This window comes from Syngnathoides biaculeatus, chromosome 23 (assembly GCF_019802595.1).
Source record: "Syngnathoides biaculeatus isolate LvHL_M chromosome 23, ASM1980259v1, whole genome shotgun sequence".
NCBI classification, from domain to species: domain Eukaryota; kingdom Metazoa; phylum Chordata; class Actinopteri; order Syngnathiformes; family Syngnathidae; genus Syngnathoides; species Syngnathoides biaculeatus.
Genome location: NC_084662.1, coordinates 4418173 through 4562351, shown reverse-complemented (window position 1 = coordinate 4562351; position 144179 = coordinate 4418173). Strand labels below are relative to the sequence as shown.

At 42.1% G+C, this 144179-nt stretch overlaps 3 protein-coding genes and 1 long non-coding RNA gene across 7 annotated transcripts; 3 read left to right on the top strand and 1 right to left on the bottom strand.

Annotated features, from left to right (window-relative positions):
• Positions 1-17200: 17200 nt before the first annotated feature.
• Positions 17201-21675, top strand: LOC133496766 (uncharacterized). The gene is made up of 3 exons (XR_009793853.1): positions 17201-17305; positions 19765-19938; positions 20073-21675. It is a non-coding gene; the product is annotated as an uncharacterized LOC133496766 (long non-coding RNA).
• Positions 21676-50985: 29310 nt separating this feature from the next.
• katna1 (katanin p60 (ATPase containing) subunit A 1) lies at positions 50986-99086 on the top strand. 3 transcript variants are annotated; one of them, XM_061812525.1, is made up of 12 exons: positions 50986-51188; positions 69074-69246; positions 78410-78575; positions 78645-78784; positions 80763-80958; positions 81285-81400; positions 84828-84933; positions 85003-85161; positions 86364-86490; positions 86619-86753; positions 93394-93520; positions 98593-99086. In XM_061812525.1, exons 1-12 carry the CDS (start codon positions 51186-51188, stop codon positions 98789-98791), a joined length of 1647 nt encoding a protein of 548 aa, XP_061668509.1. In that variant the 5' UTR covers positions 50986-51185; the 3' UTR covers positions 98792-99086. The 3 variants fall into 3 exon arrangements, with proteins under 3 accessions (XP_061668509.1, XP_061668510.1, XP_061668511.1); XM_061812526.1 differs by lacking the exon at positions 69074-69246 and having other exon boundaries at positions 51050-51188; XM_061812527.1 differs by lacking the exons at positions 50986-51188; positions 69074-69246 and adding an exon at positions 74085-74267 and having other exon boundaries at positions 98593-99084.
• A 3740-nt stretch (positions 99087-102826) lies between these two features.
• On the bottom strand, positions 102827-111686 carry ginm1 (glycoprotein integral membrane 1). The gene is made up of 8 exons (XM_061811922.1): positions 111531-111686; positions 110282-110347; positions 110110-110209; positions 109883-110037; positions 106549-106708; positions 106259-106479; positions 105464-105627; positions 102827-103389 (listed from the first exon to the last, which is right to left on the bottom strand). Exons 1-8 carry the CDS (start codon positions 111603-111605, stop codon positions 103287-103289), a joined length of 1044 nt encoding a protein of 347 aa, XP_061667906.1. The 5' UTR covers positions 111606-111686; the 3' UTR covers positions 102827-103286.
• ppil4 (peptidylprolyl isomerase (cyclophilin)-like 4) lies at positions 111637-137389 on the top strand. 2 transcript variants are annotated; one of them, XM_061811920.1, is made up of 14 exons: positions 111637-111775; positions 112048-112115; positions 121178-121242; positions 121320-121437; positions 125518-125660; positions 125762-125858; positions 127425-127541; positions 127626-127750; positions 127827-127893; positions 133113-133224; positions 133300-133396; positions 133500-133638; positions 135488-135553; positions 137096-137389. In XM_061811920.1, the coding sequence occupies exons 1-14, from the start codon at positions 111706-111708 to the stop codon at positions 137273-137275; spliced, it is 1464 nt and encodes a 487-aa protein (XP_061667904.1). In that variant the 5' UTR covers positions 111637-111705; the 3' UTR covers positions 137276-137389. The 2 variants fall into 2 exon arrangements, with proteins under 2 accessions (XP_061667904.1, XP_061667905.1); XM_061811921.1 differs by lacking the exon at positions 135488-135553.
• Positions 137390-144179: the final 6790 nt, after the last annotated feature.

Genomic DNA, 144179 nt, shown 5'->3' with positions numbered 1-144179 from the left:
CACACCGCTTGGGCTCTGGAACCAGTCCTCTTGACAGGGTTTGGACTCTCTTCCATACTGGAGTGAGTGAAAGGATCCACACAGCTGTGGATGTACTTGTTGCTCCCTGGCTTGGCACCTGTATGTTGGGTTTCACCCCAGTGGTTGAGAGGTCAGCCTCCGTCTGCCTTTGGTTAGGGGTATGAGTCCTGACTGTTGTTTGTGCCTATGCACCAACCAGCAGTTGAGACTACCCATCCTTTTTGGAGTCGTTAGAGGGGGTACGAGAGAGCAATCCTACTGGGAACTCCATCATTCTGCTCGGGGACTTCAATGATCATGTGCGCATTCACAGTGAAACCTGGAAGGGGATGTTTAGAAGGAACACAATCAGAACCTGAGTGGTGTTAGGTTATTGGACTTCAGTGCTCATCATGGATTGTCCACAACAAAAACCACGTTCAAGCATAAAGGTATCCACACTTGAAAGGCATGTCCATTGGGAAGTCGAATGCCAGATTAAAGAGGAGCTGTGTGGTTTTCGTCCTGGTTGTGGAACAGTGGACCATCTCAACACCTTCGGCAGGGTTCTCAAGGGTGGATGGGAGTTTGCCACCCAGTCTACATGTGTTTTGTGGACTTGGAAAGGGCGTTCGCCCATGTCCCTCAGGGAGTGCTGTGAGAGGTGCTTTGGGAATATGGGGTACCGTACCTCTTGATACAGACTGTTCGGCCCCTGTACGACTATTGTCAGAGTTTGCTCCGCAATGCCGGCAGTGAGTCGGACTCGTTTCCAATGATAGGCTGTTACCGATTCTTTTCATAATTTTTATGGACATAATTTCTAAGCACAGGCGAGGCATTGGAAGAGGGGCCGGATTTGGTGGTCTCAGTATTGCATCATTGCTTTTTACAGATGATGTGGTTCTCTTGGCCTCATCAAGCCGTGGTTTTCGACTCTTACTGAACCGATTCGCAGCCGAGTGTGATGCACCTGGGATGAGACTCAGCACCGCCAAATCTGAGACCATGGCCCTCAGTTGGAAAAAGGTGGTGTGCCCTCCTCAGGTTGTAGATGAGATTAATCCCCAAGTGGAGAACCCAAATCTGAAATTGTGTGTGGGCATTCAGCAGGTTTATCCATCCACACAGCCATTTTCTTGGTCGTTTATTCCTCACAAGGGGCGCGGGAATGCTGGAGCCTATCACAGCTGTCAACGGGCAGGAGGCAGGGTACACCCTGAATTGGTTGCCAGCCAATCACAGGGCACATGGAGACAGACAACAGCCACACTCACAATCATATCTAGAGGCAATTTAGAGTGTCCAATTAATGTTGCATGTTTTTGGGATGTGGTTGGAGAAAACCCACACAGGCACGGAGAGAACATGAAAACTCTACATAGGGAGGGGTGGGATTGAACCCTTTCCAGCTATTCCACCGTGCCGCTCAGTAGGTTTATTGTTTGAATAATTAATGTAATGGGACATACCTGGAGACAAAAACAGTCTCAGTTACATCTCCAATATTTTTGCTTGTTTGTGCTGCAGGTTGCTGCCATTAAAATATCCCTTTCCCACTGACTCTCAGTTACTGTCAAAATTGGAAGATGGGTTCAGTTAAAAGATTTGGAAAGAGGTGACTTTCAAATGCTGAACTACAAATATACACTGTATATGCCTACATGTATACGGAATGTGTACTGTATGTATATGAAATGTCCATTGTCATCACTGATATCATTCAAAAACTGCCTGTTTTTTTTTTTTTTTTGTGAGGTAGCACTCTCATTTCCATATGAGATGATCCAATTATTGCTCCTGGCATCTAAAGATGGCTTCATTCTTTTCAATTTCCCCAGGAGATTTAGATCAGCCAAGATGAGGTCTGGGAAAGAAGTTCAAGTAGTTACTGGACCCACATACCAACCATGTATTTGAGAATAAAAGGAGCATCTATTCAAAGGTAATTGAGCATCTTAGTTTTTGGCTAATGAACAAGAAAAATCTTTTGAGAAGGAATGAAGAGGAAGGGGAAGAAAAAGTTTTCATCGTGGAGGTTTTCAATCAAATCAGAAGTTAGCATTCATCAAGATGCAAAGAAAAAGCTTGTCAGAGTTTGCATAAGCGTCTGTCAGGTACTGTAGGTTGTTTTTTTTTTTTTTAAATAACAAATCAGTGTACATTCAATGATGGTTCTAATGAAGATGATTCTGGTCATGCCCATACAAGCTCAGACTAGTGTCAAGTGTGTGCTTTTGGTTTTATATACAAGTCAAATGCACATTATGCTTTGCATCATCGCTGTCAAGATTTTCCTGAACTAAAAATATTATTGAGCTGTTAACACCATATCACGGCATCGTCCATTTTTTTTTCAGTCAATGAAGTACCCCATACATGCCTACTCTATGCATTTGATGACATTTCCATTGTAGAATGAATGATGAAGCTTATAGTTTGTTTTGTAGTAGCTTGTCACGGCCAGAACACAGGGTTGGACCCAAATCTACAACTCAGGAGACATAGAGGTGAATCGGGAAACGTTCTTATTCAGTCTAGTGTCGGGGATCAAGCAGGCAGTCCACGGAAGCAGCAGTAACAAGGTTGTCAGGCTTGAGAGGCAGGTCAGTGGGCAGGCAGGGGTCGGTACATCGGAGATCAGGAACGGAGTCAATAGAGTGCGGGAACGAGGCATGAGGCAACAATCTTGCAAAGGCCAGACCGTATGAGGAGTCCTATTTGTATCCGTTGTAATTATGGAGAACAAGGCGCAGGTGTGTGGCTCACTGATTGCTGCTGGTGTGTGCCGTGTCGGGGACCGTCGCAGCCAGCACAAGGACTGGCAGGACCATGACAGTACCTTCCTCCCCCTTAACGGCCGGCCCCAGACGTCCCAGGCGCCTCAAGGTGGGAGGCGTGAAAGTCCCTGATAAGGTTGGGATCGACCACGAAACGGGGCGGGATCCATGAACGTTCCTCAGGACCGTAACCCTCCCCCGGCAGCAGGATGACAGACGCAAAGAGTAGACTAGGCCTCCATCAACCATGCGGGGGGTCAAACGGGGATCAGCTGGAGGGACCAACGGGGATGGCCGAGCCGCCTTGAGCAGGCTCACATGGAACGTCGGTTGGACACGCATAGTTCTGGGGAGCTTCGGAGAAATTGCAACCGGGTTAATCACCTTAGTGATGGGGAACGGACCAACAGACCTGGGAGCCAGCTTGCAAGACTGCATCCGGAGGGGGTGGCCTTTCATCGTCAGCTAGATGCGCTGGGCCACTTTATAGGTTGGTGCCTTCCTCCTTTTGCGGTCCGCCGCGGCTTTGTAGGTGCATCCCATTCACAGCAGCCTCCTCCTGGCCAGATTCCAGTTCCACTTGCAACGTTTTACTACAGCCAATGCAGATGATACCGGGGACTCAGCACCTACAGACAGGAAGAGGGAAGGGGGGTAGCCATGGACAGCTTGGAAGATATATTTATATTTATGTTTGAATTGTACAGGATATATATATTGAAAATAAAGAATATTTTTGAAATCCAAGCAAAATCTGGATTTCACTGCCATACCTGTCGATGCAAAAGGAAGAGAGTTGTGAGCGTATTCCACCCAGCAGAGATGCCGGCTTCAGGAGCAGTGGTTGTGAGAGGCAAGGCATCGAAGTCTTATCAATAAGAGAGCAGAACTCCCTCCAGAATCGGGAGATAAATTGAGGGCCCCTATCCAATACCACGTCGGTGGGGAAGCCATGGTAACGGAAAACTTTATCCAAGAGGAGCTCGGCGGTCTGTTTGGCAGAGGGAATCTTCAGCAGCAGAATGAAGTGGACCATTTTTGAGAAACTGTCCACCACTGAGAGGAAGACGGTTAGACCTTGCGAGCACAGGAGACCAGTCACAAAATCAAGGGATATATGGGACCCTGGGCGCTGGGGACTGGACAACGGGTGTGCAGTGAAGAAAATAAGTATTTGAACACCCTGCCATATTGCAAGTTCTCCCACTTAGAAATCATGGAGGGGTCTGAAATTTTCATCGTTAGCGCATGTCCACTGTGAGAGAGACGATCTAAAAGGAAAAATCCATAAATCTCAATCTATGATTTTTTTAATGATTTATTTGTGGGATACAGCTGCAAATAAGTATTTGAACACCTGAGAAAACCAATGTTAATATTAGGTACAGTAGCCTTTATTTGTAATTACAGAGGTCAAAGGTTTCATGTAGTTGTTCACCAGGTTTTCACAAACAGGAGGAGGGATTTTGGCCCACTCTTCCACACAGATCTTCTCGAGATCAAACAGGTTTCTGTGCTGTCGCTGAGAAACATGGAGTTTCAGCTCCCTCCAAGGATTTTCTACTGGGTTTATGTCTGGAGACAGGTTTGGCCACACCACAACCTTGATATGCTTCTTATAGAGTCACTCCTTGGTTTTCCTGGCTGTGTGCTTCGGGTCATTGTCATGTTGAAAGACCCAGCCAGGACCCATCTTCAATTCTCTGACTGAGGGAAAGAGTTTGTTCCCCAAAATTGGCCGGGTTAATCCTCTCCTTAATACAGTGCAGTCACCCTGTCCCATGTGCAGAAAAACACCCCCAAAGCATGATGCTACCACCCCCATGCGTCACAGTAGGGATGGTGTTCTTGGGATGGAACTCATCATTCGTCTTCCTCCAAACATGATTAGTGGAATTATGATCAAAAAGTTAAATTTTGGTCTCATCTGACCACAAAACTTTCTCCCATGACTCCTCTGTGTCATCCAAATAGGCATTGGCAAATTAACACAGGCCTTGACACGAGCTGATTTAAGCAGGGGAACCTTCCATGCCATGCATGATTTCAAACCATGACATCTTAGCATATTACCAAGAGTCACCTTGGAAATGGTGGTCCCAGCTCGTTTCAGGTCATTGACCAAGTACTGTTGTGTAGTCCTGGGCTGATTGGATTGAGACCCCATGAGGTGATATCTTGCATCGGGCTCCACTATGATTGAGATTGACCGTCATGTTTAGCTTCTTCCCAGTTCTAAGGATTGCTACAACAGTGGACCTATTTTCACCAAGCTGCTTGACAATTTCTCCATAGCCCTTTCCAGCCGCGTGGAGCTGTGCAATTTTGTCTCTGGTGTCTTTGGACAGCTCTGTGGTCTTGGCCATGTGACAAGTTTGAGTCTTACTGATTGTATGGGGTGGACAAGTGTCTTTATGCAGCTAACAACCTCATGTAGGTGCATCTGATTCAGGATAGTACATGGAGTGGAGGTGGACTTCTAAAGGCGGACTAACAGGTCTTTGATGGTAAGAATTCTAGCTCATAGGTGTTCAAATACTTATTTGCGGCATTATCACACAAATAAATCATTAAAAAATCATACATTGTGTTTTCTGGATTTTTCTTTTTAGATTATATCTCTCACATTGGACATGCACTTACGATTAAAATTTCAGACCTCTCCATGATTTCTAAGTGGGGGAACTTGCAATATAGCAGGGTGTTCAAACACTTATTTTTCTCACTGTATGTCATCAGGACCAACTGCCTTTCCATTTTTCATCCTCTTTAGTGACTTTCTAACTCCTCCCGTAGTAATCATTGCCACATCCTGGTTTGTCATACTTGCTCATTCTTCTCTTCCTTGTCTCATTTTCTTTATTCATCAACTTCTCAAAGCATTCTTTATTTCTTTAGCACACTACTGGCACCAGTTAACACATTTCCATCTGTATCCTTAATCACCCTTACCTGCTGCACATCCTTCCGATCTCTATCTCGGTGTCTAGCCATCTTTTAGAGATCCTTTTCTCCATCTTTTGTGTCAAACCTGGTGTACATGTCTTCATATGCCTCTTTTTTAGCGTTCGCCACCTCTACCTTTGCCCTAGGTTGCATCTCAATGTATTTCTTTCGCCTCTCCTCAGTCCTCTCAGTATCCCACTTCTTCTTTACTGATCTCTTTCCTTGTATTACATTGTGTATTTTGGGGTTCCACCACCAAGTCTTCTTCTCCCCTTTCCTACCAGAAGACACACCAAGTATTCCCCTGCCTGTCTCTCTGATCACCTTGGCTGTAGTAGTCCAGTCTTCCGGGAGCTCCTCCTGCCCATCAAGAGCCTGTCTCACCTCTTTCCAAAAGGCCACGCAACATTCTTTCTTTCCCAGCTTCCACCACATGGTTCTCGGCTCTACCTATGTCTTCTTAATCTTCATATCCACCACCAGAGTCATTCTACACACCGACATCCTATAATGTCAAGCTACACTCTCCCCTACCAATACCTGACAGTCAGTAACCTCCTTCATATTACATCGTCTGCTCAAAATATAATCCATCTGTGTGCTTCTACCTCTGCTCTTGTGGGTCACGCTATGTTCCATCCCTTTCTGGAAAAAAGTGTTCTCTACTGCCATTTCCATCTTTTTTCCAAAGTCCACCACTTTCTGTCCCTCAAAGTTATTTTCATGGATGCCGTACTCACCCATCACTTCTTCATTGCCCCTGTTTCCTTCATAACTCTCTCTGTGTCTGGGATACTCAGACTTCTTCATCTAGTTCCTTCCAAATTTTCTCTTTCAACTCTAGGTCACAACATACTTGTGGGGCATAGCTGCTTGTCACATGATACATAACACCCTCAATTTCAAATTTCAGTCTCATCACTCGATCTGACACTCTTTTCACCTCTTAGACATTCTTAGCCAGCTCTTCCTTTAACATAACACCTACTCCATTTCTCTTCCCATCTACTCCATGGTAAAATAATATAAACCCTGCTCCTAAACGTCTAGCCTTACTACCTTTCCACATGCTCTCTTGGATACCAATGTATCAAGCTTTCTCCTCATCATCATGTTAACCAACTCATGAGCTTTTCCTGTCATAGTCCCAACATTCAAAGTACCTACACTCAGTTGTAGGCTCTGTGTGCATTCCTCTTCTTCTTCTGCAGATGAATCCACTTTCCTCGTCTTCTTTCTCTTTCAACCAAAGTAGGTGCATTTCCACCAACAACCTGCAGGTTAACATTGCCAGGGGCATTAGGGCATTGTTAAACCTGGCCACAACCGATCCGGTCTGGGATTCTTTAGATGAATCGTCATATTTCTTTGGCAAACTTTTAAGACGGATACCCTTTCTGACGCAACTCTCTGCATTTATCCAGGCTTGGGACAGGCACTGGCTTGTGCCCCCATAGGGCTGCAATATTTTTCTGGTCAGATTAATTATTAAATTGTTTCCACATTTTATATTCCAAATGGAATTAACTGTAATTGAGCAACTGAATTAAAACAACTAACTTTTATTTGAAAAACATGAAATTAATTCACTAAAGTTGTGAAAAAAAATATTTTCCAGAGGTATTCATAAATGCAGTAGCTTGCACAGTCACATCAAAATGCCGGTGACTTTAAAGAGGTAAAAGGAAGATCAGCATGACTTTATTACAATGAGCGGTGGTTGCAACATCCGGTAATAACAGTGTAGTACCATGGGGCACACTTCCAAGGATGTTGGGACATATGGCTTCGAGAGCATATCAAGCAATAATGTAGGACAAGCTCAGACTGAAACCGACAATAAAAACCATTGAACGGATTGTCGGCACCACGCTCTCCACTGTTGAGGATTTGCACACAACGCAAACTAGGTCCAAAGCAGGCAGGATCCTTTTGGATCCTCCATATCCTGGCCACCAGCTCTTCCAGCTCCTTCCGTCGGGAAAGCACTACACATCAATGAAACTCAAAAGTAGCAGGCATTTGAACAGTTTTTTTTTCCCTCTGGTAATTAAGTCATTAAATTCTTGATCAGCGAGCCAACTATATTTTTGGTTTGTGCCATGCTAGGATATTAACTCACACCCTGCTGGTCCAATCAGTATTAGTATTAGTAATATATATATTGTAGACCACACGATTCATCACTTTAAACTGCTCCCTTTGCACAATTGACATTGCACTGAACTGCGAACGGGTAGAAGCACTCTGTACAAGCTTCACACAATGTGGGATGTTAACAGACTTATCTATATAGATTTTGCATCTGTCACTTCTTATAAGAAATAGTTCCTATAAACACAAATGTCTCTTGTTCTTTGTTGTTATTGCGATATTGTTCCTTGTTCTTTGTTCTGAATGTCGTACCAGGGCAGCAGCATCTTGTGCATTTTTACACACTTGGCCATTAAAGGTGATTGTGATTCGGACTCTGATTTTTAAAAAAATACTGGAAATTCTGTTCATGTGCAGTTTTACATTACAAAATATTAAGAGGCTTCAATTGCAATTCACATTTTTGTATTGCGTCTCCTATCCATTCACTGTATCTTGTAACGTTACTTATACGCTAATATAGGGATGAGAGAGGAGAGTGTTCTGGCAATTACAGACTCATCTAGTCAGTGTCCTTGTGAGGAAGGTCCCACAAGGACACTGAAGCGCTAACACAGGAAGCGGTGAAAATGAGGAACATGGGCACAAGTGGAGTGGATGAGATTGTGTGGCTGGCCTGGGAACAGGAGACTGAATGAAGCGGACTTAAAAGAAATAACATGGGATTAATTAGAGCATACTGAGTAGCTGGTTATTTATGGGAAGTTTTAATGAGTTGTATAAGCAAAAGTCCAACCGACAACATCAATTTCAATGTGTGCTCTGATCCAGTGCTTTTGCCAAAGTAAAAATAATATTTTGCATTTTATTTTTATTTTTTTGTAGTTGTAACTGCGCTTTCTATGAGGACAAGGTGTCTGTGGTATGAGTGGTATTCATGAGTCGTGGCTCGGTTGCAAAATAAAACATGAGCACTCTGATCTGTCTTCAAGTTCACAACGTTTCTACGACATGAGCATACGTGGAATAACATGATTCCTCTGTAATCTGTTGGTGGATATCTTCACAAGGCACACCACAGAAGTCAGAGTTGGACATCAGGCGCAAGGACAGTCAGCACGGGGAAACCCGAAAGCAGTGTGCTCAGCCCTGTCCTGTTTTACGCTCTATTCCCCCATGTCTTCATTTCCTCTTGGAATGAAACCACCATTATCAAGTTTACTGATGATATGACAGATGTTGATTATCGATCCCAGGCGGAGGAAAGAGGACTTTCTACCTCAGGTGAAGACGCTGAAATTCTTTAATCTCCTTGGTACAGATTCACAATGAAACACAACACACAGCAGCACATCATCAGGAAGGCTTAATCGAGACTTTTACTTCTTGTGGAAGATGGGGAAATTTGGAATTCCCTCTCCATAAACTGCTCAGCAACTTCTACGGATGCACAGTGGAAAGCATCATGACTAACTTGGGCCAGGAAGGCTCTCGAGCGTATCATTAAAACTGCACAACACATGGACTCGCCTCACTCCACTCCACCACATTTCTAACAGCCGTGTCACAAAAAAAAGCTGACATTATCAGCGACAGCACACATCCACAACACACGTGCTTCAAACTTCTTCTATCTGGCTGACGCTGCAGGAGCGTCGCTGCCAGAACAACAACACACACCCACACACACAAAAAACAGCTCCTCTCCACACACAATCGGGCTTCCGAACAAATGAAATCACAATCTGTCAACCACACTGTGGAAAATTCTTCATGTTAATCATTTTTATTTGAAGGTTTACTCTCTGGTATACCGTTGGAACCTGCTATACTTGAAATCCCTGTATCTTTGCACATATGTTATTTGTTTGTTTGTTTATTTATTTATTTATTCATATCGTCCATTATTTACAATTGTTGTTTTTTATCGTTTCTTATGTATAGTAGAAGTGGAGGAAGACTAGAAAAATATTTCATCGCTGAGCATACTAATTACAATGTAGGTGACAAACATACATGAATCTTAAGGTACACGAATAGTCATGCTTGCACACTTGCGCAACTCAGACATGACATAGAATCACTGCAATATGATTGTGCCAATCCTTGGTAGTTATGATCCGTGATCTCCTTTTTGTAAAGCACAAATAAATAGAATGACAACTTTAGCCAGAAAATAAAATAGGGACATAGCCTGAAGTTCCACACAGTTTCACTACAAATTTTAGTACAATAAATCACATCTAGAGTTATTTGTGGGCTTCTGGTGCATAACATAGGTAATAATAAAGGTATGTCACTTCAGTAACTTAGAATAAACATAATCTAATTTATTGAGATGTAATTTTACATTCTTTCCAGTAATTTTGTTTATGGATAAGTAATGTATACTGCAGGTAAAAAATGGTTGCCTGAACCGCAGATCTAACTACGCTCACCATGACTGCTGTTGCCCAAATCCTAAATCCTCACAAATCATTGAGTGTGCATCTGAAAAACCACACATCCGTTTGCTTGAGTCAACAACAATCGCACAACCCTGACCCAAACCCTTCTGACAGATTTTTTTCTTTTTTTTCTTTTTTAAAAATCAAAGACCCAATCTCTCCTCTTCAATCATGTCATCCAGAATATATCCACATTATCATCATGTAATCTCTGTGATTCTTTATCTCCTGCTCTTATCAAAGTTCAGTGTGCATTTGACTTTGGAAGTTTACAAATACGGACAAAGACTTAAGTATATTACTGTGGTTGGAGCGCAGCCTCCTTCATTCTTTGGAAAAAATGAGCTGATAAGGAATCCTGACTTTATTTGTTAAAAAAAAAAAGAATTGATTCCCTTGTTCTGATTATGCATCGTATCTTGCAGTCACATGGGCTGAGCACAGGAGTGGAATGAATTGCCTTTGATTATCAAAGAGATCACAAACCTAGACAGTTTGTGTCACGAACCAACGGTGCACGAGCAGACCCAAATGCAGGACTCCAAGATGAGGACATGATGTTCAGTGGGTTATATTATAAACGAAAGTTGTGCATGACAACACAGTCCAGTCCATCACAGTGCCTCATGTGACACGGCTGTGACCGGCGACAGGTATCAGAAATGAAACTGCTCGGAGCGGTGGCCAGCCCACGCCCCTCTTGGCTCTGGTCCTTCCAGGCCACCCAAAACGAGGTGTCCGGCCAACCAGGTCAGGAGGTCGGCCAGGATACCAAGCACCAGAGTCCCTACGGGCCAATTCGGGAGGAAACCAAAGGCGAATTAGGAATCAGACAGGAGCAGGTGATGGCTCCAGACAAAGACCTCCTAGGACGTCGTCGTGAGGCGGCCAGGGACCGGTCGCCGCCGAGGGTTGGTTGTGAGGCGGCTGTGGGTCGGTCGCTGCTGGGTTTTGGTTGTGAGGCGACTGGGGACCGGTCACCAGTGAGACTTGGTCCTGAGACAGCCCTGGATCAGTCGCCGCCGAGGCTAGGTTGGGAGGCAGTCGTGGGCCAGTGACCGCCAAGAATTGGTCGTGAGCCGGCCGTGGAATGGTCGCCGCCGAGGATAGGTCAGGAGGCAACTGTGGATCAGTCGCCACTGATTCGTGTCCATAAGATACGCAATTTCAAAGATCGACAACTTGGAGGCCGCCGGCTAAGCGTCGGAGGAAGTTACCTGAGACTCAGCCATCGCTGGAGCGGAAGCGGGATGCTCCTGTGGCTCTGTTGTCGGTGAAGCGTTGGCAGAGTCGGCTGAGGCTCGGCCGTGGCTGGAGCGGGATGCCGCAGTGCCTTGGTTGGTGGCGAAGCCCCGGCAGAGGTCGGCTGAGGTTCGGCCGTTACTGGAGCGGAACCAGTATGCAGCTGTGGCTTGGTTGTCTTGGTCGCCGCGCCACAGGAGAAACCAGCCGGCATCTTGCTTGGGTGTCTCCTATGGCCGCCATGTGGAGGGCCCAGATAGATGGCCAAACGGGTTCTGAAAACAATATTAGAGGAAGAGGAATGGGACTCACCGGGCGAAGGCATACAGAAGCGGGGAGCGTAGGACCACGAAACAAACTCCTCAAGAGTCATCACCCGGAGGGAAAGTTCAAATTCATTGTCCGAGTCAGAAACAGGCAGTCAGTCATATAAATTTAAGTCTTCCTCGTAATCCAAAAAATCTGAATCCATAACAATATGTGGTGGTGAGCGGGTCATGGTTGGGATGTACTCACGGTACACGGGTGGTGCGGAAGGCAAGATAGGAGAGGATGACATAACGGAGCCCACCTGGATAAGAGATGGTTGATCCTCAAGCAAGCAGCGTACCCGTCGACGTGCCCTGCGACGCCGTGTTTCCCTGCTGGGTCCTGTTTTGGATAGTTCGTTCTGTCACCAACCAACGGTGCACAGGCGGACCCAAATGCAGGACTCCAAGATGAGGACGTGATGTTCAGTGGGTTTTATTATAAACAAACGTTGTGCACGACAACACAGTCCGAGAAGGCAGGATCCGAAACACAAGAAACAATGTCCAATAACTATGAGTCAACTAAAGAGCATAACCAAAAGCGTGACTGGACTATAATGGCGCAGTGGCGGAGTAATCCTGGATGTGGGAAAGCATACTCAACGAATTGGCAGATGCCAGTGACAAAACTCCAACTTAAATATATTGTATAATCACAGTGCCTCATATGACACAGCTGTGACTAGCAACAGGTATCAGAGATGAAGCGGTGGCCAGGCCACGCCCCTTTTGGCCATGGTCCAGCCTTGCTCATGGCAGTTTGAAACTAAAATTGAGGAAATGGTTGTTTGCTGAATTCCAACAATAGAGCGGAGGGAGCAAATATAAAGTATTTTTAAAGACTCATATAAAGTATGTGTTAGTATATGTACATTGTGTTTTTTATTATAATGTGTTTTAGTTTTTTTTTTATGGTAATACTTCAATTCAGTGACATGCAAAGGGGAAAGGGGACAGGCTTTTTTGTGTTCTCGAGCATCCACAAGGAAGTCAGGATCCGGACTGGCTAGACCTCTCCAGACCTTGCAATGCTTCTTACGGACCCACTCCTTGGCTTTCCTTGCTGTGTGCTTCGGGTTATTGTCATGTTGAAAGACCCAGCCACTTCCCTTCATCAATGCTCTGACTGAGGGAAAGAGGTTGCTCCCCAAAATCTCACAAAACATGGCCACAGTCGTCCTGATGGAACTCATCATTCGTCTTCCTCCAAACATGGTTCGTGGAATTATGACCAAAAAATTCCATTTTGGTCTCATCTGACCACAAAGCTTTCTCCCATGACTCCTCTGTATCATCCAAATGGTTGTTGGCAAACTTAAGAAGGGCCTTGACATGTGCTGGTTAAAGCAGGGGAACCGTCCGTGCCATGCATTATTTCAAACCATGATGTCTTAGTGTATTACTAACAGCCACCTTGGAAACGGTGGTCGCAGCTCTTTTCAGGTCATTGACATAGTCCTGGGCTAATGCCTCACCTTTCTAAGGGGCTCCACTACGATTGAGATTGACCGTCATGTTTAGCTTCTTCCATTTTGTAATGATTGCTCCAACATTTGACCTATTTTCACCAAGCTGCTTGGCAATTTCTCTGCAGCCCTTTCAAACCGTATGGAATTGTACAATTTTGTCTGTGGTGTCTTTGGACAGTTCTTTGGTCTTGGCCATGTTACAAGTTTGTGTCTTACTGATTGCATGGGGTGGACAGGTGTCTTTATGCAGCTAACAAACTCACGTAGGTGCATCTGATTCAGGATAATACATGGAGTGGAGGTGGACTTTTAAAGGCAGACAAAATGGTCTTTGAGGGTCAGAATTCTAGCTGATGGACAGGTGTTGAAATACTTATTTGCAGCTGTATCACACAAATAAATTGTAAAAAAAAAAAAAATCAGACATTGTGATTTCTGGATTTTTCTTTTTAGATTATCTCTCTCACAGTGGACATGCACCTATGAGGAAAATTTCAGACGCCTTCATGATTTCTTAGTGGGAGAACTTGAAATATAACAGGGTGTTCAAATACTTATTTTCTTTACTGTATATGTGTATATCTTTTAATCAACTTTTGTTTTAAGGTTAGGTTTGGATTAGGGTTAGGTTATAACATGTGTTAGCTCCCTCTATGTAGAAGAAGGGGAGCTATGACACCGGGGCATTTCCCAGTAAGCGTCTGCTACGTACCCAGAGTTCCCCTGTAATGCATGCGCATGCGCTGCATCACCGTGCTGCCCTCAAATATTAATTTGAATGCATGTAATTTGAGGAAATAATTTGAAAATCAAGATACAGTATACCAGCAGGATGAAATTTCCTTACATTATCTTGCTTCATTTTTTGAATACTCTCCTCATGAACACCTCTGTTGATAAGAAATTCCCACTACCAGGCGAGGGATTGAGGATGTAGCCATTACAATGCTGGAAATGAAAAAATGTAGGGAAAATGCAACTAAATGTATCATCATTTGAAAATGAACTTGTCATCAAACATTTAATGTGCTCACATAAATCACCACCCAAACTGTATTTGTATGTATTTGTACACAATAAAATTACTGACTCTAATAGTGCTGAAGACAAAACTCGGCATCTCAATGTGGACTTTTATCAGTTTTGTTGTTGTTAATAGTATTTAGTCTGCTGGCAACGTCCTGTTTTGTTTACAAGCTTACCTACCCCATGTTAAACAACTAACATGTTTTAGTGTTTGTGTGCTTGTAAACTAACGTTACTACGAATGTCTCGTTCTACTTACGGAAGCCTAGTGATATTGTATACACGTTATGATGAAAAGTACGTTGCCAAGTCGTGGACGGGCCATGAAAAGCATCAATGAAACATATTGTAGCTGTTACATACATACCGATGGGACATTGGAGTTCATCTACTACTTACTATGCAGTCTTCAATCAAACTACTGTATTTAGAGTACCATAAAGTGTTTTTAATGGTGTGGCCGCTAAGGTAAACGCGTCAGTTGAAAGCGGAAGTAATCCGCCAAGAGTCATTTGTCATTCACAGGTTCTCACGCGAGTTCAATATGTCCCGATAACTCAGGAAAAAAAAATAGTTCGAAAAACAGAGGGAATAAAAATTAGTCCGCAAAACAGAAAAAAATTGCCCGAAAAACAGGGAAAAAAGGTAGTCCGAAAACCAGAAAAAAATAGCTCAAAAAAAGAGAAAAAAGTAGCCCGAAAAACAGGACTATTTTTTTTGTGTGTGTGACAGCAATACGCTTCCCTAGACATAGACCAATGAAGCACAAAAATAAAAAACAAAAACAAAAAAAACCCCACCAGCATACCTTAGTACAGTACTGTAGGCGGAAGCCGCATTGATAGGTTATAATGCGGCATCCCCACCAAGACGACAAGGACCTATGAAGCAAAAAGCCAAAAAAGCCATTTACTTCTACTTCCCAGTTTTTCCACTTTTTACGGGTGGGTCCAGTACAAAAATTAGGGATTACGGTATTGACTCATACCCCAGTTGGAGTTCACTGTTAAACTAAGCGCACAACAAAAATAATCACCCTCATTTTATACATAAACCATTTTGGGGACTTGCCAACAGACATACATTAAGCTGCCCTGCCAGTACAGTCACACCCATATCCCGGTACACAGTGATTATGTGGAGTATTGTGTTTGTGGACCGAGACAGGATACACAATCCTGGGTTTACTTACAAACGTGTATGCTGATTTGTACAAATCACTGGAGGGATGGTCCTGCTCACAGCAGCAGATGCCCTCGACGGAGACCCTTTGATCAACATCAGAGGTGTTTGCCTCGAAGTCTCTGATATGTACCAGTGCTTGGCGAAGATGTTAGATGGAATAGACTTTAAGTACGTCAACCTGACAGTCATGATGGTGCCCAGTCATCGGGGTCATATAAATACACAGCATAATCAGGCTGCATGAGGCGCAGGTGTGCACCTCCCAATCAGCGCAACCACGCGGACACCCACACAGCCCGGGCTGGAGTGGCAGGATCATGACAGTTACTGTATGTAAAAATAGTACACAATTTATAAAACACAGGAGGAGGAGTATTAATGTTTTGTGGCAAACCTGCAGTTGTGTGGTGGATTGTTGCCAGAGTTTTGTAAGATCCTACTGTACAGTCACACACAGACAGACACAGTCTGCCATCTGCAACACAATGCGTTGGGGCACACAGTGGCATTTTGAACTATTTTGGAGAAAAGAACGATGCACAAAGAGACAAAGTAAAAATACATTCTTATTCAACAGCACTCAGAGCAAGCTGAATGATACTTCTACATGAGTCTACAAAGCTCCCTCACTGCATGGCTTCATCAAAAATCAACAGAAAGGTGAGCAATTTTTACAAATTCAAAGAACTTAACTTCAAATTGGAGTTTAACAATGTGAATCTTTTTGTGACTATGAAGCATGTTGCACCTTGGGTGCATCAAACACTGTCATAAATCAAGTAGTAACATTTGTAGATTAGCAGCGTCACGCATGTGCCATGTGGCCACACATTTATAGTTTTCAACACAGATTTTATTCTGTATGACTGGTTATAACGATTCTTGACTATTATGAACAGAGGTGAACATAACTAGCTGGTCTGTCCATAGTCCATCATCAGGTAATAACTGTTTTTTTCATCAGTGAAAAAGAAATTAGACAGACAATGAAGAATGGGCCTATTGACATTGACTTTGAAGGACACTCATGTAATGTTAAGGTGGCAGAGTGGGCTGGCTAATGCGGTGTAATGCAAATGAAAGTTGAAGAAGTCAAATTATGTGACTAACCCTAGCAGACAGCAGTGGAAGAACAGTGGGCAGAGAGCTAAATTTGAATCAGCAAAGTGGATAATGAGTCACATAAACATACCAGAAGCAACAGGCTAGGTCAAGAGCAAAGACGATTCAATGTGAAAAGATAACTGTACGAATCACAAACCAGATGGGTTGTTTCATTTAAGGGTTACCAAAAAAATACATAAATCTTGGGGTAGTGTGAATTGTAACTGAAACTTCAATAAACAGTTTCCATGTCATATAAAACGATACGTTTGTCGATGTACAAACAAAAAATAATGGAAGAATTTCCCCTAAAATATTTTGAAAAAATAAATAAGTGGCGGCACAGTTGAGCAGCTGAAAAGAGTTGGCCTCACAGTTCTGAGGTCTTTGGTTCAATCCCGGACCCGCCTGTGTGGGTTTTCTCTGGGCACTCCGGTTTCCTCCCACATCCCAAAAACATGCAACATTAATTGGAGACTCTAAATTGCCCCGAGGTGTGATTGTGAGTGCGGTTGTTTGTCTCTATGTGCCCTGTCATTGGCTGGTAACCAATTCAGGGTGTATCCCGGCTTCTGCCCGTTGAGAGCTGGGATAGGCTCCTGCATTCCCCGCGACCCTCGTGAGGACAAGTGGCTCAGACAATGTCTGGATGGGTAATAAGTAATTAGCCAATGATTTCTAGAAATTCAGGATTTGTAGATGTGAGTAAAAGCTATTATGTGTTGACTTTTATTCGATAGCTAGTATCCATAGTTATGATGTGCCATTAAATTCACACGTACTGCAGTAAAATGACAGAGCCTGGCGTGCGTAAAGTGCATTCATGTTCAATGGAAGGCAAGGGGAAATAATTCATTTTGACTTTCTGTTTTAATACATTATTTTGTTAAAGCTATAGATTACTTTTTCATGCAAAATTTTGAGTCCTCATGGAGATATTCTTGATATTGATGGTGGTGTCATACACTAAGTCAGTATGCAGTTTGGATTATAAGACACAGTATTACATTGACAAAAAAAGACAGTGAGAAGTGAAAACAGAAGAAACCACTAAGATGCACATAACCACATAATGTAGAAACAGCTGTTATTTGTGTTTACCGTGGGAGAACAAAGCTAGGAAGAGAAAACAAAGATGGGGGACAATAACATTGGAGCAAAGGACAGAAAGGGATAAAGACATGAGCATGAGAGGGAGGTAGTGGGGGATTGCTGAAAACAGCCAAAAGGCATAATAACAGAGGACACTACCACAGTATGCACAGCATAAGATGCAGACCATTACAATATACAGTGGGTTCACAGTACACACTGAGACATGAGCGTTCTGGCCTGTTACATTAGTGGATAGAGGAATGGGTTAGCTGCAGGATCATCACCCCGAGGAAATGTGCTCTCAGAATAAAAAGCTTTGGATGCATGTGAGAGTCAATATGAAGCCAGTAAAATTGTGAAGTTACATACACACACAAACAGTTGTGACAAAACAGAGGCAGTCCCAGCAATCTGTTTGATGTGTTTGATATGGTGGGCTCAAAGGAAGTACCATGGGCTGAGCCAGACATGCAGCAAGAAAAAAGGATGAAGGATGGAGACTGCAGAAATGCAGGGCAAAGGGAAGCCAGATTGTTTTTTGTTTTGTTTTGTTTTTTTAATGTGAGGGGAACACCCGTTGTGTTTGAATGCCACAAGAGAAAAAAGTAATTCTTCTACTGGAGAAGTCCAGCTCTGGCTTGACTTTCACCATACTGTTTCCAGGTTGAATTTGCATCAGCCATGTCCCTTTTGATTCTGGGCAGAATTTAAGCCTTGTCTGGGTAAGTGCATGGGAAATCTATGACAAAAAAATGATTGATATACCCTGGCCAGTCTGAATATAATTGGGTGAATTTATGGCCTGTCTGAAAATCAGTTGGATGGAGAGAGATTGAAAGATAGAAAACATTTTTGTAAGGATAGATGAGTTGGTGGATTGACTAACTCACTGACGGATTGATTGATGGAAGCGTGAATGTAAGGACTGCAGTTGGTTGGCAACCACTCCAAGGTGTGTTCCAGGAAAGGTCCCAGTTCAAACAGTACCCTAATAAGGACATGCTCTACAGAAAATGGATAGCTGGTTTGATGGTAGGACTAGTTGACTGAATGAGGGGAGGTTGGCTGGACAGTATTATGGATTTATTAAATTGATTGGGATGGATGGATGGATGGATGGATGGATGGATGGATGGATGGATGGATGGATGGATGGATGGATGGATGGATGGATGGATGGATGGATGGATGGATGGATGGGAAAACAGTGATGGTAGGATGATAAATTGGATTCAGGAATGATTGAATGAATAAAAAAAACTGGCAGGATTGAGGAATGGATGGGTAATTGGACAAATGGAGGGAGGACTGAACTAACTGCGAGACTGGGTGTCTGACCGACCAATGCATACATGGACATAATTTGTGAGGGCTGAATTACTAATTGTTTGCAGGATAACTGTATTCTATTTGAATCACTTCAATTTGATTTATGTAGCACTAAATCATAACGGAAGTTATTTCAGGGCACTTTACATAGAGAGGAGGTCTGAAATCAAACTCCTTACTATTAAAAGACCAAGTCAACCCCATATAAGCAAGCACAAAGAAATGGAGTCAAGGAAAAATTGCCTCTTGGGAAGCAACCTCGAGCAAACCTGAGACTCACTGTGTCTCAACCAGTGTGGGTTAGAGATTACAAATGGAAGGATATAGGGAAAATGAGAGAGAAAGAGAGAGTGAGAGCAACAGCGAGAATTATGAGGAGATCAGAACTACAGAAAGGAATATGCTGTACTACAACTATCAAGAACTTCAACTACAAACTGCAATAAGGTAGAGAATGACCAACAAATCACCGAGAGGAAATCCAGATCCATCCGAAACAGGTACAGGGTGGTTTTTATTCCAGGCAGCTGTGGTAAGCAGTCCAAAAAAGGCAAAGGCACAAAAACACATGGCAGAAGGCAAGGTCCAAAAACATGAAAACGAGGTCAGATAGCTACGAGGCAAAAACAAGACTTGACTTAGCAAGGGTGGCATAGCTAAAAAATATATGCTTGACAAGGGTGTGAGACAGCAAGAGGAGAAAGCTCTGCTTATTAACTCCATTATTTACAAGCAGGACCTTGGCCAAGCCTGGGCCTCCGCAGTGGATCAGCCAAGTCCAGACAACCTTTAGAAATGAGGCGGCCCTGAACACGGCGGGGCTGGGATGGATGAAGCGGCTGTGGCATCGGAGGAGATGGTGCCTTTGGAGACCATGAAAGAACTCATGGAGCTGTTGTGTGATGAATTGGTGAGCATGAGACAATGTTATTTCGCAGATTTTTTTTAATGTAATTGGTTATTGTAATTCAAGATTTCTCATTTATTTTGTCTTTTTATGAATCTATATGACACTTGTGGTCTTTTCTCCATGTACTCTTTCAGGGTTTCCTCACGGAGGACAAACTGCAGCCATTGGAAACCTTGGACAAGATTACTGTTGTGAAGCTAAAGGCTCTTCTTCATGCATGTTCACATTGACTTTTTTTACATTGACTGCACAGGTATCATACACTGTGCTGTGTTTCAATCTGTCAAACTTTGGCTGGAGTGTATTTTGTTGCTTCTCCCAAGTTTTTCGAATGGAAATTGGCCTGACCTTCTTGCTCAAGCACCAGCAGAGGCACCCAGTTGAGGTTCTGTATCTCAATAATCGAATGCAATTGCCTTTTAAGATAATGTTTTTATTTTTTTAGGGCCGTTCTAGTGCTTCAATTAAATCCGGTGACAAGTCACAGGGAAGTGCCACCAGTTAAGCATGTACTGTAATCCGAACCACATCTTGCCTGCTCTTAAGGAATTATAGCCACTTCAGGAATGTCTTAAAATCATAATCTAATTAGTCGTGTATAATAGAGCAACAATTATTAGGACTCACTGATGAACAAATTAACAGCTTGATGATAGAATGGATTTAATGATGATGGGAGGTTGAATGATAGGCTTAATGGTTGGACAGATAAATAATTGGAGGTCAATGAGTGTTACCTGAAAGTTGTTGTGTTCATTTCCCTGCCCGGTGGGTCCTTGCTGATCTCCCATTCGTGCTTTGTGGTGGACCTTATTATGGTAATTAGTTCAGCGTTGCACCAGAAAAGCCGACAATAAGATAAGCAAAGTGCTGACACAAGCTGATATGACTAATAGTTAGCTTTGAGACTCATATCCTCCTTTCATCATAATCATTAGTTTCCAGCTTTGCCTCAGCATCCCAAAGTTTTTTTTCAGTTTCCTCATTTAAAATGTGTTCACAAAAGATGAGGAAAATCCAAAGAAATTATGTACGACATGGGGCCAGCTGGTGCAGAAGTAACCGTTCAACTGCTGAGAAATGTTATGAGGGAAAATATTCAGCTTCAAGTGCGTCCTCAACAAGCTATCATTACAGCAGATACTCAGCATTTTCCCTCAGGACACAAACCATTGGTTTCTCATTAAAGTGATCCACTGTATGTGGCGTGGGATATCTTGCTATATGTAATCACTCAAAGTTAATTCACATGCCAAATCACGTTCAGGATGTGTTGACGCATTAGTGGCACTGTTGTAAATTAATAAGCGTTGAATAGCAGAAAAAGCACATGAATCATGCTCATTACTGAAGTGTGAACAGTCCAGTGTGCACTTCCATGAGTGTTCCAGCCCATTGAAAAGAACATCAGCAATCAACCACTCACTTCTGCTTTATGTCAACCTTTCAGCATCACTTAATTTAATGTAATTGTGTGATTGTAGTTGACTCCAAGGGTTTGCAGTATAGGATACCTGCATCAGTTTCCTATGTCCAAATCTTCAAATCAAAACAAAACTAACAACTGAAACTAAAATTATCGAAAATAGCATAACTTGCAAAAAAAAACAAACAAGAGAAAGACTCAAGCAAATAATAAAACAAATCAAAGACTGACTCAAGAAATAAGTAACACAAAACATGCTCTTAAAACGCTGTTTAAATCCTCCCAGCATGTAAATAGCGTCCTCCACTGCCTTCATCATGCATGGTTTTACAAATTAACCCTCATTAAATGGTTTTGAAGACACTGCAAATTTATAAAAAAAAAGAGGTAGCTAGCCTTTACAGCGGTGTCACTTGTCTCTGCTGTGAATAAACACAAACTGTTGTTTCTTTAGACCCACCAAGAGTTCATTCACATTCTTTCGTCTCCACTGTCCTTGAAAGTTGTCATACTGTATTTGTCAGCATGAAGTCTCAAAGAGTGGTGAAGAAGAGTATATTCTTTCAGCACTGCAACATGCAGTGAGCACACCAAATATACACTTTTCCCATTCTTCTTCTTCTTTTCCTTTCGGCTTGTCTCGTTAGGGGTCACCACACCATGTCATCTCAGATGAAAGGGTATTTGTTTGGCACAGTTTTACACCGGATGCCCTTCCTGACGCAGCCCCTCTGCATTTAGCCGGGGAGAGAAGCTTACAGCACCTCATATACCCAGACGTTCTCCCATCCAAGTAATAACCAGGGCACAAACCTGCTTAGCTTTAGAGATCTGATGAGATTGGGTGTTCTCAGGGTAGCATGGCCGTAAGCACACTTTTCCCATTCACTTCCATGAATAAATAGGAGGATAACCATTTTTCTTGGAACACTGCACTCTGTGTCCACTTTTCTCTTTTTAGAGAGAGACATATTCCGGCATTGAGGGTGTCAAAGTACATGTTAAAAGTAGAAGCCTTAATAAACAGAACACAAATCATCTCTTCCATAATGTGCGCTTGGAAAATGGATAGATGGAAATTTATTGGCATTAACTGAGTTAGCTAGTAAGTAGCATCTGGCTTTAATACAAACACATGCACATGGCAAATGCTTGTTTCTGTCATTCCTATTGAAAAGCATAGGTACTGTCTAACCACGTGTAATGTTTCCTAGCTAGAAAAAACACATGAGCCAACTCCTACCTCACAAGATAAACAGTGACCTACAGTTAAATGCAGCAAAAATGAGGCCTCATAACGATAATCATTAGCTTGATAGTGTATGGAATGGCAGAAGTTGAGAAATGTATCTGATATCCTGATTAATGCAAGGTAGGCCTATTTGACTGTGACCCCGATGGGCACCGAGCCGGGGGGCAATAAGTATACCCACACCTGGTTGGTGCCTCTTATTGTAGGCAACTCAGAGTGGAAGAGCCTCCAACCACTCTCAAGAGGACTGGTACCAGAGCCCAAACCATGTAAGGAGGCAATCTAGTTTGAACTTCTCAACCTCACACACCAGTTCAGGCCCCATCCCTGTCAGAGAGGTGACATTCCATATCCCGAGAGCCTGTTTCTGTAGCCAGGATCAGCTCGCTAATGTCCCTGCCTTTGCCCACCGCCCAGCTCACATTGCACCTGACCCCCTCTCACAGGTGGTGAGCCCATGGGAAGGGTGACGGACCCACATTACCGTTTCGAGCTGTGCCCAGCCGGGCCTCATGGATGCAGGCCCAGCCACCAGGTGTTCGCCTGGCTCTGGAGGTGGGCCCAAGTGACCCACATCTGGCCAAGGAAGATCACAATCCACTTGGGTTTTTCATCATCAAAATCAAATAAGAATCACCTTTCATGGCCAAGTATTTAACAACACACAAAGTCGCTGCCGGCCTGGTAACAAAGAACAAACAAACTAACAAGAACAAAGGACTATAGAGTTCGTGCACCTCCGTCACCGAAGTCTCGCAAAGCATTCTTCAATGCTAAGTCGGAAATATGTCTTACAGCACGAATTGCAGAGTTTTATCCAATATGTTAAACATTTAGAAAGTGATAATAAACAAAGATAGGCACACATGGCATAGCGGATCCATATTTAATGCCAAAGTCAATGTTTTCGCCGATAAGAAAGTGGACTGTTAACCCACTTCCGCTTGTCTTGGACAACAGGAACTACACATGTATGTGGTAAGTCGTCGAGCTTTACACGGAAGAGTTTGAAAGCGTCGAATAAGTCTGGAAGCATACAAATACTTTGTTGCTGTATCTGTTCTCAATCAAGAATAAAACCCACATAGTGATGGAGCAACTCAGATTTTTTCACTACAAATACTAATGTTTAAATGAATGACCCTTGGTTTTAAACAAACTCACATTCATTAACTATGAAAAAAAGACAGCAAGTTTGCTCCACCAGGCACGTAGTGTGTTGCAGCCACATGTTAAACTTCAGTAAACCTCTCCATGACAGACATTTTTTTTAAACATGCATTGTTCTCAAATGAGTCCATTGCGTATTTAAATAAAGAAAATAAATTGTTGTGATAGGCTTCAGCCCCCTTATACGGAAGCGTGTTGTAGCCACATGTTAACCTACATAAACATCACTATGACCGACGGTTTATTTTCTTTTTTTTAACTACGCATTGGACTCATTTGATAACAATGCATATTTTAAAAAAATAACAACTGAAAAAAATGTCTGTTGGGGAAAGGTTTACCGAAGTTTAATGTGTGGCCGCAACACACTTCCGTGTATGTTCGAGAGAACTCCCTGTCTTTTTTTTTAACACATTGTTCTCATATGAGCCAATTTGACTTTAGAAATACTTTGAATTTGAGATTGAGAAGAATAATTCCTACCTGAAATGAAGTGATCGCTACACAGTCATGTGTATTTGGTTGGGCACCGTCCATCACGTTTAATTGCCGAAATCCATCGATCTTTTCTCATCTTTTCAGCTGGTATTCCCTAGAATGATCTCTTTGAATATCTGTCTCGTCTGTTGTAACAACCAACAGCACAACAAGTCTTGGGCATTGTGTATATTCTGCTCTGTTTCAGTGTCCACAACACTGTCGAGCAGCTCTTTTTGACCGGCAATAAGGCACCTGAAAATGGTGACGTCACGTGCACGAGCTCTATAGATATTCAATTAATGGGAAATATTCCTTATAAGAGGCGGCACAGTGGAAACAGCTGTAAAGTGTTGGCCTCACAGTTCTGAGGTCCAGGCTTCGATCCTGGTCCTGCCTGTGTGGAGTTTGCATGTTCTCCCTGGGCACACCGGTTTCTTCCCACATTCAAAAACATGCAACGTTAATTGGACACTCTAAGTTGCCCCTGGGTGTGATTGAGAGTGCGACTGTTGTCTGTCTCCATGTGCCCTGCGATTGGCTGCCAAGCAGTTCAGGGTGTACCCTGCCTCCTGCCTGTTGACAGCTGGGATACGCTCCACCACTCCCGCAACCCTTGTGAGGATAAGCGGAAAAGAAAATGAATGGATGGATGTTCTACACATTGTTTGCATTGTTTTGTTGTTTGCTGTGTTGTATAGTTGATAGTTTGCTTTACCTGTTGTATTCCGCTGCTTTGTCATGCAGAATGGAATAGCTGTATCCCTTTTTTGCAGGAACAATTTTTCTGTCCAACAGGAGAGTTTTACCTACTCCCTCTCTGTTTTTTTAGTTTTGTTTCGGGGTTTTTTTTTGTACCCCGATTGATACATTTAGCACTCTAAATAAACCAGAAAAGAGGGACATGCAGTCAAGCATGTGCAATGATAATCCATTCTAATTTTACTGCACACTGTCGGATGAGCCTCACAAATTGAAATTGAGTTTATTGCTTTAAATATCACACTTCTAATGTGAGTGTACACACGAATTAAAAAGATACAGGCACAGACGTGTGATTGTTGCTTGCATCACTGAGTAGCATAACATAATAGCCTTTTAAACATAACGTCTGTCAAGTTGGACTAACCCTAAAGGCATGTAGCCTGAGTTCAAACACAGACTACAGTGATTGACTCTTGCTGTGCCACTGCAGCACAATTGTGGTAGGATCTGTGGAGACAGCGCACTCAATCTTTCTGACAAACACAAGATGGCACACATGTCCCTGTTGTTGGTAAATTCTAAATGCATTTATACGATTGCACCTTCATATGACATTATCCATTGCATGATGTTAATGTAGGTGGTGGGCTGGAGCCTTTCGGTTTAGGATAAATAGGCCGACTACACCCTGAACAAGTCAAACAAGACAACCTCACTCAAGTTTGTCAAGGCTAACTTCAAAAGACCTGGGGCTTCATGTACAAAAGGTGAGCTCACAAAAAAATGTGGCGTGACGACACTTAAAGATTACGGTTATACTAAATCTGTACATCTTAGACACATGAACAATTAGCACTGATTAACAATTCATGCTCAACATTTGATTTCAACAATGTAAAAGAGGCAAGGACTTGGAATTCACTTGTTAACCTTAAATGAGTCACTGATATTTGTGAGGACACCTATTTATTGGTCAAGGCAATGATTTCTGCCACCTATTGCCCTCAGAATCTTTACTCTATTCTCTCAAACTCTAGCACATGTACTGGAATTCTTTCAATTTACTTAATTTGAACAAGTACATCGGTTGAAGGTGATTAACGTGTGTTAAAATTGAGTTTTTCTAGGAGGTATAAATTGTCAATTTACCACTTCTTAATCATGTGGAACTGATATACACTACGCGTCTTTTTATCAGTGTGCACGGCTGAGGAAATGGCCAGTGAGGTGGGCAGCAGCAGCTGAATGTTAGAGCATAAATGGGTCGGAGATGCTGGGATGTTGGAGGAGATGGTAGGATTGGTGAACGAATCCACCGCGTCTGGACGCAAGTAATGCCGAGGATGGTGGACGAATCCTCCAAACATGTAGCATGTGGCTGCAACTGCGTGTACTGTCCCGTGTATTCAAATGATAGATTCAGTAATTAAACAGGAGTCAGTATTCAATATGCTGAAATGCTTGAAATTTAATTTACAACAACATCTATGCATGAACCTCATGCCTAGAAAGATTACCACAGATACATTATTTGCCTTGAGGATGCTAGTGGAAAAGTACAGCAAAGGTCAGAATGAGCGACATTGTGTCTTTGTGGAGCTAAAGAAGGCCTATGACAGAGTACCAAGGGAGTAACTGTAGTACTGCATACGTAAGTCTGGTGTGGCAAAGAAATATGTTAGAATAGTACAGGACATGTATGAGAGCTGCAGAACAGTGGTGAGGTGTACCGTAGGTGTGAGAGAAGAATTTAAGGTGGAGGTGGGACTGCATCAGGGACCAGCTCTGAGCCCCTTCCTGTTTGCAGTGGTAATGGATAGGCTGACAGATAAGGTTAGACTAGAATCCCTTTGGACCACAATATTCGCAGATGGTATTGTGATATGCAGTGAAAGCAGGGAGTAGCTGGAGGAACAATTAGAAAGCTGGAGGCATGCACTGAAAAGGAGAGGAATGAAGATTAGCCGAAGTAAAACTGAATATATGTGCGTGAATGAGATGGGTGGAGGGGGAAGAGTTAGGCTCCAGGGATAAGAGATAGCGAGGGTCGATGACTTAGAATACCCGGGGTCAACAATCCAGAGCAATGGTGAGTGTGGTAAGGAAGTAAAGAAACGGGTCAAAGCAGGTTGGAATAGCTGGCGGAAGCTGTCTGGTGTATTATGTGACAGAAAAGTCTCCGTTAGGATGAAGGGCAAAGTTTATAAAACAGTGGTGAGTCCGGCCACGATGTACGGTTTAGAGACTGTGGCACTGAAGAGAGAACAGGAAGCAGAACTGGAGGTGGCAGGTTCTCGCCAAGAGTGAGCAGGTTGGATAGGGTTAGAAATGAGCTCATTAGAGGAACAGCCAAAGTTGGATGGTTTGGAAATAAGGTTCGAGAGAGCAGATTTCGATGTTTTGGATCTGACCACAGGCGAGAAAGTGATTATATTGGTAGAAGGGTGCTGAGGATGGAGCTGCCAGGCAAAAGAGCGAGAGGAAGACCGATGAGAAGGTTGATGCATGTTATGAGGGAAGACATGAGGGCAATTGATGTTCGAGAGGAAGATGGAGGAGATGGGCTTTGATGGAATAAGATGACACGCCGTGGCGACCCCTAATGGGACAAGTCGAAACGAAAAGAACGAGATCTATGCGTAAACCTTAACCTCAAAGGGATGAGTGTAGATTACTGTATGAACACATTTGTTGTGAGTTATGAAAATACTTGGGATTTACCTCCGGTGTAATCAATCAGTCACAGGTGTTCCGAGCATCCCTGAGTGAGCAGTGTCACCCATGATCACAGCCCCTCTCTCCACAAACAGGGTGAGGCCCTCTGCATTGGTTCTTCCACCTGTTTTGGAGATGCTTTGGCGCTGGGGTGGTGTCGTGCGCTTCATGTCCATCTATAAGTCTGACTAGTTTTTTAGTTCAACATGTACGCTGTTCCGACCCCACAGCATTGACAGTAGCACACCATTCACTCCTATTTGGCTTGTTGTTAACACCAGAGGAAAATCATGCCAAAGATTTTTTTATGCACCTTCACTTCATTGAACATCATTTCAACATCAGATTCAGTTTTTTTTCTTCATTACCTTGCTCATTTTCTTTTTTTTTCAGATCATGCAGAAAATGGGATCACAGGTGCTAGTTTCATTTAAATGTGGGCATGGACAAGGTGGATTTGGTTACTCCGACGAGTGCACAAAACTCTACGTTGATTGAAATGTACAAAGGAAATGTCCTTGGATTCATGTGTCTGGAAAGATTCATGCATCTGGATATTTTTGTGCTTACAACGTTTTCTGGATTTGAGTGTATGCCATGTTTCAGTCGGAAATCTACAGTATGCAAGTCTTTGTACATGAGGCCCCTGGCCTGCCCAGATCAACCATATCAGAAACCGCCCCTGATTAATGATCAATAATAGCATACAACATTTCACTCTGACAATAGGCGATCCCTGGTCCATGCAATGGTTTAGGAGTAGACTATACAGTCGTTGTAGTTGTGAGAGGGCGGGCGACTCATGTTTTTTCGGTTTCTTTTCTCAGCTGCAAAATAAATAAGTCCTAACACAGCTGTTATGAAAAGGGACTCCTGCAGCTGCAACTGAAGGAGAATTCTTCATTAACTTCAGAAAATGCATTACAAAATGGTAGCCGATGAACTGAAAGATGGCATTTGTTCTCCATATTTTTGTGAGGGTAGAACTGAACTTTGAATCTTACGGAGAGGCAATTAAGCTCCAAAGTTCTACAGCACTAGCTTTGTTCAAGGTAAAATTAGGCTAGGATATTCAATCCCTGGATGTTACCATGGTGATGCTACAGACATGTTTAAATGTTTGGATGCGTAGCACAACAGTTTAGCCTGTCCATCATAAGACCCTTTGTGAATTAAATTGCCACCCAGTACTCTGTACCCAGTACACAGTACTCCCTCTTCTTGGAATAGCAAGTACATTACATGCCAGTGTATCTGTTTAGAGGCTAATGATGTTTGTAATTATACTGGGTGTCTTGTAATGTGCAGGTTAATTTACCAAAACTGCTTTGTCAGCTTTTGGTGGTGTGAAATCAATGTCTGTCTTTCCTTGACACCAAAAACATCAAGTGGAATCCTGTAAGCATTTTTTTATGGGGCAAGATGAATACTAATTGTCTCAACCACTGCCACCTACTGCCCCAGTTAATTGGTCTACTAGACAACTGGGGGAGCTTTATGTGAACAGAATCTCTTTGCTAATTTTTATCCAGAGTGCAATGCATTTAAATTTGTAACAAAGGCCAAAAGGTCCTAAAAGACAAAATAGCAAAGGTGTGTCATCTTTACTTTACCTGTGATGTGTTTAACTGAGTTTAGGTGGTTTAGCTTCGGTTTGGTTAGCATTGGTACACTTTACACACTAAATGACACATGCTTAGCTGGCCCATCGCATCATCGCTAGAAGGTACAGCAGCAATGACGTTAAAAAGAAGGATTATATAGAACATTTATTTTGTTTTGTCTTTTGACATGAGTTATGTCTGAAAAGACAAATTCCTTGTTTTTTTAACTTGTTACTTTTATTTTTGTTTTTATTCTTTATTCTTGTGTTATTCTTTTTAATTTCAGAGACCAGAGAAACATCCACTTTTTAGTTTGGCCACCCCACCGACCGTGCAGGTGTACGTTCATGTTTGTCTCTCCCGCCACATTCGATTCAAAATCTCCAACTAGATTCAGAGTTGTTGAGTATGGACACATTCATCTCTTGCATCTTGCTAAGTATAATTTCATACAGGGTTTCCTACATTTACATTTATATGCCGCAATTAAATTTTAGTCACCACAAATTGAAATTGGCTTTTTGTGCCTGAAGTGCTCCTTCTTTGTGTTTACTAATGATTCTGATACAAGACAGTCCATTAAATGACTGAAGTATCAAAGGGATCAAGGTTGATTTTCAGGAATCGATCTTCTGGTATTGGCGGCCTGGATATTTGAGACAATATTGATCCTTCTCTAACACCACTGATTCTGGTCCACCCAAAATTTAATAGCTTCTCATCACAGTATAAGCTTGGTGCTGTTTTTGAATGTATTTATGTGTATTTTTGCTCGGAAATGCCATGTTGGGAGAAGCCTACATAGGGTCATCAAGATGTTCCAAGTTTAGGATTACGGAGCGAAAATACTTTGATAAGAAGCGAGCTAAAGCTGCAGCAGTGAGCAAGGCAAGACTCCCTTCCCCACCCACATGCAGAATTTAGCCCAAATGACTGCTTTATCCACAAATGTATGCAAGTTAAGTAAGTTTTGTGAAGGATTTTTGTGAAACAAATAAAGATATATATGAAACTGTGCTTGCCAGCGTCCACTTCAAAATATCACAGGACTGTGAACACACAAATTAAGCTCTTCAGTATTTTTCTTTTTTTTTTTAATCCAACACAATTATTTAGGTGTCATTTTATGCACAGCAGTGCTTGTTTTCATAACAGCTATATTGTTCCCTAAAATCATGTTCTGCTTGTTCATTAACAAATACACATCCATCCATTATCCACGCCGTTTATCCTCACAAGGGTCACGGGAGAGCTGGAGCTTATCCCAGATAGATTCAGATGAAAGGCGAACAATACACTGAGCTAGTCGCCAGTCAGTCGCAGGGCAGATATCGACACCATCAGTGAGTGGGAATCGATCCCACGCTGCCTGCACTAAAGTTAGGTATGTGTACCACCACACCATCAGTAACTCTTAAGAAATATACAATTCACTTTCAAAAACACTCGTTTTTAAGTTTTAGCATTAAACTATGCTATTTTAAGTACAACATCTCAGAAAACATTTTTAAAAAACTAAATTCATATACATGAAAACACGCAAGTCTTTTGCTGTGCTTTGTTTTTATCTGAACATGCATGTTTCCCTTATGTCTTCTAAAATTATACAAAATAAGTGACATGTTTAGTCAGCCACTGCTTGTTGCAGACAATCCTCATATTCACTGTAAAAAAAATAAAAATAAAAATCCAGATAAGCAACATGGTGGGCAACTGGTTTGCACAGCTGCATCCCATTTCTATGGACCTGGCTCGCCTGCATGGAGTATGCATGCTCTCCCCGTGCCTGCGTGTGTTTTCTCCCGTGATGCTAGTTTCCGCCCACATCCCAAAAATATTACAGAGTAGCTCAATTGAAGACTATAAATTGCCCGTAGGTGGGAATGTAAATGTAAATGGTTGTTTTCTTATATATGGCCTGTTTTTGTGGTAGTTAAATTAGTTACCATATTTCTGGTCGACAGTGTGCACCGGTTGATAGGCTGTGCGCAGTACTTTTTGTGTGTGTGGGGGGTATATGCACACAGAAATACTTTGTACCAATGTTTTGTAACAATGTACCTTGTTTCGAAACAGTGACTGTAATACAGCAGTAAAACAGCAGTTAAATGGTCATTGTTTTTATCCATCCTGCTACTGTTCACTGTAACCACCAAAGTATCCGTGTCGAACAGCCTCAGAATATCTTATATACCATTTCAGTCTCTCAGTCACACTCAATGTTATTTTCATCTCAAGTTACCGCTGAGATTTTCCTGTTCGCCTCATGTAGCAGACCAATATTTTAATCTCTTAGTGAAAGCAGATTCTTTCATGCTCCATCCTTCACACATTTAAAATCCACCGGAATAGCTTCACATAGGGCTACATTTTGTGAAAGATCTTTCATTTAATTTGAAATATACATTATGCGTGTCACGGACGAGACTCGGGGGTGGACCCAAATGCACAACTCAGGTGAGAGGTAAGCAGTGCGGAATAAGCCTTTATTCGTTCCAATGTCGGTTACCAGGGAGTCAGTCCAAATAAGCAGCAAGATCAGTAACGGCAGGCTTACGGGGTAGGTCGGGAGACAGGCGTTGGTCGGTACACGGGAGGTAGACGTCAGGAGTACGGTAGTGCGGGAACGAGGCATGAGAGGCAATGATCTAGCAGAGTAATAGTCGTCCCCCGGGTCCTATATGTACTGGGTCTGAATCAAAGGTCATGAGGCGCAGGTGTGCACCTTCAGATTAGCTGGCCACGCCCAGCCCTGGCTGGAATCCAGGAGCATGACAGAACCCCCCCCCCTCAACGGCCGGCTCTGGACGGCCCAGGAGCATCGGGGTGAGCCGCGTGAAAGTCCCTGATGAGGGAGCGGTCCACGACGAAGCGGGAGGGGATCCAAGAGCGCTCCTCCGGGCCATATCCCTCCTAGTCCACCAGGTACTGGACCCCCCTTCCTCTGCGACGGGAAGACAGCAACCGGCGCACAGTGTACACGAACCCACCGTCGACCATGCGGGGGGGCGGGGGGGATTTGAGCGGAGGAGCCAGCGACGATGAGCGATTCGGGCGAAGTCTGCTGACGTGGAACGTCGGGTGCACCCTCATCGACCTGGGCAGTTTCAACGAGACGGCGACCGGGTTAATAACTTTGGAAACCGGGAACGGGCCAACGAACCTGGGAGCAAGTTTGCGGGATTCCGTCCGCAGCGGGAGATCTTTGGTGGAGAGCCACACTCGCTGTCCCACTCTGAGCTCAGGTGCGGCCCTCCTCTTGCGGTCTGCTGCGGCCTTGTAGGCGCTGCTCATGCGCAGCAGTGTCCTCCGAGCTGCTTCCTAGGTCCGTTTGCAGTGTCGCACCACGGCCAGGGCCGACGGAACTGTGGATTCTGTGACCAGTGGAGGAAACAGGGACGGAGGATTCCCATGCACGACATGGAGTGGAGCCATACCTGTTGAAGCGGAGGGTAGAGAATTGTGGGCATACTCCACCCACTTGATGTGCTGGCTCCACGTGCTCTGGTCCCTGGATGCCAGACATCGAAGACCGGTCTCTAATTCCTGGTTAATCCTCTCAGTCTGGCCGTTAGACTCTGGGTGATGACCCGATGTCCGACTTGCTGAAGCGCCGATGAGGTTGCAGAACTCCTTCCAGAAACGGGCGCTGAATTGCGGACCCCTGTCCGAAACGATGTCCTGGGGTAGGCCGTGGTAACGGACGACCTCGTCTAATACCAACTGGGCTGTCTGCTTGGCCGACGGGATCTTCGGAAGCGGAACGAAGTGGACCATTTTGGAAAAACGGTCCACTATGGACAGCACCACTGTGTTCCCTTGAGAAGGCGGCAGGCCGGTGACGAAGTCCAGCGCGATGTGTGACCACGGACGAAAGGGGATGGACAGGGGTTGCAACTCACCAACAGGCCGTAGGCGGGAAGTCTTATTGGCAGCACACACCGGGCAGGCATTGACGAACTCCCTTACGTCCTTGCTGAGGTTAGGCCACCAGAACCTTTGTTCGACCACTGAACGTGTCTTCGCCATACCCGGGTGGCAGACCGTCTTGTTGGTATGGGCCCAGTTGATGACGTCTCCCCGCAGAGATGGGATGACGAACAGGCGGCCCGACGGACAATCCGCGGGTGACGGTGTCTCTCCCAGAGCCTCCTTCACCCGCGACTCGATCGCCCAGGTGAAACCGGCCACGAAGCACCCCGCTGGCAGGATAGTAGCGGCGTCTGAATCCGTGCGCCCTCCCTCGTGGATCCGCGAGAGTGCATCCGGCTTGCCGTTTTTGGAGCCTGGGCGGAAACACACCTTAAAGTGGAAGCGGGTGAAAAATAGGGCCCACCTGGCCTGACGGGCGTTCAACCTCTTCGCCGACTTCAGGTATTCAAGGTTCTTATGGTCCGTGAAGACAACGAACGGTACTTGCGAGCCCTCCAGCCAGTGCCGCCACTCCTCCAACGCGCTCTTGACCGCCAGCAGTTCCCTATCTCCCATGTCGTAGTTACTCTCTGCCGGGGTCAACTTTCTAGACAGGAACGCGCACGGGTGGATCCTTCCATCCCTGGGACTCCTCTGCGACAAGACTGCTCCGATTCCTGGATTCGATGCATCCACCTCCACCACAAACTGGTTATCTGGGTCCGGAAACAACCGGACTGCGACTCTCCCTCTCCTCCTCCCTCAGGCCCTCCATCTGTCTCTGCACGGTGAGGCGCTGGTCCACCTTGAGGGCCAATGCGATGAGGGAGTTAAGCGAAGGCGGAAGATCCATGGCCACGAGGTGACCACGGATCTGTGGGGACAGTCCCTCGTAAAACGCGTCATGGAGGGCTTCCTCATTCCAGCGGCTCTCAGCAGCCCGAATCCGGAACTCGATGGCGTAGTCGGACACGCGGCGACGCCCCTGGCGAATTGTCATGAGTGACGACGCCGCCTGGCGTTCCGGAGCCGCATACTGGAACACCTGGGTGAGCGCGCAGACGAAGCTCGCCCATGAGCGGCAGGTCTCCGAGTTACGGCTCCACTCGGCGGTGGCCCATGCCTCCGCCCTCCCTGTCATGTGGGAAATGACGAAGGCGATCCGGGAGCGGTCCGTGGGAAAAGCGGGAGCTTGCAGCTCAAAGTGGAGATCGCACTGCGCCAGGAAGGGCTTGACGTTACCGGAGTCGCCTGAGAACCGCTCTGGTCGAGAGAGCGGAGTGATGGTGGCACGGGGAGGCACAGGAGCGGCCGCGCTAGCTTGGGAGGCTAGCCACGGTTGCAGCTGGGTGCAGAGCTCCTGGATCTGGTGAGTCATACCCTGGAGAGCAGCCTCTTGCTCACCCAGGCGTTTGCCCTGCACTTGCAGCACACGGCGAATGGCTTCAGAGTCGGCTGGGTCCATGTTCTTGGCTAGATCGTTCTGTCACGGACGAAACTCGGGGGTGGACCCAAATGCATGACTCAGGTGAGAGGTAAGCAGTGCGGAATAAGCCTTTATTCGTTCCAATGTCGGTTACCAGGGAGTCAGTCCAAACAAGCAGCAAGATCAGTAACGGCAGGCTTACGGGGTAGGTCGGGAGACAGGCGTTGGTCGGTACACGGGAGGTAGACGTCAGGAGTACGGTAGTGCGGGAACGAGGCATGAGAGGCAACGATCTCGCAGAGTAATAGTCGTCCCCCGGGTCCTATATGTACTGGGTCTTAATCAAAGGTCATGAGGCGCAGGTGTGCACCTTCAGATTAGCTGGCCACGCCCAGCCCTGGCTGGAATCCAGGAGCATGACAATGCGTTTGTGAGTGTCGTGCAGCATCCTCCATTCAGGGCACTGAAAACTAGCGCCATCTTATTCTACGGACAATTGAGGTACATTTTTCTTCTTCTACGGTCAATTGAGATACATTTTTCTTCTTTTATGGCCAATTGAGGTGGATTCTTCTTCTTCTACATCCGTATCCATATTATATACATGGGATATGTAATATCATACATGGGCGTTTTAAAACTGCATCAATAATTCACAGATTTTCAGGATTCACAGGGGGGATGTAACCCCAGCGAATCACAAGGTGACTCTGATTATAATTTACAATAACATATTTGGTTAAACGTTTTTTTAAATTTAACACCCAACCCAAAATCCCTGCTCAGCCATCAGATTCCCACGACCACAAGTAGATTCTGGTTGTTTGGGATATACTATCATAGCTGCAGATGTGACTGGGACAGTTAATTGTGTAGGTTGTCGCTGAAGTGCTAGCCTGGCTAGCATTAGGTAGTTCTAATCCAGATCAATCTACCGGCTCATTCGCCTTTGTGATAGATGACTCCATCACCCGCAACATTAAGCCTCAGGACGTGTATACCTAGAGACGTAACATATGACATTGAAGCTAACCTCAGATAGCTGATGCATAACAGGGATAGAAATTAAGGATAGGCTAATAACTCAGATAAAGTTATACATCAGGTCAAATGATACGAGCATGTGGCAAACTGAAATTAAAAAGAACAGAGCAAGAACTGCTGCAAAATGGTCTCTGGGCCTCTGACCTTGAAAGAGAGATATTTACAGTTTACAGATAACCAGCCTTCTTTTTGGGGTCAATCCAACACGGTACAGTGGACTGCCTTCACACTAATGGGAAGCATACAGTAGATACAGTAAGTCTTTGAGCTATGACAATTCACTTTACAGTCGGCCAGCACATAAGCCATTAGATCGCCTGTAAGAATGGTCTGTCAGGATAAGGCTGCTGTGCTGGAAAGTATCATCACGAATAGTATAATTGGTAGAAAAAAGCATCATCAAGATAGTGATCAACTACCAACTGCTGTATTACAGACGTGTTCTCAAATGATGTAGTAGCTACTGTGTCGACAGTTCAAGCATCTTTAATGCAGTGAAAAAGACAATCATCCACCCTCGTGGACCCATTCTATTGTATTGGATGGTCTCCTATAAACCAAATTCCGTGCAGGTGATCACCCTCACTAAAGTAGGCGATGCTACTATTTTCCTCTCAATGGTATTGTGTGAGGAGTGTTTATATCATGCTGACATATCTTCCAGGACTCCTTTCACCTCAGCACAATTGGCTCCTTGTTTACAGTTTCTTTCCATAAAACGAAAGGTAATGTGATGCATGTGCATCATGTGGCTGTCACATTAGCACAGGTGAAGAATGTTGCAGTACAGCAGCAGCAGTGTGAAGTCTGATCCTTGGAGCACAGACACAAGTGAGAAGTCTGATAGTGTAGCATTCCGACGTTCCACTTTTAGGCACATTGGTATTTTGTAGTGTATATGAAGAGTTTGTTTTCAAAACGAGACATAAGCATTTTTTTCAGATTTACGAAACTCGCGCCAAAATCATCCATTCGGATCTGGATAATTTTGGCGCGAGTTTCGTAAATCTGAAAAAAAATGCCTATGTCTCGTTTTGAAAACAAACTCTTCATATGTTAATCAACGTCTTAAATTCACAGTTTCAGAATTATTTTGATGGTACAGTCCCTTACAATTAGGGGAATAGAAGGTCTGTCATTGCCATGGCAACCCCAAATCACCTGCTTTAGCGGTTAGGGTGAGAGGGCAGGTTGTGGGTGTTAATGCATCTTGTCATCATTGCACTAGATCAATGTGTCTTTGTTTAGTAACTTGATTGCCGTTAGGAATTATAGTCAATTAGAAAGGAGATCATATTCAATTAAGAAAATAACCACTTACCACGTGTTGTGTGGGCAATAACAACAGGTTTCTGCATTTGGCCAGGCTCTGTAAACGTTACCTGGCTCTCCCAGCTGTAAGTACAGGGGAGCACCATCTGAACCTAATAAGGTTAACTTGGTCTCATCGGACCACAGGAGATGGTTGCAGTAATCTATCGCCGGTAGTCTTTTTGTCTTCAGAAAATGCTAGATGCTCTTGTGCATTAGCCATGCAGACCAATTTCATGCAGTGCACCGACTGGCAACCCCCACTCCACGTCGTTTCCCCTCAAATGAAATCCATGCAAGCTTCTTAAAGTGTCTCTCCTCACCTTCTTGACCTTGGCTGGCTGTCTCTGAGAGCACTGCCCGAAGTGGGACTACATATAAATGGCCACAAAGTCATTTACTGTATTTTATTAAAGGAATATGTTCATCTCGAGGAATTAGGTCCCTTAACTATTTATGAATTTTGTATGCATAAGCTGTACGTTAATTCCAGAACAATTGTGAGTGTGGTAAGGAAGTGAAGAAACAGGTCCAAACAGGTTGGAACAGCTGCCAGAAGGTGTCAGGTGTGTTATATGACAGAAGAGACTCTGCTAGGATGAAGGGCAAAGTTTATAAAACACTGGTGAGGCCAGCCATGATGTACGGATTAGAGACGGTGGCACTGAAGAGACGAAGTAGAACTGGAGGTGGCAGAAATGAAGATGTTGAGGCTCTCACTCAGAGTGAGCAGGTTGGATAGGATTAGAAATGAGCTCATTCGAGGGACAGCCAAAATTGGATGTTTTGGAGACAAGGTTTGAGAGAGCAGATTTCGATGATTTGGACATGTCCAGATGTGAGAGAGTGGGTATATTGGTAGAAGGGTGCTGAGGATGGAGCTGCCAAGCAAGAGCGAGAGGAAGACCAAAGAAAAGGTTCATGGATGTTGTGAGGGAAGACATGAGGACAGTGGGTGTGAGAGAGGAAAATGCACAAGGTAGGCTTTGATAGAAAAAGATGACACGCTGTGCCAACCCCTAACGGGACAAGCCGAAAGGAAAAGAAGAAGAAGAAGCTGTACAGAAGTTACACAATGTTAAGTAATGAAAGGTGCCACAATCGCTACATAAACAGACTAATAAATGATGAATAATCCAATAAAATATGTTGTCACATGATACATCCTTACAATTTCTCTTTGCCCCCTCAAGTATCCATCTGTCCAACTGGCACTGGTTTCAGGCTCTTGGTAATTTTACTGTAGCCTAGATTAGGGGTCAAACATTGACACTCAAAGAGTCAACCCGGTTTCCACAGAAACGACAACACTGGAAGCCGCAAACACTTTTTGACATATGAAATGAAGGGATGAGCCTATATATATATTTTTTGTGTATATATTTTTTGTGGGCAGCATGGTGGTTGCGCGAAAGCGTTGGCCTCACAGTTCGGCCTCACAGTTATGCCGCTCGGCGGAGCTCACTCGCACATCAACACATTTCATACGCGGATCTTTTGTTACATTATGAGGTCTGCCAATATAGCATTTGCAAGTTCTCCCTGTGCCTGTTTGGGTTTTCTCTGGGCACTCCGGTTTCCTCCCACATCCCAAAAACATGCAACATTAGTTGGACACTCTAAAATTGATCCTAGGTGTGATTGTGAATGCGGCTGTTTGTCTTCATGTGGCCTGCGATTGCCTGGCAACCAATTCAAGGTGTACCCTGCCTCCTGCCCGTTGACAGATGGGATAGGTCCCGGCAATCTCGATCCTTGTCAGGATAAGCGGCAAAGAAAACAGTTGGGTGGATGGTTGGATGTATGAACACATTTTGAACTCTTGCAAAAAAAAATTGCAGTGTTGAAGGTCTCTTTCAGATTTAATTAAACAGATGAACTTCAATTATCGATCTAGCAAACAAAAATGCAGAGATCCATCATCCTGTGGGCTTTCATAGGGTGTAGCAGAGCCTTGACGTGAATTTTAAAAGTACTGTAAAATCAGCAATTGTGAGTGTACTCCTTTAAAGGCATGGCTGTGGAGGGAGCAGAGTAAACTAGATGAGGGTGGAGAGTGAGTGTAACAGAGCAGCTTGTTGTTGTTGGAGAGTTTGGTGTACTGCCGGAGCGTTAATTAAAAAGCATTTTAAAAACCCAGACGTGGCTCCTGTTTTTCATTGCCCATCACCTAAATTGCACAAGGTACGAAGAAAGAAGTTAAATACTTTGACTTAATAAAAAGACATAATACAAGTTTTGGAGACAAATAACATACACTTCAATCAGACACTTATAATTTACTTTCCCAAGTAACGCAGAGCCCCAACATAAGGGTGAAAGAGCTGCATGCGGCTCTAGAGCTGGGGGTTGTTGACCCCTGGGTCTTGACCATCTTTATATAGAGCAAGAATTCTTCTTTTTTCATATCTTCTGAGTTCTTTGCCATGAGGAACAATATTGAACTTCTCATGACCAATATGGGAGAGTGTGAAAGAGGTAACGTCAAAATTGACACACCTGCTCCCCATTCAGACCTGAGACCTTGCAACACGAATGTTGTCACACATGACATGGGGAAAGGAAATTATGTCAAATTGGCCATATTTGGATAGTTTCACTTTGAGGTGTATTCATTTTTGTTGGCAGATGTTAAGGTATTATTGGGTGTGTCTTGAGTTCATTTTGAGGGGACAAAATTTACACTGTTAAATAGTACAAGATGGACAGTACCTATTTCACATTGAAAAGTGACATTTATCTGTATTATCCCACAAAAAGATGTAAAATATTTTAACATGAATAATAACAGTGATGCAACAGAAAGCTGTGCATTCATTTAAGTGTCCCAAAATTAGATGAACCTAACAAAATAATAGCAAAAGTATACTGACGATATAAGTACTTGCAAATATCATCAACCTTTTACAGTCCAGGGATGTGTTCTTGAGTTCATTGTTGTTGGGTCTTTTGTGGTATGGGGCATGGTTATTTGAATTGAATGGTTTAGGTTTTTACCACAATCTACTTTGGAACTTTTCATTTTTAATTAACTCAAAATAACGAAGACTGTTTAGAATTTAATTTGAATATGCAGATTATAGCAGTTACTACTACAATCTTTTTACCGTTAAGCCACATTTTGCTCCAGTGTTGTTTAAAAAGATTACAGAAAGCACTCTTCTTGAAATTGGATTAATGTAATCCCTCGACACGTAATCTGTCATATTCTAAAACTGCAAAGATACTACTACTGTGTATGACAAGCAATATGAGATTATAACAATAATCTAAGAGCTACCTGAATGAGCGAAAACTTCCTCTGTGGGGAACATAATTAACTGATTTCTTAAAACTACATTTTAAAATGAATAATGGGATTGAAACTCAAAAAGACATGGCCTCAAAGCAAAAAGGTGAAAGATGCAATGTAGAAATATCAACATCTATCCTCAAAATTCAGAGGCATGGGAGTGGAATCATTTTGTCTGGTAGCAGTTTTCCAAAGGGTTTGAGCCTTCTGCTCTAACTGGGTTTATGAATAGAAAAGAAGTTTTGATTATTGGAGGCTGCTCAAGGTCTTTTTTTTTTTTTTTTTTTTCAGATCAAAAGCACTCTCACATTTCAGGGCTGCCTGAGGTGACAGGGTTACATTTGTTTGTTTCATCCACTGTACCAAGGGAACAATACTGCAGTCACACACCCAGGGATTGTTATTCAGGTGCAACTTCTTCAGGGCTGGGAGGGGTTTAAAGACAGTGAGCATTAGTGAATCCCATTGCCAAAACTGTTGCAAATCAGTCATTTCGACAATTGGATGTCACTTTGAACTTAATAATTCTAACAAGGAATGTGGGCCAACATCTTTCCATCCATTGCTTTTAGGCGGTTTTCCACTGAGAGCCAGCTGAGAAAGTCTAGCCATGTCATTGAACGTATTAGATGGCAAGTGGTTCCGTTTGTTGTTCCTCCAGTAGAGTTCCTGTTGCAGAATTTAGTGCATTCTTTTTCTGTTAGTTGTCCGGCAAGGTTCAGTTGAACCTGCAAAGATAAATGCTCCGAAAGTCATTTGGAATACAGAGCAAGTCACACAAAACTGAGACCAGACATGACCTCACTGCAGTCGGCATCAAAGCATTTCTTTTATTTCACTTCCTTTCTGTACTTTTTCAATAACAAATCAAAAATAGGGTGTCAAGAGATGGAAAACATGGCTTCGAGAAAAATATGTGGCACAGTAATCCCTTGCTACATAGCAATTCTGCAGATATCTGGTACATTTCGATTCAGTGGCTATGTAAATGGTCAATGGACTGCACTTTTATAATGAACTGAACCACTGACCCTTTGGTCACTAGGCAACCTGCTCTACCTACTGAGCCACAGGAATCCAATATGTGATTTTAATATGGTATAAATGACTCACATAATCATAAAATTGCTCAGAAAGAAAGATAAATCTTACTGAGTAATCTCCACTCATACATTTGGCCCATTACCAAATTGCTTGAGCATGCAAAGAATATGATTGGAATGGCACTGTTTAACAAACAAGCTTAATCAATTTAATGAAATAAATACATCTACAGTAATTTTAAAATTCAAATATAAACCTTGCCTGGCATATAGTTAATGTACACAGTAACATAATGGACAGGACCAAATGCAAGTAAAGAGCAAATTTTAACTTGTACATTTACTGGATATTTATGGCCAAAATAATAATCATTAAAAAAAAGTGCAATCACAAACTGCAATTTAATCCAGAGCAAACACAGTTTATGCAAAAAAGCTTTTTTCCCCCAACATGGCCATTGAAGCGTGGCCCCAAATAAAGTCTTAACCATACATTAGGCGGCACGGTGGCGCAGCTGTATAGCGTTGGCCTCACAATTCTGAGGACTGGGCCAGTGTAGAGTTTGCGTGTTCTCACCGTGCCTGCGTGGGTTTTCAGGCATTCAAAGGAGACTCTAAGTTGCCCCCAAATCTGTTTGTGAGTGTGACTGTTGTCTGTCTCCATGTGCCCTGCAATTGGTTGGCAACCAGCTCACGGTGTACCCTGCCTCCTGCCTAGTGACAGGTCCAGCACTCCCGCGACTGTCGTGAGGAAAACCGGCTCAGAAAATGCATGCATGTATGCCATACATTAGCTCCCTGGTGGGTGGCTGACTGGGTTGTGGGCACTGCTTACAAATGAAGCACGTTTCACATCCCGCAGTGCCTGCATTTTAAATGTAAAAAAAATGCTGATGCTTATGTAATTGTGTTAGTCAGAATTGCAATCACTCTGAAAATTCGAATGCCCCATTTACAGTAATGTAGTTTAAAAACGTCACCACAAAGATTTCTGGGGAGCAGCAGGATTTGCAGGCCCTATTAACTAAAATGCCGACTAGATCGCCAGCACCATCACTGTGAGGCACAGTGCCTGATGCTTACAGCAGGAAATAGCAAGTGTATATCTATTCTCATTAATTGTTGTCCATGTCACTCAAGCATGGTACAACGAGTTTTTGTGTGTATGTTCTCATGTGGAGTGTAGATGGCGACCTCAAGTGGACAAAAAGAATTGCCGCACCACACGTTCAGTTGAGCATTTGTTATAACAAATGACTGTATTGTTTTTTAACAGCAAGTGGTGTAATGGAAATTTACCAATACAGGTTTGTACTTGTGATCAGAAAATAATGTTCATTGTCCTAAAACTTGATGATGCAATGTATGATTCATTGTGAGCTATTTTTTCATAAGTAATATTTTTTAAAAAACGTGTTTGAGAGCTAGCGCTGTGTTAATCAAAAGTGCTTCTCTATTGGATTCCTTACATCTGCTTTGCACAATGTTCACTTTCTTGCAAGGAATAAACAAGAAACGCTTGGATTGTTTTTTTTTTTAATTCATTTTCTCTACTGACTGTATTCATCCTGTTGAGGGTCTTCGATGAAGCAAAACACTACTTTTTTTTCTTTTTGTCTTTAATGTTACTTGGTTAATGGCACTATGGGAATTGCCTGTAAATTTCAGAGTATGACAGAATCACTTTATACTTTATTTGCATCAACCCAATGGAATGACCATTGGGAAACATTTTATTTCTATATCAGAAGCTCTTGCATGAACCCTCCTCTTATGATTCACTGCATTTAGTTTGTATGTATAAAATGTTTTGAGTACAAACGTTATCTACAACACACCATGTCCATCAAACATTGCAGGCCTCTGAGGAGACAGGAAATGTTTGTCAAAAAACAGAAACCAGAGAGCTGAATGGCCTGAATACTTCAACAAGAAGAATCTTTAGACTGGATTCAGTGAAACAATCAAATTGTAGTTACATCATGTTCATATACACAAATATATAAGATATATATATATCGAGCAGCATGGTTGAACAACTCTGCGTCAGAGATCTAAGGACCGGGAATCCCACCACCGCTTGTGTGGAGTTTGCATGTTCTCTACGTGCCTGTGTGGATCTTCTCCAGGGAATCCAGTTTCCTCTCACTTCCAAAAACATACACTCTAATCAGTTGTTTGTTTCTATTTGTCCTGTGATTGGATGGCAGCCTCCTGCTCAATGACAGCTGGGTTAGGCTCCAGCACCTCCGCAACCCTTATGAGGATAAGTGGGTAAGAAAATGGATGGATGGATGGATGGATGGATGATGGATGGATGGATGGATGGATGGATGGATGGATGGATGGATGGATGGATGGATGGATGCTTAGTTAATGGACGGAACGGTGACGCAGCTGTAAAGTGTTGGCCTCACAGTTCTCAGGACCAGGGTTCAATCTTGTTCCCACCTGTATGGAGTTTGCATGTTCTCCCATGCCTGCGTGGGTTTTCTCCAAGCACTCTGGTTTCCTCCCACATCCCAAAAACATGCATTCATTGGAGACTCTAAATTGCCCCGAGATGTGATTGTGAGTGCGACGGTCTGTCTCCATGTGCCCTGCGATTGGCTAGCAACCATTTCAGGGTGTACCCTCCCTCCTGCCCGAAGACAGCTGGGATAGGCTCCAGCACTCCCATGACCCTCGTGTGGAAAAGTGACTCAGAAAATGAATTGATGGATGGATGGATGGATGGATGGATGATGGATGGATGGATGGATGGATGCATGGATGGATGGATGGATGGATGGATGGATGGATGGATGGATGGATGGATGGATGGATGGATGGATGGATGGATGGATGTGTGCATTTCATGATCCAAACCCACTAACGCACACACATTCATAGCGGTCCATTGAATTACAGTATGTTGGTATCATGGGGTTTGATCACAGTCTGAGGTATAAATAAACTCTTGGGACCGCTACTTTAGAAGCTCAGTACGCTGTCTTGAGACATTCTAACATATCCAATGACACCATGCATGTTGACATAACACGACACAGCAGAGTTGTGGACTGATAATAAAACTGATGTCCTCACAGATATCGCTCAGATGGAAATGTTCCACCATACATTAACCTAATTACAGCTAAATTCTTTGAACAGGTAATGGTCTGTTGTGCATTTTCAAATCCAAAGTTTAAACTATTGATTTTTGTGTTTTGTTTATTAGAACTTGGCTCACTAGAAATGTTGGTAAACTGGAAAATGTGATTTCCTGCATTAGAGTAATTTTTGGAAAAGGCTGTTGATTACCTAGAAGAGGAAACCAATTGGTCATTCGTTATTCAGTGAATATGCCTCATCTTCTCTTGTGTATTCATAATTGGTCTTTGACAAAACAAAAATCAATTTTATCTGATTACTTGATTAATCGATAGAATTGTCTGTCAGTCGTATTCTCGATTCACATATCATATATATATATATATCATCGATACTATTCGATGCAAATTCTTTTTTGAGACAAGTCTGTTTAAAATAACATCAGAAATAAAGTTTTTCATAGAATTACTGAAAACACACTATCAATCGGTAATTCAAGGGCAAAAGCTATGCCTGCCCCAATTGAGAATCAGATTTGAAGGTGCAAAACGTCTGAACAGTCAACTAGTTTTCTTATAAGGGTTCAATATACTTGTTTAAAAAATCTTTAGATAAATAATATAGATTTTATTCATTCATTTATTTTATATATGTGGATTTTTTTACTTTGTTTTATGGGTCACCCATGGTAAAAAGGACATAGATGAGGGACCAGACAAAGCATGGCTAAAAGACTCCTAAAATGAAAAATATAATTGGATTGAGGTTTCCCTTGCCTAGACATGGATGACAGGGGCCCCCATCTAGACCGGTGCACCGTCTGCAGTGGTGTGGACTTTGGATCAGTCCATTGTACTAAAGAAGGAGCTAAGACGGTAGGCAAAGCTCTGAATTTATTGGTCGATCTATGTTCCTCCCCTCACCTATGGTCATGATCATGGGTCGTGACCAAAGAACAAAATCCTAAAGCCCGAGCTACAAACGGCCAAAATGAGTTTCCTCCACAGGGTGTCCAGGCTCTCCCTTAGAAAAAGGGTGAGAAGCTCGGTCATCTGCCAGGGGCTCAAAGTAGAGCTGCTACTCCTCCATTCAGAGGAGCCAATGAGGTGGAATCTAATTTGGATGCCTCCTCCAAACCCTCCTGGTGAGGTGATCTGGGCACATCCTACTGGGAGGAGACCCCAGGGACAACCCAGGACACAGTAAACAGACTACATCACTCAGTTGGCCTGGGAACACTTCAGGATCCCCCCAGAGAAGCTAGATGAAGTGGTTGTGGAGAAAGAAGTCTGGGTGTCCCTACTAAAGCTACTACCGCTAAAACCCGACCTCAGATAAGTGGTAGAAAATAGATCAAATAAAATCAAATCAAAAGCCTTTAAAGTTATTATATGCTGTGCATACAACGAAATAATGAGTGCTTCTCCACGAGGTGCATACATGAATAAAATAGAAAAAGAATAGAAGAACATCTTGGGTAAAAACAATAGATAAAATGCATCAAGGCACAGGTATACCTAAAATAAATAAATAGATAAATAAATAAATGCGCAAAAGAGAAGTTGCATAATATTACATTACAATAATATGTTTAGTGGTTTTGAGGTCAAGTAGTTGATGTCCCTGGGGGAAATAAAACTGTCTTTGAATCTGGTTGTCCGTGTTTCGTGGGACCTGAACCTGGAGATGACAGCAGTCCCACACCTGCGCTGCATGGATACTAATTAGATTAGGCATTTAAGGGTTGCGTGTGTCTTCTGCATTTGCCAGTTCATTGTGCTACTGTGTATTGGATACTCCACTAAGGTGCGTGAGTACGTAAGCGTTGTGTAGTGCTTCTGTAGCACCTGTCAAGTATATAATACTTTGATGAGAGGTAACTAACCTGAGTTCTTTCCTTTCCTTCTAAATTAGAAACTAATCAATTAACATAATGTTAATTATTCTAAACTTCAATTAAAACCTTACTCTTTACTTGTGCACTTATTCTCTTTACAAAAGTTCTCTGAAATAATATTTCCCCTTATGAGTTAATGGTATCCTAATTTAAATAGTCAAGCTACGACCTGTTCGTTCCCTGTGCGACCACTGTCAGAGTTTGATTCGCATTGCTGGCAATAAGTCGGACTCATTTCCGGTGGGAGTTGAACTCCGCCAAGGCTGCCCTTTGTCACCGATTTTGTTCATAACTTTTATAGACAGAATTTCTGAGCGCAGCCGAGGCATAGAGGGTGTCCGGTTTGATGCCCTCAGCATCACATCTCTGCTCTTTGCGGATGATGTGGTTCTGTTGGCTTCATCAAGCCGTGATCTCCAGCTCTCACTGGAGCGATTCACAGCCGAGTGTGAAGCGGCTGGGGTGAGAATCAGCACCTCCAAATCCGAGACTATGGTCCTCAGTCAGAAAAAGGTGGCGTGCCTTCTCCAGGTCGGGGATGAGATCCTTTCCCAAGTGGAGGAATTCAAGTATCTTGGGGTCTTGTTCACAAGTGAGGGAAGAATGGAACGGGAGATCGACAGACGGATCGGTGCAGCATCTGCAGTGATGCAGACTTTGTATCGGTCCGTTGTGGTAAAGAGGGAGCTAAGTCGAAAGGCGATGCTCTCAATTTACCAGTCGATCTACGTTCCTACCCTCACCTATGGGCATGAGGTGTGGGTCGTGACCAAAAGAACATGATCCCGGATACAAGCAGCCGAAATGAGTTTCCTCCGCAGGGTTTTGACGGTTGTGTCCAATTGTCCAGCCTCATCCAAGTCCTGACGGTCCGATCCGTTGCGAATCCAGGCCTCGCTAGCCGATGCAGGCCTCGCCAGCCGATGCAGCCCTTGCTAACATTTGCTCGTCGTTAGCGTCCTCGTCGTCTTCCACGTGGTCCAACACAGGCCTCGCTAGCTGCCGTTAGCTTGTTGCTAGCATCCTAGCAAAGTTCCATGCATCCACATAGCCTCTGTATTAGCAGCTAACTCCACTACGTTACAGCGTGATTTGAGTAGTCCACTCAAACGACACACTATCACCATTTAAGTGCCAACAGTCGTTGTCGAACATGTTGAACAATGTTGATAAATGACCACCTTTAACTTTTCTTTCTCTTCGGACAACCACTCATACTTCGCACTGCGTCCAGCTTTTTTTCTCTCTCCTTCGGTCTCCTCAGCACCTCACTTTCTGTCCTTCTTAAACACTAGTTACAACAATAAAATGACAAACAAAAGTATTTCTTTTCACAAATTAATAAAACACATTTAAATACAAATCCCTTCAACAGAAAATAAATTCAACACACACTAACAAATTTTCCACCACCTTGTATAAAGAAAACCTATAACCTAATTGCTACTCTATTTATTTTAACTTTTAACTATAGCAATTTTTAAGTGGGTTACACTTCCCTTCGTCATAGCATTCCTGTGCCACTATTGTCCTGTTATGGTTTTTTTATGTTTTTCCTCATGGTCATCGGACCGAGCGGCGGAGCTGTGAGCTCGCTCGCCGGGGAGCTCAGCACACGGCTATGCCACTCGGCGGAGCTCACTCGCACATCAACACATTTCAAATGCGGATCTTTTGTTACGTTATGAGAGAGACCGATTACGTGGTCCGCCCCAAACTATTTTTTTTTTAGTAACTGTATGCGCACATCAACACATTTCATATGCGGATCTTTTGCTATGTTATGAGAGAGACCGATTACTAGCTATTTTTTTTTTTTTTTTTTTGAGCTGCATACACACCTACCTGTTATTTGGAACCCACGAAGCTCTCATCCTCTGCACCCGTGCAATCCATTTTTCACAACGAATAGGGTCTCTTTCAAGCTTATGAAGGGTAATTCCATTCTCCCAAGTGTTCAAGCAATGTCCAGCAATGCAATGAGCCGGCATTTTGGCTAACAAGAAGGAACAACGAGCTACCTTCCCGGAGGTAAAACTAATGGAAACAATTGAGTCCATGAGGGGGCGCCACTGTCCTTTACGTCACTTCCTGCTTCTTCTTGAAAACAAATCCCTTGAGAGGATTTTCACGGCGGGAGTTACAAAAAGCTGTATATGTCAAAATCATGTTTTGTGGTGAAAAAACTCATGGGACCATATTGGCTGTGGCTTTTTCATTAACAATATACCAAAAATCATCCGTTTGATGACACTTGACCTTTAACAAACATTAAGGAGGACTAAATACCTCATTTCCTATTGTATGAACACATTTGTCCAGTTTTTAATATTATATTACATAGTTATGCCTGCCTTCAAAAGATTGATAATGATAAACATTGTGGTTGTGTCTTGTAAATTGTGAAAAAAATATTTTTTTCAAGAAACTGCAACGACCAGAATCAATCGTTCATATTTTATATCATTTTTCAAGTTCCTATGGTGAATTTGCAAGACGCTGCTCTGTGCACATCACATAGTCATGAGGAATTTATTTAGAGATGTTCTTCTGTCCTCAAGGAGAGTGAGAGGCTGGTTATCTACTTTTCTGCCTTTTCAGAACCTTTTCTGTATTTTGCAACTAATGTATGTTCAGAGTTTACAATGCAAGTGTTTACCTTTAAAATCAGTTGTCTGTTATAGCTTTAAAAAGGCAAAATATAAATCAGTAAATAATTGTATTTGTATCATGTCAACGGGGGCTGTTCATGTCCATTAACCCGACACATTCATCAGTTCAGCATAAATATGGAAATCGCTGCATATTGAAAGTTGTAAATTGCATTGTCTACTGGAACATGCTTGCAATTTCACGAAAGATTAAATCTCTGTTTCATGTTTGGATGTATTTGCTATGTAAGCAACTTTTCATTCCCTTCATTCTCATCCATCAACAATAATAAACAATAAATTATTTCTTGCCTCCTTGCACAGAATTACTGATTTTTAATGTTAACTTCAAAAAACAAGACCCCAAACTAGTCTGTCCGGTGGGCAGTAGAATATGCAAATTCCACACAGGGAGGGCAGGGATTGAACCCTGGACCTGAGAACTGTGAGGCCAATGCTCTACAGCTGCGCCACCGTGACACCTTAAACAGTACAGTATATGTTATTTAAACACATTTTAATCAAGTGCAACTGATGTACATGTTCAAATTAAATAAATGGTTTTATTTTTTTCAATGAATTCAGTTTCTCTACAAAAAATAATTCTGATTGTTTTTCATTTAACGATACAAATGAAATATTTTTTCAAAGTATCAAATGAGCATCAACAATTTCCTTTTGGTTTTCCGTAATGATTACAAGCTGCATCGCACTGAACTGCAGTTTCAACATCATCTTCTATGGCAACACAAACTGTTGCTATGTAGATTTAACTGCATCTGGAATTGGGTCAGGACAGTAATTACCTGTGAGAGGAGAACACAGAAGCTGCCAAAACATGTCACCCTCTATTACACAGGAATGAAAGGACTGAGAATGGATGTCAGAGGAGATGCCAGCAGAAACAGAGGACTCTGACGTAGATTTTAGAAAAGAAAAATAATGTACAGTAAAGCGATGTTGCAGATAGTTACACAGATGATCAAAGTGAAGGAGAAACACTGATTGGAAGGAACCCAGTAGAAGATATGTCAAAATCAGCCAAGAATACATCATGTGTTGGAAGCTAACACTGAGCTGTGTAGCAGAGTTGGGATTAATCGACACACGTGTTGGAAGAAAATGGCGACAGATAAACAGCTGTGCTGACTAGATAGATTCTTTTCTCAGAGGAAGACGAAAGATCTGTTTCAAATCTGTCCAGCATACACTCACAATTACATACAGTGTTGACAGGCAATCTGGAGGAGGATCATTAGACAGTGTTTACGCAGATAGGGAATGAGAGCAGACTTGATAGGAAGAGAAATGAATCCCGCATACTACGTGTTGTCCTGATTATAGTTTTAAAAGTGAACTTCTTCTCTTCCAAGTATCCCTTACTTTACATTGTTAATTGGTGACTCGTTATATTCATATTCATATATATTTATATCATATTTTCAGAATGTGGGTGGAAACCGGAGTCCTCTGGCAAAAACCATGCAGGCACGGGGAGAACATGCAAACTCCACACAGATGACGCCGGGATTTGAACCCTGGTCCTCAGAGCTGTGAGGACAGCACTCTTTTTTTTTTTTTTTTTAACTATTCTCTGTTAGAGGCTGAAAAAAAATCAAAAAATATTTGCTGTTTTTGTGCTCAGCCCAAAGTGTTTTCTAAAAAAAAAAAGTAGCGTAGTTTTCAGACTAGAAGCCACTACCTTCTTTTAGCTCTGAGAACCTCGTGATATTTGTAACAATGCAGTTAAAATATCGGGGATGGGGTGTCGCGCCCAGCTATAGGTTTAAACGTACAACTGTACAACCTGTACAAACGTAATGGTTAAAACACGACCATTCATTATAATGCACTTGGGTTTGGGCATGCGCTGATGCTTCCAATGTATAAAAGAAGAAAGCTTTACCTTTAACACATGTAAAAGAAGACTTTACCTTCAGCGAGTGTAGAAGAAGAAGAATCTACCTCAATTGGGCACAGAAGAAGACAAAGCTACCTTGAGAATGCATAGAAGAATGCAGCACTAGTTTTTGGTGCACTCAAAGCAAAACGCACACGCACATACCCCAAATGTATCGTTTTCAATGTAATTAATTTTAAATCTTTCACAAAAACTGGCCTGATCTGAAAGTCATCCTTTTTCTGAGGATCTTCGTGGAGCAGTTTGGAAGAATCAACCATCACCAATTTCGAAAGGCTGGACTGCTACATAAGAACAGCACAAATTCAATGGTAACTCAAGATGAAAATGACAGCGAGACTGAAATGATGTGTGACAGAGTTTTTGAGGCTTTTCAACTCCGATACTAAACACAACAACTTTAGTGGTTTAAGTGAACAGGAGAAGGGGGAATAAAACTTCTCTGTTATGTTTGAGCCTTTTTACTGCCATGTTACAGGCACTGTTTGGAAACAAGATGTGTAATTAACATTTGCGGTTAAAGAACGTTATGACGAATGTTGTGGTGTTTGCAGTACAACAAACTCATTGGAAACAGCATTTAAAAATACAATATGTTTTTGTTTTTAGTGCCTATTTTTAAAATCATAAATTTTCTTGATTTTTCTTAACATCCCTAAAAGTAGGTTATCTCTTTGCCATAATTGAGAAATGCAGGTTCAAAGGTGCCAACAATTGATGACCACAGCACTAATACAATAAAACACTGCCTGTGTGGAGTTTGCATGTTCTGTCAATGTGGCTTTATTTTTCCGGGCACTCCAGGTCCCTAAAAACATCCCAATACATGCATGGTAGGTTGATTGAAGACTCCAAATTGCCCGTAGGTGTGAATGTGAGTGTGAATGGTGGTTTGTTTATATATGGCCTGCTGCTGGCTGGCAAACAGTTTAGGGTGTAGACCGCCTCTTACCCGAAGATAGTTGGGATAGGCTCCAGCATGCTCACAACCCGATTGAGGATAAGTGGAATGGAAGATGAAAATATTTTGTCATGAAAATCTATTTAAACAACAATCAAAGCATTTCAGTTTCATTTGTTTTTTTATTCTTTTGTGATGGTTATTGGGGGGAAGGTTTGCTGATTGGGAGGGGAAAATTGCTTAACCTACTCAAGAAACAAGATATTGTTTGTTGCCCTATGAAGGGCTTCTAAATTTGAAATACTGCAATGGTTATTTGATAATTTATGACTTGATTTAAATCATGAGTGAGTTATTTGACAAAAAATAAGGATGCTTATAAATCCTGAAGTCTTTTGGTTTAACTTTAATAAAAGTTAAAAAAAAAAAATCTATATCTTACACTGAGTGGGAATGGTTGTTCAGCTATCCGTGCCCCGCAATTGGCTGGCAACCATTCCAGGGTGTACCCTGCCTCCTGCCCGTTGACAGCTAGGATAGGCTCCAGCACTCCTGCGACCTTCGTGAGATTAACCGGCTAAGAAAATGGATGGTTGGATGGATATGTTACATTATTTCTTCAAAATTAAAAACAAAACAACCTAGCCTCTCTCAAAATGTATGCCTCGTACTATCATTTTACACAAAACTACCATCTATCAAAGACAGTGGAAAATAGAAGTATTGAGGTACTCACTAAGGGAAAATTAAGACTAAAAATGAAATTAGTAATGACATACATTAAGAATTGTATTAATTTAAGAAATAATGCATTAAATCACACTTTTACATTTCTGCCTTCCAGCTGACAAAATATTTCTCCATGTGCTGATTCCAAGCACATGGATAACACTGATGCAAAATATGTTGAGAGAATGTTAGACTTATGACATAATGGAAGATGTGAGACATTGCTTGACTAACAGAATGAAAATCCATCCATCCATTTTCTTTGCCACTTATCCTCACGAGGGTCATGGGGAGTGCTGGAGCCTATCCCAGCTGTCAACGGGCAGGAGGCAGGGTACACCCTGAACTGTTTGCCAGCCAATCGCGGGGAACATACAGACGAACAACCATTTACACACCTAGGGGCAATTTAGAGTGTCCAGTTAATGTTGCATGTTTTTGGGATGTGGGAGGAAACCGGAGTGCCCGGAGAAAACCCACGCAAGCATGGGGAGAACATGTAAATTCCACACAGGCGGGGCTGGGATCGAACTCGGGACCTCAGAACTATGAGGCCAACGCTTTACCAGCTGCTCCACCGTTCCCCCCAGAATGAAAATGTCTTCTTTTTCTTTTCTTTTTGACCTGCCCAGTGAATGTGTGAAGGAGAGCATGTTTGTCTGTAAGCTGTGCCAAAAAATGTTGCTTATCAAGCACTTTCAACCGACGTCACATAAATGCATTATATTTTTTGCAAGTGAGCACCAACACTGCTCATGTTAACATCAATATGTTTTACAATAAGCAACACGAGATACTTTCCTTGAAAACCGGCCTCAAAAGATAAATAAATAAATGTGGGTGCATTTTTATATTGTACCTGTGCCATTTTATAGAGTAACCCATAATTTTATGTCTCAACTCACAGTAAATTGTCTTGGAAAATAGACGCATGTACCAAGTGCTTATTGATAAGACATACATTTGCATGGAGTCAATAGACTGCAAATGTGATTGTCTCAAGTGTTCTTTTTGACATAAAACTAGGTTGCTGTCTATTTAGGAGTCTGAGCTGAAATGTATGATGTCTCAGTTTAAGTTGACAATTACTAAGGTGCATTTAATAAGGATGAGATTTATTCCTACTGGAAAAATACAGTTCAAGTTGAGGAAAAGGCTACTACAAACAAAATTACACATCCTGTTAATGTTTTATGTGCTAAAAAATTAAAGGGGTTGAGAGAGTTTTAACAGAGTAATTACAGTATATCATGAAAATAACCTCAGCTGATACCTTCATAAAAAGGACAGATGGCCAGTAAAAAAATAATTTGCTTTTAGATATATTTAATAAATACCTCTCCATTTACTTTCGGAAACTAAGTCTTGAAATGCTGAGTAAGATAATAGCCATAATGGGAACTCTAGTTAAATACAAACTATACAAAATGTGAAATAATGCAAATAGAAATAATATTTTCCGAGGGCAAACGATCGGCCACATAATAAATAAACTGCTAACATTTGTACTGTCACGCTCATACATCTGACATGAATGCAAATACAATGGACACTTCATTTTGACAATGAATTCATAAAATGAAGTTGAACTTAGCATCTTTTTTTGAACTGTCAACAGCAAAACATGATTTGGATAAAACATACAGTATGAAAGGGTGCCAAGGGAAGAGCTGCAACACTGCAAGTTAGGTGTGAGAGTATACTGTCACGTCCCATCGGAACGAGAGTAGGACCCAAATGCAGGACTCGGAAGATGCAAGGTAGTTCAAGGAGAAACGAGCAGGCAGTCCGGTGCAGCAGCGGTAGTTGGGACGTCGGGCGAAGAGAGCAGGTGAGCGGACAGGCAGGAGTCGGTACACAGGAGAACAATCAAAGCAGGCAGAAGTAACGAAGGAGTCAGGCTTACAAGGTTGGTCGGAGAACAGGCGAAGGTTCGGTACACACAGGTTTGATCAGGGATACCGGAGCACACGAACGGGACATGAAGATCAACGAACTGGCGGGGACTAATCGTCTTCGGGGTGATATAAATACACAGACTAATCAGCCCGCATGAGACGCAGGTGTGCGCCCCAATCAGCGCGCCCGTACAGCTCGTCGACCTCTGTGAGGAACCAAACGATGAAGCAGGAACCAGGCCGAGGCAGGCAACTGCTCTGGACGAGAACCTCCCACGCCGTGGTTGCGAGACGACCAGGGGTCGTCACCGAGGCTTGGTCAGGAGGCAGCCGTGGATTGGTCACCAACGAGGCCAGGTCTGGAAGTGGCTGGGCGCCCTCAGGAGCGAAGAGGATGATGGAGCGCAGGACCAGAGCCATGACCGCCACCATCACAGCCATCCCGAAGTCTCTCCAGCTCCAGGGTGGCTCCACAGAACTCCCCAGCTCCTCCTGGACAGGAACGTGAGAAGGCGGCGACACTATTGCCACCTCCTGGACAGCAACGTGAGAAGGTGGCGACACCATCGCCATCGCCACCTCCTGGACAGCAACGTGATGCGGCTGGGGAACTGTCACCACCTCCTGGACAGGAACGTGAGAAGGCGGAGGCAGCATCACCAACTCCACCTCCTCCTGGGAGGGAACGTGAGGCGGCTGGGGAACCGTCGCCACCTCCTGGACAGGAACGTGAGAAGGCAGCGTCAGTGTCACCGTCGCCACCTCCTGGACGGGAACGTATGGGCGTGCCCGTTGCCGACAGAGCAGGAACGGGGAGCGACCGCGGGCCGGTCGCCAACAGACCAGGAACGGGGAGCGACCGCGGGCCGGTCGCCAACAGAGCAGGAACGGGGAGCGACCGCAGGCCGGTCGCCGACAGAGCAGGAATGGGGAGCGACCGCGGGCCGGTCGCCGATGAAGCAGGAGTGTGGAGCGTCCGCGGGCCGGTCGCCAATGGTACTCCAGAGCACGGACGAGAAGCGGCTGTGGAGACGTCGCCACCTCCTGGACAGCAACATGAGGGGGCATCGGGTCGGTCCCCACTGCCACGTGTGTCATGATCCTGGATTCCAGCCAGGGCTGGGCGTGGCCGTCTAATCGGAAGGGTCACACCTGCGCCTCATGACCTCCGATTAGACCCAGTACATATAGGACCCGGGGGACGACAGAGACTCTGCTAGATCGTTGCCTCTCATGCCTCGTTCCCGCACTACCGTACTCCTGACGTCTACCTCCCGTGTACCGACCAACGCCTGTCTCCCGACCTACCCCGTAAGCCTGCCGTTACTGATCTTGCTGCTTGTTTGGACTGACTCCCTGGTAACCGACATTGGAACGAATAAAGGCTTATTCCGCACTGCTTACCTCTCACCTGAGTCGTGCATTTGGGTCCACCCCCGAGTCTCGTCCATGACAACGTGAGCTTGCAGTGCATCCGTTGAAACAGCAACGTGGGCGTGGCGCGGTGGCGAATCCGCTTCCAGGGCAACATGAACGAGAGTCGGCAGAGAGTCAGTCAAAACTGACACGTGGGTGTGTCTCGGGAGCGGGTCAGTTCCAACTCCCGCGTGAGCTCTGCTCGGAACAGCCAAAACCTCGACGTGGGAATGGCGAGGAGGCGGGTCAGTTTCCACAGCTACGTGTGCTTGGCGAGGTGGCGAGTCCATTCCCACTGCGACGTGCACCTGGCAAGGTGGCGAGTCTGTTCCCCCTGCGACGTGCACTTGGCAAGGTGGCAAGTCCGTTTCCACGGCAACGTGAACTTGAGTAAGCGGAGAGTCAGTCGAAACTGACACGTGGGCGTGTCTCGGGAGCGGGTCAGTTCCAACTGCCACGTGAACCTGCGTTAGCAGCGAGTCCGTCGCCGTTGCGACGTCAGCATAGCTCGGCTGGTTCGCCAATCCATGCCGGACATGGGACGTGAGAGCCGCCAATTCGGCGCTCTACCGCTCTATGTCCGACCGCATTTCACGGTAGAACGCCTCGTGATTTGGCGGTTCCTCCTCCCTCTGGGCAGGAAGCTTCGCCACCAGCTGCGGGTCTGCCGGTCTCACCATTGCCAGCGAGGAGTGGGAGGACGGTGTCTTAGTTGCCGTGCAGCGGACAGCACCGGGAAGCGCCCGGCCGGGGCGTCCCCTTTGGCCGCCACGCGGAGGTCCCGGGTAGATGGCCAAGCGCGTTCCCTCATACGGATTGGTGTACTTAAACCTACCAGGCGAAGACGCTCGGGTGCTGGAAACGCGGGGAGGTGAAACAAACTGACTGGGATGAAAGATCGGACGAGCAGATTCATAATCAGAATAATCGGCATCGTACTCCGACAGCCGGTCATACAAATCACGGTCCTCCTCATATTCCAAAAAGTCAGAGTCCAGAAGAATATGAGGAGCCGGACGGGTTGTGTTCGGGACGTATTCATACCTCGCTGGCGGAGCGTAAGACACGGAAGCGGAGGACATCAGGGAGCCTACCCGGATCGGACAGGCTTGGTCCTCTGGCAGACGGTCTACCTTGCGTCGGTCCCGGCGACACCGGATCTTTCCTGCTGGGTCCTGTGTTGGCAAGTTCGTTCTGCCACGTCCCATCGGAACGAGAGTAGGACCCAAATGCAGGACTCGTAAGATGCAAGGTAGTTCAAGGAGAAACATTTATTATATGCAGAGGTAGGGGATCGAGCAGGCAGTCCGGTGCAGCAGCGGTAGTTGGGACGTTGGGCGAAGAGAGCAGGTGAGCGGACAGGCAGGAGTCGGTACACAGGAGAACAATCAAAGCAGGCAGAAGTAACAAAGGAGTCGGGCTTACAAGGTTGGTCGGAGAACAGGCGAAGGTCGGTACGCACAGGTTTGATCAGGGATACCGGAGCACACGAACGGGACATGAAGATCAATGATCTGGCAGGGACCAATCGTCATCGGGGTGATATAAATACACAGACTAATCAGCCCGCATGAGACGCAGGTGTGCGCCCCAATCAGCGCACCCGCACAGCTCGTGCCGGAGCGGCAGGATCATGACAAATACTGTATATCATGGTGTAGGTGGGACTGCATTAAGGATCCTCCCTATTTGCTATAGTGATGGGCAGATTGACATATATGAGATCAGACCAGAGTCTCTGTGGACTTTGATGTTTGCAGATGACATTGCAATCGGAGGAGAGAAAGGGTGGAAGACAACCAACAGAGGTGGAGGTATGCACTGATGAGGAATAAAGGTCACTCCCTACAAAACAAAGTAGGTGGGTGACGGAGGGCAGTGAAAAGGTACAATGAAACAAAATTCTGTAAAAACAAACTGATAGGAACACAACAAACGGTAATACAGACACACATATAGATTCTGCATACAAGTGTGATAGGTAACACGAAAATAGGAAACTGTCAATGACGAATTCGTCTTTGGGTTATAATGTATTATATTATGTGGCTTCTCGGTCTTCCTCTGACTCCGGAAAGATCTTCCGCTAATATCAATGGTTTCTCCGTCGATATGCATGTAAATACCATTGAAATACCCCTCGCTGAAATACTTGAAGCCCTGCTGTCTGCTTTTCAACGATATTTCACTATTCGCTAAGAATGCGAGTGAGAAATCACCTAGTAAATCGGACAATTTCACTTTAGTCGTTTCTTCCTGCGCCGCCATTTTTGCTAATTGTTTGTCTGAGGTTAGCACACGTGGGGTGACGTAACTTCAGGAGGCGTGGTTAAGTGCCCTGTACTGAGGGGTCAATTTCTGCGTCGCCCTTTCCAGCCGTGTGGAGTTGTACAATTTTGTCTCTGATGTCTTTGGACAGCTCTTTGGTCTTGGCCATGTTACAAATTTGAGTCCTATTGATATATGGGGTCAACAGGTGTCTTTATGCAGCTAACGACCTCACACAGGTGCATCTGATTCAGGACAAGAGATGGAGTGGAGGTGGACTTTTAAAGGCGGACTAAAATGTCTTTGAGGTTCAGAATTCTAGCTGATAGACAGGTGTTCAAATACTTATTTGCAGGTGTATCACAATTAAATTGTTAAAAAAAATCAGTCGTGATTTCTGGAATTTTCTTTTTAGATTATCTCTCTCACAGTGGACATGTATCTACGATGAAAATTTCAGACCCCTCCATAATTTCTAAGTGGGAGAACTTGCAATATAGCAGGGTGTTCAAATACTTTTTTTCTTCACTGAAGCTGGATATCGTTCATCAAAATTGTACGTTCCCCAAACGCATCTGAGGAGCATTTTCTTCGTAACATTAACTTTTCCAAGCGCACGCTACTGACGACCAGCATTGCTTGTGGTGCAACATGGCGGCAGGGGTGTGTCAAGACAGGGATTAAGATAATGCGGCTATCTGATTGGTTATTATTGTACGAGTGATTGACAGGTCAGAAAGGTCCATTAACATTCTTCACTCGGAGAGTTCTGCTGGAGGTGTTTTTAGGAAGCAATGTTCAACCCGTAGCATCTGTGATTGTATGGGGCCATGTCAGTGCCAATGGCATGGGTAACTTACACATTCGTGAAGGCACCATTAACCCAAGTTACATACTGTCATGATCCTGCCGGTCTTCGATGCGGCACGCACCTGTCGTAATCAGCGGAGGCACACTCCTGTTCCTCATCACAAGTAATTACAACCCATACATATAGGGCTACGCGTATGGTCTGGCCCTTGCCAGATCGTTGTCTCATGTCACATTCCCGCAACACCCTGTTCATGTTCCTGCTTTCTGGTGTACCAACCCCCGCCTCCCTCCTGACCTGCCTCTTACACCAGCTGATTCTATTTCTGCTGCTCCCGTGGACTGCCTGCTGGTACTTTGACATTGGACTGAATAAAGACACTTCCCTAACTGCTCCTGTGATTCATGAGTCGTGCATTTGGCCCCAATCCCGTGTTCTGGTCGTGACACATTCAGGTTTTGGAGAAACGGGCTTTTCAGTGGCAGAACTCGAGCCTGAAACCAAGGAACATGACTCTGGAAACCAGGTACCATTTGAGCGGGATGTTTCTTCAGTCCAGGGTCATAGTCTGATGGTCTGGGGCAGCTTCTACCTCAGGACCTGGATGACTTGCTCAGATTGATGGAATCCTGAATTCTGATCTTTAACCCAAAATCCTGAAAACAAATGTTTGGCTATCAATTTTTGGCCTCAGACTGAAGAGGACGTCAAATCTGAATGGTGAGAAGGGGAAAAAAGGAAGAATAAGGTTTTGGAGAGGCCTTGTCAAATTTCAGGATATAATCCCGTTAAAGTGTTTTGGCATGACCTTAAAAATGTTAATTCTTGAAAACTCTCCAGTTCTGCAAGGAAGAGTGGGCCAAAATATCTCCACAGAGATCTGAAAGATTCACTGTCAGTTTTAGAAAATGCTTGATTTCAGTTGTTGCTGCTGAGGTTTGCCCAAACAGTTATTAAGATTAGGGGTTAATTACTTTTTGACACAGGGCTAGTCATCTTTTTCCATGTTAAATAAAACTACTGTTTCAAAACTGTAAAATAAAAAAACATTATTTTTAAATGTTTTCTTGGGTTATCTTTGTCTGATACTTACATTTGTTTGACGATCTCAAACAGTGGGGAAACAATGCAAAAAAAAAAAAAGAGTATTTGAGAAAGGGGCTAATATTTTACCCCATCTCTAGCATGCCTACCAGACGTAATATCAGATTACAAGGCAAGGCAATGATTGCACAGACAGAAATGGAAGGTGAAGGTCTTGAGTCCTTTTTCATCTGACTCCTTTTGGAGAAAAAAATTATAATAGTTGATTCCACACTAAAATCATATTTTTTAGTACGCTTACTCTGTGGAAAGTTATACATTTAAAGTATAGCCTTCATTTTGAAACTCACTAAATACCATATGCAGTCTTCAGGGATACTGCGGCAAGGTCAGGATTATGGCTGAAAGAGATAAATAAAGTCAGCACCTGCGGGCTCGGATTCCCCCTTTTTTCCCTGAAGCAACTTTTTTTTCCTTGAAGCACCTTGAAAGACAAAATGCTTTAGAATCATGCTGTACATTTAGAGATGTCATAAGAAACTTCTCTATTTTTACTATTTAGAGCAATAGTAGTATCTAATTCACTGGAATTCCCCTAGGCTTTATTTTAAATTAATCTTGAACCAATTGGACTTGTTTCATAGTTCAATATATACCCCACACATTTGTCAGGGAATAAGATTTATATGACAAACAACAGACATGACAAAAAGATTAAGGTAGTTGGGATTTTCAACAGGGTGTTTTGAGAATTAGATGACAGCTGGGATTGGCTCTTGGACTCCCACAACCCTTGTGAAGATAATGGCTCACAAGATGGATGGATGGATGGATCAATCACACAAAGTTTTCATTATCGTCACACCAATTTTAATACCACTCAGGGACAACCCAAGGAAATACAACATGCAGTATTCAAATTACAATTCAATTTATTAAAGGGGAAATCCAGTGCTTGCATTAACAGTGTATCCAATAGGTCATGTAATATGTACCCTATTTTGACAATGTGATGTTAAATCCTCTCGCATTTAATAGTGTTTTTAGAAGATTTTTATTGACAATTACGAATTTTCAGGGGCACCCGGGTAGGCCTTTAGCCGAGCTTCGGAGGTAGCGGAGGCCTTTAGCCTAGCTTCGGCGTCCGGGGCTAGCGAAGCGGGCAGCGGGAGGCCACGAGCCGAGGTTCCAGGCAGCGGAGGCCGATAGCCCCGGACGCCGAAGCTAGGCTAAAGGCCTGTGCCATCACGGAAGCTCGGCTAAAGGCACACTGCCGTAGCTCTCTTGTCAGGCTCCTCGTCATTCCCGTCCGAAGAACCGGCCCGGAGCTCCCGGGGGCCTTTGTTTACACACTTATGTCGTGCGTAGGCCTCTGAGTAGTCAGACTCTGCGTTATTCCGCCCACAGAACCATCTGAATATTCAACATTAATTACAGCCAAAGGTTCAAATCTGTATGAAAGTATTCCTCCATCTTCCCGATCAACCAATACTGCTATTTCTTCATCAGATGAGGATAAATCCCAGAAATCAGCACTGATCATAATGGTGTCCCATTTAATTGAGCGCTTGCAATGGCACAGTACACGTCACATGCGCCCACGTACATCATGTGACTCACGAAAATGGCAGCACCCCTGAAAATTCGTAATTGTCCACAAAAATCTTCTCAAAACACAATTAAATGAGAGATGATTTAGCATCACATTGTCATAATAGGGTACATATTACATGGCCTGTTGGATACACGGTTCATGCAAAGCACTGGATTTTTGGATATAGGCACCAAAACTTGTCTCACTTACTGGATTGTACTTATTTTTATGGGGTTAATATCAGGGCTTTCGGTCAACTTCTTCCACACCAAACCTTTTCAACCATGCACACAATGGAACCTTGAACTGTCATGGCGCCACAGAAAAATGGCATTCCACTATTTGTTCCCATAAATGTTTAAGACAGAATTTTCCCAAAAATGTCTTAAGATGAATAATTAAGATTTCGGGGAGGTCTAGTTCAACCACTGGTAATGTTGCTGCTGAGTGAGAACCCTGATCCTGCAGGGGCACTCCCAATCGTCAGGAGTCTTTAATGGACTGCAGCAGCAACAAGCATTGTTTAATGTAGTTCTCTGGCATCATCTGCTGGTGGACAACGGATAGTACTTGTCATAGGGTCAGCATCCTATTAACAATACAAGCTCCACTTTAAAATGAAAACAATGATAATGATAAGAATGTCATTGCAATAGTAATTGGTATAACAATTACATAGTATAGACAGCATCTATCCTTCCATTTTCTTATTTCTTATTCTTATTCACACAAGGGTTGCGGGGTGTGCTGGAGCCTATCCCAGTTGTCAATGGGCAGGAGGCGTAGTACAACCCAGAACTGGTTGCCAATGCAAGGCACATCGAGACAAACAGTTGCACTCACATTCACACATAGGGGCAATTTAGGGTGTCCAATTAATGTTGCATTATTTGACGTGGGAGAAAACCAGAGTGCCGAGAGAAAACCCACTCAGGCACGGCGAGAACATGCAAACTCCACACAGCTGGGTCCGAAATTGAACCCAGGACCTCAGAGGCCAACGTTTTTAAGCTGTGCCACCGTGCCGACGAAGCTATCCTACCAGATTATTATTTTTTTAGTTTTATTTGTTTAAAAAAAATCGGATTTTCCTCGGTTTTCCAAAAGAATTTCAGTTACAAGAACGAAGTAGAAGCTTTGCGAAAAGGCTTTTTTTCCCCAATAATTAGTTCTGAAGGTTCTAACAATCTGAGATTGGCTGGCAACCAGTTCAGGGTGTACCCTGCCTCGTGCCCGTTGACAGCTGGAATAGGCTCCAGCACTCCTGCAACACTTGTGACGATAACCAGCAAAGAAAATGGATGGATGGATGGATGGATGGATGGATGGCTTCTAACAATGAAAAAATAAGCATTGGAAAAAAGTTTTTAAAAACAATAATCAGGAAAATTGAGAATAAAATCATCTATTTTGGAGGAGTTTTAAGAATTTTATTTATGAGAAAGTCTTCGGGGAAAAGGTACATTTCCTTTTTCTTGAAGACTTTTTTCTAAATAAAAGCCATGTATTTCTCAGAATAAAATAAAAGTGTTATGAGAAAACGGTTTCTTTTGTGTGGCCATAATCAATGATTAAAGCCATAATCTATCAGGAATCAAGATATTGTTTCAAGAAACAATGTCAAATAATTAAAATTTACGTCATCTATAACCTGTACAACTAAATTGAAAAACTATAGTTTTCCAAAGGGGAAGTAAAACAATCCCTGATAGGGTAGTAGTACACTCCCTTGATTCTAGTGCAGGCAGCTGGGTTCAGTTCCCACTCAGTGACAACGTGAATGTGAGTGTTCATGGTTGTGTCTGTCTATACAGTGCCTTGTGAAAGTATTCGGCCCCCTTGAACTTTTAAACCTTTAGCCACATTTCAGGCTTCAAACATAAATATATATATATATTTTTTTCAAGAATGAACAACAAGTAGGACACAATCGTGAAGTGGAACAATTTATGGGATATTTAAACTTTCTAAACAAATAAAAACTTGAAAAGTGGGGCGTTCAATATTATTCGGCCCCCTTGGAATAATACTTGGTAGCGTCATCTTTTGCTGCAATTATAGCTGCGGGTCGTTTGGGGTATGTCTTGATCAGTTTTGCACATCGAGAGACTGAAATTCTTGCCTATTCTTCCTGCAAAACAAGCTTGAGGTCAGTGAGGTTGGATGGAGAGCATTTGTGAACAGGACTCTTCAGCTCTGCCCAAATTCTCAATTGGATTCAGGTCTGGACTTTGACTTGGCCAATCTAACACCTGGATATGTTTATTTGTGAACTATTCCATTGTAGATTTGGCTTTATGTTTTGAATCATTGTTCTGTTGGAAGATAAATCTCCATCCCAGTCTCGGGTCTATTGCAGACTCCAACAGGTTTTCTTCCAGAATGGTCCTGTATTTGCCTCCATTCATCTTCCCATCAATTTTAACCATCACCTCTGTCCCTGCTGAAGAAAAGCAGGCCCAAACCATGAGGCTGCCACCACCATGGTTGACATTGGGGATGGTGTGTTCAGGGTGTGTCCACCTTAGCTGTAGATCTCTGCAGTTCATCCAGAGTGATCATGGGCCTCTTGGCTGCATCTCTGATCACTCTTCTACTTGTTTGAGGTGAAAGTTTAGAGGGACGGCCGGGTCTTGGTAAATTTGCAGTGGTCTGATACTGCTTCCATTTCAATATGAATGCTTGCACAATGCTCCTTGAGCTGTTTAAAGCTTGGGAAATCTTTTTGTATACAAATCCAGCTTTAAACTTCTCCACAACAGTATCTCGAACCTGCCAGATGTGTTCCTTGGTCTTCATGATGCTCTCTGCATTTTAAACACAACCCTGAGACTATCACAGAGCCGGTGCATTTATACGGAGACTTGATTACGCACCGGTGGATTTTATCTATCATCATCAGTCAACATTGGATCATTCAGAGATCCTCACTGAACCTCTGGAGTTAGTTTGCCACACTAAAGGGGCCGAATAATATTGCACGGCCCACTTTTTAGGTTTTTATTTGTTAAAAAAGTTTAAATATCCCGTAAATTTTGTTCTACTTCACGATTGTATCCCACTTGTTGTTGATGCTTGACAAAAAAAAAGAAAATTGAAGGCTGAAATGTGGTGAAAGGTTGAAAACTTCAAGGGGGGCGAATACTTTCACAAGGCACTGTATGTACCCTGTTACTGACTGGTGATTAGTTCAAGGCGTCGTCATTTTTTTCCCCCGAATTCAGCTGGGATAAGGTCCAGCACCCTGCGAACCTAACCAGGATAAGCAGTGGATAAATGGAAGTAAAACTAAACAATGTCATTGGATAAGTCTACACAGGCACAACCTCCTATAACTGAAAACCACTTTTAAATTCATATTATATAAGCATCAGGCCACACCTCTCTGAGTCAGTATACTAAATAAAATTCAAACATTCTAGTCAGCTTTTCCTGAAATTTTTGTGGTTGCATTCGAGAAGACAAGCCATGGTCCCTTAGAGAACTTTCACAGCATCATAGGAAACACACTGTTCAAAATGATCAGTCAGGAGAAGGGTAAAAAATAATTTACAAGGCATTAAATGTATCATGGAACATAGTAAAGACAGAGAGAATGGAGAAAATAGAGCAGTGGCATTACAAAGACAGAATTCTTACCTTATCTGTGTTGTTGTCCAAATGCAGCCCTAATGGGGGCACAAACCAGTGCAACCTGTAGGCTGGTCCCAAGCCGGGATAAATGCAGAGGGTTGCGTCAGGAAGGGCATCCGGCGTAAAAACTGTGCCAAACAAATATGAGCGTTCATCTAAAGAATCCCATACTGGATCGGTCGTGGCCCGGGTTAACAACGCCCGCCCCCGGCACTGCTAACACGCAGGGCGTCGGTGGAAATTCAGCTACTGTGGGTCGAAGACAAAGAAGAGGAGGAAACCGGATCCATCGTCAGAAGAAAAAGCGGAATGCACAGAGCCTACAACTGAGTGTAGAGACTTTGAATGTTGGAACTGTGACAGGAAAAGCTCAGGAATTGGTTGACATGATGATTAGGAGAAAGGTTGATATTCTGTGCATCCAATAGAGCAGGTGGAAAGGTAGTAAGGGTAAAGGTTTAGGAGCAGGGTTTAAATTATTCTACCACGGAGTAGATGGGAAGAGAAATGGAGTAGGGGTTATTTTAAAGGAAGAGCTGGCTAAGAATGACTTGGAGGTGAAAAGAGTATCAGATTGAGTGATGAGACTAAAATTTGAAATTGAGGGTGTTATGTATAATGTGGTTAGCGGCTATGCCCCACAGGTAGGATGTGACCTAGAGTTAAAAGAGAAATTCTGGAAGGAACTAGATGAAGTAGTTCTGAGCATCCCAGACAGCGAGAGAGTTGTGATTGGTGTAGATTGTAATGGACATATTGGTAAAGGAAACAGGGGCGATGAAGAAGTGATAGGTAAGTACGGCATCCAGGAAAGGAACTTTGAGGGACAGATGGTGGTGGACTTTGCAAAAAGGATGGAGATGGCTATAGTGAACACTTATTTCCAGAAGAGGGAGGAACATATAGTGACCTACAAGAGCAGAGGTAGAAGCACGCAGGTGGATTATGTTTTGTGCAGACGATGTAATCTGAAGGAGGTTACTGACTGTAAAGTAGTGGTAGGGGAGAGTGTAGCTCGACAGCATAGGATGGTAGTGTGTAGGATGACTCTGGTGGTGGGTAGGAAGATTAAGAAGACAAAGGTAGAGCAGAGAACCATGTGGTGGAAGCTGAGAAAGGAAGAATGTTGTGCAGCCTTTCGGAAAGAGGTAAGAAAGGCTCTCGATGGACAGCAGAAGCTCCCGGAAGACTGGACAACGACAGCCAAGGTAATCAGAGAGACAGGCAGGAGAGTACTTGGTGTGTCTTTTACTAGGAAAGGGGAGAAGGAGACTTGGTGGTGGAACCCCAAAATACAGGGAGTCATACAGGGAAAGAGATTAGCGAAGAAGAAGTGGGATACTGAGAGGACTGAGGAGAGGCGAAAGGAGTATATGAGGGCATATGAAGACATGTACACCAGGTTGGACACGAAAGAAGGAGAAAAGGATCTCTACAGGTTGGCCAGACAGAGGGATAGAAATGGGAAGGATGTGCAGCAGGTAAGGGTGATTAAGGATAGAGATGGAAATGTGTTGACTGGTGCCAGTAGTGTGCTAAATAGATGGAAAGAATACTTTGAGAAGTTGATGAATGAAGAAAATAAGAGAGAAGGAAGAGTTGAAGAGGCAAGTGTGAAGGACCAGGAAGTGGCAATGATTAATAAGGGGGAAGTCAGAAAGGCACAACAAAGGATGAAAAATGGAAAGGCAGTTGGTCCTGATGACATACCGGTAGAGGTATGGAAGCAATTTGGAGAGATGGCTGTGGAGTTTTTGACCAACTTATTCAACAGAATACAAAAGATGCCCGAAGAATGGAGGAAAAAGTGTTCTAGTTCCCATTTTTAAGAACAAAGGGGATGTTCAGAGCTGTGGGAACTATAGAGGAATAAAGTTGATGAGCCACACAATGAAGTTATGGGAAAGAGTAGTGGAGGCTAGACTCAGGACAGAAGTAAGTATCTGCGAGCAACAGTATGGTTTCATGCCTAGAAAAAGTACCACAGATGCATTATTTGCCTTGAGGATGCTAGTGGAAAAGTACAGAGAAGTTCAGAAGGAGCTACATTGTGTCTTTGTGGATGTAGAGAAAGCCTATGACAGAGTACCAAGAGAGGAACTGTGGTACTGCATGCGTAAGTCTGGTGTGGCAGAGAAGTATGTTAAAATAGTACAGGACATGTATGATGGCAGCAGAACAATGGTGAGGTGTGCCTTAAGTGTGACAGAGGAATTTAAGGTGGAGGTGGGACTGCATCAGGGATCAGCTCTGAGCCCCTTCCTGTTTGCAGTGGTAATGGATAGGCTGACAGATGAGGTTAGACTGGAATCCCCTTGGACCATGATGTTCGCAGATGATATTGTGATTTGCAGTGAAAGCAGGGAGCATGCAGAGGAACAATTAGAAAGATGGAGACATGCATCGGAAAGGAGAGGAATGAAGATTAGCCGAAGTAAAACAGAATATATGTGCGTGAATGATAAAAGTGGAGGGGCAAGAGTGAGGCTACAGGGAGAAGAGATAGCGAGGGTGGACGACTTCAAATATTTAGGGTCAACAATCCAGAGCAATGGTGAGTTTGGTAAGGAAGTGAAGAAACGGGTCCAAGCAGGTTGGAACAGCTGGCGAAAGGTGTCTGGTGTGTTATGTGACAGAAAAGTCTCTGTTAGGATGAAGGGCAAAGTTTATAAAACAGTGGTGAGGCCGGCCATGATGTACGGATTAGAGACGGTGGCACTGAAGAAACAACAGGAAGCAGAACTGGAGGTGGCAGAAATGAAGATGTTGAGGTTCTCGCTCAGAGGGACCAGGTTGGATAGGATTAGAAATGAGCTCATTAGAGGGACAGCCAAAGTTGGATGTTTTGCTGACAAGGTTCGAGAGAGCAGACTTTGATGGTTTGGACATGTTCAGAGGCGAGAGACTGAGTATATTGGTTGTAGGGTGCTGAGGATGGAGCTGCCAGGCAAAAGAGCGAGAGGAAGACCAAAAAGAAGGTTTATGGATGTGGTGAGGGAAGACATGAGGGCAGTTGGGGTTACAGAGGAAGATGCAGGAGATAGGCTAAGATGGCAAAAGATGACACGCTGTGGGGACCCCTAACGGGACAACCCGAAAGGATAAGAAGAAGAAGATCTGTGTTGTTGTCCAAAGAAACCAAGGTTAAATATTTCACCATAATTCCAAAACATTTTGGAAAAACACAACACCATCATGCTTTGGGGCTTTTCTCTTCAACTGGAACTAAAGCCTGAGTCAACCTGGAGTTAACTATGAAGAGTTTGAAAATGGAATTACTTTTTGCACAAAACCACCAGCCTTCTAATAGAAATCATAAAAGAATTGTCAGAACATCCGGACATCATTTGGAATTAATGGGCCTTGCCGGGCAGATCTGCCCCTGCACAGTGTCATGGAGAGAGAGATTTGTCACGCTGGCCGTGTTTTACATTTGTGCTCTCAAGGTATGGTATTCTGGTAAAGAAATTGTAATTACTTTTCTAGTTGTTATCTCAACTTTAAAAATGTGAGCGGTCAGACAAAATAGCGACGATAGTGAATGCTTTTTTTTTTTTTATCCTCACAAGGTTCGTGGGAGTGCTGGAGCCTGTTCGAGCTGTCAATGGGCAGGAGGCAGGGCCTGAACTGATTGCCAACCAATCACAGGGCACGTGGAAAAAGACAGCAGTTGCACTCACAATCACACCTCCAATTAATGTTTTGAGGATATGGGAGGAAAGCGTATTGCCCAGAGAAAACCCACGTAGGCACGGGGAGAACCTCTAAACTCCACACAGGCAGGGCCAGAATTGAACCCAGATCCTCAGAACTGTGAGGTCAGCACTTTACAGCTGCGGCACCATGCCGCCCATTTCTAAAATCAATTCCAACCATCTATTTATCTTTTACTGCTTTTCCAGGTTAGGTCCCAGGGGAAGTGGCTTGAGCAGGGATACCCAGACTTCCCTTTCTCCAGCTACTTCTTCCAGCTCTTCCAGAGGGATCCTGAGCTCCCTGTCCTGGCCGTACCGGTCCCCGAGGTGGCACGCACCTGCCACATTCGGCGGAGGCGCACACCTGCGCCTCGTCTCTAGTAATTATGTCACAGTTGTATCGAACCGCACGTACGGTCTGGCCTTTTCTGCTGACACTTTGCCGCCAGTCCCTGCAGTTCCAGGGCAGACGTATCGCTGAGCAAGAAGCCACTCTCCAGGCAACTAATCGCCAGTTACGGGAGATGTGTGCTCGGCTGGACGCATGGTTTGCATCCATGTCCAGCACAGCTGACGCCAGTCCACTGACAGCCGCCGCCACCCCAAGCCCAAGTCTGCCCGCGCCCGCTCCCCTGACGGTCGTGGAAGTCCAGCGGACCGTGTGTACGCCACTCTTCCGACCCGGAGAAACAAGTAACATTAAACCCTTCCTTGCCCAATGTGATCTCCATTTTGAGTTGCAGCCCTCCACCTTCCCCACTGACCGCTCCCGGATAGCATTCGTGATATCCCACCTGACAGGGAGAGCAGAGTCCTGGGCCACAGCCAAATGTGGCCGCAGTTCCGAAACCTGCAACTCCTGGACCTCCTTTGTGTTTGGAATGACACAGGTGTTCAAATATGCTTCTCCGGAAGGTGAGGCGACAGCTTCCTTGATCTCGCTCCGGCGGGGGAAACGCCGCGTCGCAGATTACGCCATCGAGTTCCGCATCTGAGCGGCGCAGAGCTGGTGGAATGAGGGAGCGCTCCTCGATGCATTCTTTCAGGGTCTCTTGCCCTGAATCCAAAATCACCTTGTCGCAGTGGAACTGCCCACAGACCTGGACTCGCTCATCACCCTTTCCCTGAGGGTCGACCAGAGGCTTGCAATACAGGGGTGGGTTGATGCGCTGTACAGGGGGACGTCCAACGTAGCTTCGCATCACAGACCGCGCGTCAACCATTTCAGGCTGTTAAAACGGAGCCAATGCAAGTTGAGGGGGTTCACGGCTGTTACTCGCTGTTACTACTACGGACGGCTGGGCTACCTCGTGGCTCGCTGCTCAGTCAAACCCGTATGACCCACACTCAGGGTATCGACGATGGTGAGTCTGAATTACACCGCGGACAGACCGACGCGGTCCATGCTTCAGGTGACTTTAAGCGCAGGAGAACGTTCATACACGGCTACGGCATTCATTGACTCCGAGTCCGACACCAATCTCCTGAATCCGCAAATAACTAACTTATTGAGGTTAGAGACTTTTAGAACGCAGCCTCTCCGACGCGCTTATGCAGCAAATGGCAGGTTTTTGTGCCAGATTACTCACCGCAGTCAGACTTTAAACATGACGTTCCCAGACACACACACTGACCGCTTGAGTTTTCATGTGCTCGATTCGCGAAGCAGTGACATAATCTTGGGGAGTCCCTGCGTCAGGCAACATAACCCTCTAATTGACTGGCCATTCGGACAAATCAAGTCGTGGGGTTCGAAATGTGAAATCCATCCTTCAGTGGCCCACTCCCACGAATCGCAAAGAGGAACAGAGATTCATTGGGTTTGCCAACTTGTCTCACAAGTTTATTAGAATTTTAGCACCATAGCTGCCCGCTTGCATGCACTCACCTCTGCCCGCAGTGCCTTCGACTGGGATCCAGCCTGCCAGGCGGCTTTCAGCAAGCTCAAGCCCGGCTTCACGTCAGCCCCGGTCCGCATCCTGCCTGACCCATATAGGCAGTTTTTTTGTCAAGGTGGACGCATCAGATTCCAGAATAGGGGTGGTCCTCTCTCAGCTGACTTCCAGGGATGGGAAACTACACCCCTGCGCTTTCCTCTCCAAGAGGCTGACTCCGGCGGAACGGAATTATGATATCGGAGACCGGGAGTTACTCGCCATCAAGACGGCCAAGGCGGAATGGAGACACTGGTTGGAGGGGACTCAGGTCCCTTTCCTACTGCTGACAGACCATAAAAACCTTGAATATCTAAAAACCACCTGCCAAGCTAGGTGGTCCCTCCCTCTTTTTCACTATGTTCCGCATCACTATGTCCTACCGGCCTGGGTCCAAAAATAGGAAACCTGATACGCTCACGCGCATATATGAGGAGGAGAGGTCCAAACCAGATCATGCCCTGATTCTTCCGGACACCTGCTTCATGTCGACATTCACTTGGGAGATTGAGGTCCAAGTGAAATAAGCACTTAAAAACTCCTCCAGTCTGACAGGTTGCCCTGCCAACAGACTGTATGCCGTGCCTCCTCTGAGGGGGAAAGTGATTGACTGGGCTCACACAAACCGCACCATGGCCAAGATGCGGTCGGTGGTTGAACAGCGCTTTTGGTAGCCGAACATCAAAAAAGACGTATGAAAATATGTCAATGTGCGCCCAGGTTGCACTGTCAACAAATCCTCCTGGCAACAGCCAGCGGGAGAGCTTCATCCGCTGCCAGTTCCTCGATGTCCATGGTCCCACATCTCCCTAGATTTCGTGACTGGTGTTCCGAGGAGTGTCTATATAAGGACGAGAAAGACCGTGAGCAGGGCTTCATCACGCCGCACTGCTGGCTGGGAAAAAGTACATGGACGCCTTCTTCCTTTTGTCTTTGGACATTTCTGGAACATTCTTTCACTTGGAATATTAGCTGGAAAGAACATTTGGCTCGACTACTCGGTCTTTGAACTTCTATTTTTGTGTTAGTTCTTTTATCATGTTTGTGTTGCATTGTTGTGTATGTGATTAAATTGTCTGAAACGCAATACAACTCCCTTGTAACATTTTGCTGGTTTAAGCAAAGGGGATTTTAGTCGAAATTTAAATGTAACAAGATCGACTTGTAAAGGGGTCAATCTCCCACTCCATTCTTCCCTTACTCGTGAACAAGACCCCAAGAAACTTGAACTCCTTCACTTGGGGCAGGATCTCATCCCGACCTGGAGAGGGCATGCCACCCTTTTTCCACTGAGGACCATGGTCTCAGATTTGGAGGTGCTGATTCTCATCCCAGCCACTTCACACTCAGCTGCGAACTGCTCCAGTGAGCCTTGGTAATCACAGCTTGATGAAGCCAGCAGAACCACATCTTCTCCAAAGAGCAGAGATGTAATGCTGAGGCCACCAAACCGGACACCCCGACGCTTTGGTTGCACCTAGAGATACTGTCCACAAAAGTTATGAACAAAATCGGTGACAAAGGGCAGCCTTGGCAGAGTCCAACTCTCAACGGAAACGAGTCCGACTTATTGCAGCCAATGGGGACCAAACTCTGACGCTGGTCGTACAGGGACCGAACACCCGTATCAGAGGGTTTGGTATCCCATACTCCCGAAGAAACTTCCACAGGACTCCCCAGGGGACATGGTCGAATGCCTTCTACAAGTCCACAAAACACTTGTAGACTGGTTGGGCGAACTCCCATGCACCATCGAGGATCCTGCCAAGGATGTAGAGCTGCTCCACTGTTCCACAGGCAGGACGAAAACCATATTGCTCCTCTTGAATCTGAGATTCGACTTTCCAATAGACCCTCCTCTCCAACACCCCTGAATAGACCTTACCAGGGAGGCTGAGGAGTGTGATCCCCTATAGTTGGAACACACCCTCTGGTCCCCCTTCTTAAAAAGGTGGACCACCACCCAAGTCTGCCAATCTAGAGGTACTGTCCCCGATATCCACTTGATGTTGCAGAGGCATGTCAACCAGGACAGCCCCACAACATCCAGAAACTTTCAGAACTCCAGGCAATCTCATCCACCCATGGGGCCCTGCCACCAAGGAGCTTTTTAACCATTTCAGTGACCTCAACCCCAGAGATAGAAGAGCCCGCCTCAGAGAAGCCAGACTCTGCTTCCTCATAGAAAGGCGTGTTGATGGAATTGAGGTCTTTGAAGTATTGTCCCCATCCATTCACAACATCCCGAGTTGAGGTCAGCAGTTTCTCATCCCCACTATACACAATGTTGACCGTGCACTGCTTCGCCATCCTGAGACGCTGGACGGTGGACCAGAATTTCCTCGAGGACGTCTTAAAGTCGTTCTCCATGGCCTCACAAAACTCCTACCATACCCGGGTTTTTGCCTCAGTGACCACCGAAACTCTTGGCCACCCGGTACCTATCAGGAGCCTCAGGAGTCCCACAGGCAAAATAATTTCCAGTATTCAAATTATTATTGATTGAAATCAACCATTATTTAGTTTTTGAAATTGATAATCAGAAAGGCAAATTGATCATTGACCCATTTAGAAATATTTAAAATTTATTTTATCGCTATTTATTAGATTATTAGATTATTTATTTATCTATCTATTTTTTTATTTTTATTTTATTGTATTTGTTTGTTTTGTTTTATGCAAGTGAACTGGATCGTTTGACAAATTATATATATATATATATATATATATATATATATATTGTAGTCCCAAATGTGTTTGTTAAAATGTATTGTTAATACAATTTCGTCAATAAAAACAAACTTCTATCATGTTTACTGTGTTATTAATATTACGACTCACCCATTGTTCAATGGCAAAAGGTTAAAACCATGGAGAAATCCATTTATCTTTCCTCAGCATTATTATAACTATTTATTTATAACTGTCAATCAGTTGAGGCTCCTGCCCGAAGATAGCTGGGATAGGCTCCAGCTTTCCCGTGACCTTTGTGATGGTAACCGGCTTGGAAAATGTACGAATTTATAACATCTAGCTGGGGTTTTATGACGTTTGAGCATGAGTTGCACTTTATTTTGAAAATCATGGGCGGAAATCTATCATTTTTGGTCGTCACATGCTCAAACCGAATTGTACATGCAGCAGCAAAACGAGTTTTTTTCCGCACAAAATAATGACTCTCCCAATGTAATTTACTTCTAACTAAGAAGTCCAACTTGTTCGTTGTCTGGAAATTGAAAGGCAATCACAGTAGTTAGCGCGATAACGCCAGCAAGGCAAACCGCTAACTTGACAGTTGCCTTGTCACTCCAGGAAAGGGCGCTGTTCAGCACTTCCGGGTCCCAATCGCCCCGGCTGGGCCCCTACCGTGTTACAAGTGTTTATCTGTGTGGTGTCCTGTTTAAACTCGCACGTCGGAACTCGTCACGTCTGTTGCTGCCAGACCTCTGCGTGGGCTCATTCGAAAAGTTGAGTTTCGTACCTCTTTTGTTCGATTTCGAGCATTAAAGATTTTGTAGAAAGTAAGCCGGGATCTATGTAACCGAACGCGAAAGGCACCGAATTGTCGCCATCAATTTTTATAGGGCAGTGTAGAACGATACTTTTTTTTTTTTTTTTAGTACAGTTTGCTAACAACTTTTTTACCAAGCTTAGCAGGGGACCGACTCATGTATGGCAAAGTTAATTAGGCACTCTATGAAACTAATTTTTCGTTAAGGGTAAATGTTGCATACGCTTAGATCACGAAGACACAAAGGAAATGATAGCTGTGTACTGTACATTTACGCTATAAATTGAGTATGAATGAGATTTTTTTTTTTTTCATTTGTAGTTTTCAGCACATATGTAGAACCGCGTAACTAAGTTCTGGATTATTAAAGTTAGTATCAGAGTTTTTTTCTGAAACACCTATGACATAAAATGTTAGATGTGGCAATTGTACTTTTGAAAAAGTAATGTCGTTTTGTACTTTCAATAGCTAAGACTTTATGGTTATCCAGTGGACAGCACAATGGCCTTACAGTCCTGGGCCCTGATGTTATATACCCTTCCATGTGAAATTTGGATGTTTTCCCTTTGCTTGTTTGGGTTTTGTCCAAATTCTCAGGCCTCCTCCCTTATTCCTCCAACATATAAGGTTAATATTAAGATCATAATTGTAGAAGTAGTATGAGCGACCACTGGTTAGCGCTTCTGCCTCACAGTGCTAATGACTGGCGTTCAAATCCCGGCCTCGCTTGTGTGGAGTTTGCATGTTCTCCCCATGCCTGCGTGGGTTTTCTCTGGGAATGCCGGTTTCCTCCCACATCCCAAAAATGTGTGGTAGGTTGAACACTAAATTCCCATAGGTGTGAATGTGAGTTTGAATGGTTGTTTGTTTGTAGGACCCTGTGATTGACTGGTGATCAGATCAGGGTGTACTCCACCTCTCACCCAAAGATAGCTGCAATAAGCTTCAGCATGCCCATGACTCTTGAGAATAAAGTGTAAAGACAATAGATAGGTTGATGGGTGACTATAATGGAAGACTCAAGACCGGTTCAGGGTGCACTGTGCATTCTGCTTCTTGTCAAATGGGATCAACTGCAGCTCACCTGCTGCCATCATGAAAATCTGATTTTAAAACAGCAGTGCTTATTTCTGCAATAAGCAGTACAGACTCTGTCCAGAAAGAGGCAGTAGATGTTAATGAATGGTGAAACCAAATACAAAAGAAGGTGATACATGTCTTGCTTAGACAGTTGACAATTTGTGTAAAACATAAGTCAACATAGACTTAGTGACGCAATTTGTGATACATGGAGGAGAACTCAAGCGCTTATGGGGCTTTAGCAGTGGTGCAACATGTCATGGTGACTTTTAATATAATTTGATGGGGCTCTCGTTCTTTTTTATGGTAATCACTGTAAATTTTGCAATTAAAAAACACTCCTCGCCCTAAAATTTCACACATAGCAGAGGTAATAATATCTGAAAGACATTGTACTCTGAGAGGTACAAGATTTGGCTATTATTGTAGTTTTAGTTATGTAAAGTGTGAGTAAAATTCACCTTTTTTCATCAAGCCACATGAAGTACCAGTCAGCAAAATCGTAGAAACAAATCTCAATATCATCGATTATATTTCCATCCTCCTGCAAATACTATCATGAACACATTGCTAGATTAATTCATCTATGACAATATCAAAACTTATTACTGACATTTTGTAATGTCAAAATTTCTACCTAAGCGTGAAGTTCTAAAACTAAATAAAAATGGGCAAGTACCATATCAGTATTGAGCCGATATCGGATTTATTTCAAGGTCATGGGTAGGGCTACACGATTATGGCAAGAATGAAAGGAGTTTTGAATGTAAATCAATATTATAATCACAATTATTTATCACAAATATTCCTCACATTAGGGAAAATAACTATTTTCATTGCACTACTTTTCAAAAGTTTGTAACATCTTACAGTGCAAAATGATTCTTTAAATGACATACCATCTCTGCCCCACGCAAATAACAAAAATATGCAAATAATGGATACAGTATTAAAATACCTGCGTATGATATGTTCCATATTTTTACGACTATAAGGCAGACTAAAGTCTTAAATTTTCTCCAGAATGTACACTGCACCTTAAGTGCACAAAGAGTTACAAAATCTTGAAATATTGTTGTGTCACGAGACCAAGGAGGTTTGCGGCACTCCCTGAATGCTGTGAGGATGTAAATGGTGTTTAAAGTGCATGTTTTGTGCCAATTATTTCTTCAGTCACATTTGTATTAGTTTTATTATTTGCTAGTTATGGTGTTCTGTTTGTTGTGGTGTGATCATTTTAGTTTTGATGTGACACCGTGAGTGTGAACAACATCTTGGGAATGACATCATTTGGTAGCTTCCAGTGTTCAGGTGTACGTCATTGGACTAGCCACAGAACAACATTTACAGATTTTGGAACTCACCATGCATATAAGACACGCCAGATTATAAGGGGCCCCGTCTACTTTGGAGAATTTAAGACTTCTAAGTGCACCTTATGGTTATGAAAATACAGTACATTATGGAGAAGAAAAAAAAAACTTTGAGAGCAAAGTCCGTGAATATGCAGGACCGCGAACTGTGAACCGCGAATGGGCAAGGGCACACTGTATAGTGAAAAATAGATGTACCCCCAAAAAATACTACTTTAACAAAGGCTAATTGAATAATTGTGCTTATACAAAGTACAATTATAAATTGCAACTTAATGGAAGCAAATAGTTTTGTGCATTTAAAAGCAATAAGATTAGGCTTCAAGTGTCAACTTTCCATTTCCCTGTCAGTATCGTGAATTATTAGGTACGGTACGTCTCCCTTGTTTTGCTTGGCCATTGGTCAGTCAGACAGACGACTTTGAAGAACTCGACAAGTATGAATTCTGTCTTTATTTACTTCGGTCGTTTTTTTTTTTTTTTAGCTGAGGTCAGGCGAGCCAAAAAATTGAAGTAATTGCTGCCGCTACAACAATCCGTAATAGTGTCTAACAAGCATACTGCCTTTCTGCCAACTTCAAAATAAAAGCTCCATATGTCATTACATTGGACATCAATGCCATTTAAGATTTATTTTAAAGTGGCCCTTGGAGTACGGTGCCTTTATAAAGCCTGAAACATACATTACATGTACAACATACACAAACATACCCTTAGTAAAAATGTGTTTCAGATGTACATCCTACAAGCAGTAAAATATAGGGTTGGTAAGTGTGATGGTCTGAGGGTGTCTCGCTGCTTCAGGACCTGAAAGACTTGCTGTGATAGATGGTAACGTGAATTCTGCTATCTACCAAAAAAATGCCAAAGGAGAATTTCTGGCCATCTGTTCTTGACATCGAGCTGAAATTAATTTTGTTTCTGTAGCAGGACAATGATCCAAAACACACCAGCAAGTGCAACTTTGAATGGCTAAAGAAAAGAAAAATTGAGATTTTGCAATGGCCTAGTCATCGTCCTGCCCCAAATCCTATTGGCATGACTTTCATGCTCGAAAACCCTCCAATGTAACTGAATTGCAACAATTTTACAAAGATGAGTGGAGCAAAGTTCTTCTATAATGCTTTAAGAGACTCATTGGAAGTTATCAAAATTTTCTGAATGCAATTGTTGCTGCTCGGGCTGGCCCTACCAGTTGTTAGGTTTAGGGGGTAATTACATTTTCACATTCCGCCATCTATGTCTGCATTTTTTTCCCCTTAGTAATCAAAACCATTCCAAACTGCAATTTGTGCGTACCTGCTTTGTATTTGATTAATATGTATTTTTTGACGATGGGAAACATTCAAGTGTGACATGCAAAAAACAAGAAATCTAGGAGTCAAAACACTTTTTCATACCACTATATCGGTCATTGTGTGCAGTGAAATTTTGTGTTTCAAAAGTATTTGTGGTATCGCTATAGCCGAGTACTCGAGTGAATATTCTTACTATGTTTGAAAAAGTGGTATTGAACATCCCTAATAAAAATGTCCAAGTTTATTTATTTAGATTTGAAATTGGTCAAATTTTGCAAGTCAATATGAATGTAACTCATCCAGTTCCATCAGTTAATCATATTTTGATAACCTGTATGTTTCCACAGCACAATGAGTTTACAAGAGATCTTTGAGAACATGAAACTGGCCCGTGAATATGCTTTGTTGGGAAACTACAACTCAGCCAGTGTCCTCTACCAAGGCCTGCTAGAACAAATCAAGAAACATGTGTACAGAACACGAGACCCCAGTCTTCAACAGAGATGGCAGAGCGTAAATACTATGATTAAATTTAAGAACAATCAGCTTGGTAGCTATCATAAATCTGGTTTCTTTCTCCAGTTGTGGCAAGAAGTTAGTGAGGAAAGCAGCCAGGTTCAAGACCTTCTCTCGACACTGGAGACCGTTCAGCTGCACGCTGGGGCTGTTAAACCAATTGAACCAGATGATTTTGAGATAAGGCCCGTGCCCATTGAACCACGGTAAGGAGGGGGGGGGGTGGCTTGACTTAAGAGAAAAAAAAAAAAGGTTAAGACAAATTCTCTGCCTTGAAACTCCGCTTGCACGATATCTAAGTCTGCCCAGTTAGAGTGCGGGCTGGCTGGCCTCGAAGGTGCACACATAGTAAGAATAATAAATGTTTTATTATATGCGCCTTTCTCAGCACCCAATGTCACCTTATGAAACAAATAAAAACAAGGAATAACAGTACAATTAACAGAAATAATACACACAGGTGAAGTTCAATCTAAAAGTAAGTGTAAAAATGTCGAATAAAATGAACAGGAGATTCTATCATATAAGCAAGTTTTAACCGATCAGTCTTTAGCTTAGATTTGAAGGTGGGGATATAGTCCATATTGCAGGTGTCAGGAGGTGTAGATACTCAAAACGCCATCATGGTCAGGTGAGCAGGTCGGACAGTGAGATACAGTGCTTTGTGAAAGTATTCAGCCCCCTTGAACTTTTCAAACTTTCACCACATTTCAGGCTTCAAACGAATAAAATTTTCATGTTTTTGTCAAGAATCAACACCAAGTGAAACACAATCGTAAGGTGGAATGATATTAATTGGATATTTAATACTTTTTAACAAATAAAAAACTGAAAAGTAGGGCGTGCAATATTATTCAGCCCCTTCACTTTCAGTGCAGCAAACTCACTCCAGAAGTTCAGTGAGGATCTCTGAATGATCCAATGTTGACTGATGATGATAACTAAAATCCACTTGTGTGTAATCAAGTCTCTGTATAAATGCACCTGCTTTGTGATAGTCTCAGGGTTCTGTTTAAAGTGCAGAGAACATCATGAAGACCAAGGAACACACTAGGTAGGTCCGAGATACTGTTGTAGAGAAGTTTAAAGCCGGATTTTGGATATCCCAAGCTTTAAACATCTCAAGGAGCACTGTACAAGCAAACATATTGAAAGGGAAGGCGTATCAGACCACTGCAAATCTCCCAAGACCCGGCCGTCCCTCTAAATTTTCACCTCGTGAAGTAGAGGACTGATCAGAGATGCAGCCAAGAGGCCCATGATCACTCTGAATGAATTGCATAGATCTACAGCTGACGTGGGACAGTCTGTCAATCACACAACAATCAGTGGTATACTGCACAAATCTGACCTTTATGGAAGAGTGGCAAGAAGAAAGCCATTTCTCAAAGATATCCATAAAAAGTCATGTTTAAAGTTTGCCACAAGCCACGTGGCAGACACACCAAACATGTGGAAGAAGGTGCTCTGGTCAGATGAAACCAAAATCTCAACTTTTTTCCACAATGCAAAATTGTTTGACGTAAAAGCAACACAGCTCATCACCCTGAACACACCATCCCCACTGTCAAGATATACATACATCAGACATACCCCAAGCAACTTGCAGCTGTAATTGCAGCAAAAGGTGACACTACAAAGTATTAATGCACGAGGGATGAAATAATATTGCACGTCCCACTTTTCAGGTTTTTATTTGTTAAAAAAAGTTTAAAATATCCCATAAATTTCATTCCACCCCATGATTGTGTCCCACTTGTTGATTCTTGACCCAAAAAAATAATTTTATACCTTTATGTTTGAAGCCTGGAATGTGGCGAAAGGTTGAAAAGTTCAAGGGGGGGGAATACTTTTCACAAGGCACTGTAGCTGGAGGAGCAGGACCAAATAGAATGGATGTGTGTGGCGATGTGGAAGAGTGGAGAGAGAGGTATGAAGGAGCAAGTTATGGATGGCCTTAAACATAAGAGTGTGGAGCAAGCAAAATTGTCCAAGTGGTTTGACTAGCTTTTTAATATCAAAATAGAAATGGCTATCAATCATATTAAAAAAGGATCAGTACACCTTGCTTTATATCTCTCAGCTTGCTGAAGTCTTCCATTACAGTAATAATGAGATGACTTTAATTTAAATATATCTGGAGTGTAACATTTCCTCTTTTTTTTTTTTTTTTTTCACCTGCAGGCATTCCCCATCTCCTGTCAGGCGGCCTGCAAACCCATATAAAGACAGCAAACCAATCAACAACCGCCTTAGTGTGGCAGTGAAGGCCCAGCAAAGGCATTCCTCTCGTGGGCCCAACGGGGACAGACACAAACCCGCCAAGGGCAAAACAAAAGAAATGAAGGAAGCATCTGCTGGCAAAGCAAAGGAAGATAAGGTAAAACTTTTACTGTTCTGCCCCTGCTCTAAATTACCTATCAAAAATTCAATTCCCTTACTTTTTCAGATTTATAGGCAGGGGACATTTACTTAGCATCTGGAATGAGCATCTGCCACCATTATAATTCTCAAAAGTATTGAACTTTTTTTTCCCCCCATTAAAAGAGACTGTCTCGTGATTGTGGTAATTGCAAGATACTATACTTGAATTCTCCCATTCTGCTTCGCAGAGAGCTGAGCCCTCCTAAAATGTCGGACTGAACCATTGTTTGCATTATCTGTTAAGGTGCAATAAATACTGTTTTGTGTTTGTTTGTTTCTCAGAGTAAAGGAGAAGGCCAGGAAAAAGAATTGAAAAAGTTTGATGGGACAGGATATGACAAAGACCTTGTGGAAGCCCTGGAAAGAGATATCATATCTCAGAATCCAAACATTAAATGGTATGTGTTCTTCCGATTTCGTCTCGGTTTTTTGAAATTCATTTATTGTAAATAATGTTCTCCAGAGGGAACACACTATCTCACCTAAATGTAAGATGGTGTGTGCCAATGTGTACCACCATTAGCGCCACAACCCAGACATAACCCCTAAAATGTAAATGCCATGATAATTTGTTTAGATTAAAATGTTAACATTTATTTTGTTGGGGTTATGTGGTTTACAGGTGCAGAAGGCTTTACGAGTGGAGTTTGATTTGTCCGTCACAGATAATCTTTCATCACATTTTGCTGCTTTTCTAAATAAACCTGCTTGTTGTAAGACTACTGCACTTATTCCATGTTTACAAAGTAGCCACAACATTTGGTACATGGACACCATCTTAGTCTAATGAGCTCCGATATGAGAGCACTGTCGAATTATTTAGGTTTATGAAAATAGATATTTAACCCTTACTGTATTGAGAACCCTTCTTAGTTCTCCAATTGTATTCACAATAAGAGTAAAATGTTGGACGAATCTTTCTTGATCAGCGTCGGAATAAAAACTAAAAATCTTTGTAAAGGTAGAATTGCAGACACACTGATTGGATAGTGCAGGAATAATGTAAATGCAGTGACAGCATATGTGTATTACGGCTAAAGGTCCATCCCATTAAGATATTTTTTTTCAGTTTCGTGCACAACCTAGTTCAAATTGATTCTGTGATTGGGTCAAGTTTGACATCAGTGATAATGTCAATTTAAATATAAGACAGTAGTGTGTTAATCTCAATCAGATATTTGTTTCTGACATAGTTACTAATTTTTCATGTATGTGCCCACTTCATTGTGCGTACCCACCAACCAACTCAACTCTACTCAACTGAACAGCATCACAGTATGTCATGGCTTTAAGCAAGCTAGGGTGCATCACAAGTCCCTTCAATGGAACATTGCTGGCTCCTCTTTCCTGAAAACATTGAACTCGACCAGGAAGTGGTCGTTCTGCCATATTACAAAAACAGTTCAGGGTACCCAACCTTTCTCTGGAAAAAGAAAAATAGAATTGATTATATTTGACTTCAATGTAGCCCCACAAAGTGTTTATAGCAATGTGGGCATTTGTGGTGGTATTAGTAACTTATCCATTATTTGTGACTCATCGACACAATGTCCTCTTTAGTAGATGTCTCCATAAAATTATGTAATTGAGGAACAGTTGTCTTATTTCCCCCAAACATTTTTACCTCCTCCTGTTGCTCCTCGAGGGAATTTCTTGTGGGACGAGATAGCATGTAAGCACAAGACCTAGGAGCTAAAACCGAGGAAGTTCCAAATACAGTGGTACCTGTACTTACGATTGTCTTTAGTAACATAGAAATTGTGCTACTAAAACTCCTCCTCGGAAAAATATTGCCTATAGTTACGAAGGAAATTTAGGATACAAAAGTAAAAAATAGACGCTGGATTCCCCAAATTCCACTAAACGCAAAAATCCTGTATCATGGTTTGTGTGGTGCGATAGAGTTACTCTCCCATTAGCTATCGCCATAGCATCTTCCTTGTATCCAATTGGCTAGGGGGAATGTCAAGCTTTACCCATGATGCTTTTTTATTCCATTGGACATGTGAATGTCACCAAAACACTAAAACTGTCACACGTTGTCACAGGTTAATGCACATTGGAAAAGTACAACTTTTTTTTGTGGTTGTGAAGTTTATTCATCTGTCTTCACCATGGGCCCCAAGAAACTTTAGTGGAATTAAGTTGTGTGCGTGTGTGCATTTGTACGTATGTATTTTCTCTGCTGTCAAAGTTTGCCTCCTCTTACACCCCCCCACCCCCCCATGCCTTTTGCTTGTCACTCACCCTTCTCTTGGCATAGTCGCCCAATGCCAAAGGTAAATGAACATAATTTATTCTTTACATTATGTACTTTGAAAGCTTATTTTGGGTGGGGGCAAGAGTCAAGGGACTTGGAACGGATTACGCTATTTACTGGTAAAAATTGTGCCAAACATATATGTGCGTTCATCTGAATTGACACGCTGTGGCGACCCCAAAAGGGACAAGCCGAAAGAAACTTACTTTACATGTAAAATGCGCTTCTACTTGGGAAAAATTCACGTTACGAAACTACTTCCGGAATGGATTAATTTCATAAGTAGAGGTACCATTGTACAGAAATCAGATGTACCTATACTTGGTTATTCCCACATTCCATAGAAATATGGGGAGTCCTCGGTCTACGACTGAGATCTGTTCCTACAGTAGCGACTTAACTTGAATTTCGACTTAAGTCAGATTCCACCATTAAAGTCAGAATTTACAGCAAAATACTTTGTATATAAAAAAACAATTACATTGAAATAAACAGGAAGATGTACTTAGCATTGCTGCTAAAAAGTTGGATGGAGAAGGAGAGTAGCTATTTGCGAAGGAACCAGGTCCTCAATTCTCTCCATCTTGACAAGTATCAAAGAACCTTGTTTTGTGATCATTGTCATAGGAACGGAACCCACATGTGCCATAATACAGGCTTTGTCTTTAATAATTGTCACCATGGTTGACCGACTGAAGCCTTGTTGGTGTTGGTGTCTCTCCTTTTTCCAATGTTTTTATGATCTTGAGCTTTGTTTTCATGGTAATCGATTTTCTTTTGGCTATAGAAGCATTGCCAAAACACACAGCTTTCTTCTTTGGGCCGATAATGTCTACAAAGGAGGGCAAAACATGCAAAGATACTCCCGGCACACAAACACGGACGAGCATTAGCCAGACAAAATGGCGGATGGGCGTTGTGAAGTCAAAACATCTTAGGTCAAGACCGTCTTAACCCAAGGATTCCCTGTACAGTCTTTAAAGTATACGTTGTTATACAACAATGCGGAAACTATAATTATTATGTAACTATGGATGAAATATTGAAGTTTCTAGTCATTATTCCCAAAATCTGTCCAAGTTAACAGTGGTTATGTTCAAGTGCAGGGAGCACATGACCAACCTCTCAAAATGTCCTTGTCTTTTATTTTCACATGTTCCCAATTAGTGGGGCAACATTCTAACACTTGCTGAGTTCTGCCTCACAATGATAGTAAGACCCCGTAGGAGAATCCAAACACGATATTGCTAAGAACACTTGGTTGGCACAGGGTGGCTTGACATCGCCATGTACCAGTCAGAGCGAAGCGGTTTTCCATATTTAATTTTAGAATAGCCATCAATACAGAGCAATGATTCACGTATTGAATAATGACAAATCGGGCTTGTTCAATTACTAAGCGTTAAAAAAACAACTAGGTTGAAAAAATTCCCATCTTTTTCAGCCTAATTTAGTAACGGCAAAGAAGATATTTGGGGGAAAATTGATGTCATGGGACCTTTTAATAAAATGTTGCACTCCAGATTATCTAGCTAAATTTGACCTATAGTAATCTTGTTTTGAAGGGATGACATTGCAGACCTCGGTGATGCAAAAAAACTCCTAAAAGAAGCGGTTGTGTTGCCAATGTGGATGCCAGCATTTTTCAAAGGCATACGAAGACCATGGAAGGTGCTTTTTTAGATTAAAATGTGTTTGTATGGCATGTCACTGACATAGCCCATGAAACTCTCACCTCAGGGAGTGCTCATGGTGGGACCGCCTGGCACAGGAAAAACGCTTTTAGCAAAAGCAGTTGCTACTGAATGTAGGACTACTTTCTTCAACGTCTCCTCGTCCACACTGACCTCTAAATACAGAGGAGAGTCTGAAAAGTTAGTCCGCCTGCTCTTTGAGATGGTAAGGCTGTGGTGTCACTGTCAATGTTTTTCAATTCAGGAGCTGTAATTAGGGTTGGGCATTTAGAATTGAGAACTGATTGGAACTGGAACTAACATTACGGTTCTTCCAGAATGGTTAAAATTTATTAATTTTGGTTCCCAGTCCACCAACCCCAAAGAAGATACTGGCGAAAACCAATGAAGAACGTGCACAAAGAAGTGCTTTTGCCCAACGGTGGCAGTGGCTAAAAGTGTCTTAACTTTGATCAAATGAATGAACAGTCCCCTCAATATTTCACTCGTAATACGATTACTGTATATTGCCCAAAGGAGGCTTTCATGATGTGTAGCAGTCAGACACGCTCCCTCATACAGCACACAGAACTTCAAGTTCAAGTGGGTGACAATAAAATATCTCTGCCAACATTCAGGCAGCTAACAAGGAAAATGGTGCATTTTACTTATGTACTGATTGTTTTTAGCATTTAATTTTGTCTTCAAACCAACCTAAGAAACAATAAATGGCGGGGTCAAACTAACAACTTTACAATGAATTGGGACAAAATTCACAAACGTATTCCAAAACACTAACCTTGTGCCTCATTGGTGGAATGGGTAAAGGAATCATTATTTTAGCGCATTTGCTTTCATCCATTTTTTTTCCCCCTCAAAATTCACCAATTTTGTCTAAGGTTGATTTCCATGCCAAAATTCACTTTCATTGTGTCCCTTTCAAAATAAAAGACTACAAGTATAAAACAGGAAGCAAAGTTAAAACTTGCGCACATAAACCATTAGACATGATAAAAGACAGAAATAACTATTTTAACAATGCGATAAGACTTTTAGCTAAAACAATTAATGATTATCAAGTCAGTGGGGTTCCAAACACATTCCCTTTTTTTTCCAAAAGTTTGATGTTGATACTAGTTATAAAGAACTCTTGAATCAAATGTTCATTTTAGTCTATGCTGTGGGTTACAAAGAAAATGGATGTTCATAATTGGGACAGTTTTTATTTAAACCACAGTAAAAACTTTTTTGACCCACCCCCTAAAAAGAATCTGACTCAAGAATTGTTTCGAACCACAATTGAAATGAGTAACTGGACTCGGGACCAGAATCACTCAAATTCACATAATGCCCAACCCTGGCTGTAATACATTTGAAATCCAGTGTGAACTCGTCACATCATGGTTGTCTGGCATTTTCCTTGTTCAGGCCCGATTTTATGCTCCCACTACGATTTTCATCGATGAAATAGACTCTATGTGCAGTCGCAGAGGGACATCTGAGGAACATGAGGCCAGCCGAAGAGTCAAGGCAGAACTGCTGGTGCAGATGGACGGTAGGTCAATAAGATTCTGTTACTTGTAAAAATTGTTTACATTTTTTTCTTTGTTTTCATGGGTATACTATTTCTATTGTAAGCTTGGAAATTGTCAGCAAAAACACATTTCTGTTTCTCATGGGTAGGTGTTGGTGGAACGTTGGAAAATGATGACCCCTCAAAGATGGTCATGGTGCTGGCTGCCACCAACTTCCCGTGGGATATTGACGAGGCTCTTAGAAGACGTTTAGAGAAGAGGATTTATATTCCCCTGCCGTCAGGTACATCTCCTGTTCATTGAGCTCATTGGTCCTTAGATTTCCCTACAGCAAAAGTGTCAAGCTAATTTCCATTGCAGGCAACATTGTAATCATACTGTTCCTCAGAAGGGCTTTACAACTGTGACAATGCGTAATGTGTCATAACTTCAATATTTTATATATACACGATTTGCTCTGCATTTTTGTGTTCGGCTTATTTCAAAGACGAATTGACAGAAAATGATGGAAGATTGTGGAAAGCAAATGTATCTGGTTTGCACAATCATTGTCGTTGGTCATGCCAAAAATGTCCTTTTTCAAGCTAATGTGGTTTTCTTTGCTAAGTGGTATTTGAGATGGTTTCTCATTACAGGGTCTGATGTTGAGCCTTTTTGAATGCTGAGCCTCTCAGGCCACCACGAGCCAAGTTGCGGTGGCCCTGTTAGACCTTGTACTGGCTTCTTGTATACATGATCTGAATTTTAGTCATGACTTCGTCTTTATGGTTTTATTTAAGTCCCACTGAGAAATGATTATATTCCGGATGACTCACGAAAATTACAAAATGATTCAAACATTTACATAGCACTGATAGTCCGCCAATGTTTTATCCTGCCTCGGTGCACACTATGTACTGTAAGTAAGGATGCTCTGACCAGGGGTTTTATACTTCCAATTCTGGTACTGCTGATGAAATCTCCAGAATCACTCCTGATATGATCATATAGATGAGCTTTAAATATTTTCATTAGTGTACTTTAAGTTTATTGGCTGAATGATCTGACATGTTTGGGTTTGCATCACAGTGCTTGCGCACTTGCATAGTGTGAAAGCAAGAGGCAACGTTACACTAAGACTGGGTGGTTATTGGGAAAATAATCATGATTACTGCTGTTTCGATTATTAATAAACACGTTTATTTTAAAACTTTGTTTTTAGTCAACTACCAAAACTCAACTTTAAATATTACCTGAAAATAACCTATATATTTATTTTTTTAATCAAGTATCCATCTGTTTTCTGTATCGCTTATCTTCACAGTGGTCGTGGGTGTGCTAGAGCCTATACTAGGTATCTTTGGACGAGAGGCAGGGTACACCCTGAACTGCTAATCAGCTAAGGACTTAATAATAAAAACCCATTCGCATTCCAATTGACACCAATGGGCAGTTTAGAGTCTTCAATCAACCTACTACCTATGTTTTTGTTTTTTGGAATGTGAGAGGAAACTCATGCAGGCACAGGGAGAACATGCAACCTCCACACAGGTGAAGCTGGGATTTCAACCCTGGGCCTCAGAACTGTGAGGAAGATGTGCTAACCATTAGACCACAGAGCCATTTGTGACAAGTAAACTAATACACTTTTCCAAAAATGTGAATGCGTTTATTTCCATAATTCTGTTCAAAAAGTTAAGCATTCATGGATTGATTTGGGGTCAATGATTCAAACAATTTAAATTGTTTATTTTTGTATAATTGCTTTGACTCATAAAATCTACAAAATCAGGAATTCCAACAATTTGAATACAGTGAAAAAAATCAGCCCAGATTTTGCAGGCCGTAAATGTTTTAAATGGAGTGTCACACACTAATCATTCACTAAATTCAAAGCACTTGCACAGGTTTCTCCAGGTGTCATTAAATTCCTTGTTTGGTTCAATATTTAGAGTAATTTATGATTCCTTCTGCTGAGGGCCTGCATGGCAATGTACGTTTCATCCTCCAGCAGGACCTGGCCCCTGCCCATACTGCCAGAAGCACCAAAACCTGGTTTGATGCCCATGCCATCACAGTGGTTGACTTGCCAGCAAAATTACTGGATCTAATACTGCAAAATCTATGGGGTATTATCAAGAAAATGAGGTGTACCAGACCCAAAAACATGAACAGACCGCAAGCGTCAAGGAACTCTGGGCTCCTATAACTTCCATGCAATGCTACAGGTTGATTTGCCTCAATGCCATGGCGCATTGAAGCAATTATTAATCCAAAGATATTCCAAACCAAGCCAGGCAAGCGGCATTAGCTTTAGTTCAGCCATCACCATGAGGCTAACACAAATCCGTGCCTTTTTTTTCCCCAATCGAGCGGTCTTAGTCGTGGTTTCACTGTGTCATCACAACATTTTGTGTTTGATTGGATGTTTCGTTGATAAAAGAATTTAAGAATGAATGAAAATAAAAAATTTTCTGTGACTGAGAAATTTGTAATGGCCTGACCCGGCCAGTGTCTGTATGTGGCTAGTGGCCTGACACATTAGTGTAGTGCAGATTCGAATCACTTGCATGGATTTCATTGTGGGAGTTTTGTACACACTCGGAGCCCATATTCAAATTCTGTGTTCAAATGTATATTTGTTTTTTTACAACACCACCTGTTTGCAATTTCCAATGTAACTGTGGTGGGTTAAGTAGACTGGCACGCATCAATGTCAACCATAGATGTTGTGCATAAAACAGTAGGAAAAAAATGGATCATGATGGAATGGTTGCTTTATAAAATGGAAACGTAAATACAGCGATGGCTAAAAATATTGCTTAGTGACTGTATTGTTTACTACAGTGCGCCCTCGTTATTTGGGGGGGATATGTTCCCCCTTTCCCTCCTGTGGCACTAAGGAGGTCCTAAGTGCCGCAAAGCATGTTGGAAGCGCTGCATAGCATACAGGGAACATGCTGGGAGGATGTAAATGGCTTTTAAAGTGCCTGTTTTGTGTCAATTATTTTAGTTTCAATGTGGCACCATGAATGTGAACAACATCTTGAGTAATGTCTTGCCTACACTGTCAGTGTGTGGGACAATCCAAGCTTCTTCTGCTTACAAATGTAAAATTGCGTTTGTTTCTCACTCCCTCGTGAGCACCATATGGTGCCTTATGTACAGGCTAAAACATATGCTGGCATGCATGCTAACAATGTAACCAATGCATTCAGGTGTGCAGTACTTCATTGGACTCATCAGAACAACATTTACAGATTTTGGAATTCATCGTACCTATAAGGCATGGGTTATTATAAGGCACCCAATCTGTTTAGGAGAGAATTCAAGACTTCTAAGTGCACCTTATGGTTGTGAAAATATGGTACATTATGGGAAAAAAGAAAAAAAAATGCTAAATCTGCGAATATGCTGGGCTGTGAACTGTTAATGGGCAGAGGCGATCGCAGGGCATAGAGAGACAAACAGGTGCACTCACAATCATGCCTGGGGGAAATTTAGAGTGTCCAATTAACATTGCATGTTTTTGGGATGTGGGAGGAAACCAGAGTTCCTGGAGAAAACCCACGCAGGCACAGGGAGAACATGCAAACTACACACAGGCGGGGCTGGGATTTGAACCCCAGACCTCAGTACTGTGAGGCCAATGCTCTATACCTGCGACACCATGCTGTCTCGATACAACATATTCTTGCAAAACAAAACTATAGGTTTATCTCCACTTTGCAAACGGTTTTGGTGGGTTAGAGGGAGAGTGCTTCTAAATACAATTTAAGTAAAAAAAAAAAAAAAAAAAAACAGGATTTCCAAAAATAAAAAACCAAGGATGCATGATAACTATTGGACTAATAAATATCAACTCGATAATAGGGCAAATTATGTCACACTCATTGCGCCCACACGTCCGTCCATCCATCCATCCATCCATCCATTTTGGCACTCTATAATGCAAGGCTTGGGATTGGTTGCATGAGGCTTTGTGATTTTCATCTCCTATAGCAAGCATTATCGTTCTTATGCTGTGTTCCACACACAACGCTATTTTTACAGCCAAACAAAGCAATGCTGGATACTTGCAGTGGTACTAGTTTAACTACATTTCTCCATAGCATCACCATTTCAATGTCAAATTACAAATGAAAGTACAGTAGTTAAGATACTTTTGTGGTCACAGCAACAGCAAAGTAGCATTCCCCAGGAGTTGTAAAGATTGAAAGTGATGTCATGTTACCTACCTTATCTGAAGTCCACTGTCGACTCCTGGGCCGGTGGCAAAATGTGTGCCACAGATAGCAAATTTTAACCATCATGGTTTTTTTCAGCTTCAAATCAAGAATCATATAACTCCCATACTGAATCGAATCGTATTTGAAATGTTCAGCCCCGAAAGATGGTTCTTTTAGTCAGATTGCTAGCTGTTTATCTAAAACTAATTCAGCCTCATACCAGAGAATCCTGACACTAATTTGTATGTCATTTAATCTCAATGCGGTTTTTCACATTTCGTGGGGATTTCTGGTCCCCAATAACCGTGAAAAACAAATGTTTACTGTATTCTTATATTACTTCATATGCATATTATAGAGTATATAATGGGTTTACTACAATCAGGATTTTTGGTTCCGATCACGGATCAACCAACCGAGGGGGCGAGCACCGATCTGGTCACAAGATAGAGCATTGAGTCTCTTTGAATGACCTGGTCATTGACTGTATATACTTGTGTACTTAATTGTATCAATAATAATATATATATATATTTAAAATTAATTTCTTTGTTCATCCATTTATCCCATTTAGGCATATTGGCAGTCATCAAAGTAATGATCTTTTAGATTGAAGTTAGTACAGGACATACAGCAAGTAATGTATTTTTGATTGTTGGTGTGTAGTAAGATTCTTCCAACTATAAAGTCTGGCCGTTGAATCCAAAAAGGTTGGAATCTGCTGCTCTCGTCAATATGCGTCCAACAGAACGGCAGCATTTGTATACACAACCACGAGTATTGCACTTCCTTGCTAGGCTAAGTAGTGTTTTGTTGCCTGCTTGCGAGCCGTATCGTACATTGAAAGTACGTAAATATACCTCCACCAAGCATTACAGTCTTTTCCTGTCCTGAGCACCGGCAATTACCAGCACACGATTTTTTCTTTTTTTTCTAATAAAATAGTTTGTGCGATCCACTCATGTTGTCGCCACCACGGTAACTAGTCACATTTGAACTGACAAGATAAAGCCCAGTTATGTTTAAAATCAGGGTGCGGAGTTATTGAAATACAAGATTTAATAGCAGTAGTCTGATACACACTTTGTGTCTCTCAGCTTCTCTTATGGAGCTGAGTTTTTTTGTTTTTATAAAGTTATTGGTTGTCAGATCTTTACATTTTTACGTCAAAAGACATGAAAAAAAAACTACATAAATGCAATATATAAAACTAAACTAGCTTTTAGATTCAGGTGTGTGCATGACGGCGATGCAGAGTTAATGTCTATCTCATAGCCAATTAATTATGTAATTGATCGGATCACAGTAAAATGCGACATCAAAACTGACCAGCAAAAAATCCTATCTGCCCATTCGATTAGGCCGATCAAATCAGCAGAAAGTCTAATCATAAATATGATATTCATATACTATTTCAATTTTGTATGAATAAAAAAAGACCCATTGTACAACCAGCTATATAAAATATGATTAATATAAAATTGATAATTGATATAAAATATAATTATACAAATTGTAAATAAATATGGGTCCCCCAGTCCAGACTTCCATCAGTTTGGAGGGTTTCAACCTAGAAATTTTTGAAGGCCTTTGATATAAACATGACAAAAATAGAAATATTATCAGTTCTGAGTATCGGCTTGCCAAAACAGCAAGTTATCGGTAACGGTGGAAACAAACTGTTGGCGTACATCCTAAAAAGAACAAATAAATTTTTGCAAGAAACATAAACGTGACACACTTTATTTACTTGAGTAGGACATGTGAACTTATATAAGTGTCGGATTTGGCCACCAGACTCTAATTTTGACACCTGTTCTTGACAGGTTGATGATAGACTACAGTGGCAAACTATATTACAGTGTGCTACATACTTAACTGCTTTATGTGAGACCATAGCTGGATTATCGTTCCAGCCCCCCTCAACATGAAACTAGCTTCCTCAGCTCCACATTCCTGTCATTCTGCTTCTCACTCTAGTCAACCTTTTGTACAGTTCTTTGTATTTCCTTCTGATCCCCAGTAAACAACCTGTAATCCACTTTACTAGTTCATAGAGGCACAGTCAGACATTTATCTAAGGATGTCCTCAGGTACCTTTTGTTAGCGTTAGTCACCAAATGGCCACTTTTCATAATGCAGTGTCACTATATATCACTGCAAGAATGAAAATAAACATTTTACTAAATAAACCAAACCAAAAAAAAACCCTTAACATTATTTTATCTTTGTCAAGGTCTTGTTTAGCTTTGGTATTGGATCCAATTGAATGGCTCAAGTGTACCTAATAATATGCTTGTGAGTCTATGTGGTCTCATTAAGGTGTTTGCACAAAATAGAAAGGTAGACAACTTGTGAATTCTCTATTTCGGTTCCGTGTGGCGTATTGTTTGTGCATTAGCCTATGTTAGGTTCATCCTGTTCCTCTTGCCTGTGTAAACGCACTTACCCTCCCACACTTTGCCGTTGGCTTAAAGAGAAACTAGGCTAATATGGTGGGTTGCCAAATATTGTAACAACACCCCAACATTATAAACTAGTATTATTATTATATCTGCAAGGACTTGTCCTGCGATTTTTGACTCACAGGAAGGTTCTGTCATTTGTGTACTTCTGGTTCACATCCATCGTACTTTCAAAATCACAGAGAGATACAAACCTTATTCGTAATAACACTTCATGGTGATACTGTGTGTCCTAACATTGTGTCTTCAGCAAAAGGACGGGTGGAGCTACTCCGGATTAGCCTGAAGGAGCTGGAGCTGGCCAATGATGTGGATTTAGACAAAATCGCTGAGCAGATGGAAGGTTATTCAGGAGCTGACATCACAAATGTGTGCAGGTTAGACAAAAATTGGTCACATTTGTAATTAAACTACTATGCTTACATTAACTCCAACATTCTGTATTTTTTTTCTTTACACATTTTCTATTGATTAATACAGGACAGGTATTTCTCAATATTTTGGGTTTTGACACACCAGACTTTATATTGTTTTTTTTTTTTTTTGTTTTAGCTTTTTTAATGATAAACACATCAACCTTTACTCGATTACTTTTTTCTGTCTGTGATGTCGTGTTTGTTCATCTCTTTGGTTGGAGTGACCTCATAACACTTCTTATCACAGTTCATTTTCACTTGCATATAGTCTGTTAGTGTATCTGTTCAGTGTTAATCTTTCTTACATGTGCAAATGCTCGTTCACAGTGAGGTACAAAGGAAGACCTAGTTATGCCAAGTGCAGTTTTCATTTTAAAAATGCCTACCCAGAACTTGTCTTTTATCAGTATTTTCAAATTGTTTCCATCAGCAAGAAATGGTAGTCATCCCATCCTTCTTTTAGTTTCTCAATTTCAACCTCAAATTTGTGCATGTGTATAAACCAGCTGCTTATTTAGAATAATGGATTCCGGAAAACACTTGAAATGTGTAAAATTTACAAAAGTATAAAAAACTTTATGATTTTTAAAATTTATTTATTTAAATTTATTTAAAGGGGAAATCCAGTGCTTTGCATGAACAGTGTATCCATAGGTCATGTAATATGTAGCCTATTTTGACAATGTGATGTTAAATGCTCTCTCATTTAATAGTGTTTTGAGAAGATTTTTATCGGCAGTTACGAATTTTCTGGGTCACTGCTATTTTCAAGAGTCACATGAGCTACGTGTGCGGATGTGACATGTACCGTGATGCAATATAGGCTCGATTACATGGGACACCATTTATGCCCAGCTTCGATTTCTCTAATTTATCCTCATCTGATGAAAAAATAGCAGTATCAGTTGATCGGGAAGATGGAGGAATACTTCCATACAGATTTGAACCTGTGATTGTAAATGTTGAGTATTCGGATGGTTCTTTGGGTGGAATGACACGGGGTCTGACTACTCGGAGGCCTATGTGCAGGACATAAGTGCATAAACAAAGGCCCCCGGGCCGGCAGCCACGGATGAGCTCCAGCCGCGAGCCGAGCTTCCAGGAAGCGGAGGCCGTTAACCCCGGATGCCGAAATTAGGCTAAAGGCCTAAATTACGAGAAATCGACGTTGGGCATTAATGCTGTCCCATGTAATCGAGCCTTTGTTGCGGCACAGTACACATCACATCCGCGCACGTAGGTCATGCGACTCGCGAAAATGGCAGCGCCCCTGAAAATTCGTAATTGTCAATAAAAATCTTCTCAAAACACTATTAAATGAGAGAGGATTTAAAATCACATTGTCAAAATAGGGTACATATTACATGACCTATTGGATACACTATTCATGCAAAGCACTGGATTTCGCCTTTAAGCAACCCTGTGAACTGATCAGCTCGTGTGGCAGGCAGGTGTTGTTCGGCAACAAATTGTGCTAATATCATCTCTGCTCTTGTCGCACCATTTGAAGAGGGCTTGGTTTTACTTGAAGGAAAATGTTCATCGATGGGTTTGAATGTTTTCATTTTATGAACTACTTCCTTGTGGCCATTTGTATCAAAATGCTTGCGAAGGTCATAAAATCCAGAGGCAGACACCTTTATATCTGTTTTACATAACTCACAGAAGGGATATTCTGAGCCTTTTGTGGACGATTGAATCCAACCTGTGTATTCGCCTGTCTGCATTTCCCACACTGTTAGATGCAATCTATCTGGTTTCCTTTTCTTTTTTTTCTTGGTGTTACTTTTATGCCAGATGTACTGGGGTAACATACCTTCAAAAAGTTATTTTGTCTTGTTAGACCACAGAGTATTTTCCCAAAGGCCTTGGATGATCAAGCCGTCTTCAAGCAAATTTGAGACAAGCCTTCATGGTCATTTTGCTCAGCAGTGCTTTTCATCTTGGAAGGAGGCAGGCCATTTTTGCCCAGGCTCTTCCTTATGGTAGCGTCACCAACACAAATCTTAAATGAGATGTGATTTCTGTAGTTCTTCAGATGACATGAGGTCTTTAGGGATTTCTTGGATGAGTTATCACTGCATTCTTTGTATAATTCTGGTCACCTGGCCGCTCCTGGAAGCTTCACTGTTATTTTCACCAATTGTGGAGAATGGCTCTCACTGTGGTTCACTGGAGCTGGAACATTTTGGAAATGACTAAAACGTTTTCTACACTGATAGATCTCAATTACTTTTTCTCATTTGTTCCTGGACGTCTTTAGATCTGTAACGCTTTTTAGGATCTTTTGGTCCAACTCACTCAGACAGGTCCAATTTAAAGTAGGACTGTCATCCCTATAAACATTCTAAAATAGATATTGTAACGAAAAATACAAATAACTCTATTCACTTCAATGTCTATACGAAAAAATAAATGTGAGCGGATCGTGCGTCATCTATGCGGAAAGTTGCGCAATTGAGTGTCCCTCGACATCCAAATGGTCGCCATATTAGTCGCGTCCTCTGTCCTTGACGTCATCATCACTTCCACCATTGAAAACGCGCAGTGCCTGCTAGTATGGAAGCCAAACAACAGATATTCGGGTTTTTCCGACGCCCCTTCTGACACCGAAGCTCTTATTGAAAAGGACAACACCACACAACTGAGTGAAGTTACCGGGGCAATATTACATTATTGTTTCGAGCCATATTCAGATAAGCAATCATGGCCAAACCGCATCCCTGTCCGATCCACTTCCGCGGCTCATCGCAGCCGGCCTGTGTGGCTTATGACAGACCCGAGCGGTGCTGCTTTAGGGGTGTGTTCACAGAAGCCGCAGTACTCGATGAACACAGTCAAGCCGGGGCGCATCATACGCGCACGCGGCTGAGTAACGCATTCTCGGCTGTGTTCTTCAGAGCCGCCCCCGTCGCAAAGCCCGACACGCAACCTTCGCAGAAGCTGTGACCGCCGAACGCCGCGCCTCAGCCGGGTTGGCTGATTTTCAGCGCCGTGGTGGCATATAATGGAGCCGAGGCGTGCTGCTTGTAGAGGGTTGTTCACAGCCACCGCAGTACGCGATGAACACTATCGAGACGAGGCTGAGTGAGACATTGTTGGCTGGGCGACCCGCACATCGACACATTTCATACGTGGCTGTTTTGTTACGTTATGAGAGAGACCGATTACGTGGTCCGCCCCAAACTATTTTTTTTTTTAGTAACTGTATGCGCACATCAACACATTTCATATGCGGATCTTTTGCTATGTTATGAGAGAGACCGATTACTAGCTATTTTTTTATTTTTTTTTTTTGAGCTGCATACACACCTACCTGTTATTTGGAACCCACGAAGCTCTCGTCCTCTGCACCCGTGCAATCCATTTTTCACAACGAATAGGGTCTCTTTCAAGCTTATGAAGGGTAATTCCATTCTCCCAAGTGTTCAAGCAATGTCCAGCAATGCAATGAGCCGGCATTTTGGCTAACACGAAGGAACAACGAGCTACCTTCCCGAAGGTAAAACTAATGGAAACAAATGAGTCCACGAGGGGGCGCCGCTGTCCTTTACGTCACTTCCTGCTTCTTCTTGAAAACAAATCCCTTGAGAGGATTTTCACGGCGGGAGTTACAAAAAGCCGTATACGTCAAAATCATGTTTTGTGGTGAAAAAACACATGGGACCATATTGGCCTTGGGTTTTTCATTAATATACCAAAAATCATCCATTTCATGACAGTCCCACTTTAAGTGATTTATTTGAGAACAGGTGTGGCAGTATCAGGCTTGGTGTAGTGAAATTTAATTCAGGTACAGAGTTAACTTGCATATTAAAGCTGGAGCAATCACATTTTGTTGTCTTTGATGGAAAGGATTTTAAGTGCGACAAAAAATCAAGAAGGTGGGCAAACACTTTTTCACACGCACTATAAGTGGTGCACAGGTTTGCATGCACAACACACTTTTTCTTTTTGGGGGTGGAGCGCTGCATTAAATGGTGCTTGAGTATGGTGTTGCGTTCACAGAAAACTCAATCCAATCTTTTGCGTGAACGTACTGAAAATAATTACTTCATGATTTATTCCTTCATTTTACTTGAATTCAACTCCAAGGTTCTGGCATACAAGAAATATGCCAATCGTGGAAGCTGACGGCAGGGTCTGAGCAGGCTTCATTGGGCATGTAGGTGACTGTTTTGCTGTGCAGGAGATGAGAAGGTCCCTCAAAATATGTCTTTACATGAAACCAGAACACGGTTCAATAAAGATTCAGTGTCGCTGCCGAAGACGACTACAGAAACTCAGCTGACCGATTTTATGTATTACATCATTGAGGCTGCCACAACCATAGTCCTTCCTAGTTTTCCATAAGTGGTAAATAGACAATTTTGTACAATAATGAGGATTATAGCTTAGTTAAGGCACTTCATTTTACCGTTAGTGTTGAAATGGGACTTACCATATATTAAACGGTTAACTCACTTTAGTGTTTCCACTGTTTAGGAATGTAATTGAAAGTATAACAAGTGTCCATGTGCTTGGAAATTCTAACAAAATAATTTATTATTGAGCCTCATTAATATTGTTAGAGGGCGGCACAGTGGAGCAGCTGTAAAGCATTGGCCTCAGAGTTCTGAGGACCCCGGGTTAAATCCCGCCACCACCTGTTTGGAGTTTGCATGTTCTCCCTGTGCTTACCTGGGTTTCCTCCCACATCCCAAAAACGTTTATTAATTAGAGACTCTAAATTGCCCCTATGTGTGATTGTGAGTGCGACTGTTGTCTCCATGTGCCCTGCAATTGGCTGGCAACCAGTTCAGGGTGTACCCTGCCTCTTGCCCGATGACAGCAGGGATAGGCTCTATTAGTATTTGTTCAAATACGATGAATTAAATTTCATTTCAAATGCAGGTAGAAATTATACATCCTGTACATTCAAAAAGAAGCTTCACCTTACATTTCTTGATCATTACCTTACTTGAACTAACCACTTGCTATAATGTAGTTGGGAATAAAAGCATGTTTATTTATTTTTTTATTTATGGTTGCAGGGACGCTTCCCTGATGGCCATGAGGCGAAGAATTGAAGGACTCACACCTGAGGAGATACGCAACATCTCCCGGGATGAGATGCACATGCCTACTACTATGGAGGACTTTGAGGCAGCCCTAAGGAAAGTTTCCAAATCTGTGTCTGCAGCAGACCTCGAGAAGTATGAAAAGTGGATTGAGGAGTTTGGGTCCTGCTAAAGGGTTGAGACTGGGCTAGGTAGCAATTGTTCATATTTGCCTGGGGTTGACAGAGAAAGGTGCTTTGTTTTTGTAAATGTGTTAATAAGCTTCACATATTCAACTGTAGTTTTTAAACCTGACATGGGGTTGGGGGGGGGGTGGTTACAACACAAACCATAGACCTGACCACACGTTTTTGTGCCTTTTCATTTGCCTTGAATCATTATGACAATATTGTATAACCACAGCACCAAAAGGTCATATCTCAATGCTTGTTTTTCATGCACTTGCTTTTTCTATGCAATTGAATTCTAGTGATGCAATCCATAACTAGAGTTGTATAAATAAAAGTATTTTTTAAAGAAAGCAGTCATAATATTTAAATATCTAATTCCCTTTGAAATGTGTGCACAAGCTTTGTTCAAAATACAATTTTACAGTTCTTCTTCACTTCCCATGGGCCACCCCTCTGTGGGAGTGCTCAGGTGTGTGGAGTGCGGAGAGAGCTGGTGGGAGGCTGAAGCTGGAGGCCTTGAGGGTTTGATCACCAGCTACAGAAACTGGGTCCATGGACGTCGTGGTGGAATGTGACCGCTCTGGCAGTGAAGGAGGCCAAGCTGGTGTGTGATGTTGCGAATTTATGACTCTCTTCCATTATGGAGTTGCTCACGGTGAGGGGTGCCGTGCATGTACGGGCATACTTATTGCCCGCAACTCCATGCCTGTACGTTGGAGATTACACAGGTGGACAAGAGGGTAGCCTACTTGTGCCTTCGGCTGGGGAGATGTGTCCTGATTGTGTTTGTGCCTAAACACCAAACAGCAGTTCAGATTACCAATCATTTTTGGAGTCTCCGACGGGGGTGCTGGAGAGAGGTCCCCCTGGAGAATCCCTCATTCTTATGAGGCACACACTAAAGCTCGAGTGAGCATTGACAGTAAAACCTGGAGGGGTGTGCTTTTTAGGCCAGTCCATGCTTGTTTTAGGGAGACAATGCCAAGACACACTCTTCATGTGTTACAACTATGGATTAAAAAATGGCATAGCATTTGATAAAAACATGATGCCAACAGTGAAGGGTGGTGGTGACTGTGTGATGGTCTGAGGCTGCTTTTCTGCCTCAGGACCAGGAAAATTGATGGAACAATAAATGCTGCTGTGTACCAGAAAATCCTGAAGGAGAACTGCCGGCCATCAGTTCGTGCCCTCAAACGCAAGCACTCTTTGATCATGCAGCAGGAGAACAATCCAAAACACACCAGCAAGTCCACATCTGAATGGCTTTTTAAAAAAAAAAAAAAAAAAAAAAGGTGTTTTGGAATGGTCAAGTCTTAAGCCTGGATTTAAATCCAATTGAGATGCTATGGTGCGACCCTAAATGTGAAGTTCATGCTAGAAAAACATCCAATATGTTGGAGTTGAAACACTTCCGCAAAAAAGAGGGAGACAAAATTCCTCCAGAGCGATGTTACAGACGCATCAACAATTATCGCAAAAGGTTGGGGGGGTGCCTTATTACAGTGTAAATTGAATTATTTGAAGGCTCCATTTTGTATTTCCTCTGGTTATCTCTGAGTGATATTAAAATTGGTTTAATGATTTAAAACACTTGCGTGGGATGTGCAAAAAAACCCAAAAACAAACCTGAAATCAGGATGCAGTGAAAACTTTTTCATTGCACTGTATTTGCAGTGTTGCTTTCCTCAATTGATTTCTTTCCAGAAACGTCACATGGTACAGTCCCCTCCAAAACAATTAGAGCAGCAGGCTAATTTCCATTGTTTTTTATCTACTTAAGGCATTTGGGTTTGAGATCAAAAGATGAATGAGACAAAAGTTCAAAATTCCTGCTTTTATTTCCTGGTATTTACATCTCAATGTGTTAAACAACTCATAACAGAGGACTTTATGTTGGAAGCTATACACTTCAATTGAGCAAAAGTATTAAAACAGACATGATTAACTTAAAATGAGTAACATTAAATATTGTTGCATAACCCAATACCAGCAATAAATCCATTAAGCTTGTAACCGATTGACTTCACCAGATGTTGCATTCTTAATTTGAACTGCTTTTCTCTGACCTCTTTCAGTTATTGTTTCTAACGGTTTTTCCCTCCAGGTAAGATCTTCTGCAGTTGTGACAAAATGTTTCTCGATTTTGGCATCCAAAATCATACGTTTGTAGGGTATGGAGACGATTAACTATATGGATATGATGAACTTTTGCCTTTTTTTTTTTTAGATGACTCGAGTGGACACCACCATTAAAAAATCTGAAAATGGCATGTTTAAACATTACTTTTTCCTCTCAACTGCCATGAAAAATCTGGGCCTTTTTCCTCCCAAAAAATCCAGGATCCTGGCACACATTCCCAATGGATTTACAGTGATTCATGGACAAGTATACAGTATTTGGAACCATTTGCAACATACAGCAGCTGAAAAATGTATCCATAATTTTGTGGAAAAATGAATCCTGCAGTTTTATAAATAGTATAAAGCGAAATGGATTCTATGACACTTTTTTTGTCATCCTACATGTATCTCAGTCAGCATATACAGGTCTTCTTCCCATTCAGTGATGGGTAACTGCACTGATTTTGCACATTAATTTCTCGTTTCTTCAGCAGTTCAAGAGTGCTCTGAAGTGTGGGATTATTTTTCTTTTTGCTGTTTTCAATTTATTGTATTGCAGGAGGTTTGTGCTTATTTTAAATGTATCCCATAAAAATATTTATTGGTTTAGGTGGTCTATTTTATATTGTTCCAGTTTATATTATCCAACTCCACTCATTCCAACTTGTCTGTATGGCCAACAAAAGACAGACAAAAGATGGCAATAAAGCCTTTAATCCACAGGGTTATACAAACACAAATGTATGCAGTCCAGTAGTAATTGATGAACTATGTGCTAACAAACATGGGCTACCAATTTTTCATGGGTCGAATACGATTTAAAGAACATTTTAATCCATCTGAGGGCATGCCTGTAGAGTGTGTTACCACCAGCAAAAAAGCAAATTGATTTAGAATCAAAGCCAAGTGTTCCAATTAACCTGTTACCAGTGAGTTCCCATTCTGGAGATAGAGCAGCAAAAGTCAGTCATTGGATTGATTACACATGCATCTCAGTAATGCAAGTATACCATGCAATGTGCTACTAAATGAACGATTTGGATGCCCCAGAGCCCTCTCAGATGCACACTGATCTGTGCACCAATTCAATGAGTTTCATCACAAGGGAAAAAAAGGCTTCTCAAATTTTCTGTCTGCCTTCACCATCTGCTTGACTCAGAACTGAAGCATTCATACTGATTTGAGTCCAGGATCATTGCAAAGAAAAGTTGGGGGGGGGGGGGGTCCAGTGTTTTCTCAATTGTATCACGTACAGTACATGGTGTTGTATTAATAGTTCAAAAACACGTTCGACAACCCCAATTCATCCGACATGAAATCATCAGTGTGGGATTGTGAAAAGGACATTTTAAAAAAAAATTCAAACATTACCAAATTGTGGGTATCAGGAAGATGTCATTTACATGGAGGGGTAAATAAATCCGCTTTAAGCGCAAATCTCCATTTTGAGACAGATTTGATATGGTTATACAAATGTGTCAATTTGGAAAGAAAGATACAATAAGTGCAACATTTTTTAGACATCCACTTCCTGGCCATAAGATTAGGAACACCTTCATACCAGGATGATATCCAATCCAATACAATATTAATTCTGCCTTTACAAACATAAGTTGTTGTGAACACAAATGTATTTTACCAAAAATCTTTTAGATTTTCTCACCCACTCCAATACAAAAGAATATGAAGGTATTGCGCCAGGAAGGGCATCCGGTGTAAAAATCTGTGGCAAACAAATAAGCGTTCATCTGACATGACACTGTGGCAACCCCTAACGGGACAGGCCAAAAGCAGTTGTATGAGTGTACAAGCTCATCATTGTAAATTGATAACAAAATCCTAAATTTCACCAAATAGGACTTCTTGTCCATTTTGACATCTGAACTTCTATTTATGAAAGCATGCGTCGTGGATAAATGACTGAAAATAAAATAAATAAATTTATTTGCAGTGGTATAGGGAAGCACTGTACCAAAGTGTTCTAATATTTTGGCACTTAGCTAAATAACATTGATCAAAATGTACCAAATGATCTCGCCAATGTGGGCATGATTGTTTCTCGATGTCGCTTTTCTTCACCTCGTCTTAATGCTTCTCGTGTGGTTGGTGTTTGGAGACAACGTGCAGCCAGCAAAAAGATCCTGAATAAACCTGCTTGCTTTACATTGCTTCCTCTAAACGTCTGAAATAACCCGCACAATTGGCGTGAAAACAACTTGATGGATGCAGGCTGCATCTGTGTTTAATGCCATCAAAACAAACCCTTCTAATTTACAACAACCGAACCAGGGCATGACTTTGCAAAATACCACAAGATGCAAAAGAGGGAGAAAAAAAAAACTGACGAAGGTAGCCAGCCATTTTCGTATTCATTCAAGGCTTCATCACATCCTCCTCCTCTAATTCGGTTTTATCCAGCAGAGTGTGCTTCTCATCATCCAGCAACAGAATGACTGAGTTCAGATGACAAATATGCCTGCGGAGACCCCCAAAATGTTGACATTAGCTGATAACACTGGTAAACAACACATTTATTGTCAAAAATTTTTTGCTGACTTAGGACAATTTTGACATGCTCAATCAGGTCAAAGTTTTTAACTATGAGAGCTTTTGCATGACATGTATTTTTGCATTAGCGATTCAAATAAACGCCGGTTCATACTTGGAATTTTGAACAATTGACTTAAACATAACATAACATAAACACACAACATACTGTAACCGAAGTTTGTAATATTTGATTAAAGTAGGATTTTGTCGAAAAAGATGGGAATGGGAGCACACAAAAATTAGTAGACGAGGGTTCACCGTTTCTTTTCATGGCAAAATTATCCACAGATTTCACCTAGAAACATCTCTAAATCAGAAAAATATCGAAATTCCTCTCTCGCTCAGACATTCCAATGACCCCGACTGGAAAACTGACAGTCAATCAGCGTTTGCCACGCCTGCAGCGCTTCCTGTTCTGACCCCACATAGCTCGTGGATAAGTTTCACAGAACAGAGAACATCCGTTATCTGGCATTTTGTGAAAAATAATTACAAACAACCAAAATAAAAATAATGTACAACGTTCAAGCCTTTGCGTTTTAGCCAGAATATGACGTGTTGGAGGGGGCGTGACGCTGACAACGAACCATAACAACAGTTGAAAAATATGGACATCAGAGATCTTCCAGACAGGCTCGTTTCGAAAGACTGGTGTTTGTGTTCTCTTTGTGACGTAATGCCAACTGTGGCGGAATGCCAGCGTTGTTGTGAGTTTGAACAAGTCGGACAAAAAATGGAGCGTATCGTAATGAACTTTGATCACGATCAACATGTCTGTATAACATCCTCAGAGAGATATGAAGTTGTTTGTTTGGACGAAGACAAGTTATATATCAATTTACTTATGATCCATGACAGTTTGATGAAAGGACCACTTGTACATCCAGTGGAAAATCAGTGAGTACACATTTTTAACGGTCTTGGAATGCTATGTGAATGTGATGTGAGTGATATGAATGCTTTGGGCTATGTCCAAAGTTGATCAAAAATGCAAGCTTATTTTCCGAGTACGGCGTAGGATTATCTAATGGTTTACTTATATCTGGAATATAAAATGCAAAAAAAAAAAAACAAAAAACGGGGACCTAAAGTGATTACACGTATATATCCATCCATTCATTCATTCATTTTTTAAGCCGCACAAGGGTCGCGGGAGTGCTGGAGCCTATCCCAGCAGTCAACGGGCAAGAGGCAGGGTACACCCACATAGACACGGGGAGAACATGGAAACTACACACAGGGAGGTCCAGGATCGAACCCGGGTCCTCATAACTGTGAGGCCAACGCCTTACAGCTGCTACACCATGCCGCCTCATAAAGTACGTTGTTCATATTGTTACAATACCGGCACTAGGGGTTATAGCTAGGCGGCTAATAACCAGTAATGGTTAGATGCGTGCAAATTTCACCAGCTGATGAACGAGCCTCAACTGTGACAGCCACAGCTTTATTCTGTCAGGTTGACCCCACTGGAGGTTAAAATGACAAATTTGGGTGCGTTTTCTCAGTTTTGTTGCGGTTTGGTGCACAACACGTCGGCATCTTGGCCTAGCTAGAACGAATTTTCTGTCATGCGAAGGACCGGCAACGTCATGGGGCGGAGTCAAGGACGATTCTTCCTGGTCTGGCTGTGAAAGTGGTAACATATCCAGATAATGCGTGGATTTCAAAAATGTTCTTTATTTTTACCCCAATTGATGTCCAAAATAGATTGGACGGTTTATTGTACATATGAATTTTGGACAAAGTCCTCCTTTAATAAACTTAACAAATTGGCATAAGAACCTGATTTGAACTAGAGAAAGAGATGGCAGTTTTGGATTCAGCGTTGCAAAATTGTCCCAAATCAGTAGTGGGAAAAAAACAGAACTTTTAATTTTAATTTGTAACATTGTAATTATCACAACAAATTAAAATGCATTCTAGATTTTTGCAGTAGATGTTGTTAGTTTGTAGAATTGTACCTACCAATTTAAAATGAGAACTTAAATCAAACTCACTTGTGTTCACAAGTTGGGAAGAACAAATCCAGTATCTTGACGATGACTGCTGATCCAACAACACCAATGACAACCACCCACATAACCAAGAAGAAGAGGGGCAGTGACTCGGAGCAGAAGTACCTCAAACGCTCCCTGAAATCTTCCACCCAGCGACAGATGGCCTGACAAGGCACAAAGGAAAACAGAGACTTAATTCTATGCACTACTAATAGACAAAAACCTGCAATAAATGAAATCCGCTAAGTACTGAACAATGACTTCTATCATTATATAAATGTAAAAGTCTCATGTATGCAATGCACTACCAATATGTTACACTTTAAAGAAGTGTAGGTATTTATCCCGTTAGGCCACAATTCACACACACTACACAATCGCATATCTAACTGCTACTGTGGAGATAGTGTGAACAGGCAATTTCCTGCCTGAAGCCTCACTAGCATTCGTTACACTGATAGTAGTAGCAATGCAAGACCAGGATTCATGGAGTTGATATTTTGCTATAGAAAAATCAAGCTCAACGTTGCTCTTGACTGACATTTGTTCCTGTCGATATTATGGGTGTGCATTAGCTATTTGTGGGGCCAACATCACTATTTGTGAATTTATTTCATAAAACTTTTGACTGTGTCTTTTAAACGGTGCCTTTTCAGTGGCTGTTCATGTTCTCTGTATCTTCAATAAATTTGCGCAGAATCCACGATACACTGAATGCACCATCAGTGAGCCAGTATTACTGTTATTTACACCCAAATAAATAGTACTGTTTATGAAAAAAAAAAAATTTCGCACCGAGTATGAGAGGAATTCTTTAGGTGAACTTTCAATTGGAATCCGGTCCTGTTGGCCCATGTCTCCATCTTCAGGTTCTTCATATTTAATTTCCTTCAAGAGATCGGGGTCCATGCGAAGTGGAGTCTCTGGGAGTTTGCCAGGAGCTGCGATCTCTTCTTGTGTTGTCTCTGAGTGTTTGAGAGGGTACTGACTTGTCGTCTGTAGCAACATTTGCTCCTCTGGTGATTAAAAAAGGGAGAGAGATTTAGGTGGACTACATGTTACAAAGATCATGTGGTTCGCCATACCAGTTCCATGGTTTGGTGGATCTGTGACAACCACATCATTGTCTCTAGGAACCCTGAAGATCTCACTAAGTCCAATGGGGTAAATGTTGGTAACCTGAGCCACCTTCTGGAAATCGGGGCTCAGCACGATTTTCACCTCACACATATCAGACTGTTGAACCTACAACACAAATTTATATGTTAATATATTCCTTTAGTAACATTTTGCTGTCATTTTCAGTTTTCATCATAATCATAATCAATCACAAGTGTTGGTCCAAAAAAGGAGTTCTGTGCTATCTATGAGGATTGGGCAATTGATGGGAAGAAAAAAATCATCATGATTAATGCGAACGAGCGTTCATTTATTTCAAAACTTTTTTTTTATTTTCAGACCTTTATTTCCCGACCAAAACTCAACTTTAAATAATACATTTGTAAAGTAAAGTAAAACAATATACAGTTTTCTTAAAAAATGAACATAAAAATAGAGACAATCAGGCGGCACGGTGGAACAGTTGGAAAGCATTGGCCTCACAGTTCTGAGGACCCAGGTTCAATCACGGCCCCGCCTGTGTGGAGTTTGCATGTTCTCCCCGTGCCTGCGTGGGTTTTCTACAGGCACTGCGGTTTCCTCCCACATCCCAAAAACATGCAACAAACATTGGACACTCCAAATTGTGCTGTGATTGTGAGTGCAGCCGTTTGTCTCTGTGCCCTGCGATTGGCTGGCAACCAGTTCAGGGTGTACCCCACCTCTTGCCTGTGTGGAGTTTGCATGTTCTCTCCGTGCCTGCGTGGGTTTTCTCCAGGCAGTCTGGTTTCCTCCCACATCCCAAAAATATGTAACATTAATTGAACACTCTAAATTGCCCCGAGGTGTGATTGTGAGTGCGGTTGTTTGTCTCGAGGTGCCCTGCAATTGGCCGGCAACCAGTTCAGGGTGTACCCCACCTCATGCCTGTTGACAGCTAGGATAGGCTCCAGCACTCCCCGCGACAATCGTGAACATAAGGGGCTAAGAAAATGGATGGATGGGTGGATGGATAATGTATCTTTCTCATGTATTCAAGCCAGTGGGACACAGTGACAGACAACAAATGAATGTTCTTCTATTGGATGGCAGCATTTAATAAATCTATTTTTGGTGACATCATTGTTTGTTGGTGTGCAGTGACATTTTTAATTGTAAAATATTTGCTATGGCTCCATAATGATTAGATATCACTTCTCTGGTCAGATCATGTATTCTAATCAACCCTAATGGATTATTTTTTCACTAAAATAACGGGCAGACTCATTGCATTTATCAGCTGTTATGAGTTCTGGTGCTATCTGCAGGGTTCATACTCAGTCTGACCCAAAAAATTTAAGGGCTTTTTAGGGGCATTCTTGGGGGATGACACGAAAAATTTAGAGCTGACACGAAAAATTTAGGGCCATCGTGGGAAATCAAGAGTAAGGAAAAAAGACTCACCCAATGGTGCCATCAACTGTTCTTGATTCATCAAATGTTCGAGTACCTCAGTACCTGTGACAGTGATTACCTGTCGACCCTTGTTGTAGTTCTCATTGATATGACCATTGTCAATGTCTTCACATAACAGTCTACAGAAAAACCGATTCTAAACAATTGCAACTATATACACAAATGTCTTCTACTGATGTCTGTCTCAGGACCCCTACTCCAGCTCCTTGAGCCTACCAAGTACCTCCTCTATTTGTTGCTGCAGAGGTGCCAAAGTGGCTCTTGTCCTTTGCTCTGCCTCTTGAGTGCATTGGCCTCTGTGATAAACCTCAGATTCCTCTTTTCTTCTGCCTCCTCACACAGCCTGTCAGCCTTCTCAATAAGCGTAGATATGACAGTCTCTATTCTGGCTTTTTTGGCTTGAGGCAGTAGAGATGAAAAGTAGGCAGCGATGCCAAATGTAGCCAGGTACGAATTCTTCCTTTCCCCACAGTGGTAGTTTTTAGCAATGTCACTGTCTGGGAACATGACTGAAAACACTTTCGAATTATTTTCACAAGATTTGTACCTGTAATGGCTGCAGATCACTTTTAAAGTCCACACCATCTCTGCCATTAATGAGTCCGTCTTCGTGTATTGAACTACGTTCATAAAGCCTGACTTCTGGCTGGTTGAAGTCGATGACTGGACAACTGTAGGTGCTCATGCACTGCTAGTACCACTGCCTGAAGTTGATGCTTCACTCTCTTGATATTTTAGAAACAGATTCATACCAATGGAAGATGAGAGAGTCTTCGCCAAATCAGCGTCTCTTGTTTTTCCGGTGCGACTCCAGCGCTTTGACGCCCATCTTTTCAAGCTGGTAACTCTGCTTGCACAGATGGCAGTAAAACATGTGCCGATCTTTTGGACCTCGATGAACCCAGGTCCTACATGCCTTACTTTCAACCCAAGCTTCTTGGAAAAATGCACTTCCCTGTGATACAAGTTGGATGGATGAAAGAACTACGCTACGTCGTAATGAAGACGATGTGAAATGCCTACTCACGGAAACAAACAATGGAATATCGACAAGATGGCGACAAGTTGTCAAGACGGTGACTTCCGGTGACAATTTCCGGCTGTTTTGGACGCCAGACGGATCGCTATTTTTTAAAAATAAAAGATAATTTTTTAGGGAGAATTTTAGCGGTAGAGGTCCTCCTTTTGATTTTTTTGTAATTTAAGGCCTTTTTAGGGGCTTGACCGGTTTTCACAGATTTTTAAGGACTTTCAGGAGCCCCTAAATGCACCTTCGAAAATTTAGGGGTTTTTAGGGACTTTTAGGGCTGCGTGCGAACCCTGTATCTGGTACGGTTTCGTCCGTATCATATTAAAAGTATGTGAACATACCTCAAGCAAATCTTACACTTACACAAGCGTCCTCTTCTGTCCTGAGCACCAGTGACCACGAACACTTTTTTCCGCCATTTTTTTTTTTATAAAACAGTCAGCGTCATTCCCACAGTAACGGTTGTATCTGGTTGCATTTGAGTTGACAAAATAAAGCCCAATGATGATGAAAAAAACAAAACAAACAGGATGCAGTCAAACCAGGAACTTGTGCACACAACCTGCGCCACTGCATATTCATTGTTTTTCTTCCATTATCAATTCTTTATGATCATATCAAGCCAAAATCGAAGTTGCGATTCAATTTGTATTAATCACACTGGCCTACCGAAGCCAATGTCAACTAGTCAGTCACCGATGACATACTATTTCTACGACTTGTCAGTCTATCTCTAAGTAAGGCAAAAACATTTATTATTGTGCGTATAGATAAAGCAGTGAAACAGTGGAAACATAATGAGAAAAAGTCATATTAGCGTGTTATATGATGTGTACCTGTTTGCCCTCCAACTCAATAACTTCACTAAACACTTGCAGAGCCACCACCTCTTCCAGGTCAATATCCAGCCGTTTCTGGGTCACCATCACCCGGGTGACAGTAGATACCATGTCCCCACCTTCATACTCACTGCTTCCATTAGTGCTATCCACTGACAAAAACAAGTAAGGAGGATTCGTGTTAAGTGGTGAAAGAACATGTAAAGAACTTCATTTTGGCTTACAGAGAAGCGCTTGGCAGTTGAATCTGGTGACACCCGACAACTGAACAGGAACATCGTTTACCAATACCTCCTCCTTGCCCACTGATATGTTTAAATTCAGCTGAAAGAGCAAGAGTTTGGTCAGGTTTGTCATTATTTTATGTTTGGAAAAACAAAACTGGATGGGTTTTACCTGTAAGTTGTTAGAGTCTTGTGTATCTGCCAATGCCCCCGCTGTCACGTTGATCAGGATATTTTCCTATAATAATTAATACAATATTAATCTCTAACTTAGTGGTTCTCAAAGTTTGGTAGAAGTATCACGTGTGGTACACGAGTTTACACTAGTGATACATGAAGACTGCTCAATTACATTTCAGTTGTATTTAACATTTTGGTTCTACACGTTTGCATTTAATCCTTAAAAATTGTTTAGTTTACTTGGGTACAACTTTTACTTACTTTTTGTGCAGTACATTTTCACTGAATTATTAATTGGGAAAGTGTAATGTTTTAGCTTTTAACATTGACTTTATTTCTGTACGGTTACATTTTGTTATGTTTTGACTTTATTCTCATGAATGACATTTTTGGAAAAAGGATATATAATTTAACTGTTGTTCAGTTTTAACTTATTTCGATTTTGTTGTGCTGGACTTTGGCTCTTGGATTTGGCGTAGGCCCACCAAAATTGCATTTTCTAATTGTTTCATCCAACATATTGTTAGGAAATCCCATTACCACCTCCTTTTTGAAATTTTCAATTCCATCAAGATTTTCTGTGGTTCTGACAAAGATAAAAATGTTCTTCGACCTCGGCATCCAAAATAACACGTTCAAAGGATTTGGACACGATTTTCTGCTACTGTATATGGATGTGATTAATCCTCAATATTGTGTGTATGTGTGTGTGTATATGATTTAAAATTTTCCGTACCTATAATTTGAACTTTGTTTTTCTCTTGTTGCACAAATATGTATTTCATTTTATCAATTTAATCTAATTCCTATTTCTCGCTTGTATTCAGTATTTATTCTCACACGCACGCACACACACGCGCGCGCGCGCGCGCACACACACACACACAAACAAACACACACACACACTGTATTTTACTCGTATTTCAACTTTATTCTTGTGTTTGTGTGAACAGGAGCAGTGTCAATACAGTAAAAAATTTGCAAACAGCAAATTCGCATACAGTTCCACTTATCGTACCCTCACCCACCTTTCTTTGCTGTTTCTCATATTATCATATCGTCACACGTATAATTAAGGGCCATTCCAGCAATTCACCACACTTAAAAATAAGACATCAGCGAACATTAACAGGAACACGTGAAAACAAAAACAGAAATATCCGGTGGTTTACTACTCACCGTAACATCTGTTTCATTAATAGAACAGGACTTTAAAAAGTGTTTCGCACCGTAGTTCTTACCGTATTCGGTGATGCTTGGTTACGCTTGACATTGAGAAAAAACAGAAATAAAACAAAAACAGTTCGCCGTGCCATTGTAATTCTGGTTAGCAGTCCAAACGTTTCCAAGGAAGTAGAAACTGCGCATGCGTGTGACGTTTGGTAATGTTCTTCTCGCGAGATCTCGGAAGTTGACATGGCGGTCCTCCTTGAAACTACCCTCGGGGATGTTGTGATTGATTTATTCACAGAAGAAAGGCCGAAAGGTAAGAAAGTCCTGTTAGCCTTGAAATCTAATCATGGTAATGTGCTAATTATCTTGTTATCAACAAAGCTACCAGGATTGTTTAATGAATTTAAGCCGTAGCATATTTGAGCTGTCGCGTTAGCTTGCTAAATTCTTTAGCTATAAAAGCAACAACACGCCGTTAAGACTTTCCTTCCTTGAATGTCAAAGGGCTGAAAAAGAGAGTGGCACGCGAAAAGGTTTTACAAATGTGACGAACAACGTTAACCACATTTTTTTATTTCTCGACAGCTTGCCTCAACTTTCTGAAATTATGCAAGATAAAATACTACAACTACTGCCTTATCCACAATGTGCAGGTAACGTACATCTCTCAACTAAATCGTTTTACAGAAATTGACAACAATATTTTTTAAATTTATTCTTTAGTTGAACACGTGGTCTCCTTGAGATTAAAATATCTTACGTCTCGGAAAGTTGTTCCGAGGTCTCTCCTGGGAACAATAAAAATTTATAATAGCACACCCAATATATTAATAAAAAAAAGAAATAATCTAAGTTAGCAGTGACAACTAATAAACTAGTAGTGATTTAAACTCTCCCAATAAATGAATGTATTAAGTTTGAAGGCAATTGTAATTCATTCCCTTTTAATCGAATGTAGTAATTAAATCGGACAGGGTTCGCACGTGGCCCTAAAAGTCCCTAAAAACCCCTAAATTGTTAAAGGTGCATTTAGGGGCTCCTAAAAGTAGTTAAAAATCTGTGAAAACCGGTCAAGCCCCTAAAAAGGCCTTAAATTACAAAAAAATCAAAGGGAGGACCTCTACCGCTAAAATTCTCCCTAAAAAAATTATCTTTTATTTTTAAAAAATAGCGATCCGTCTGGCGTCCAAAACAGCCGGAAATTGTCACCGGAAGTCACCGTCTTGACAACTTGTCGCCATCTTGTCGATATTCCATTGTTTGTTTCCGTGAGTAGGCATTTCACATCGTCTTCATTACGACGTAGCGTAGTTCTTTCATCCATCCAACTTGTATCACAGGGAAGTGCATTTTTCCAAGAAGCTTGGGTTGAAAGTAAGGCATGTAGGACCTGGGTTCATCGAGGTCCAAAAGATCGGCACATGTTTTACTGCCATCTGTGCAAGCAAAGTTACCAGCTTGAAAAGATGGGCGTCAAAGCGCTGGAGTCGCACCGGAAAAACAAGAGACACGTTGATTTGGCGAAGACTCTCTCATCTTCCGTTGGTATGAATCTGTTTCTAAAATATCAAGATAGTGAAGCATCAACTTCAGGCAGTGGGACTAGCAGTGCATGCGCACCTACAGTTGTCCAGCCATCGACTTCAACCAGCCAGAAGTCAGGCTTTATGAACGTAGTTCAATACACGAAGACGGACTCGTTAAAGGCAGAGATGGTGTGGACTTTAAAAGTGATCTGCAGCCATTACAGTTACAAATCTTGTGAAAATAATTCGAAAGTGTTTTCAGTCATGTTCCCAGACAGTGACATTGCTAAAAAGTACCACTGTGGGGAAAGGAAGAATTCGTACCTGGCTACATTTGGCATCGCTGCCCACTTTTCATCTCTACTGCCTCAAAGCCAAAAAAGCCAGAATAGAGACTGACATATCTACGCTTATTGAGAAGGCTGACAGGCTGTGTGAGGAGGCAGAAGAAAAGAGGAATCTGAGGTTTATCACCGATGCCAATGCACTCAGAGGCAGAGCAAAGGACAAGAGAGCCACTTTGGCACCTCTGCAGCAACAAATAGAGGAGGCACTGGGTAGGCTCAAGGAGCTAGAGTAGGGGTGCTGAGACAGACATCAGTAGAAGACATTTGTGTATATAGTTGCAATTGTAGTTAGAATCTGTTTTTCTGTAGACTGTTATGTGAAGACATTCACAATGGTCATATCAATGAGAACTACAACAAGGGGCGACAAGTAATCACTGTCACAGGTAGTGAGGTACTGGAACATTTGATGAACCAAGAACGGTTGATGGCACCATTGGGTGAGTCTTTATTCCTTACTCTTGATTTCCCACGATAGCCCTAAGTTTTTCGTGTCAGCCCCTAAGAATGCCCCTAAAAATCCCTTAAATTTTTTGGGTCAGACTGAGTATGAACCCTGTCGGATCTGCTGATATTGGTGCGTAGGTGGGATGACTAATGTTAGTTAAGTTTACTTGATCTTACTCTATAGTTGATATATTTTTTAGCAAGTCAAGAGGTACGACACTCTACAAGTTTGTATAGCATTGTCTTGCAGATGAATAATGTAAGATGAACGTTTCTTCTTGACTGACATATATGAAAATCAAAATTATTATAGTGAATGAAAACGAACTAAAATTGAAAAAAAAACTGTTAACAAAATGAACTTTTTTTTTCTTTTATGATAACGAACCTTGACCCAATTAGTATTTTCGGGGCTTTTTACCAATCGGCGTCTTTAAAAAAAAAAAAAAAAAAAAACAGTAACCGATTTGATCACACAATGAAGCAATGTGTCTATTTAAATGACTTGTTCATTTACTGTATGAATGTTTATTTAATTTTACAACTCATTCTATTTACAATAATGTATCTTTGTTAATCTATTTGTTAGTAATGTACACTGACACACTGAATAAATCTTCTATTAGGTTTTAAGAACTTCATACAATGTATACACTTCATTAGCTCATCAAATTCCTCAAATCATAAATGCAAGTCTTCTTCTTCTTTTCCTTTCGGCTTGTCCCGTTAGGGGTCGCCACAGCGTGACATCTTTTGCCATCTTAGCCTATCTTCTGCATCTTCCTCTCTAACCCCAACTGCCCTCATGTCTTTCCTCACCACATCCATAAACCTTCTCTTTGGTCTTCCTCTCGCTCTTTTGCCTGGCAGCTCCATCCTCAGCACCCTTCCACCAATATTCTCACTCTCTCGCCTCTGAACATGTCCAAACCATCGAAGTCTGCTCTCTCAAATCTTTTCTCCAAAACATCCAACTTTGACTGTCCCTCTCATGAGCTCATTTCTAATCCTATCCAACCTGCTCGCTCTGAGCGAGAACCTCAACATCTTCATTTCTGCTACCTCCAGTTCTGCTTCCTGTTGTTTCTTCAGTGCCACCGTCTCTAATCCGTACATCATGGCCAGCCTCACCACTGTTTTGTAAACTTTGCCCTTTATCTTAGCAGAGACTCTTCTGTCACATAACACAACAGACACCTTCCGCCAGCTGTTCCAACCTGCTTGGACCCGTTTCTTCACGTCCTTACCACACTCACCATCGCTCTGGATTGTTGACCCCAAGTATTTGAAGTCCTCCACCCTCGCTATCTCTTCTCCCTGTAGCCTCACTCTTCCCCCTCCACCTTTCTCATTCACGCACATATATTCTGTTTTACTTCAGCTAATCTTCATTCCTCTCCTTTCCAATGCATGTCTCCATCTTTCTAATTGTTCCTCTGCATGCTCCCTGCTTTCACTGCATATCACAATATCATCTGCGAACACCATGGTCCAAGGGGATTCCAGTCTAACCTCATCTGTCAGCTTATCCATTACCACTGCAAACAGGAAGGGGGCCCAGAGCTGATCCCTGATGCAGTCCCACCTCCACCTTAAATTCCTCTGTCACACCTAAGGCACACCTCACCATTGTTTTGCTGCCATCATACATGTCCTGTACTATTTTAAAATACTTCTCTGCCACCATACTTACGCATGCAGTACCACAGTTCCTCTCTTGGTACTCTGTCATAGGCTTTCTCGAGATCCACAAAGACACAATGTAGCTCCTTCGGACCTTCTCTGTACTTTTCCACTAACATCCTCAAGGTAAATAATTCATCTGTGGTACTCTATCTAGGCATGAAACCATACTGTTGCTCGCAGATACTTACTTCTGTCCTGAGTCTAGCCTCCACTACTCGTTCCCATAACTTCATTGTGTGGCTCATCAACTTTATTCCACTATAATTCCCACAGCTCTGAACATTGCCTTTGTTCTTAAAAATGGGAACTAGAACACTTTATCCTACACACCACCATCCTATGCTGTTGAGCTACACTCTCCCCTACCACTACAGTCAGTAATCTCCTTCAGATTACATCGTCTGCACAAAATATAATCCACCTGCGTGCTTCTACCTCCACTCTTATAGGCCACTATATGTTCCTCCCTCTTCTGGAAATAAGTGTTCACTACAACCATCTCCATCCTTTTTGCAAAGTCCACCACCATCTGTCCCTCAAAGTTCCTTTCCTGGATGCTGTACTTACCCATCACTTCTTCATCGCCCCTGTTTCCTTTACCAATATGTCCATTACAATCTACACCAATCACAACTCTCGCACTGTCTGGGATGCTCAGAACTACTTCATCTAGTTCCTTCCAGAATTTCTCTTTCAACTCTTGGTTACATCCTACCTGTGGGGCATAGCCGCTAACCACATTATACATAACACCCTCAATTTCAAATTTTAGTCTCATCACCCAATCTGATACTCTTTTCACCTCCAAGACATTCTTAACCAGTTCTTCCTTTAAAATAAACACAACTCCATTTCTCTTCCCATCTACTCCGTAGTAGAATAATTTAAACCCTGCTCCTAAACTTCTAGCCTTACTACCTTTCCACCTGCTCTCTTGGATGCACAGAATATCAAGTTTTCTCCGCATCATCATGTCAACCAACTTTTCCTTTCATAGTCCCAACATTTAAAGTCCCTACACTCAGTTGTAGGCTCTGTGCATTCCTCTTTTTCTTCTGATGATGGATCCTGTTTCCTCCTCTTCTTTGTCTTCGACCCACAATAGCTGAATTTCCACCAACGCCCTGCTGGTTAGCAGTGCAGGGGGTGGGCGTTGTTAACCCGGGCCACGACCGATCCGGTATGGGATTCTTTAGATGAACGCTCATATTTGTTTGCCACAGTTTTTACACCGGATGCCCTCCCTGATGCAACCCTTTGCATTTATCCGGGCTTGGGACTGCCCTACAGATTGCATTGGTTTGTGCCCCCATAGGGCTGCATTTCAAATCATAAATGCAAGTAAATGCCGAATATCAAACTGACAAGTCCTGTTTCATTTGTACCACTTAACCAGCAATGCAGATGTGCCATCGGTAAATCTTGCAGTGATGTAAAAAAAAAAGTTGGCACTACAGTGAAGAAAGTGTTTGAACACCCTGCTATATTGCAAGTTCACCCACTTAGAAATCATTGAGGCGTCTTCAATTTTAATCGTAGGTTCATATCCACTGTGAGATAATTTAAAAAGAAAAATGCAGAAATCACAATGTATGATTTTTTTTTAACTATTTAATTGTAATTGCAAATAAGTATTTGAACACCTGAGAAAATCAATGTTAGTATTAGGTACAGTAGCCTTTATTTGCAATTCTTCTTCTTCTTTTCCTTTCGGCTTGTCCCGTTAGGGGTCGCCACAGCGTGTCATCTTTTGCCATCTTAGCCTATCTCCTGCATCTTCCTCTCGAACCCCAACTGCCCTCATGTCTTCCCTCACCACATCCATAAACCTTCTCTTTGGTCTTCCTCTCGCCCTTTTGCCTGGGAGCTCCATCCTCAGCATCCTTCTACCAATATACTCACTCTCTCGCCTCTGAACATGTCCAAACCATCGAAGTCTGCTCTCTCGAATCTTGTCTCCAAAACATCCAGCTTTGGCTGTCCCTCTAATGAGCTCATTTCTAATCCTATCCAACCTGGTCACTCCGAGCGAGAACCTCAACATCTTCATTTCTGCCACCTCCAGTTCAGCTTCCTGTTGTTTCTTCAGTGCCACCGTCTCTAATCCGTACATCATGGCCGGCCTCACCACTGTTTTGTAAACTTTGCCCTTCATCCTAGCAGACACTCTTCTGTCACATAACACACCAGACACCTTTCGCCAGCTGTTCCAACCTGCTTGGACCCGTTTCTTCACTTCCTGACCACACTCTCCATTGCTCTGTATTGTTGACCCCAAGTATTTGAAGTCGTCCACCCTCGCTATCTCTTCTCCCTGTAGCCTCACTCTTCCCCCTCTACTTTTCTCATTCACGCACATATATTCTGTTTTACTTCGGCTAATCTTCATTCCTCTCCTTTCCAGTGCATGTCTCCATCTTTCCAATTGTTCCTCTGCGTGCTCCCTGCTTTCACTGCATATGACAATATCATCTGCGAACATCATGGTCCAAGGGGATTCCAGTCTAACCTCATCTGTCAGCCTATCCATTACCACTGCAAACAGGAAGGGGCTCAGAGCTGATCCCTGATGCAGTCCCACCTCCACCTTAAATTCCTCTGTCACACCTAAGGCACACCTCACCATTGTTCTGCTGCCATCATACATGTCCTGTACTATTTTAACATACTTCTCTGCCACACCAGACTTACGCATGCAGTACCACAGTTCCTCTCTTGGTACTCTGTCATAGGCTTTCTCTAGATCCACAAAGACACAATGTAGCTCCTTCTGACCTTCTCTGTACTTTTCCACGAGCATCCTCAAGGCAAATAATGCATCTGTGGTACTCTTTCTAGGCATGAAACCATACTGTTGCTCGCAGATACTTACTTCTGTCCTGAGTCTAGCCTCCACTACTCTTTCCCATAACTTCATTGTGTGGCTCATCAACTTTATTCCTCTATAGTTCCCACACCTCTGAACATCCCCTTTGTTCTTAAAAATGGGAACTAGAACACTTTTCCTCCATTCTTCAGGCATCTTTTCGCCCGCTAGTATTCTGTTGAATAAGTTGGTCAAAAACTCCACAGCCATCTCTCCAAATTGCTTCCATACCTCTACCGGTATGTCATCAGGACCAACTGCCTTTCCATTTTTCATCCTTTGTGGTGCCTTTCTGACTTCCCCCTTAGTAATCATTTCCACTTCCTGGTCCTTCACTCTTGCCTCTTCAACTCTTCCTTCTCTCTCATTTTCTTCATTCATCAACTTCTCAAAGTATTCTTTCCATCTATTTAGTACACTACCGGCACCAGTCAGCCTTTATTTGCAATTACAGAGGTCAAATGTTTCATGTAGTTGTTCACCAGGTTTTCACACACTGCAGGAGGGATTTTGGCCCACTCTTCCACACAGATCTTCTCGAGCTCAAACAGGTTTCTGTGCTGTCGCTGAGAAACATGGAGTTTCAGCTCCCTCCAAGGATTTTCTACTGGGTTTATGTCTGGAGACTGGCTAGGCCACGCCACAACCTTGATATGCTTCTGATAGAGTCACTCCTTGGTTTTCCTGGTTGTGTGCTTCGGGTCATTGTCATGTTGAAACACTCAGCCACGACCCATCTTCAATGCTCTGACTGAGGGAAAGAGGTTGTTCCCCAAAATCTCACAATAAATTGGCTGGCGCTCACCCTCTCCTTAATACAGTGCAGTCCTCCCGTCCCATGTGCCGAAAAATACCCCCAAAGTATGATGCTACCACCCCCAGCGTCACAGTAAGGATGGTGTTCTTGGGATAGAACTCATCATTTGTCTTCCTCCAAACACGGTTAGTGAAATTGTGACCAAAAAGTTCCATTTTGGTCTCATCTGAGCACAAAACCTTCTCCCATGACTCCTCTGTATTATCCAAAGGTTGATGGGCAAACTTAAGACATGCTTGACATGTGCTGGTTTAATCAGGGGAGCCTTCCGTGCCATGCATGATTTCAAACCATGACATCTTAGTGTATTACCAGCAGTCACCTTGTAAACGGTGGTCACAGCTCTTTTCAGGTCATTGACCAAGTCCTGTCGTGTAGTCCTGGGCTGATTCCTCACCTTTCTAAGGATCATTGAGACCCTAGAAGGTGTTAGTTTGCATGGGTCTCCACTCTGATTGAGATTGACCGTCATGTTTAGCTTCTTCCATTTTCAAATAATTGCTCCAACAGTGGGCCTTTTTTCACCAAGCTGGTTAGGAATTTCTCCATAGCCCTTTCCAGCTATGTGGAGTTGTACAATTTTGTCTCTGGTGTCTTTGGACAGCTCTTTGGTCTTGGCCATGTTACAAGTTTGAGTCTTATTTTCTTACCCCGTGGACAGGTGTCCGTGTTACAAGTTTGAGTCTTACTGATTGTATCGGGTGGACAGATGTCTTCATGCAGCTAACGACCTCACACTGGTGCATCTGATTCAGGATAATACATGGAGTTTAGGTGGACTTTTAAAGACAGACTAACAGGTCTTTCAGGGTCAGGATTCTAGCTGATAGACAGCCGTTCAAATAGTTATTTTGCAGCTGTATCACACAAATAAATCGTAAAAAAATCATACATTGTGATTTCTGGATTTTTCTTTTTAGATTATCTGTCTCACAGTGGATATGCACCTACGATGAAAATTTCAGACCCCTCCATGATTTCTAAGTGGGATAACTTACAATATATCAGGGTGTTCAAATACTTTCCACATTGACCTGAAAAGAGTCGGTGATTGATGGTAAACAAAAAATTACCTTGGTGGTCAATGACAAGAATAGAGTACTTCACTGAGCAAAGAAGAAAGCAAGCCACTGAGGAATCTACTAGTCATAATGTAGCCATCCATTGAAAATCACATCTTCAGTTTTTTTTTCTTTTTGTCAAACTGCAAATAAAATTGGTTTTATCATTTTGGACAAGAATGAGGAATGTTTAACTGGATTCGCCTTGTTACATCCAAATCTGAGGACAACTGTGGGATACACCTAACATTGGACGGTAGTCTACTTAATCTTTGTGTGGTTTCATTAAAATGTAATTACAACAGTAGTACAACTAAATATATAACTATTCATCTATATATTTCCCCCCCATATTTATTTACTTATGCAGCTCATTCAGAATGCTTCAGCTCGTGCTCTGACCAAAACTAAGCAGTCAGAGCATATAACTTCAATCCTAAAGTCCTTGCACTGCCTTCCAGTCAGGTTTAGAATAGTTTTCAAAGTTCTGCTGCTGGTCTATGAATCAATAAATGATTTTGGTCCTGAATGCATGAAAGAAATGCACACGGAATACAAACCCAGTAGAGGTCCGAGATTGACTGACTCAGGTAAAACAGTGGAGCGCAGAGTCCAAAGCAAACATGGTGAAGCAGCATTTAGCGATTATGCTGCACACAAATGGTATAGGATGCCAACAGAGGTGAGTTCAGCCCCAAATGTCAATGTTTTTTAAATTCAGGTTGAATACACTTCTTTTTTCTCACGCTTTTTAGAGTATATCGTCTTTATAATCATATTACTTGTACTGTACTTGGTTTTAATTGTCTTCATAGTTGTCATTTTTGTTTTTATCTCATTTTAAATGTTTTATATCTTTGTTTTCAAAAATGCTTTTAATCATGTAAAGCACATTGAGTTACCTCGTAGTGTTAAATGCACTATACAAATAAATTTGCTTTGCTTTGCTTTACTTATGCATACAGAGAGATTTCATCATCCAAACTGGGGACCCCACTGGGACAGGTAGAGGTGGAGAGTCAGTCTACTGGTGAGTCATTTTCATATCTATTGCTACCTTTCTTCAACACGGCATGTTGAAAGCAGTGCTCATTTGTGTCTCATTAGCAAACTGTATGGGGACCAGGCCCGTTTTTTCGATGCAGAGAAAACACCACGTATTAAACACAGAAAAAAGGGGACAGTGTCTATGGTCAACAACGGGAGTGACCAGCATGGTTCACAGGTAAGTACAAGTCTTACAAAACATTCAGGAGAGTTATCATGGCCCTGCATGTCACGGGGACAATTGAAAAATGTCTCTTGCTGTTTCTCTTCTGTTTCTACTGTCATTTGTACCTCTCCAGCTTTGTCCCACTCACAGCAAAACTATCTGATTGATGACAACTGAGTAACTACATGCTGTCTACCTTTACCTTGAGAAATTATAGATCATAAAATTAGGAATGCACGAGAATGTTTTTGCCTGCTGATAAAAATAACCGCTCACTTGGTGCTTATCCAAGGCAATACTGATAACCAACATTGTGTTTTTAATGGTTTGTATCAGGGGTCTTGAACAATTTCCAAACCCAAGACCCCCAATCTGATGAAAAGTTGAAGCGGGAAGCCCCTACGCAGAAGTTCCACCTACGCACATTGAGCCAATCACCGTGTCAACCTGGAGGCTGACGGCTTGTTGATGAATTAAGCAGGCGCACAAAACCTTCGCCATAAAAGGGCTAAAGTTTCAAATTGGCTCCTAAGAAAGGGAAGCAGCTAAAAATAGTGTCAGGTGGAAGGATCTGAGCTGTTTTTACTCTCATTGTATAACCACCATTGGCTCTTGATGTGTCACGCTATGCATGTTAAGGTACTGTATATGTGCAGTTTTTAGCTTTTTCTTAAACTGGCTCAGTGTTGGCAAGGCAGTCTCAAAATGGTAAGAATCAAAAGAAACGTGTCGCAAATTGGCCAATAGAGCAATTCATCTTTTAGACAACAGTGATATCACACTTTCAGTATATTTCAGTATATTTCTCTAACCAAAGACAAGTTTCCCTGAATTGGTTTGTTGAGCCAAACTCAACCAATGAATAACAAAAGAGACAGGAGAAAAGTCACCTGAATCATATTTTTCCAGTGTTTCAAGAATCAAAGACGACTCATCTTCAATGAGGACCAGAAGTCTCTCACCCCCCCCCTCCCCCCCGCCTCCTTAATTAAAGCAATTGTTGGTGCATTCTCTCATTCCCTACACTGGAATTCTGCATTACAACAGCCATGGCTTCAATATGACTTAGGCTGTGTCGACATCCCATTTTCCCTCCTCCGTGGATGTACTGTATATACAGCTGCAGGGTTGATAAAACTCAGAAACTGTCATATATACTGTACATTTTCTAACTACCATGGTGTTACAGTATTGTTTAACAGAAACACGCATACATTTCTGGGTTTGAAGCCTGCAAGCGATAACTGCTATGCCAAGCCATTTATATAATATACATTATGAAGTATACATATTGTAGCTGAATCAAATATTTAACACATCATTTTTCTCACTAAATATATTTTCAAATGTGCTATTGACCTGAAAAATTCAACAGATGTTGGGAACAACCCAGGTAAACCATATATACAGAGAAGGTAAAACAAATAACACCAGAAATTAAGTTGGCTAAAAATGTGAAAAAAGGAAGGTGAGAAAGGGAAAGTAACTGTTGCAAAACATAACGATGGTCCAAAGAGTACAGTTGGGGCCATAATATATAAGAGCCAATCATACCACCATATGTTTCCCTCGATCAGGTGCTCCTCGCAAAATTTATAAGAGGGGAGTGTGAAGAATGACTAGACGAATTGTCCAAAAGCCAAGCACCACGTGGAGAACTTCAAGAAGACCTGAAGTTAGTAGGTTCTTTTGCCACAGGGAAAAGAGTGAATGATCAACTCCACTGCAATGGCCTGTGTGGACGCTCACAAGGCTAGACCCCATTGCCACAAAAAGGAATGGCAACGCTCATTTAAAGTTTAACATTTGACAAGCCAGTGAACTACTGGGAGAGTGTAGTTTGGTCCGGTGAGAGCAAAATTGAACTTTTTATAATCCAGACCACACTCGGTGGAGAAAAATAGCACATCACAGCATGCTAAAAAGATCATACCAACAGTGAATATCTGAGGTGGGAACATGATGGTGTGGGCTGCATTTTAGCAAATGGCACAGATAACCTTCACATTATTGAAGGACAGACAAATGGGTAATTTTCCAGAGACATTTGCGAAAAAGCCTGCTGCCGTCTACGAGGAGGGTGAAAATGAAATGACAGTAGACATTATAATGATTCAAAACATACGACCAAGAAGAAAAAAAATGCTGCGCCAATCACCAAACGTGAATCCAATCTAAAATCTATGGAAGTAACTGAAAATGTATATTTAAAAACAAAAAGCCCACATAACCCTCAAGATTTGAAGACTGTTTTTGTGGAGGAATGTTAGTGGCTAGTTTCTCCATACACAGCGGAACTTGAAGCTGTCCTTGCAAACAAAGGTTTTTTTTAAGTATTGTTCTACTTTCTTTATTTGAATGGATGACTTGGGTTGTTCCCAACATCTGGTGAAAGTTTCACATCCGCATTTAGAAATACATTTGACAAAAATGGTAATGTTAAATACTTAATTTCAACCACTGTGTATTGTACTTCACAATACTTAACTATAGTTACAATGTACCTGTGGATAAAAAAAAAAAGTGAAGCCCTCTGCCAAAATTTATGCGGGCAGGACATACACTTCTCATACCACACCATCAATTCAAATAGACAAGGCTTTTTTTAAAATGCTGTATCATGCCCAAGTACCGTTTCTGTAGGAACCTACTTCTTTGAATTATTATGCTATTTTTGGTTAGTTGAATAAATGTTAGAAAGTACAATATACTGTATACAGCATTAAACAGTTGTTGAGGATCACCGTTCAGAGCATCCATGAATATCCAAGCTCTCAACATTTGGGGAATGAAGAAAAGGCAGAGACATTTCTCCTAAAGAACATAAGAAAGACAGAGGACAGTTTGCAAAAAGACAACAAGACAATGATCTTAACATCTGGAGACAAGTCCTGTGGTCTGATGAAACTAAAGTTGAGTTGTTTGGCCATAATGACCAACGTTACATGTTGAGGAAAAAAGGGGAAGCTTGTAGACCACCAAACCGACTGTGAAGCATGGAGGTGGCATCATCATGTTGTTTTGCTACAGGAGAAACTGGACCGCTTCATAAAATAAGCAGTATCATGAAGAAAGAACATAACGTGGATATATTAAGGCAACATCTCGAGAAAACAGCCAGAAAGCAAAAACTTGGTATTCCAAATGGACAATGACCCTAAGCATACTGCTAAAAAGGTTAAAAAGTGGCTTGAAGATAACAAAGTCAATGTCTTGGCGTGGCCATCACAAAGCCTTGATCTAAATCCCATCGAAAATTTGTGGGCAGATCTGAAAAGGCATATGTGAGCAAGGCAACTGACAAACCTGACTCAGTTACACGTGTTTTGTTAAGAGGAATGGGCCTTAAAACAAAATTTCAGATTCATTTCCCCACCCCATTCCCCCTACCCCCCCCCCCTCAAAAAAAACAAAATTCCAAATTTCATTGATTTCACAGGGTGGGAAAAAAATATAACATAAATACATTATACATTATAAAAGTAACTTTTAAAATCGAAATGATCACTTCAGCAACTTTCCATGGAAATTATAATGTCTCATAATTGGTTACAGCAGGGCTCAGCAACCTTTTTGAGGCTGAGGGCTACTTCGTGAGCACCGATCCTATGAAGGGCTACGTGACCTGTTTGCGGCAAATTTCAGACTCTGTTCATTACATGTACATAATATATTATTAATATTTTTGTTTCAATTTATTGTATTAAATGATGTTACAGGTATTTTAAAAATTTTAATTCACGTAAGCAAGTCACATTCAGAATTTAAAGCAAAAATAATTAGCAATTTTTGGACGATGGTATTTTTAGTACATACCTCGTGGGCGCCATATATGGTCCTCGCGGGCAACCATTCGCTCGCGGGCGCTGCGTTGGTGACCCCTGGGTTACAGTATTTGCAGGAGAACATTGGTGCTGGCAGTACTAAAATATACTCTAAGGAAAATGAAATAATGGAATTTTTCGTAGAATAACTGAAAGCGTACTCTGGTAAATCATTGACATGATGTAAAATGGCTCCTATTGTGATAGCTTTTTGCTATGTCACCAAGTACCAGTTGACATTATTAAAAAGCACTTTTTTTTTTTTAAGTTTCTTATTACCACTGGTGATAATCTGGATTACCTCGATGGTGTGCACACGGTTTTTGGGGAAGTGTCAGAAGGATTGGATATTGTGGCTAAAATCAACGAGACGTTTGTTGACACCGACTTTGTCCCATTTCAGGACATCAGGTGAGTTGGGTTGTGACTTAAATAAATATCTTCATAAGGATCTACAGGTGGGCATTTGTTCTGATATCTGACAAAGCTTTGTTCATGTCATGTTACTTTAGAATAAACCACACTATGATCCTTGATGACCCATTTGATGATCCTCCAGATCTCCCAGTGCCTGATCGGTCTCCCGATCCCACCAAAAAGCAGCTCGATGTGAGTACAGAATTTTTTTTCCTCCGTTATGACCCTTGTGTGGATAAGCGCCTTAGAAACGGGATGGAGGGATGTTACTTGATGTCCTGTAAGTTTTACATACTGTTACAGCTGGGCGGTATATTGTTATCATATCTTTATCTAGATATAAACATTGAAGACATCAATACAGAATATTAAAATGCAATGACACTAAATATGTGCACTTTTCACGCTTGAGCTGCATGTACAGCTTATACCCCTTTTCGAGTTTTGTGTTGATCGACAGCTAAAGCCAGCCATTGACAATCAAATGACAAAGGGCAGGCCAGGCACACAAACCATAGGCCCACTCCAGGAATAATAGTACCCAAAGAAAGATGTGCAGAAAATAAGATCAGCCCAGTATCAGCTTTCAGTAGATTTATTAGGCAAGAACATTTGATCTTGAGATTTGGGAGGTTTTTTGGGTTTAGAAAAGAGGTTTTAGATCAGTGCGAAGTTTTGTGCATGACTTGAAGAAAATTCCTACGACACAAGGTAGCACAACAAACATCTTTCACCATTTGAAACAACATCACCGCTAACTACATGTGGAGCGCAATGAGAATTAATGTGGCGACTTCTCAGTCATCAAAAGTGATGTCAAAACAAAGTTAGATTGCTGATTCATTCCGTGGCGTGACACCATATGAGTCAACGTCCACCTGCCACCAAGAGATTATAGATTATATATCTTAAAACAGCAAAAGTCTTGATACCTGCGCACACAGTCACAAAAGTGGGTTTTCAGAAAATGCTTCACATGCTGGAAAAACATTAGAAAGTACCCTCCTGGTAATTTTTTAATTGCGTTGTGATTCCAAAACTTTACAACAAAAGTTGAACGAATGTTGAATCTGAGCTCCGTGAAATGCATTATTTTGCCACAACCACGGAGTTGTGCTTAAGCCGGACAACTGAACCATACATCAGTCCATCAGTCTATTTTATTAACACGAACTTAGAACTCAAGATCCGATATCTACAGATCTTCTTTTTCACTGTTGTCTATTAATAGGTTCTCATTTAAAAACTCCAATTTACACAATTTTTTTTGTATTTTTTGCTGACATTGTTGATGACTGTCAGTATGTTTTAATTAAAAAACTTCATGTTCCAGATCCTTTTGAATTGATATTTTGCTTTTTCTTTAGAAAAAGTTACTTTTCACAGAACCCTTAGTGATTTTTTTTTTTTCACATTATCAAGATATTGGAATATGAATATCGAGATATGAAATGTCTATTTCGCCCAGCCCTATCTACTGTAGATACTACTACAGTGATTCCCACATTCACTCTGTTTCATTACGTACCTACCCACAATGTAGATATTTTTATATTGCTTAAGTCTTGAATAACTCTCCTACATGCTATAAACACTGTAAAACCTATTCCAACTCACATTTTCAGAGGTACATTCCCTCAAGTTTTGTACATGCTTGAGAACACAGAGTTCTATTTTGATTAATTCTGTTTGACGCTATATCACAGAAATGTACTAACCAACTAAATATGCTCAACTGGTTATTTCCTGTGGGTGTAGAGTGGCCGGATAGGAGCAGATGAAGTCATAGACGATGCAGATGGGAAAGCAGCTGAAGAAGTGGAGGAGAGGCTTCAGGAGAAAGAAGCCAAAACTCGTGCCATCCTTTTGGAAATGGTAAGAAAAGCTTCAACCCTCAAGTGAAGTTAACCAAGATAGATCTTCATGCTTGAGTAAAGTGTCTGTTCTCCATTCCTCCAGGTGGGCGACCTCCCTGATGCAGATGTAAAGCCTCCAGAGAATGTGCTGTTTGTGTGCAAACTGAACCCAGTGACCACAGATGAGGACCTAGAAATAATTTTTTCTCGCTTTGGACACATCAAAAGGTGATATAGTCATTTGTTGAGGAAGTCCTTCATCTGTAATATACTAATGTGTCGTCTTTGGTTCTTTTTTGGTCAGCTGTGAAATCATTCGTGACTGGAAGACAGGAGATTCCCTCTGTTATGCTTTCATTGAATTTGAAAAGGTTGGCTTAATCTATACTCACTGGCACAGTCTAATTAGTTTAACAACACTGTCAAAGAGTCTGCTTTTACAAAGTTAAGCTTGTTTTTCTTGATCAATTCCGTACCTTTTTTGCCAAAAATTAATCCAATGTTACTTTTAAAGTTCAAGTGTCATCCCTATAAACATTCTAAAATAGATATTGTAATGAAAAATACATATAGCATTATTCACTTCAATGTCTATACGAAAAAATAAATGTGAGAGGAGAGCGCGTCATCCATGCGCAAAGTTGCATAACTGTCATTCTACGACATCCAAGCAGTCCCCATATTTGCTGGATCCCCTGCCCATGACATCACCCAGACATTCGCCAATGAAAACACGCGGTGGACCCTACTATGGGAGACCAACACGCCGCTTTTGACACTGAAGCTCTTTTCGAAAAGGAGAACATCACACAACCGAGTTAAGTTACCGGGGCAATATTACACTATTGTTTCGAGCCATATTCAGATGATATGCGGTCACGGCCAAACCGCCTCCCCGTCCGATCGACTTCTGTGGCGGAGATGATCCATCGCAGCTCATCGCAGCCGGCCGGTGTGGCTCATTTTCGGCGCCGAGGGGACTTATCATGGATCCGAGCCGTGCTCCTTTAGGGGGTTGTTCATAGCCGCCGCAGTACGCGATGAACAACACCGTCGAGCCGGGACGCTTTTCTGCGTTGTCATCACACGCTGCTGAGTGAGGCATTGTCGGCTACTTTCTTCAGAGCCTTCCCTGTCCGCGAGCCTGACGCGCAGCCTTTGCCGAAGCTGTGACCGGCGAATGCGGTACCTCAGCTGGTGTGGCTCATTTTCGGCGCCGATTTGGCTTATCACGGAGCTGAGCTGGGCTGCTTTAGGACGTTGTTCATAGCCACCGCCGTCCACGATAAACAACACCGTCGAGCCGGGGCGCTTTATGGCTTTGTCGTCGCACGTGGCTGAGTTTGGCATTGTCTGCAGTGTTGTTCAGAGCCGCTGCCGTCCGCAAGCCCGACGCGCAGCAGTCCGACGCCGTCCAATGCGCACATCGACACTTTTAGCAAGCCTGTCATACGTACGCAAATCTTTTGTTACGTTATGAGAGATCGATTACGTGGTCCGCCCCAAACTATTTTTTTTTAATAGCTGTATACACACCTACCTGTCATTTTGAACCCACGTAGCTCTCATTCTCTGCACCCTGGGCAATCCATTTTTCAGGACGAACCGGGTCTCCTGCAAACTTATGAAGGGTGAATCCATCCTCCCAAGTGTTCAAGCAATGTCCAGCAATGCAACAAGCCGGCATTTTGGCTAACATGAAGGAACAACGTGCTACCTTCCCGGAGGTAAAACTACTAGAAACAATTTTTCATGGCGGGAGTTACAAAAAGCTGTATACATAAAAATCAATATTTGTGGTTAAAAAAAAAAAAAAAAAAAATGGATGCGTCCATACCAGCTGCCGTTTTTCATTAATAGCATACTAAAAATCATCGTTTTCATGACAGTGGCACTTTAAAGGGCAAAATGAAATGGTTCCGTGCAGCAGCCGCTGAAGGACGGCCTCCGCAGGCCTTGTGGATCCTCACAGGCCTTGTCGACAAGGCCGAGCCGGGCCGCGGTGGCTCATCTCCGCCTCGGAAGTGGATCAGACGGGGAGGCGGTTTGGCCGCGGCGTTGTTGTCGCTTGCGGGCAGCGATGTTTTTATCACCGCCGCACGGAGGTGGATCAGGCGGGGAGGTTATCTGGCCATGATCCGCATATCGTCTGAATATGGCTCAAAACAATGGGGTAATATTGCCCCGGTAACTTCACTTGGTTGTGAGATGTTGTCTTCTTCGAAAAGAGCTTCCATGTCTGAAGGGGCATGTCTCATAGTTGGGGCCACGGCATGTTTTCAATGGCAAATGTCCAGGGTGACGTCACGGACAGTAGATGTAGCCAATATGGCGACCAGTTGGATGTTGAATGAGACTTCCGCAACTTTCCGCGTGGATGACACACTCTCCACTCATATTTATTTTTTCGTATAGACATTGAAGTGAATAATGTATTTATTTTTCATTTCAATATCTATTTTAGAATGTTTATAGGATGAGACTTGACCTTTAAATAATTACGTTCTTATTTCTTATAAGGGAATCAGCTAAAAACTAATTATGGCCATTAGATATATTATACAGTAAAAGGAGTTTGATCATTAACTTTCCTTTTGTCTGATCGTGCACTATACTGTAGGTGTTCTTATGAACTTTGAGTCAAGGCAATAAAAGTAGGGAAAAAGCAACATTATTTCCGGTATGTTTTCAGTTGGTGGGCCAGTTTTTGCCGATAGAAGAGATACTTAAATTGTGTTAGAATTATAAGGGTCTCCTTGGAAAAATGTCTTCCCTGTAAGGAGTCCCGAGCTGGACACAAATGGCTTAAAACGTAGAAATAAAAAATCAATTTAGGAAAAGTGTTGATACGTAGCGCTAAATAAATGAAGCTGCTCTTTGGAACTTAAATGTGAGCCTGAAACAGCTTCCAGTAGTTGTCATTGTTGCTTGTCCTCCTCTTGATTTTTTCCTTCAAGTGTACAGTTATCGTTTTTAGCGCCGAGGGAGCTAAGCTAACCACCTTTTAAAGGCTTTAAAATTTTCAACAATTTCCCGAGTGTCTCTCGTAAACTAATCAAATTGATTTTAAAACAACACAAACTGTTGTGTCATCCAACCACTCGGGGCACTACAGAAAAGGAGTGACGAGATGTATGGTTTAGAAAAGGAAATGAATAAAAAAGATAAGACTGAAAAATAAAGCCACGTAAAGCAAATTACAGGTATTTTTCTTGGAATTACAACATGGTCACCCAACACTATAAAGCCTGCCATGCTTAGCGCAAACCTATTTCCTATTATTGATGTAAAATATATAAATAAAATGAATAAATATAAAATGACTAATGATGAAATAGAATGACCAAGTCACAAAGATCTACCCATTACAAAAATGCAAAACATTTTATTTTAAAGTATATTGAGGATTCTTTATGTGTAAATGTATCTTTGTGTGCCCTGCATAACCGCATGAGCCAATATTGCACAACACATTAGTGAACCATAAAAAATTTTTGTAACTGAGTTCACGTTGATGACCACTAAACACCATACGAATGAGAATGCACACCTGGGCTGTGTCAATCACGCCAGTGGATTCGTCTAACTGCAGTGAGAAACACTATCTTCGATGTCCTTCCACACATCAGCCATGGCTTCAGAGCGCCATGTAACTAACTACAGATGCAGAGATTTTATTGAAGAAAATATTTCCGCCTTATGTTTAAAAGATCGAAAAAACAAGTCAGCTATGCATCTTCATGTGTGATGTGACAAACCTGGAACAATGCTTCATGGAAATTTTCGCTGTTGAACTATATTGTGTGAAAAGTGACTGCTGTGCAGCCAGTTGGGATTTTACTTTGTTCACTTTTCTCATTCTCATCTTGCTTTTCGGCGGAATGTCGGTGTCGTCCTTTCCATAAACAGTTCAAAGATGCCGTTCCACATTTCACTACAATGGCAGATGAGACAAACGCACTTCGAAAATGACATCGTGAGAAAAAAAAGTCCACCTCACATTCCCAATGAAAGCAGCATCCATGATCATGTTTAAGATTTCTTAAGTGAGAGCTTAAAATAGGGGGGGAACTCACTGAGAGCGTGTTTTCCTGTAGTGTCATTTTTTGCACATGCACGGTGAGCAAAAGTTAAAAAAAAAAAAATACGGCTGTCTTTTTTTTTTTTCTTGGCACTCTGTCACGATCGACTGAAACTGCCAGTCGATTGCAATCCACGCATTGAGCACCCCTGATCTAAAGTAACAGTACTCTTACTTGTAGAATATTTGGGTACTCTCCCCACCTCTGATCAATACAATGATTTCATTGTTACACAACTATTATTTACATGTACAGTTCAACGTACAAGTTTAGATAAACTATGCAAAAACACTCATTTCATTTTTTTTTGTCTGTGTCTAAAGTCAAATAAGACTAAACCTCTCCTGTTTCAGGTCAGGATCAACAAAATTTATAATTTTGTTAAATGCCACAATAATCAAAGAGGGAATTTCTTCGAAAATTGTATATATTTTTTCTTCAATGTCAAAACTTTACATGCATAGAAAGTACTATGTATTTAAGGAAAACAAGGAGAAGCCCAGATGATGTTATGGCTCTGGATGCTTTTGATTATATGGTAAACTGACAGGATGTGAGTTAACTGAGGTCACACCTGGGGATATATTATGGCCACAGCTTAAACATATCTCAGCACACACTGCAGCCCGCTTTTAGAGTCATTGTTCTTGAACTGTAAGCCGTTTTACTCGCCACGTGAATTCGCCTTTTTCATACTAGTAGGTGTTTACATTCTGCCCCAAGATAACATGAACGCAGCACTACTTGGGCTCGCCGAGCAGGTAAACAAGATTAAGAAAAAACACCTAGAAGCATCCCTCATTAGTCTGATAGATTAACACAGCTAAACTTAACCATAAACTCCCTAAATACGTAAAAAGCACGTAAAATGTCCGATAAGTGAAGATAATGCTTTAGACCACGGCTATACCACAGGCATATAGGGCAATTCTCCGCGCTCCTAGGCTCCTCTGATCACTGCTTACTTTACTTAATATCAAGTACTTCACTATACAAAGCCTTTGATAAAATCAGTTAAAAATTGGAACAGTGAGGACCCTCGATATCCTGGCCAACAGCTCTTCCAGCTCGTTCCGTCGGGTAGTCTCCCGATCAATGCAAATCAAAACTAGCAGGCATTCAAACGTTTTTTTCCCTCTTGCAATTAAGTCATTAAATTCTTGATCAGTGAACCTACTATTTTCTGCCTTGCGCCGTTCTTGGGACACACCCTCATATCCTACTGGTCCACTCAGTATTAGTCATATATACCATAGACCAGGGGTCGGGAAGCTATGGCTCGTGCGCCATACCTGGCTCTTTTGATGGCTGCAAATGGCTCTCAGAGCCCTCATAACGACTTACATGTGATTTCTGTCAGGCAGGCAAGGAAAATAACGCAGAGACAGTTTGTCCTTGTGAAGAGTCCAAATTGTATTTGCAGGGAAAACCTCTACGTTATACGTGTATTGGCTTAATTTTCATTTTTGTCTTTACCCCCTTGTTGCACCTGTTCTGTGTATTGACAGCAAGAAGACTGCGAAAAGGCTTACTTCAAAATGGATAATGTGCTAATAGATGATCGACGCATTCATGTCGACTTCAGCCAGTCTGTGTCAAAGATCAAATGGAAAGGGAAAGGTGCCGTCTGCCATCTGCGGCTTGTATGATTTTAAACGTTTCGTACAGAGTAACTATTCTCATGATGTTTTGTAGGTGGAAAGTACACCAAAGAAGACTTCAAGTCTTATGAAAATGACTTGGAGAAGCGATCCAAACTGACTCTGAAAGATCGGATCAAGCCCAAACAAGAGTATCCTCATCTTGACCTCGGCCCTTTGTTCAGAACCGATATGTGCCTGTCCTCTAGTGATTTGCTCTTGCCATCTATAAGTTTTCTTTAACCCCTCCAATAGTTCCCGATATGACCTAGTGTTGGAGGAAGAGGAGGAGCCGGGACGACATCGCTCTGAGAAAAAACACAAGAATAAAAGACATCACCACCATTCTCATCATTCCGATGCAAAGGGAAGCAAGAAGTCCAAAACACATAAGGTACTGTGTAAAACAAAACCTGATATAAAGGACGACATACACATAGACAAAATTATTTGGAAGTTGAGATATTATGGAAAGGTAAATTTTTACTTTGTACACAAACATTTCAATTTGTGGAGTCGCTGTCCACCCATCAAGAATGAAATTTAAATTTTAAGTTACTTTTTTTTATTAATCTGCCTTTTTCGCCAAATATTTTTTATGAGCTGTTCTCAATTTTGACCAATTATGACATCTGGCATTGGTATTAGAACAGCAATCTCAGTTCTTGTTTTTGTTGTGTAATGAAGACATTTGGGTTTAAGGTAAGGTGCTGTGAACCCAAAGCCATAAACAAGCACTGTTTACACAGTCAATCTAATCCATACTATACAATCTCTACTTTTACTCATTTGTAAAAGTGGGTGGCTTCCAAAATGCAGCTGCTCTGAACTGTGTTGTTGAACACATCTCGACGTAAAATCCTCTTTTTCTTTCGGCTTATCCCATTGGGGTTTGCTACAGCATGTCATCCCTTTCCATGTAAACCTATCGACTGTACTATCTAAAAACACCAATTACTCTCACTAACTCATTGAACCTTTTCTTTGGTCTTCCTCTCGCTCTTTTGCCTGGCAGCTCCATCTTCATCACCCTTCTACCAAAAAAATCTTTCTCTCCTCGAGTCGTGTCCAAACCATTGAAGTCTGCTCTCTCTAACTTTGTCTTCAAAACATTTAACTTTGGCTGTGCCTCTGATGATCTTATTTCTAATCCTACCCGAATCGCAACATCTTCATTTGTGCCACCTCCAGCTCTGCTTCCTGTTGTCTCTTCAGTGCCACCATCTCTAATCCGTACATCATGGCTGGCCTCACCACTGTTTTATAAACTTTGCCCTTCATCCTCGCAGAGACTCTTTTGTTACATAACACACCAGACACCCTCTACCAGCTGTTCCAACGTGCTTGGACCCATTTATTCACTTCCTTACCACACTCATCATTGCTTTGGATTGTTGACTTCAAGTATTTGAAGTCGTTCACCCTCGCTATCTCTTCTCCCTGGAGCTTCACTCCTCCCACTCCACCCCTTTTATTCACTCACATATATTCTGTTTTACTTCGGAATATCTTCATTTCTCTTCTTTACATGCCTCCATCTTTGAAATTGTTACTCCAACTGCTCCCTTGTGGTCCATGGGGATTCTAGTCTAACCTCATCTGTCAGCCTATCCGTTACAACAACAAAGAAGGGGCTCAGAGGTGATCCCTGATGCAGTCCCACCTCCACCTTAAATTCTTCTGTCAATCCTACGGCACACCTCACCACTGTCCTGTTGCCATCATTCATGTCCTGTACTATTCTAACATATTTCTCCGCCACACCAGACTTACACATGCAGTACCACAATTCCTCTCTTGGTAGTCTGTCATGGGCTTTCTCTAGATCCACAAAAACACAATGTAGCTCCTTCTGACTTTCTCTGTACTTTCCCTTCAACATCCTCAAGGCAAATAATGCATCTGTGGTACTTTTTGTACATTGGTAAATTCTGGAACTCAACTGCAGTTTACATGACAAATGTCACTTTTTGGACACTTTTTACACACACACACACACACACACAGTCCAAACAGTAAGTTTAAAATCTATTATATTGAGGTTTGATGTATTTGCTTTTGAAGGTCACACAAAATGATGTGGTTGGCCAGCCACCATGCCATAAGTTTGACAACTGTGATTTAGACCAAGGGTGTATTTATGATTACCGTAATTTCCGGCCTGTAACCCACGATGTGTGTTCAACCCTGCGGCTTATGCGTTAATGCAGCTAATTTATGCATTTTTTTCTAATGGTTGCAAGGGGGCACTCGAGCAGAAAAGATCAGAGACTGGTGGAATATATGTGCCAAGGAAGTCGCTTTTACTGGTATGTTGTTTTTTTTTTGTCAGCCCTGTTAGCGTTGCGCTAACATTAGTGCTGTGCTACTGTCTTGCTGCTGTCTCAGTGACTTAGGTATGTTTTTTTGTTGTTGTTGTTTTTTACCAGCCCTGTTCATACTACCGTGTTGTTGCTATGTTAAGCTAAGCTAAGGTATTCAAACTATGAAAAATCTTTCTGTGTACCGTCTGTAATTATCTCGTATTTCAATGTGGGTTTCAATGTGGGCAATTGCGGCTTTTACACAAGTGCAGCTTATGTTTGTACCAAATTGTATTTCCTTTACAAATAGACTGGATAAGGCTTATAAGCCATTGAGGCAAGCTATTGTTGTTTCAGAGCACTGCACTACTTCCGAGTTGGCAGTGTCATTAACCCGAGTAATGACACATTTCTTTTAAAAGCAGCTGCACAACTAGCCGACATTTTTTTTTCTTAGTTTAAGTTAAAAGAAACTCACAGGCCGTGGTTTCTGAGCTTTCGTGCAGTAGCAACAAACATGCTACACTCATGATCGTAAAATGCAAGCTCCCCGGGGAGGTCATAGCTTAGGTTGGGGGTGCACATTACCGTAATATATATAAATGTGTAACGTACAGTAAGACATCGAATATCATACCAAAATGTGTGTAATACACACCGTTTTTAACACTCTATGGACCTATATACAACTATACAGTGTCATTGTATTTTTTAATTTTTTTCATCCATACCTAAATATAATGTGCTCTTTTGAAAATAGTTTGGGAAAAATGTGCGCATTATTTTTGAGAAATTACAGTAATACATTTAAAGTTTAATTTTACAGGTAGTCAAAGTCTGGTCTTGAATCCAATTGAAATGCATACCTTAAAAGAGCCGTTCATGCTCGAAAAACCTCCAATGTTGCTGAATGAAAAAAAATTCTGCAAGGAAGAGTAGGTCAAATTACCTCTACAGGTACCCAAGAAAATGATTTCGGTTGTTGCTGCTGCTGGTGTTTTTCAATTAGGGGGCCAATTGCTTTTCCACACAGGCCCAGGTCCATTAAAAGTTTTTACTTCGGCCTTGATAAATAAAATCATTTTAAAAATTCATTTTATGTTTAGTTGGGTTATCTTTGTCTAATATTTACACTTGTTTGAGATTAAAGAGGAATTCCATGCAAAAAAAAATGAAAAAATTGAAGCGTGGCAAAATACAGGACTGTCTAATTTCACTACAGTTTAGTTTTACAACGACTGCATTTTACTGCACTGTTATTAGGATAGATCGAGCCTTGTATACATCAGCAATCGTTGTATTTTACGGATACCATGCCTGGATTGATTGGACATAGCCGATCAATCCATTTTCCAACGCACTCTTATTGGCAGATATATGGATGATTTTCTTCCACTTTTGCAACAGGCTTGATTTCAAAATATTCTATTACACCCCCTCGCTCTTTCCACTTTCTGTGGCACATATCACAACTGTCCCTTGAGAGCAAAACAAAGTTGTCACACTTAGAACTATGCAGTGTTAGTCCATTCTCTGTCCCCTCTCCAGGATGACAAAGTCAGCCGACAGGACTGGAAGTCAGGCCGGCAGCGCTCCCACTCACGTTCCCGCTCCAGAGACAGGGACCACAAAAATGCCAAGTCTCAGGAGGGCCAAGCCAGAAGACAAAGGAGTCGCAGTCGTTCCCCCAGGAAGTCCAAGGACAAGGACCGAAGCAGATACAGATGAGCCTGTTTCATCTGTCCTCATAATAGAGCAGTGAAAACTGTTCTACTGCCACCTCTTTGTCATATTGTCAGGAATAATGAACACACTTGATATCAGTAAATAAAGTAATTCAGATTTAACTACAATTAAACGTCTTTTGTTTTTCTCCTTGATATACTGTATTGAGTTAAACTGTACACAACACAATGGTTCCCTGTTTACTTTAGGTATGTTTTCATCTTTTTACTACTACTCTTTTACTGTTGCTCTCTCTTTTCCTGCTTAGCTGTCAGTTCAAGCCTCAATCCATTCACTAGTTTCCAGTACAAGTACACTTGCCTTGTAGTCATGCAAAATTCTTTCACTTGTGCAAACACACACCTTTTGCCCACAGTGAGGGGATCAAAGGTTATTCGTTCCACATGTCGAATTTCACTGTAATTCAGCCTGCAGGGACTGAATGACGGACTGCGAGGAAAAATAGGATTTTGTATGCAGTACGTATAGTACTTACAGGTGGAACAGTCGTGCAACTGGTTAGAGCATTGGCCTCACAATTCTAAGGACCAGGCTTCAAATCCCTGCCCCCGCCTGTGTTGAGTTTGCATGTTCTCCCCATGCCTGCATGGGTTTCCGGGCACTCCGGTTTCCAACCACATCCGTTAATTGAAGACTTTAAATTCCCTTTAGGTGTGATTGTGAGTGCATCTTAACTGTCTCCATGTGCTCTCTGATTGGCTGGAAAACAGTTCAGGGTGTACTCCGCCTCCTGCCTGATGACAGTTGGAATTGTCTCCAGCACTCCCGTGACCCTTGTGAGGATGAACGGGTCAGAAAATGGACAGATGGGTGGTTATGTACTTACGGGGTTACACTGGTGGACAGTGCTCATCTTCGTCCAATGGTCCATCTTCAATATAGACCGTGGACTGGTTCTAGTATGAAAATAGTCCCAAAGCTTTTCTGTGCTTTACTCTATCCCTTGTTTAAATGTGGAGTGCGTGTGTTAAAACATAAGATGGAACAACCAAAGTGAGAAGAGGCGCAAGGAATACGTTGAGATGCGTCCTAGGGCAAAGGTAGAGGTGGCGAAGGCTAAACAAGAGGCATATGACGACATGTAGACCAGGTTGGATACAAAAGGAGAAAAAGATACAAGTTGGCCAGACGGATAGCGATGGAAATATGTTGATTGGTGACAGTAGTGTGCGAAGTAGATGGAAAGAGTACTTTGAGAAGTTAATAAATGAAGAAAATGGGAGAGAACCTATAGTAGAAGAGGCAAGCGTGAATTACCGGGAACTGGCAATGATTAGTAAGGGGGAAGTTAGAAAGGCACTGAACAGAATAAAAATGGAAAGACAGTTGGTCCCGATGACATACCAGTGGAGGTATGGAAGCAATTTGGTGAGTTGGATGTCGAGTTTTTGACCAATTTATTCAATAGAATACTAGCGGGAGAGCAGATGCCAGAAGAATGGAGGAAATGTGTGCTAGCCCCCATTTTTAAGAACAAAGGCGACATTCAGAACTGTGGAAACTACAGAGGAATAAAGATGATCAGCTATATAATGTGGAACAATACATAGGAAAGAGTAGTGGAGGCTAGACCCAGGACTGAAGTAAGTATCTGCGATCAACACTATGGTTTCATGCCTAGAAAAGTACCACAGATGTATTATTTGCCTTGAAGATGCTCGTGGAAAAGTACAGAGAAGGTCAGAAGGAGCTACGGTACATTGTGTCTTTGTAGACCTAGAGAAAGCCTTTGACAGAGTACCAAGAGAGTAACTGTGGTACTGCATGCGCAAGTCTGACGTGGAGGAGAGATATGTTAAAATAGTACATGACATGTATGAGGCCAGCAGAACAGCGGTGAGATGTGCCGTAGGTATGTCAGAAGAATTTAAGGTGGAGGTGAGACTGCATCAGGATTCCGCACTTAGCCCCTTCCTGTTTGCGGTGGTAATGGATAGGCTGACAGATGAGGTTAGACTGGAATCCCCTTAGACCATGATGTTCGCAGATGATGTTGTGATCTGCAGTGAAAGCAGGGAGCAGGCGGAGGAACAATGAGAAAGATGGAGGTATGCACTGGAAAGGAGAGGAATGAATATTAGCTGAAGTAAAACAGATATGTGCGTGAATGAGAGAGATGGAGGAGGAAGACTGAAATCTCCAGAGAGAAGAGATAGCGAGGGTGGATGACTTCAAATACTTGGGGTCATCAATACAGACCAATGGTGAGTGTGGTAAGGAAGTGAAGAAACTGCTTCAAGCGGGATGGAACAGTTGGCGGAAGGTTTCTGGTGTTCTATATGACAGAAGAGTATCCGCTGGGATGAAGGGCAACGTTAATAAAACAGTGGTGAAGCTGGCCATGATGTACAGATTAGAGATGGTGGCTCTGAACAAACAACAGGAAGCAGAACTGGAGGTAGCAGAAGTGAAGATGCTGAGGTTCTCGCTTGGTCTGAACAGGGTGAATAGGATTAGAAATGAGCTCATTAGAGGGACAGCCAAAGTTGGATGTTTTGGAGACAAGGTTAAAGAGAGCAGACTTCAATGGTTTGGACATGTTCAGAGGCGAGAGAGTGAGTATATTGGCAGAAGGATGCTGAGGATGGAGCTGCCAGGCAAAAGAGTTTGAGGAAGACCAAAGAAAAGGTTGATGGATGGTGTGAGGGAGGACATGAGGACAATGGGTGTTAGAGAGTAGGGTGCACGAAATAGGCTTAGATGTAAAAAGATGACAGGCTGTGGTGACCCCTAACGGGACAAGCCAAAAGAAAAATAAAAGGAGCAACCAAAGTGAAAGAAATTGTAAATGCTTTGTACTTTTACAGTATTGTGCTTTATCTACACCATCACCATGACCAAATTCTCACATCCACCAACTCTCAGTCACGTAGATGCTGCACAATATGCTAAGAACACAAACCTGTTTGCTGGGCTGCTTAAATGCTTTCATTTCACGCAACCAATTTCCATAATATCCTTTTCTGCTACTTCCTTTGTATCAAGAGGTTATATTTAATGAGGTAGATTTTTCCTTGGTTTTTTGTTCATTATGTAGCATCGGGTCTTCTATTCCATTTCAGGGATGCTCAAGCATCCGTCAAACATTAATTACCTACTGTAATGTAAACATTTTACAAGCAAGCCTTGCTTCAAAAAAGTTTTGTTCCACCCAATCCCTCCTGCTTCTTACTGACCTGGCTCTGAGCACGCTAGCTGCACAGAACAATAAGCTCCCTGCCTATACCAAGAATAATGGACCTTTCCGATGGCGATCTTAAGCTCTGCCCTTAGCCATATATTACAAGCTTCCAAAATGGTGATTCAGCAAAACATGTTTGAAGTTGATTTTTCTACCGTGTATTCCAGATAATATTGATGTATGTTTTTTGCCAAACATGTCAAGACTTGTCCAAGAGAGTTCTACAGAGAGGTCTCAACTATTTCACGCAAGGCTATATACACGGAATTAAGATTTTGGACAGAGGAGGACGCAATGTCAGAGTTACAGCAAAATGTTGGCAATCGATACAAAAAAGTTTGACGCCTCACAAACTTCATATTGAAATCCAACAGGATAAAATAGTGAAATTGTACTATACTTGTTAAGCAGGGTGGCTACTTTTCACTCGGAAAGATCACGAGTATTAGTATGATTCATTGTAATCTATATAAGTGACTGGGTGCATTCATTTGACTTGGCTCGTAATCGAACCCGTCTTAAAAGTCTCATGTGATACAAATAGGCAAATAGACGTTTCTCATGCATGACATGGCGCATTTACGTATCACTACCCCGACTCTTCGGCATAAAACATTACACACTTCATTCAGCGGGTCAGTTATACACTAACAAAGTGAAAGTTGTTCTCCTGCAATGTATAAAGCACTGATAATAGTTCAATCAAACTCAGTGAAGATAGTTCTCCCTCACTTACCTTCGAACACACAGCCTTGTGTTTGTTGATATTGTCCACATTTATTTGTACGTGCGGTCTTCCGCAAGCCTTAATCCATCATAGACACTTCATCAACTATGTTTTAGGCTTTGGAAAATGAATCAACCGGGCCACTTGTAACCTAGCAGGATATCTTTCATCAGAATTGCACATTCCCCAAGCGCATCTGAGGACCATTTTCTTCGTAACATTAACTTTTCCAAGCACACGCTACTGACAACGAGCATTGCTTTTGGGACAATATGGCGAGAGGGGCATGTCAAGCCAGGGATTAAGACAATGCGGCTATCTGATTGGCTATTATTGTACGAATGATTGACAGGTCGGAAAGGTTCATTCCAATGTGGGAGTGTCAAGTGAGGCCATATGGTGGAGTAACTAGTTAGAGCATTAGACTCACAGTTCTGAGGACTGGAGTTCAAATCCCAGCCCCGCTTGTGTGGAGTTTGCAAGTTCTCCCCGTACCTGCGTGGATTTTCTCCGGGCACTCCAGTTTCCTCCCACATCCCCAAAACATGCAACATTAAATGAACACTCTAAATTGCCCCAAGGTGTTATTGAGTGTGAATGGTTGTTTGTTTCTATGAGCCCTGCAATTGGCTGGAAAACAGTTCAATGTGTACACTGCACCCCCCCCCCCACCTTATGACAGCTGGGATAGGCTTCAGCACTCCTGTGACCCTTGTGAGGATAAGCGGCTCAGAAATATTGATGGATGGATGGAATGCTCGTTCATGAATAGTGACTATTATTCCAAGAATTGTTTGGAAAAATTGCTGAGTTCCAGGCCACAAATCTGAAGTTGTCGGAGGTGAAAGTAAACTTTTTTTGTTCATCTGTCACCTTTGTGTTTTACCCTTTACTAAGTTCTCTCAATGGGCTTTGTATAGCGTTAATAGCGGTGACAGTGTGCATGAGCATTTTTTTTCCTGTCAGATGAGATTGCCATGGAGTGAGTCAGCATATACACCTCACCACAATAATTACACTTGGGTTTGGGATATGTGATTTAATTTCATTGCATTGTGGAAGCGCAGTGTTATAGGAAATTACATTCAAAGTTCATGTCATATTTACATTGCTGTTGTGTTGGAAAATACTGTCACTAAAATCTGCAACAAAATTCTCTTTAAAAAAAAAGACGTTACACAAGAAAGTAAGTTCTGATAGAAGAGCTACAGTATATCCAATTGTCAATGTACCAAGATAATGGTCAATTTTTAATTATAATCAAGTACTGCAGGTGTTTCTTTTGTATAACTACTTTCATGTGCATAAGCTGTGTCATTAACAAAAACATCAAAAATTTTATTTTATAATGAGCCAAAGTTATTTGTGTGCTCAGTAGTTGGAAAGAGTACTTTGAGAAGTGAATGAATGAAGAAAATGGGAGAGAAGGTAGATGAGAAGAGGCAAGCGTGAATGACCGGGAAGTGGCAATAGTTAGTAAGGAAGAAGTTAAAAAGGCACTGAACAGAATGGAAAAATGGAAAGACAATTGGACCCGAGATATCAGTGGAGTTATGGAAGCAATTTGGTGAAGTGTTTACCAACTTATTCAATAGAATACTAGCAGGAGAGAATATGCCAGAAGGAGCTACATTGTATCTTTGTAGACGTAGAGAAAGCCTATGACAGAGTACCAAGAGAGTAACTGTGGTACTGCATACTCAAGTCTGGTGTGGCGGAGGAATATGTTTGAGTAGTTCAGGACATGTATGAGGGTAGGAGAACAGCGGTGGGATGTGCCGTAGGTGTGTCAGAAGAATTTAAGGTGGAGGTGAGAATGCATCAGGGTTCCGCGTTGAGCACCTTCCTGTTTGCGGTCGTAATGGATAGGCTGACAGATGAGGTTAGATTGGAATCAATCCCCTTGGACCATGATGTTCACAGATGATATTGTGATCTGGTGGGATGAAGGGCAAAGTTTATAAAATAGTGGTGAGGCCGACCATGATGGACGGATTAGAGATGGTGGCTCTGAAGAAACAACAGGAAGCAGAACTTTAGGTAGCAGAAATGAAGATGCTGAGATTCTCGCTTGGTGTGAACAGGTTGGATAGGACTCGAAATAAGCTCATTAGAGGGACAGCCAAACTTTGATGTTCTGGAGACATGGTTAGAGAGAACAGAGTATGATGGTTTGGACATGTTCAGAGCCGAGAGATTGAGTATATTGGGAGAAAGATGCTGAGGATGGAGCTGGCAGGCAAAAGAGGGAGAGGAAGACCAAAGAAAACGTTAATGGATGTTTTGAGGGAGGACATGAGGACAATGGGTGTTAGAGAGGAGGCTGCTCGAGATAGGCTTAGATGGAAAAAGATGACACGCTGTGGCGACCCCTAATGGGACAAGCCAAAAGAAAAAGAACAAGAATGGACCAAAGTGTTGTGCGATTTCGCTGCGTAAGGACACGTCCACAATGGAACGTTTTTACAAGCTCCCATCTAAAGTTCTCGTGGGAAAAAAGCTTCCAGTACATTACACAACATTGTTCCTCATTTCAAGGTGTAGCAGCCTTAAAGTGTCAGAAGCACCCATGTGACGTGTTGTGTTGGAAACAGTGATGGGCTGTCTTCCCCCTACACCTCTTCACAAGGTCTGTCGGGGCAACATAAGCTTTGTCATTATGCTCATTATTTCCTTTGGTGATATAAATAAGACATGAGAATGATGTAAATGCCCTGTTGATAAAAACAAATATAGAAGGCCTTTGTTTGGGGAAAGACCTGAAATGTGGAAAAGGATGCCCCAGTCTGAAAATATGTGATTGCTCCTTGCCAATGAGTGAAGGTATTGATCAAAATTAATATTCAATGTAATGAAATGTTGTGAAATAGTACTAAAGATTTTTTTGAAGTCAAAAACAGCATGATTATAATTTCTTGCATTAAATCTCATTGTGTACCAAATTTGTGTCCACTGACTGTATTTTGTGGCCTCAAAGC

Bases quoted from the DNA above. Each gene is read 5' to 3' on its own strand.
- katna1 (XM_061812525.1), top strand. The intron at 78,576-78,644 runs GTAAATACTATG...TTCTTTCTCCAG, and splicing joins TTCAACAGAGATGGCAGAGC to TTGTGGCAAGAAGTTAGTGA. The intron at 81,401-84,827 runs GTATGTGTTCTT...CTTGTTTTGAAG, and splicing joins CAGAATCCAAACATTAAATG to GGATGACATTGCAGACCTCG.
- ginm1 (XM_061811922.1), bottom strand. From the start codon at position 111,605: ATGGCACGGCGAACTGTTTTTGTTTTATTTCTGTTTTTTCTCAATGTC. The intron at 110,348-111,530 runs GTAAGAACTACG...TAATTATTATAG, and splicing joins ACCAAGCATCACCGAATACG to GAAAATATCCTGATCAACGT. The intron at 103,390-105,463 runs GTGAGTTTGATT...GGGTCTCCGCAG, and splicing joins TTCCCAACTTGTGAACACAA to GCATATTTGTCATCTGAACT.
- ppil4 (XM_061811920.1), top strand. From the start codon at position 111,706: ATGGCGGTCCTCCTTGAAACTACCCTCGGGGATGTTGTGATTGATTTA. The intron at 125,859-127,424 runs GTGAGTACAGAA...CTGTGGGTGTAG, and splicing joins CCACCAAAAAGCAGCTCGAT to AGTGGCCGGATAGGAGCAGA. The intron at 133,397-133,499 runs GTATCCTCATCT...CCCCTCCAATAG, and splicing joins CGGATCAAGCCCAAACAAGA to TTCCCGATATGACCTAGTGT.